At 35.9% G+C, this 144,179-nt stretch overlaps 9 protein-coding genes and 2 pseudogenes across 13 annotated transcripts in view; 5 read left to right on the top strand and 6 right to left on the bottom strand.

Annotated features, from left to right (window-relative positions):
• Positions 1–6,135, bottom strand: part of LOC115952200 (WRKY transcription factor 44) — a 9,220-nt gene extending 3,085 nt beyond the window's left edge. Inside the window, exons 1-7 of one of the 3 annotated variants that reach the window (XM_031069278.1) lie at positions 5,769–6,135; positions 5,587–5,672; positions 3,425–4,950; positions 2,554–3,019; positions 2,342–2,473; positions 816–1,552; positions 224–382 (exon numbers count right to left, since the gene is read on the bottom strand). In XM_031069278.1, the coding sequence (XP_030925138.1) occupies positions 224–382; positions 816–1,552; positions 2,342–2,473; positions 2,554–2,772 (1,247 nt within the window). In that variant the 5' untranslated portion in view covers positions 2,773–3,019; positions 3,425–4,950; positions 5,587–5,672; positions 5,769–6,135. The remainder of the gene's footprint in view (positions 1–223; positions 383–815; positions 1,553–2,341; positions 2,474–2,553; positions 3,020–3,424; positions 4,951–5,586; positions 5,673–5,768) is intronic. The other 2 variants (XM_031069279.1, XM_031069276.1) reach the window with 2 other exon arrangements.
• A 23,702-nt stretch (positions 6,136–29,837) lies between these two features.
• On the bottom strand, positions 29,838–44,030 carry LOC115952596 (two-component response regulator-like APRR3). Its single transcript, XM_031069770.1, has 9 exons — positions 43,775–44,030; positions 42,686–43,323; positions 41,605–41,766; positions 41,367–41,500; positions 40,868–41,029; positions 35,654–35,870; positions 35,127–35,544; positions 34,255–34,990; positions 29,838–30,230 (listed from the first exon to the last, which is right to left on the bottom strand). Exons 2-9 carry the CDS (start codon positions 43,029–43,031, stop codon positions 30,192–30,194), a joined length of 2,214 nt encoding a protein of 737 aa, XP_030925630.1. The 5' UTR covers positions 43,032–43,323; positions 43,775–44,030; the 3' UTR covers positions 29,838–30,191.
• Positions 44,031–56,955: 12,925 nt separating this feature from the next.
• On the bottom strand, positions 56,956–59,545 carry LOC115954086 (adenylate kinase 1, chloroplastic). The gene is made up of 4 exons (XM_031071949.1): positions 59,139–59,545; positions 58,570–58,710; positions 57,746–58,018; positions 56,956–57,506 (listed from the first exon to the last, which is right to left on the bottom strand). Exons 1-4 carry the CDS (start codon positions 59,472–59,474, stop codon positions 57,363–57,365), a joined length of 894 nt encoding a protein of 297 aa, XP_030927809.1. The 5' UTR covers positions 59,475–59,545; the 3' UTR covers positions 56,956–57,362.
• A 1,344-nt stretch (positions 59,546–60,889) lies between these two features.
• LOC115952111 lies at positions 60,890–63,236 on the bottom strand (annotated as a pseudogene).
• A 6,115-nt stretch (positions 63,237–69,351) lies between these two features.
• On the top strand, positions 69,352–73,784 carry LOC115954309 (thioredoxin-like protein AAED1, chloroplastic). The gene is made up of 10 exons (XM_031072231.1): positions 69,352–69,628; positions 69,773–69,914; positions 70,171–70,216; positions 70,812–70,871; positions 71,503–71,539; positions 72,048–72,127; positions 72,267–72,358; positions 72,967–73,027; positions 73,431–73,503; positions 73,617–73,784. Exons 1-9 carry the CDS (start codon positions 69,442–69,444, stop codon positions 73,488–73,490), a joined length of 765 nt encoding a protein of 254 aa, XP_030928091.1. The 5' UTR covers positions 69,352–69,441; the 3' UTR covers positions 73,491–73,503; positions 73,617–73,784.
• Positions 73,785–77,084: 3,300 nt separating this feature from the next.
• On the top strand, positions 77,085–94,510 carry LOC115954307 (beta-glucosidase 42-like). Of its 2 annotated transcripts, XM_031072229.1 has the most exons (14): positions 77,085–77,225; positions 77,341–77,462; positions 78,297–78,363; positions 78,492–78,550; positions 79,542–79,617; positions 81,880–81,954; positions 82,024–82,111; positions 88,879–89,104; positions 90,621–90,736; positions 91,908–92,122; positions 92,219–92,253; positions 92,362–92,464; positions 92,822–92,930; positions 94,068–94,510. In XM_031072229.1, the coding sequence occupies exons 2-14, from the start codon at positions 77,346–77,348 to the stop codon at positions 94,252–94,254; spliced, it is 1,473 nt and encodes a 490-aa protein (XP_030928089.1). In that variant the 5' UTR covers positions 77,085–77,225; positions 77,341–77,345; the 3' UTR covers positions 94,255–94,510. The 2 variants fall into 2 exon arrangements, with proteins under 2 accessions (XP_030928089.1, XP_030928088.1); XM_031072228.1 differs by lacking the exon at positions 77,085–77,225 and having other exon boundaries at positions 77,269–77,462.
• Positions 91,086–99,275, top strand: LOC115954308 (DNA topoisomerase 6 subunit A). Its single transcript, XM_031072230.1, has 2 exons — positions 91,086–91,101; positions 97,787–99,275. The coding sequence occupies exon 2, from the start codon at positions 97,796–97,798 to the stop codon at positions 99,068–99,070; it is 1,275 nt and encodes a 424-aa protein (XP_030928090.1). The 5' UTR covers positions 91,086–91,101; positions 97,787–97,795; the 3' UTR covers positions 99,071–99,275.
• Positions 99,243–108,691, bottom strand: LOC115954306 (pentatricopeptide repeat-containing protein At5g02830, chloroplastic). Its single transcript, XM_031072227.1, has 12 exons — positions 107,997–108,691; positions 106,863–106,950; positions 106,409–106,613; positions 104,329–104,436; positions 103,641–103,805; positions 102,887–103,465; positions 102,595–102,660; positions 102,280–102,360; positions 101,818–101,915; positions 100,291–100,501; positions 99,989–100,052; positions 99,243–99,758 (listed from the first exon to the last, which is right to left on the bottom strand). Exons 1-12 carry the CDS (start codon positions 108,547–108,549, stop codon positions 99,412–99,414), a joined length of 2,565 nt encoding a protein of 854 aa, XP_030928087.1. The 5' UTR covers positions 108,550–108,691; the 3' UTR covers positions 99,243–99,411.
• Positions 108,692–110,942: 2,251 nt separating this feature from the next.
• LOC115954304 (zinc finger CCCH domain-containing protein 11-like) lies at positions 110,943–118,018 on the top strand. 2 transcript variants are annotated; one of them, XM_031072226.1, is made up of 8 exons: positions 110,943–111,282; positions 112,212–112,296; positions 112,409–112,549; positions 112,689–112,777; positions 114,653–114,841; positions 115,027–115,157; positions 115,285–115,387; positions 117,607–118,018. In XM_031072226.1, exons 1-8 carry the CDS (start codon positions 111,112–111,114, stop codon positions 117,772–117,774), a joined length of 1,077 nt encoding a protein of 358 aa, XP_030928086.1. In that variant the 5' UTR covers positions 110,943–111,111; the 3' UTR covers positions 117,775–118,018. The 2 variants fall into 2 exon arrangements, with proteins under 2 accessions (XP_030928086.1, XP_030928085.1); XM_031072225.1 differs by having other exon boundaries at positions 110,949–111,282; positions 117,601–118,018.
• Positions 113,438–114,646, top strand: LOC115954305 (annotated as a pseudogene).
• A 13,315-nt stretch (positions 118,019–131,333) lies between the features above and the next one.
• Positions 131,334–133,558, bottom strand: LOC115953881. Its single transcript, XM_031071702.1, has 2 exons — positions 133,289–133,558; positions 131,334–131,786 (listed from the first exon to the last, which is right to left on the bottom strand). The coding sequence occupies exons 1-2, from the start codon at positions 133,473–133,475 to the stop codon at positions 131,518–131,520; spliced, it is 456 nt and encodes a 151-aa protein (XP_030927562.1). The 5' UTR covers positions 133,476–133,558; the 3' UTR covers positions 131,334–131,517.
• Positions 133,559–144,179: the final 10,621 nt, after the last annotated feature.

The following is a 144,179-nucleotide window of genomic DNA, read 5'->3' as shown; positions in this document are numbered from 1 at the left end:
CACAGAACCTATGTTTAATAGTGAACATCATGATATCTCAAAATTTTCATTTACAGAGGGTGGGAGGTGTGCCTAATGATGACAGTTACATGGACAAAATAGAGCATTGTTGAAAGGACCACAAATTTTTGTTCCTAGTTTCTGAATCTTAAAATGCCACATTAGACCTTGGATCTGAAAAGGAAAAGATTATATCATATCCAAAAAGTAATTGAATCTTAACCTGGGATATGGATTTCCCTTGACAACTTTCTGTCCATATTTCCTCCAGCGAAAGCCATCAGTCGTAATTTCAGTATCTGTGGAGTTTTGCACCACAATGCGGGGCTCTTGTACACCTTCCCCTGGTATGCCAGCTTCATTGGATTGATTCTCACTTTTCCTGAAGCAGAGAGCACAGTTCAGCAAAAACTGTTGCATTCAACTGGAAAGAGGAAAATGTTAATGATGTGCGCTGAAAATAAGAGAGCTCACTGATTGTGCAAGGACAGTAAGGGAAAATACATAGGAAGAAAGAAAAAAGGCAAGCATAAATTTGACATAAGATAAACTTATATTATTTCTTTGATAAGTAGTGAGCTTTTGATTATAACAAAAGGCTGAAATTATTGGAACTTATCCCTAAATTAAAATTCTTTAGCATATATTAGAAAACTATCAGTCCCAAAAGTTTAAGGTGTCACAAAGTGGGTCAACATATCAAGCTCTAACACCAATACTTGAGTCGTACACAGCCAGCTCAGATAGGGTCACTACTTTCATATACCTGTTATTGGATTCATTTTAGGCTGCTATTAATGTTCACCTAATCATACCTTCTTTTGCATCTGGGTTCATCATCCTCTGGCTCAATTGCTCTGCTCCCTTCTTCACATTCTCCACTAAGACCGCAGGAATTATCAGGAGTTCCACCACCAGCATTAATTGCTCCAGTTGAAACAGGATCACAAGGCACTATAGCTTTGCCCAGATAAGTCGAAGGCGCAGATAATCCTACTTCATTCTGATTTTCTACTCTACCTTCAGAACTTTCATTCCCTTCATTGTTGTGACTAGCCCACAATGGAGTGTTGGTATCTTGACCAGCCCCATCAGGTACAATTGCAAGTGCCTGTGTCCCTGATGAGTTGCGCTTAGGAGGCTGAGGCTTTGAATGGCTGTGCTCACCCTTGTAGACAATCTCTGCAATCTGACCATCCAATGATCTCTCAACCTTCTTCTTAACAGGACAATTTGGGTGTGTGCACTTATAATAACTTCTTGGGTACTCACTTCCTTTGACTTGCTTTTGACCATATTTCCTCCAATTATATCCATCATAAGAAGGTCGATCACCATTAGCCGTGGGTGGCAAAGCTTTTGCATCCTCCTCCAGGTTCTGTGATGCTATCTTTGAGGGCCCTACTGTCCGATTTGTTTCAACATATGATGGATTGTTCTGATGAAGATTTGTGCTAAGTCGGGGTCTGAAATTGTGTTTTTCTTGGTTTGGAAGTTGGACAGAGGCATCAACTAATGGTTGGGGTTGTTGAAGACTAGTGTTGAAGTTTCCCTGGTCCCAAAAAAAATAAAAAATAAAATCTTAAACTTTGAAATTATACAATTATCCAAGTTCAATTTTATGTATGCTGTATATGTATTGCACAGGTTAGGATCAAGGTTTTTAGACCCGGACCGTTCATTGAACCGTTAAAGAGAGAGGTTCAAGGTTTTTAAGGTCGAACCGAGGTCGAACCGGGGTCGAACCGTGATGACATCATAATTAATTAAATAATTAATTAAAGCCTAAATATAGATATTAAATTTATAAAACTAGCAAAATTGACAATATATCTATATATGTGAGGGAAATTTAATGATTTTCAAACATATATTTAATAATTAAATAAGAAAGTTAATAAAATAAAATAATAACCATGAAAACATTAAAATTTATGATTAATTTTTGAAGTAAAGTTGAATATCTTTGAAGGATTTTAATTATAATTTTTTTTATTCCTTGTAAGAGATGGATAATTTAATTAAGTAAAATAAAATTGTAAAAAAAAAAAAAATTGCTAAGGGGTTGGACCGCACGGTTCTCACCGGTTTGTACGGTCCAACCCCGGTTTTAGCGATTCACGGAATTAACAAAAAATCCGGTTCTTTATGCTTAAAAAACCGGTTTTCATCCCGGTTCCCGATTTTCACGGTCCGACCTCCCAGTCCGGTCCGGTTCTGAGAACTATGGTTAGGATGATAGAACAAAAAAGTAAATAACAACAAAACAACATGAACTGCCATTACGATGCCATATATACCAGAAATGAAAGAGGTATGCTCATAGATTTTAGCAACTGACCATATTTGCCAAAAGAGAGACAGTTCTCTTTGATGCAAGCTTTGCCAAAGGTTTGTATACCACAGTTGATTTGCTATCAAGTTTCAAAACCTTATCAGATGAATTACAAACAGCTGTTCCAGAGATCTCAGCCTGAAATTATCAGCCACATAAAGATCATTAGACAAGAAGAATCAAATGAAGAAGGATATTTAGAAGAACTAGAAGGTCACCTGGGAAGAAACCAACCCAGCTGGACCATGATTCACCATTGGCTTAAACCTCACTGTCTTTGGTCTAATAGCAGCAACTGCAGTTTCTGAACATACATTAGAGGGTGAGGCATTAATGGCACCTGCAAGAAGTTCTGAGAAAGATCTGAAAGTGGAACAAGTAGGCCTTGAAGCAACTGGTTTAGCTATGACTATTCTCTCTGACTCTTTGGTATCCATCTCCAATAATTAAATGCTGTTCTATTTACGTTTTCATGGAGCACGATATGCCTGTATGAACTAACTAAAAATCTTGAACTCCAATTATCATTTGCAATACTAGATATTCCTCTATTAGAGATAGCAAAAGCTATAGAGTTGTTGGGAAGCAATCTTCAAATACAAGGACAACTAAAATATGCTTGCGAAGTTACTTTTGTCAATGTTGGTTACAGCTGGGCAAAGCTCAAATTCTTCTTCCTCAAACCTGCATAATACTAGGATTATTAGATAAACTACTAGTGAATTAGTAATTCTTTTTTAATTAATGGCCAGATTGGTTAGAGGGGGAGTAGATGAGAGTAGAGTAGAGCTGATCGGAAATTGGCTGCAATTTCTGGACAGCTCTACTCTACTCTAATAGAAGAGTAAAATGATGAGAAGGAAGAACAGCAAAGGCATTTATCATCACATAAAAGAACACGATTATGTCACATGCAGCTGCACAAATAACTTGGTATCTATGATAAACATTGATTGCAACTCTAATAGAAGAGTAAAATTGTGAGAAGGAAGAACAGCAAAGGCATTTTTCATCATATAAAAGAACACAATTATGTCACATGCAGCTGCACAAATAACTCGGTATCTATGATAAACATTGATTGCAAACCTGACTTATAACCCCATGCTGATGCAACAGAGCCAAGACATATGAGAAACTGATTGTTATAATTCACCTCTACAATTATATTCATCACCACTCAGTCCAACCTTTCCATAATTGAAGTCAACAAAATTATAGGATAGGATCATAGGAAGATAGGAAGGCATTGAAGACATTTGAGAGGAAGTGTTGAACCACTCTAAGCAGCTAGCTAGCTCCAGAAGAGGCTTTATGCTAATAAAATCTTTTAAGATGAATGTTTTTAAATAAAATAAAATAAAAATAGATTGAAGAAGGTAATAGGATCAACTTTAAGCATGTCTTTAAAACAAGAAGCAAACTTTTTTTTTTTTTCTCAACGTTCACCAAATCATTGTGTGATGCAAGGGCCTTATCTTCTAGACCCCAATAAGTAAATGCCTATTCAATTTAAAGTGCTAAAGAGTACAAATAAAAAGAAAATTAGTAGACCCAGAATACAGGTATAAGAAACCATCATTGTTACTACGTTCCTAGTGAACCTATAAATTAAATAGAAACTAAAGAAAAGTTTGTGATAATCCTTAATAAATAACAACAAATCAACATCTCCAGAAGTCATTTCCAAAATGCACGCTGGAAATCACCCCTTGTTTAATTCGAATAGTATGCACTAGTAGAACACAGCATACCACCAAACATATGCCTCAAATTTCATAAACGTCAATTAATATAAACTGAGCTGAAGCTGCATTTGGCACTATGGAAACATAGATCTAGGAACTTGACCCAGAAAAAATCCTGCTCTCAGGTTTTCTTTACTATTACAAAAGGAAGTCAGTACTTTCCCAATACAAAGTAAGTCATGTTCTTTATAATTAAGCAAGCAAGGAATCCTTCCCAACAAGGTATTAATCTTTTCAGTCCTGAGGTCCTAATCAAATGCCAGAACTGGATCAAACTCTCTTTTATCAAAGTTGCTCGACAAGATGAGAAGCATCTTTTGGAATCTAGTTGCCTAAAAATTATTGCAAACCAGGTTATATGCTATCAAACAAACAATTATGTGACATTAAGACAATTCCATGCCATTCTCAAAAGAAGAAAAGAACAAACACAGAATGATTGAATTGAATCAGAAAGAAGCCAATTGAGTTTCCCCAAATACTCATTTGCACAACTGAGAAGTCACTCTCAAGCTTCAACTATCATCCAGCCTTAGAAGAATAATTGAATCTGTGTCTCCTTTTATAACTCAGAATAATTCTCCTGCAAACTTTGGAAGCACTATAACATCACACCATCTACTGATACTCTCTATCAAAATACTGAACACTATCGGATAGACATCCCTTGGTGGATTTTGTTATCCAGCATTTCATTTGTGAGCAAGCGTAATTGTGCTTATTTGCCTCTAACTCAGTGAATTTCTTGGTTTTCATTGCAACCACAAGTCTGCAATCCACTAAACACTTTTTCAATCATTAGAAAGCTCAGCTCCTCTCTTGTGGATGCTCTCATATATTCTTGTTCCATTTTCATGAACATGAACCCTGTCATCAATCCCACAATAGATTATCAACCCTATTAGCTTTTTCTAGTGGAACTCAGCCAGCACCAGAGGACTCTAAACCATTGCAACAATCCAGATTTTTCCCTCTTCAAAAATCACAAAACCAAGAATCTAGTTGTGACTCATTGCAGAGCCAAGAAATACCATAAAATATTTCCATTACAGGGATTTTCTTAAACACCAATATGAAAGTAGCCAACTTCCAACCTCGACTCTTTCATCTTTTTAAGATTTTTAAAAATAAAAATAAAAAACTAATTTTTATGCAAGAAAAACTTATAAGAATACTACAACAATAATAAGTATAATTGCACGAATAGAAAGCAAACCAGCATATTTCAAAACAATAGATAGAAAACGTTTTGACCCAACTCACTTAAGCCTTCTGCTAGCACAGCAACAATTAAACTTTTCCCAAAAATGCAGGATAATATGGGACTTCAAGAGTTTTACTAATAATGAAAAAAAAAAAAAAAAAAAAAAAAAAAAAAAAAGGACTCAGAAACCAGAGAAACCTATAATAACTAAAGCAGGTACACAAAAATCATAAATCCAAATCCAAAAATATTTGGTTAGAAAAAATTCAACATAAATAGAAAAGGAAGTGAGTACTAACCAGAATGGCAATAACTAAGAAACTAAGAAGTTGGTTGGGTTCTTGAAATCCCAAGAACTAACTCACTTTATAACATTGAACTCAACCTGTATTACAGAGTGAAGAAATTTGTAAGAAAATGAAAAAAAAAAAAAAAATTAGAAATTACAAAATAAAACGTGAAATATATACAAGAACTTGACCTCAAGATAGAGAAAGAGAGGCACGTTAACCAGTACATCATAAAGCTCACTATAATATTTTTTTTTTTTGGTAGGTAAAAAGTAAGGACCACTGGATATGTTGGAGTTGTCTTTTTTGTGCTAAAAAAAGAAAATCTTAAAAATAAAAAAAGAGGGTCTCAAACTCTCAATGGTATTTCAGTTCCTGAAGTTTTTGAACAGTACCCTTTAGAGAGAGAGATATGGACTTTTAATACTTGTGTGAAGAATGAAGACATTTACAAGTTTGACACAAAGAAAAGTTGCAGAAGAAAGATGAGGACTTGGAAAAAATCCAACTAAGATCCAACTCTGTTCAGTTTTGCCATATTTATTGTTTATGTAATATTATACTACTTATTATTGTTTTTTCAAAAACTTGTTGCATAGTAAATTCTTATTTGTCTCGAAGAATGTGATTGGTTGTTTGAGGCTAAAAGAGCTCCAAGCCTAATTGTACGGCCAACTAACCGTCTCTTCTTCCCAACCTTTTGACTCTTTGATCAACAAAATAGGGTTTTAGAACTTTTGTGTAAAAACCAAAAAGTAAAAACCCTGTCCCACTTTCCTTCATGGTGCGTGGATTCACTCTAGAGCTATGTGTGGGTGTGGGTCAAGACGTCAGGTAAATCTAGTAACACATAAAACTGTATCACTTTTACCATGTATAATTATCTTCCATGGTAGACTATCATAGTAGACTGTAATTGATAGCATGATACTTTTATATAAATTTACCGTTTTTTCTTTATCAGTCTACTATGTAGACAATTGTGACTAAAGTTGTGAAATTTCTGTGCATTTAAAGTTTAAACTAAACTAAATTGATATCTTGTCAGTTGGACAGGAAACCACAGCATACAGTGGAAAATCTCATCCAACGTATGAGAGCCAATGAGGTTCTAGTAATGGGGTCCTATGTTTGTTGAGAGAAATACTTTTTTACCCATTATTCTTGGATTAAAATATTGGAAGTTGGTAGAGCAAAAGGATCATTTTTTTTTCACTTCCCTTCAAGACATTCTTGTTGATAAATTCTTGTTAGCAACTATACTTCAAATAGATTCATAACCATTAAAAAAAAAAAACCATACTTCAAATGGATAAGAGTTTTGTCGGAAAATCTTGTTATAACCATGCTTCAATGGGTAAGTATTTGTCGGGAATTTTTGTTAGCAACCATACTTCAAAGGAAATCTGAAAGTTAGATGGTATTTAGAGAATAATTAAGTGAGATGTGTTCCTTAACTATGAATTTTGAGATAGAAATTATTAGTTTATGAAGATTCGTGTGAATGTGGTTATACGATTCACAGAATTCTTGAGAAAATTTTCATCAACATTTCAATTTTCATGAAATATAAGAATTTTTACCCTCATCTTTAGTGTAAAAAATATTAGTCATACATGTGACACTTTTTATTTTATCTATAGATGGATAGTGGAAAATACTACAAATAATATCATTACCGTTTGATTATCACTTTGAATCTCAATAATGTAAAACTTAAATTCAATTTTTTCACATTGTCTTTTTTAATACTAATTATATATTTTTAATTTTAGAACAAAAAAAAATGTATTTTTACCCAAATAAAAAGTATATTAAACTTCAATTAAAAAAATTATTCATAATGTTCAATTTATTTAGTTAATAAAAATATATATAGTAGTTTATGCTTAATCGGTACTGAACAACCTACTATGGTGCTAATAGTTGACAACGTAGATTAGGAAACACCTCAATGTTTTGGGCTCACTCTCTATGTTTAAGGCTATCCAATGTAGCTGAACTTGCACAGATTGCATACAAATACAAGTCTATTTGTTTTTTAAAACAAGTCTATTTGTTGGCACTTATTTCACATATTTTTAAAATTCATAACCAAAAAAAAAAAAAAAAAAAGATTTTGGTAAAACTGTTAAATTGATACTATTTCTATATAGTATCTGTTTGTATTGCGCGTTTTGCGCATCCGCATTCAACGTTTTTGGCTTCTTCTTTTTTTTCTCGGCTCAGCGCCTCTTGCAATGTTCATGGGACATAAACAATGCAAATAGGCAAATGAACAGTACCCGCATGTGAACAGTAATTTTTTTATTTTTTATTTTTTATTTTCAGTTTTCAATTTTAAGTTTTCAGCAAAATAAGCTGTATCTAAACAGATCCATGATGTGAAATTTGTCAAATTATCCCTCACTTTTTAAGACCAATTCACCAAATACTTATGAAAGATAGAAGCAAGATACAAATATGGTGGCATGCTCGTAATTGTGACAGTTTGTCAGTTACATTGACCAAAAATTTAGTCTAGATTCTACCCACAAAAAATAAAAATAAAAACTTAGTATAGCAGAGTTTATTATTTTGTTGCGTGTGATACTAATTCCATCCACATTTATTAATATTTAAAACATATGACTTTTTTTTTTAGTAAGATTTTGTATTAACAAATGTGAATGGAATTAGTATCACATGCAACTGGCTTAAACAACAATATATTCCTTATAAGTATCAAAATCAAAAGGGTATCCTAAAAATTTTAAGTTGACCTTAAATCTTTGAGCAAAATTAGAGTTTAGAATAATTTAGTTGAAAGAAACTCACAAGTATTTTAACATGACTTATAACAAAGCATAAGAGGAAATGAGGAATACTTCAACGTAAGAATTTTAATTGGTTTACTCAGTTATATTCTCTCTCTCCCCTTCTAGATGGTTAATAAGAAATTATGACTTCCTATTATTTTCTCACATCCTCGAAGAGTTTAGAACTCACCTTTAAAGCACTTATGATTTGATAAGCCTATCATTGACAAGGGCCACAAGTGACAACGCATGCATAGCCGCCTCATCAGTAAGCTTTTGAAAAAATGAAAGATTGAAGTCTCCTTTTGTTCCCACCATACTTTGGTCTGGTCATCCTATTCAGACTCTTTTTACAATCATGTGCCTTTATTTAGAAAGAAAAAGTGTCTTATGTGGCTTGCTGTTTCTTTTCTTTTTTTTCCTTTTTTTTTTTTATATATAATGTCCGTGAGAATAATCTATCTAATTTTTTATTAAAAATGTATTAAAGTATACTTATATTTAAAAAAAAAGTGAGAAAAAAAAATGAAAATTTTAAAACTTATACATAAAAAAATTAGCTAAAAACTGAGTTTATAAACTCAAGTCAAACGAACACGTAATAACTTACTAACAGCCCTATTCTTTTTTACCAACCCTAATGTTAAGTTAAACGGATCTTATTCCTGTTTCAAGGAAACATCTTGATCTTGATCATCCTCAAAAAAAAAAAAAAAAAAAAAAAAAAAAAAATCTTGATCAATAATTTTTGTTCAAATAGTATTTCTTTTCCATGAATAAAGAGAGTGAAATCCAAGCACCCCAAATGAGAATACAAAAGGTAGCAACGCTTCCTTTCGTTCGGCAAAAAACACTATTATAGAAAATGACTTGTTTTCACTTGTTTGATTGCAAACCTAAAAATAAGTTATAAAATATTTTTTGTTGTTTGGATTAATTGCATGGAATATCATTAATATTTATTGTGATTCCAAATAATTATATAAACAAAAAAATTTATTAAAGAAAACACCCCAAATGAGAATAAATTATCTCTTTTGTGGACCATTTAGGAACCTTAAATAGGGAAAACAAGCCCTAAATTTGTAATCTATGTGAAAAATTAGGTAGGATAATGATTTGCTTAAGAAACAAATTCATTTCAAAAAAAAGTTAATGGTCAATCACCGGTCAATGACGATCAAGAGTCGGCATATGGTGAGAGAAAGGATGCAATAGAGAGAGAAGTTACTTTTGGGAGAGTTTTTTGTGGTGCTTTGTTGAGTATAAGGCATTTCAAAAAAAAAAAAAAATTCCACTCTAAAGAGCAAAAAACTTTTTTATGCTATATTGGACTTATTTCCTTTGACTAAAAATAATGTTTTCAATTGACTCATGCATGCGTCATATGCCAAACACTAGAAAATGTATTAAAAGAAAAAAGAAAAAAGAAAAAAAATATTTCCACTAAAACAAACAAATGGTATATTTTGAATTTTTGAAAAGCACACAAATTAAAGAGGATTTGTTTATTGTGCAAGTATGAGAGTTCCTGGCGTTTATTCGAGTTTTTGGCTTGGAAAAGTGCAACGTATGTATGAGAAAAAAGAAAGCAATTAGAGTTTTTCTTTGTGAGGCACATACAAGGAAGGAAGATTTGGTTTTTCCTAGAGAATAAATTTTTGGATGTTATGATCACAAATATAAGTTTTACCGGTTTAGAAATGTGATATTTTTATTTTATAAACTTTTGTGAACTCAAGTTTTATACATAAACTTCATGATATATTTTAACAACTTTTATTATAGTGGGTATATTTGAAACTATATCTCCTTGGTTTTTCATTTTCGAAATAATTTTTGGAGTTTTTGTGTGTTTTTTTAATTATTTTCCTATTGGTTTGAAATATTTTTTGAATTGGTTAAAATCATCTGTTGAATTTCTTAATTCACATAAAGACTAATTTGTGGTCTAACATATCTAGTTAATTAAATTTATTATTATTTAAGAAAAGTCTTCTCAAGAAAGAGAAAGAAAAAATAAATAAATAAATAAAGATATATGTTTCTTATTATACATAAACTTAGGCCAAGGTCCAGAACCAGCTGCTAATTTTTTGTCACTAGCTTTCATATGGTTTTTCTTCTATAAAAATAAAAAATAAAATAAAAAGCTTTCATACGTTTTTTTTTTTTTTTTTAATAAACATAATTCTAAGCCCAGAATATTATATGTTTGTAACCTTCTTCTAAATATAATTTATGTCTGTTCGTATTTGGCAGGAGACATGATTGTCAAAATCCCAATCTGGATCCTACGATCTTATGATTTTACAATCTCACGTACCCAAAATTATCCGGATCTTTCAAGGATCTTAGCGATCATTCAGGATCATACGATTTTGACAATTCCAAACAATCCTGATTTCTTGTAATCTTTTTAAACTTGACAGAAGACTCAGTTGGACTCAAATGAAAAATAATATCCCAATAGACCAAGTTTTGCTATTCTAATGTAGAGAGATAGAGTGTTAGTTGAACCAAACGAAAAATAATATTCCAATAGAGTGTCACGTTATGAGATTTTTGGCCTCTTTAAATGATGCTTACAAATAGATGTAATGATGTATGGTAATTACATCAAATAAATGCAAATTTTTGTTTTTTTATGAATATATAATTTATGTAATTATTTAATATACCTTTTTTTTTCTCTCAAATAATGTAGGATTTTACGATTCACAATCCGATTTTACGATCCATGATCCCACCTACCTCTCACGATCTTATGTAGCATCCCAATTTTAACAACCTTGACAGAAGATGATATGAGTATGGGATTAGTTCAGTATATAATCTATCAATACAAATAATTGCTATAAGACATTTTTCAGTGTTCATTTTTTATACTCTTCAAAATTGAAAACATCCCTAACATGTATTTAATTTAACATTACTATTTAATTTAACATGTATTTAATTTAATTTAATTTTTTTTAGAAAATCAGTTTGAACTAAACAATAAAAGTAGTTTAGAAATATTTACCAAAAAGATTAGTTTTGGAAATAGTGAAAAGTGGACGCAAATAGTTACATGCAATTTGGGAGAAAGGAAAAAAATGGAAAAGAAGGGAATACAAAAATTATTTTAGAATATTCCTTCAATTCTCTTGATTGAGAATTTTAATCTGAGGAAATGGAATGAGTAAAAAAGAACACTAATTACTCATTTTTTCCCTCAAAATATTAAATTTTTATTCCCCACAAAATTGAGAGGAATTGAAGGAATGAAATTATATTAACTCAACTAGTAAAATTTACGATGGTTGAATAAGATATGTGAACACCATAAATTGAAATTCTATTTAAAAAAATTATGTTTAATGACAATTTCACTAAAATTTCCAAATACCCCTATAAATTTAACTATTTAATTTTTAAAAGGGGTATAATAGTAACGTTGTTATAAAATGATTTTGTTTCATTTATTCTAATATTATTTCCAAATAAGATTACTTACATTTCATTCACGTTCATTCATTTCCATTCCTTTTACTTTAAAATATCCAAATAAAATTATTTAATTTCATTTGATTTCATTAATTTCTTTTCATTATTTAAATACATTTCATTATATTCCATTTGTTTATGCTTTACTATTTCCATTTCTTTACTAACTACCAAGTGAAGTGTTATATTCTAGTTACATAGACCACACCTAATTTTACTTAAAATTAGCATACACAGTATCTATCAGGAGGATAATTGCTTGTAATTCCTCTTATTTTTCAACAATTCTCTCTCTCTCTCTCTACTTTTTTTTCCTTTTATATTATTTTATTTATGTAAGAAAATAAAAAGTTTCTAAGCACGCGTGCAATGCATATGAGAGGAGGCTAATCATAACTAATGAACTTAATTAACACAAATTGGTAGGTAACCTAAATGAGAAGGTAAAGGAGATTTATCAATTTTGTATTCTATGTTATTGAATATGGATCTCTCTCTCTCTCTCTCTCTCTCTCTCTCTCTCTCTCTCTCTCTATATATATATATATATGCATAAATAGTGGAGTAATGTCTTCCAAAATAGCATGGAGAAATTAACAAATTTGACTTATTCTTGAGTTATCAATGTCTTAATCTAACAAACCCTACATATATAAATGAGAAATGTTAAGGTGCAAAAAAGACAATTTAAAAAAAGAAAAAAAAAAAAGTCACCAAGCGATACTTATAAATTTGAAAAAATGAGATAAAACTCTGAAAAAAAAAACAAAAAAATTTCAAAAAAGATATTGCTAACGGGCAATTTGACAAAATGAGATAAAACTCTAAAAAAAAAAACAAAAAAAATTGTGGAAAAATTTTCAAAAAAGATATTGCTAACGGGCACTCTGCGGCGCCCATTTAGACAACCCTAAATATAAGGTCTCTATCTAAAAAAGTGTCCTAGTAATTTAGGACCCAACAGCATTTACAGGTACAGTTGTTAACGGTTCTTGAAGTACAAAAATGCAAATGATGAAAATAATGAATAAAAAAAAAAAAACGTCCACATAGGTTGGTCACATAGCAAAGTCTTGAGGATTAGTTGAGGTTCGACCGTGGAATGTTAGTTGGGACACGTGGGACAGTGTCATCTAACTTACCAAAATCCAAACCGCTATTCTAACTTTGTGACTGACTGGTAGTTGTGCTGTGCACTATGCACCCGCACGTGCCAACTCCAAGGGGAGCAATATCTCACAAACTTTTTTTTTTTTTTTTTTCTGCTTCTTCTTCTTTTTTAAATGCAAAAAATCTCACAAACTTTCCTCTAGATTAATCATCAATGTCTAAGAATAGTGACGTACGTATATCACAGTTCTTTTGTGAAGTTAATTTGAGGAGGAAAAAAAAATGGTGTTTAATTAAGTGTCTAAAACTATCATCATTAAAAAAAAAAAATGTCTAAACTATCATATATAGAGTTAGATTCTTTTTTTCTAACTCTATATTTGATAGTTTAGACACTTTTTTTTTTTTTTTAATGATGATAATTTTAGACTATATTTGCTTGTAAGATTCATCATTCTCTCTTTTCATTCTCAAATTAATTTAACACAAAAATATATAAAAATAATCACAACAAACAAGATTTTGACATGCATAGCACGTCACCATTTGTACCTATTTTATTTTCTTAATAATTCGCTCGTATATTGCAAATTAAAAATGGAGATTACATATATATTGGAAAGAAAAATAAATAACAAAAAAAAAAAAAATACATAAAGCTATAGTCTTTTCGGTTGATATACTTGTCTTTGCTTGGAACACGTGATAAACAAAGAACAATCTTGGTTTTATATCAATCTCTAGACACACAGTTCGCTCATAATTGTTTTTTGTTGTCATAACTCATAAGCATAATAGTATCACTGCCTGGATTAGTCCAGTAGTACTGTCCAAATTTGCTGTTTTTTTTTTTTTTTTTTACTATTATTATTTATTTTGCAATTTCTTATTAGTGAATTATATATCAATCTAGTTTTTAAATGTCCCACTAAAGCAAATTTTCATTGCACCCTTTTAACGAGTATCAAGATTTTAGAGAACCAAACCCCAACTAAAGTCCTAGGGAAGAAATAGGTATGAGTTAGATCAAAGATGTCACCCTCCTTACCTGACCAAAAATAAAAATTAACATCAAATAAAATAAGAAAGAAAGAAGAAAAAAGTTAAATCTTAGATGCCACCCAGCTATAAAATTGTCTTAATACTCGTCTCTCTTTTTTTCTTTTTCTTTTTTTAATAAATAAATATAATAAAACTTAAACTTATGATATATGTTCTATAATAATTATCATCCAATTTAATTGATTTTTGGTGTATGGAGAATTTAAACTAAGGTTCTTTATTTGACAATAAACTTTTTACCAACTGAGCAATTTCGCATCTAAATAAAAAATCTATCATGTTTTGGTTATATATGTCCACTCCCTCACATGGGATAAATCCAACAAAAATCTGTGGCCTACAAATAAAAAATTGGGTACATGAACAAGATTTTGGATAATTGTGCTTTTTTCACAAATGGGTCGGAATTAAAAGTGGGCCCATGAAAAATAGATTTTCTTATCCCTCAGTGCTTAGAAAAATTTTCGTTTTCTTTATTATGGTAAATGTTGGTGGTTGGATTTGGACGTACAATATTTTCAATTACTAGGTAAACAATGAAAGAAATAAGGTTTAGGTTTAGGTTTAGGTTGATTTTGTTAGAAATCACTGTAGGAAGTTTACAAGGTAAAAGGCCGATCATATGCCACCCACCTAGTTTCATTGCTCCAACCACAAGGATAGCCAATAGGATAGTATTTTGGTAAGTAGCACAAGGATACCACCTAAGTTTTAAATTTAAAGAGTTTTTTTTTTTAGCTAATAATTCAAAGAGTTATTGATAACTTAGATTGCTAGAAGTCACATTCAAATCCAAAATAGTATATATATATAAAAAGAAAGTCTCCTAGGAGACAGGGATAGAGAAATTGTGTGTATATTATCAATGAAATTGGGTCCACGAATTTATGTGGGAAGGAGGAGGTTTAGCAGCCTTCCAGGCTGGCCCTACCCCACCCTCAGGGCCCATGGATCAAGTAAATATGGACCGGTCTGATCCAGCTCGGTGCATTAACGACTATTAAGTATTTTATTACTATTTTAAAAAAAAAAAAAATTGATAGAATTTAGTCAATTGATTATTGTTTGCAAGCGTGCGTATAATTAGGTTCCATTATGATTTAGATTTCACCTCTTTATTTGTAAAAATATTATAAGAATTGTGAAATTAGAATATATCGGATGCATACCTATTAATACGAAATTTTTAAGAGAACTTTAATAAACTTGATTTTAATAATACTTATAAATAGGGGGCGAGTGGTTTATAGATGGGGCAATTTGGTTAGTGGAAGTTTGAATTCTCATCAAAGTTAACTTTCCTAAAATTTTAGAATTTTTTTTTTTGGGAATATAGATGATTCCAACGTTTGTTTTCTTAGTTGCATTCTTGTTAGATTGCTTTATATTTGATTAAATTATAAATAAGCTTTTTATTAAATCAAGCTTGGAGAAAATATCTTGTTTTGGGTGTATGTTTCCTCCCATCAATTATGAGTAGGAGGAAGTATACACCTAAAATAGGGTATACTTCCTGCTAAGTCTGAATTATTTATTGTCCGCCAATAATACTTAGTGAGCGTTTGGGCTGAAAGTTACGTTTCAGCCTTGCGTTTTCATGCCTTTTTTTTTTTTTTTTTCTCTGTACGTGAACAGTAAAATCACTGTGCAGAGGACAAAAAACACTATTTACGTACTGTTCACGCACTGTTCACGGGTCTCACGACACTATTCACATATTTAAAAATTATTTTACTACAGTGTTTTCAGTTTTCAGTTTTCAGTTTCAACAACAATAAACTCAATCCAAACGGACCCTTAGTATGCTCTAGTTTCGAGGAGATCCATTCAATATGATCATGAGAGATTGTTTTTAATATTGATCCACGTTTTGATGAAGAGAAATGTCAATGCCATAAATAATTTTGCAACTTTTGCCATAAATAATGTGCACTTTATAGACCCACTAATATTTTTCTATCATTTACAATTCGTCTCGTCGGAAATGGTGGCAAAAATTGTGAAACTTTTGATGCTATCATTTCTCTTTTACAAGTGATTGGTTTGTTGTAGGAGGTCATGACTCACGAAGCTGATCTACTCATCTACGGATCTACCTAGATAGTAGTTGAGGTCGAGAATTGAATATCAAAGAGTAAAGACAATCAATCGAGCAACTGTACTAGCTAGTATTAAATGTATTGCGTCCAATCCACTATTGGACACAGGACATGTACATTAATTATCCTGCCTGACCTAGACAGGCACCACTCAAGGAGTGGAACAAGGATACAAAATTCAAGCTTTAAATTAAATGGGTCCACTCTTGAGCCATGCATGACCCAATACCGAAACAAGTCCTAGCCCCTACGTAGTATGATATAGAGGTCATGTACGTAGGGGCCTTTATTTCCCTCAAATAAGGTTCTTTATTATTAATAGTTAAATCATCCACAGGTTTCTCGAGAAATAAAAATCAATCTCACATGCACGTAGAGCCGTAGAGGCAACTACAGTCCAATAGTCTTTAAACCATGAATATGGTGATCCCACTAGCAGCTTTACTAATGATCGAATGCATAATGTCATTTTAATGAAACTTGAATAGAAGAGCAAAAAGTTGCCGCCATCAACACAACACTCAACTGTACAAAAGTAACAAAATTCGTATTTTCCTACTCTAAACTCTAAAGACAAATATTTCTCCCAAAAAAAAAAAAAACTCTAAAGACCAAGCTTTGATTAGCTTCACAAGTTGGGACAACATCGATCTCACCATATAGCTTGATGCTTCAGATTGGGAGAAGTGTGTTATGTATCTCTATTTTATATAATTAGTCAAGGATTTAAAATAATTGTTAAGATAGTCATTGAATATAATTTTGGGAAAATTATATTTTATCACCCTAAACTATATCTTATGTAAGGACACAATTTGTAACGACCCGTAACAGTATTGGGTTCGTACGTAAAAAGACCCAAACAATATCATTTGTAGAGCGTGGGTTTGAAACGCTAGGTCTTGGTCACTAGACGATGGTTTTTCGTGGTATTCATATATAGTTAAATCGTGTTCGCCCTAGGAGTCTTTCTCCTGGAGGCGGGCTGGGAGGTTCTGGTTTTTGGTCATTTTTCCCAGCCCCCTTCTCTGGATTACTTGCTTTTCCTTTTATACTAGCATGTGTTCCTTCTCTTTCATCCACGTGTAGGGTCGACTTTTCCAAGACTGATACTTGTCCCATCAGCCCATATCCAGAATGGTTAGGGGTGGTTGTAAAAACTGGAGAGTATGGCTCTGTCAGGTGCAAAGTATTGAATGACAGTAAGGGCAGCTTTCCCTGGTTGTTATCTTTTCTAGCGTATCATTCTCTATTGACCTAGATATTTTAGATTTTTCCCAAGCTGCTCCTATACTGTTTTTGCCCTTCCCTCCAGTGAGACCTCGGACATGCCGATGACTGAATCATCCTCGGCTGTGTCCCAAAACTATTCCGTACTTATATTACCGAGCCTAGGCTATAACCTTCCTCGGCTCGGGCCTTTGGGTCCCAATGAATAAATGGGCCAAGGCCATAAATTATTGGGCCCCACAATAGCCCCTCAAAATCCTGCTGTCCGACCTCTTGGTTGGAGAGGAGGGTTTTGGTAATGCCAAGCCTTTATTACGGCTTGCTTAACTCTGTCCTTCATTAATGTTGGTGTCTCTTCATCTACCCAGGAAACATACCGAGTTACGAGACATTCCTCTGAATTCATCCACAATGCGTTCCTGCAGTTTGATTATCCAAAACGCGCCTTTAATGATTTCCCCTTACGAGACCATTTAAATTCGACGGTTATTGACGGTGTGGGGAAGTGGAATGGGTATTTTCTCGTTTACCGATTTTCTTGGAAATCTGGACAGATTAAATACCTTCCATTTGGCCCTTCATATAAGAAGAAAAGCGAGAGGTTATTTCTCTTGTACAGAGACCCTTTTAATCCCTCTGAAATCTAAAAATCCTTAGCTCCCCCAGAATTTCCCTTATCCGCTCGCTCACACCTTAAATCGTGATAAGTCCAAGATAGGAGTGGGAATGAAGAGATCATACCCTTCCCAGAAATGCTACGTTCTTGCGAAACTCAAAATGGCTTAGTCAGGGCAGGGATGGGAGAGACTCAAGATATCTCTCATCCTCTTTTCAGTCAAAATCCAAAGCAGGGGCTCGTCGCGTCAAACTTTTGGTGCGGCTGAGCTGGGATCACCCATTATCAGTACCAGCCGCTCTCTTATGAGCATAGCTAACATGGCACCAACGTGTTAGGAGTCAGGACTGACGCAGGGACAAAGTATCCCTGCTTCTTCCTTTCTTCCTTCACTGGTGCCTCCTTTTGACTCTCTTTCTTCTTCTTTCCACCACCAGATCCATCCTGGTACTTTTCCTTCTTCCTCTTCTTCTCCTCTCACACCAAGGAAGGTCCTCCTCTCAATATGGGTGCCACTGGGGCAGAGTTTGGAAAGACTTGGGAGCCGAGCTTGACAAGATTTCTGTTTGTCGTTTTTTTTATTTTTATTGTTCTTGTAACTCATTTTCTATATAGGCTTTGTTTAAGCCCTTCATTGTACGCTGTAACACCTCTTTACATTAATAAAGGTCGTCATTTCTTGATTTCGTACATTCTATCTATTCTTTCGAAATAGTTATGGCGTGAATAGACGTACTATCCTGTAATTCCTTTTATTTTTTTTATTTTTATATTATGAACGATGCTCGGGGCCGAAATCCCAGTTAATAAAAATATCTTGCTCTATGCTTATTGGAACTATCTGGCATAATAATGCCGACTTAAATAAATGGCACTTAGGGCAGGAACCCTTACTGAGACAATAATGTTTATAATGAACTTAATAAAATTGTTCGGCACAATAATGCCGACCTGAAAAAGCGATACTTAGGGCCAAAATCCCTTACCAAGATAAAAGATACTATTATGAACTTATGAGAGCCGTTCGGCATAATAATGCCAACTTGAACAAATGACACTTAGGGTCGAAACCCTTGCTAAGGAAAACATATTATTATGAACTTAATAGAGTTGTTTGGCACAATAATGCCGACCTGAGAAAACAATACTTACCCCAAAATAGTCGAGATGACAGTTGAATGCTCGGTGAGGTATAGGAAGTAATCATCCGAGGACATATAACCCAAAAATGAACAGCCCCTACAGGTTGCCGAGTAATAAGGCGTTTCACCATCTTCCTAATAACCTTCATAGCTTTAACCTCTCCTGGTACTTGATCCGAGGATTGAGCAACTTAGAATTCTTATTAAGCAGCTGACCTTTCCATAGGCTTGAGTCCGAGGACCATGCAATACCTTGGTTCTGTCCAAAACTCAGTTTTTTCTTCTAAGTAGTTGGTTTCCCCATAGGTTTGAGTCCGAGGACCATGCAATACCTTGGTTCTGTCCAAAACTCAGTTTTTTCTTCTAAGTAGTTGGTTTCCCCATAGGTTTGAGTCCGAGGACCATGCAATACCTTGGTTCTGTCCAAAACTTGATAGATATTGATAAGTAGTTGGTTTCCCCATAGGTTTGAGTCCGAGGACCATGCAATACCTTGGTTCTGTCCAAAACTTGATAGATATTGATAAGTAGTTGGTTTCTCCATAGGTTTGAGTCCGAGGACTATGCAATACCTTGGTTCTGTTCAAAACTCAGTTTTTTCTTCTAAGTAGTTGGTTTCCCCATAAATTTGAGTCCGATGACCATGCAATACCTTGGTTCTGTCCAAAACTTGATAGATATTGATAAGTAGTTGGTTTCTCCATAGGTTTGAGTCCGAGGACTATGCAATACCTTGGTTCTGTTCAAAACTCAGTTTTTTCTTCTAAGTAGTTGGTTTCCCCATAAATTTGAGTCCGATGACCATGCAATACCTTGGTTCTGTCCAAAACTCAGTTTTTTCTTCTAAGTAGTTAGTTTCCCCATAGGTTTGAATTCGAGGACCATGCAATACCTTGGTTCTGTCCAAAACTTGATAGATATTGGTAAGTAGTTGGTTTCCCCATAGGTTTGAGTTCGAGGACCATGCAATACCTTGATTCTGTCCAAAACTTGATAGATATTGATAAGTAGTTGGTTTCCCCGTAGGTTTGAGTCCGAGGACCATGCAATACCTTGGTTCTATCCAAAACTCAGTTTTTTCTTCTAAGTAGTTGGTTTCCCCATAGGTTTGAGTCCGAGGACCATGCAATACCTTGGTTATGTCCAAAACTCAGTTTTTTCTTCTAAGTAGTTGGTTTCCCCATAGGTTTGAGTCCGAGGACCATGCAATACCTTGGTTCTGTCCAAAACTTGATAGATATTGGTAAGTAGTAGGTTTCCCCATAGGTTTGAGTCCGAGGACCATGCAATACCTTGGTTCTGTCCAAAACTCAGTTTTTTCTTCTAAGTAGTTGGTTTCCTCATAGGTTTGAGTCCGAGGATCATGCAATACCTTGGTTTTGTCCAAAACTTGATAGATATTGGTAAGTAGTTGGGGGAATTAACCCCTCGGCTATGGCATGAGACCTTGGTTTTTAGGGGAATTAGCTCCTCGGCCAAGCCCCTAGAACCATCCATGCGGCTGACGCTACGAAGCGTAGCCACTAGTAAAGAAACATAACCACTAGTGGAACTTTACGCTAAAACACTACAACCGGCTGTTAGAAATGACAAGGGAACTGTCTCGTCCTACCGCCTATGCCAACACACAAGTCTTCCCCACAGACGGCGCCAATTGTAAGGACACGATTTGTAACGACCCGTAATAGTGTTGGGTTCTTACGTAAAAAGGCCCAAACAATATCATTTGTAGAGCGTGGGTTTGAAACGCTAGGTCTTGGTCACCAGACGATGGTTTTTCGTGGTATTCATATATAGTTAAATCGTGTTCGCCCTAGGAGTCTTTCTCCTAGAGGCGGGCTAGGAGGTTCTGGTTTTTGGCCATTTTTCCCAGCCCCCTTCTCTGGATTGCTTGCTTTTCCTTTTATACTAGCATGTGTTCCTTCTCTTTCGTCCACGTGTAGGGTCGACTTTTCCAAGACTAATACTTGTCCCATCAGCCCATATCCAGAGTGGTTGGGGGTGATTGTAAAAGCTGGAGAGTATGACTTTGTCAGGTGCAAAGTATTGAATGACAGTAAGGGCAGCTTTCCCTGGTCGTTATATTTTCTAGCGTATCCTTCTCTATTGACCTAGATATTTTAGATTTTTCCCAAGCTGCTCCTATACCGTTTTTGCCCTTCCCTCCAATGAGACCCCGGACATGCCGATGACTAAATCATCCTCGGCTGTGTCCCAAAACTATTCTATATTTGTATTACCGAGCCTAGGCTATAACCTTCCTCGGCTCGGGCCTTTGGGCCCCAATGAATAAATGGGCCAGGGCCATAAATTATTGAGCCCCATATCTTATATTATACATTTCACCTTAAAATTTTTAAATGCATATTTTGTATTCTAAACTATGATTATTGTTACATTTTGCATTCTGACGTTAAGTTTGCTATTAATTTGGACAAAAACTCAAAGTTTATGGTGCAAAGTGCAATACAAAGTATAGATAATTCCAACGTTTTATTTCTTAGTTGTATTCTTGTTAGATTACTTTACATTTGGTTAAATTAAAAAGTTTCCAAAGAATAATTAGAATTGTTGTCCTCAAAATTGGTCTTTCTAGTATACCAAAAATTTCTCCTTTAGATTGAATAATTGGATGTGCTCTAGGATGACATGCATTGAGTTTTAGATGGAGTAATAAGTCCAATTGCATTTAATGTGATTGAAAGTCAATAACAAATGTAAAATGTTTAGGCTTAGATTGAAATAAAAGCAAGTTTACAAACTATGTTTGAGTTTGAGCTCATCAAAAAGTCCAAAAATTTGAACTCAGCTTGGCTTGATTCATTAGTCAAGCCAATTTCGAGCTCAATATCAAACTCAAACTCAAGTTATTTATCAAGCTTTTGAGTATAAGACACAATACAAGTACATTATTATTAAAAGCTCATATTAAGCATATCTATCCAGTCTAATTGCGCTCCCAATAATTTCCAATTAATTTAAGACTTAGTAAGATATGCATTTATTTTTTAAGCCCATATCGAGCTCGTTACTAAGCTCATAAACCTACCTAAGTTTGACTTGTTTTTTATCGAGTCATATTGTTTGTGTTCATAAAGAAAAAAAAAAATTTCTTGAATTTGGCTCGTTTATTAAACTAGCTTAGAATTAAGGTTGCATTTGGCATGGTTTAAAAAGTCAGTTTATTTTACTATTTAACTTATTTTTACTACTATTTATGGATCTCATTACATTTTTTAGTACTATTCATGGGTTCTATTATACTCTTTCAACTAACTTTTACCTTTATTTACAGTACTTTCAGTAAAAAAATTTCAATTTTAACTAAATAAACTATTTCCAAACAGATAATATTTAAAACTGACTCTTTTATAAACAAATGAATATAAACAAATTTTTTATTAAACCTGAGCTGTTTATGAGCGGTCAACAATGCATGGAACAGTGCTTGGTAGGCTCTGGTTTCGAGATCCGTTCACGAAAGATTTTGGATAATTGTGTTTTTTCGCAAATGGGTTGGAATTAAATGATTCAAACTTTAATGTCTTAAAAAGTGGGTCCATGAAAAATACATTTTCTTATCTTTCGGTGCTTGGAAAAATTTTCATTTTCTTTATTTTTTTATTATGGCAAATGTCGATGGTTGGATTTGGACGTAGCATCTTTTCAATTACCAGGTAAACAATGAAAGAAATAAGGTTTAGGTTGGTTTTGTCAGAATTCATTGGAGGAAGTTTATGAGGTAAAAGGCCTATCATATGCCACCCACCTACTTTCATTGCCCCAATAGGTTAGCATTTTTGTAAGTAGCACAAGGATACCACCTAAGTTTTAAATTCAAAGAATTATTAATACTTAACTAAGATTTCTAGAAGTCACATTCAGAAACAAAATAGTACATATAAAAAGAAAGTCTCCTAGAAGAAAGGGATAGAGAAATTGTGTATTATCAATTAGAATGGAGAGAGAGAGAGAATATGATATTGGGTCCACGAATATATGTGGGTGAAGGAGATTTAACAGTCTTTAAGGCTGGCCCCACCCCACCCTCAGAGCCCATGGGTCAAGAAAAAATGGGCCAGTCCGATCCGGCTCGGCGCATCAACAACCCTTAAGTATATAATTTTTAATTTTGATAGAATTTAGTCAATTGATTATTGTTTGCAAGTGTGCGTATTATTAGGTTCCATTATGATTTAAATTTCACATCTTTCTCTTTATAAAAACATTATAAGAATTGTGAAATTAGAATAGATTGAATGCATACGTAATTACCATCAAAGTTAACTTCCCTAAAATTTTAGATTGTTATTTTTTTTGGAAATATAGATAATTCCAACGTTTGATTTCTTAGTTGCATTTTTTTAAAATTACTTTACATTTGATTAAATTATAAGGTTTTCAAAGAATAATTAAAATTGTTGTCCTTAAAATTAGTCTTTCTAGTATACCAGAAATTGTTCCCTTAGGTTGATTGATTGGATGTGCTCCAAGATGGTGTGTTTTGAGTTGTAGATGGAGGAATTAAGTTTAGTCACATTTAATGTGATTGAAAGTTGGTAGGAGTTGTAAACGAGTCAAGCTTTTTCGAGTATTGAATATCCAAGCTCAGCTCCATGACAAATATAAAATTTTTAGGCTTTAACTTAAACTTAAACCAAGTCTAACTATGTTTGTGTTTGAGCTCATCAAAAAGTCCAAAACTTGAGTTTGGCTTTACTTGGCTTGATTTATTAGTTAAGTCAAGTTTGAGCTCAATAAGCTCAAACCCAAGTTTAGTATTAAGCTTTTGAGTTTGAGATCCACTACAAGAACATTATTATTAAGAGCCCATATTAAGCATATCTATCAAGTCTAGTTGTGCTCCCAATTTCCAATTAATTTAAGGTTTAATAAGATATGAGTTTATTTTTCAAGCCTACATCGAGCTTAATACTAAACACAAACCAACTTAAGTTCGATACTGTTTATGAACAAATTTTTTTTCATAGGCTTGACCGGTTTATTAAACATGTTTAAAACTAAAGTCTAAGATTGATTATTTGATAAACAAATGAATATAAACAAGTTCTTTTTATTAAGCTAAGTCAATTGTTTATTGTCAGCCAACGGTACTTGATAGGTAAGAGATCCATTCAATCGATGGCGAGAGATTCTTTTTTATTGATCCAAGTTTTTAAGATAAAAAATATTAGTGAGTTATAAATAATAAAGAGTAAAGACGTGAATCTCATGGACCTACTACGAATTGTGGCAATTAAAAGTGCTTGGTTTGTTGTACTTGTACGGGGTCATGACTGATCTACTCATCTACCCAGATAGTGATTAAGGTCGAATATTGAAGACAATGAATCGGGCACTGTGCTATTATTAAATGTATTACGTCAAATCCATCATTGGACATACTATCCTGCGACCAAGATAGGCACTCAAGGACTAGAACAAGGGTACAAACTTGAAACTTTAAACGGGTCCACTCTTGAGCCCAATTAATGCATGGCCCAAAACCAAAACAAGTCATTGCTTACCATGACCTAAAATTTTTTAAATATTTTTAGGATATTAAAAAAATAATGCTCTCTTCTCTCACATTTATGATAAATTTCATCATGAATTTAATGATGAATCTCACTATAAATGTGAAAGGATAGAACATCATTTTCTGTGTTCCGAAAATATCTAAGAATTTCTCTCAGGTTCTAACCCCTCCATGCTAATTGATATAGATGTCATGCTGCCATTTTTCCCTTAAATAAAAATAGTCACAGATTTCTCAAGAAATAAAATTCACTCTCAAATGCAAGTTAGAGGCAACAACAGTCAATAGTTTTTAAACCATGAATATATGGTGATCCCACCCGCTGCTTCATTTTAATGATCAAAATTATCAAATGCATAATGTCATTTTAATCAGGGTGGCTCAAGGCCTAGGCCTAAGGGCCCACCAAAAAACAAAAATTTTCTTAGAAAAAAAGGCTCCACTTTCTATAATTAAAGGTCCAAATTTTTATAAAACTATATATATATATATATATATATATTTTTTTTCTAAAGGTTGTACATTTTTTTTTATTAGTGATGTTAAGGATACTACAAATTTCACTATTGGCTTATAAATTGTCGTGTTATTAATCACAAAAAATTGATATAAACATTTATTAGTTAAATTGATGAATTTCATCAATGAGAGACAATGTCACATTATATTTTGAACATTTTATAGTGCTTTTAATTAGCACATTTTTCTTTTTCATTTCCATTAAAACTCTCAAATTACGAGACCAATAGAGCCTTAACTCAATTGAAACCCTAAAATATTTCAAAAAGATGTTGCAAATGTGTTAAATCATCAATTATAGATTAATCTCCCCTGATAGTTTGATACTTTGATTTTTGTAAACTAATATCCTACAAAGTCACACACCAAATAATATCTATCTCTCTCTCTCTTAAAATCAAAATATAAAATTAAAAATTAGATTACAACTTTATTTAACTATATCGTCTTATATCCAAAATAAAGTATATTTTTCAATCGCAATATATTTTTATTTCTTTTTATTAATATTTATAATTCAACTATGATATTCAATTCTCTATATGAAATTAACATTAGTCTGGTTGGTATCATTTATGTATTTAATGTATCAAATTAACCTTAATTTGATTAGTATTAAATAATTTTGTTTTATTAATATTTACATATTAAAGGCTCCGCATAAATTTTTAGCCTTAGATCCCAAATTATGTTGGGCCGTCCCTAATTTTAATGAAACTTGAATAGAAGAGCAAAGAGTTGCTACAATCAATACAACACTCAACTGTACAAAACTTGTATTTACCTACTCTAAACTCTAAAGACCAGGCTTTGATTAGATCCACAAGTTGGAACAATATACATCTTACCATTTAGCTTGATGCTTTAGATTGGGAGAAGTGTGTTATGTATCCCTATTTTATATATTTAGACAAGGATAGAAAAAAAATTTGGGTTAGTCTTTTTACATTTTATCACCCTAAAACTGTACCCCATATTACTATTTACACTTTAAACTTTTCGAATGCATATTTTGTATTTTAAACTATGACTATTGTTACATTTTTAACCCTGACATTAAGTTTGCTATTAATTTGGACGGAAATTCAAAGTTTAGGGTGCAAAGTGTAATAAGAAGTATAGTTTAGGGTAGTAAGTGTAATCTCTCCATTGTTTTTAAGGAATTGAGAAGATGGACAATTAAGTATTTTCACATGGTGTCATACTTTTCCATCCAAGTTAACAACAAATTTGATGTCAGGTTGTAAATAAAAATAAGAGTTTAGAGTGCAAAACATGAATTCAAAAAGTTTAGGGTATAAAGTGTAATAAGAAATATAGTTTAGGAGGGGTTTATAAATGGGGTCATTTGGTTCATGGAAGTTTGGATTACCATCAAAGTTAACTTTCCTAAAATTTTAGACTGTTAATTTTTTTTGGGAGAATATAGATGATTCCATCGTTTGATTACTTTACATTTGGTTAAATTATAAGGTTTCCAAAGAATAATGAGAATTGTTGTCCTCAAAATCGGTCTTTTCAGTATACCAGAAATTTCTCCCTTAGGTTGATTGATTGGATATGTTCCAAGATGGCATGTTTTGAGCTTTAGATAGGGGAATAAGTCCAGTCACATTTAATGCGATTGAAAGTTGGTGAGAGCTGTAAATGAGCCAAACTTTTTTTGAGTATTAAATATTTAAGCTCGGCTCGATAATAGATATACAATGTTTAGCCTTAGCTTGAACTTAAACTAAGTTTACCAACTATTTTTGAGTTTGAGCTCATCAAAAAGTCTAAAAATTTGAGTTCGGCTTGGCTTGATTCATTAGTCAAGCCAATTTTGAGTTTAATATCAAGCTCAAACTCAAATTTAGTATCAAACTTTTGAGTACGAGATCCAATACAATTATATTATTATTAAAAGCTCATATCAAGCATATCTATCTAGTCTAATTACACTCCCAATTTTCAATTAATTTAAGACTTAGTAAGATATGCATTTATTTTTTAAGCCCATATTGAGTGTATAACTAAACTCATAAACCGACCTAAGTTTGACGTGTTTTTTATCGAGTCATATTGCTCACCTGTTCATGAACTTCTTTTTTTTTTTTTTTTGAAGTTTGACTCGTTTATTAAACAAGTTTAAAATTACTTAAGATTAACTATTTTATAAACAAACGAATATAAACAAACTTTTTATTAAGCTTGAGGTATTAATGGCCGACAATAATTGGTAGGCTCTGGTTTCAAGGAAATTCATTCAATATGATAGCAAGAGATTTGTTTTGATATTGAACCAAGTTTTTAGGAGCGTTTGGCTTGTTGTAGGAGTCATGAGGCTGATCCATTCATCTACCTAGATGGTGATTGAGGTCGAATACTGAAGACAATGGGCACTTTAGTATTAAATTATTAATGCATTATGTCCAATCCATCATCGGACATATTATTCTGACTGACCTAGATTGGCACTTAAGGACTGGATAGAGGGTACAAATTTGAAGCTTTAGATGGGTCCATTCTTGGACCGAATGCATGGCCCAAAACAAGCCATAGCCCCTCCGTATTAGTCGATAGAGATGTCATGTTGGAGGTGCCTCAATTTCCCTGAGTGTATAACTAAACTCATACACCTACGTAGGTTTGACATGTTTTTTATCGAGTCATATTGTTCACCTGTTCATGAACATTTTAAGTTTGACTCGTTTATTAAACAAGTTTAAAATTACTCAAGATTAACTATTTTATAAACAAACGAATATAAGCAAACTTTTTATTAAGCTTGAGTTATTAATGGCCGACAATACTTGGTAGGCTTTGGTTTCGAGAAAATTCATTCAATATGATAGCGAGAGATTTGTTTTGATACTGAGCCAAGTTTTTAGGAGCGTTTGGCTTGTTGTAGGAGTCATGAGGCTGATCCATTCATCTACCTAGATGGTGATTGAGGTCGAATATTGAAGACAATGGGCACTTTAGTATTAAATTATTAATGCATTATGTCCAATCCATCATCGGACATATTATTCTGACTGACCTAGATTGGCACTTAAGGACTGGATAGAGGGTACAAATTTGAAGCTTTAGATGGGTCCATTCTTGAACCGAATGCATGGCCCAAAACAAGCCATAGCCCCTCCGTATTAGTTGATAGAGATATCATGTTGTAGGTGCCTCGATTTCCCTCAAATAAGGTTCTTTATAGTACCAGTTAAAAAGTCCACAGATTTCTCAAGAAATAAGAATCACTCTCTCACATACACGTAGAGGCAACTACAGTCAATAGTTTTTAAACCATGAATATGGTGATCCCACCAGCTGCTTCATTAATGATCAAATGCATAATGTCATTTTAATAGAGTTATAAAGATGAGGTTTCTTTTGGATTTGAATGTTACTTTTATCTTGTAAAACTTTTATCATGTAAAACCTGCTGTATGTATATGGTTTGATATTGATTAATAAAGAAAAGTTAAAATTTTTTTATTAGTGAGTGACTTTTCACTTTAGAGGTTTGTACTCATTCGTAGTACATTTATCAATTAGGAGATTTTGGTTCCGTAACCAACAAACCAATTGGGTCCATAACAATGTGGTTTTCCCTTAGGAGGTAGTAAGCATGAATAAATTGGATAAGGTCCATAAGGATAAGGATAGAATAAATTGTTAGCTTAGAGTCTTTGAATAAATCTTAGAAAAATTACATTTTACCACCCTAAACTATACCAGTATTACACTTTACATCTTAAATTTTTCGAATGCATATTTTGCACTATAAATTATGACTCTTGTTACACTTTGCATCCTAAACTATGACTCTTATTACACTTCACTATTAATTTGGACAAAATTCAAAATTTAGGGCGTAAAGTATAACAAAAAGTATAGTTTAAGAGATAAAGTGTAATCTCTCATTTGTTTTTAAGAAATTATGAAGGTGGGCAATTAGGTTTTTTCCTATAGTGTCATACTTATCCATCCAAATTAATAGCAAATTTGATGTCAAAGGTGCAACGTGTAAAACTTATTATAGTTTATGATAGAAAGTGTAATCAAGAGTATAATATAAGGTGGTGAAGTGCAATTTCTCCACTAATTCTTATATACTTATAGTAGATAAAGACTAAGTTTCTATTTGAATATTGATATAAAGTCGTGTGTGTGTGTGTGTGTGTGTGTGTGTGTGTGTGTGTGTGTGTGTGTGTGTGTGTGTGTGTGGGGGGGGGGGGGGGGGGGGGAAATAGAGCTAGGTTTTTTCTTTTTTTAATTACAAAGCAGCCCCCTCCTTAAAACATTTGAAGATTGAAAATTCACTTTGTGAGGGACTCATTTAAGATTTAACAAACTAAGACATTATTTAACCCAAAAAGTCTAAACTAATGAAACTATACTACTTAATTAACCACACTACTCACACATGAATATTCCAACAAGTTAACTAGTGTTTCTTCTCTCTCATTTATAATATCATGCAACCAATGAAACAACAACCATGCCACTGCCAATAGCTCAAGAGCTGGTGTCATTCCATTCCTTGAACGCATATACTGGATCCTATGTTGACTAACCTTGTTGAGATATATCTGTATTTGATGTGGAACTTGACAAAGGAATTAACTTTCCATAAGAAATGAGGCAGGCTGAAGTCTCAATAATTCAGTCAACAAGGAAGAGCTTTTGAAAATGAAATGTAGAAGGGTAAAAAGTTTTCCAAATACCCAATTGAAACCATAATAGAACCACACAAAAGAAGACTCTTTTCCCTGCAGAAGGCAAGTAAGAGCACTCTTCTAGAAGTAGCAATTAATGTCCACAGCAATAAGCCAAAAAATAAAAAGTCAAGATTTACCTAAATGACCTCCCATCCTTGAGTGTAGACTGCTTGTCACAGTTGTAATTAATTGTTAATCAATAATGGGAAAAGCATTTTTTTTTCTAAACAGGAAAAGCATTAAATTAACCATCAGTTGTCTTGCTTGTGTTTTCATTCACCGTTTGCTGCACAAATTGTCTCTGAATGAGAGGTCACTGTTCAGCATGTCTCTTTCTACTTTGGTATTGAACCTGAAAAACCAACCACAGAATCAAGTTAAACCAATTCCTCTGCAAATATTCATATATGAAAGGAGCTGCAAGAGTAACTAAAAATAAGAAAGAAAAAAAAACTCTAAATGTATAATTCTATAGACAGGAATGACTGCCTTTCCCAGTTAAGGAAAGCCAGATGGCTGTACATGACACAGAAGACTGCCCCAGAAGAAATAATTCCGTCCATCTAAATTCTGTCCAACGTGTGTGTGTGATGTGTGCATACCAAAATCTGGAGCATATGGTATGTATTGAATGAGAACCTGCATAAAGCTATGATGATCTTGCTTGTTCAATTGATCCAAAAGAGATAAATTTTGGAGACACCAAACCTTTTCTGAGAGGGAAATGGTATTGGTTTGAAACACAGGCTCGAAAACAAGAGCAAACTCCTTTTACTGTTACAACTGATTAAGAAAAGAAAGAGGTGCAAAATCTATAATTGATCCAATTGTTGCACGAAAGGGCCACCCAAAGTACTCCCCAAACAAGATTGATTATGAAAATTATTATGGGTTTGAGAAAGATCTCACAAAAAAAAATACAAAACATGAAAATTAGAAAGAAAAATGGACACAAGCACATACAAGAGAAAACACCAAGGACTAACAAGATTTTGCCTTAAATCTACGTCCATAGGCAACTGTGGGGGAGGATTTGTTCCAAGCCCTCAAGCATTTTGTCCGCTCTGGGGTCGAAGGACTCGCACGGCTTTGTTCTTTGCAAGCGAAGAAAGATGCGTGGTACACTCTTGCCTTCAGCTGAGGCTTAACTTTAAGAGGAGAACTTGTGTTTGGGAAACAAAAGAAGAACAAAATAAAGGGGGAGGACGTAGGAATCACCACCTAGTATTTTTCTTGGAATCACTGCCAAGTGATGAAAGTAGAAAAATAGAACCTAGGAATCACAACCAAGCATTGGAAGAAAACTTCCAACCTACTTATAATACTGCATTTTGGGGCCTTTAAATATGGAAAATTATTAGGTACTCCCAGAGTACCATAAATGCGTATTTCCTCCTCTCACATGAATGGTGGGTCACACCATGAATTTAATTAGTAGGACCCATCATTCATGTGAAAGAAGGGAGTACGTATTTATGATACTCCGGAAGTACACAATAATTTCCCTTTAAATATAACTCCCAAATTACACCATTGAAGGAAAGGAAATCAATTTCTAACCTAATAAGAATAACTTGTAATCTATTACATTAAATGTGAAAATAAAAAGAGAATAAAATACTAAAAGTCTCAACATCAATCAGCATTAATTAAGATCAATCATGTCCAACGAAATCAATTAGCATTAATAGGTCCAATTTGGTGTCCGCACCAAGTCTCCCAAGGTTGGAGAAGCTTGACCCCATTGAGTGTAAATCATGGCAGCAATAGCAGGGTCACATTTTGTTTTGTTTTTGGTTGTGTCAAGTAAACTTTCTAAGTCAGTTTGGATCCAGTTTTGGGGTTTCTTTTTGTATATAAACATGATGCAATGCAAATTGGGGTTTTGAAATTAGTCGGGTTGACAAAACTCCCATTGAGGTTGGCCTAAGTGATTTCAATTTAACAATGAAGTTTCCATCAATTTCAAAATCAAAGGCCAGCACAGGTCGACTTTAGCAGTGAGGCAAGTTCTCTGGCAAACTTGTGGTAGAGGCATGGGAGGCGTGGTGTAAAGGCAATAGCATTTAGGGCTACAAGGCCTATCTCAATTCGCTATGCGTGATTTAGGTGGAACCTATAAAGAAGTCAAGGAGGAATTGAGAAGGAATTTTTGATGACTATGGGAATTGTGGTGGTCGGAGGTGATGCAACGACGCATTTTACAGCTAGGCTTTCAATGATTTGGTGTTTCAGGAGTAGTGGGCTCAATTGTGGTGGTTTGGGATGGGTTTCAGCCTTAGTCAGGGTTCAATTGAGGCTTTTATTGATGGTAGGATAAATTTAGGTTGGTAGAGGATTCAGCCTAGCTTTTTGGTTCCCAGCTAGAGGGAATCTAGACCAGGGGTTTGTGTCAAATAGGGTCTTGGTTTGGGATTTTGTGTAGTGACCCAAAAAAGGGGGTCTTGCATTCCATGGAATCCCGCATTGCCTAGGGAAGTACATAGGAATGTGTTTATAAGGAATGACCTCCCTTCAATGTGTAGAGGTCTTTTCCCCCACTACTGTGTGATTTGAGGGAGAACAAAACCGTGAGGGGCATAGGCCCCAAAGCGGACAATATCTACACAGTTAGGGCGGGGTCCTTACAATTTGGGTTGGGTTTTGGATGGATCTTTCCATTTTGTTGTTTGTAGCAATGAGATTAGGTTGTCTAAGATGGGGGTATTTTACCCTCTTTTTTTTATGAATTGTTGGGAATTTTGATTTTGAGCTGGCTTTAGGGCTGATTTGAGGTTTTGGAGGTGCCATGATAGGCTGTGCTAGTGAGGATGGGAATCATTCATTAAGAAGGGTAGTGGTTATGGTGGCTTTCTTAGATTAGATCAAGGTTTGCTCCAATGAAAAATTTGATACGGGACGACAAACTCTAAGAGGGGGACTTGTGTTTGGGAAACAAAAGAGGAACAAAATAAAAGGATAAGACCTAGGAATCACCGCCTAGGATTGATTTGGAATCATTACTTAGTGTTGCTTACAATCACCACCCAGCATGAGATAAAAATATGAGCCCAAGAATCACCACCAAGCATTGGCAGAAAACTTCCAACCTAAATTTCATTAACCCATTATCAATTGATTACAATATTGAATTTGGGGCCTTTAAATAAGACTCCCAGACTACATGACTGAAGGAAAGGAAAAAAATTTCTAACCTAACTAGAAATGGAAATAACTTGTCATCAATTACATTGAAAAAATAAAAGAGAATCAAATCCTAAAAAGTCTCAACATCCAGCATTAATTATGATAAAATATGTCCAACAAAATCAATCAACATTAATAGATCCAAATTGGTGTCTATAAAAATGTGAAATATATAAATTTATACAACTTTGCTTCCCCCCTCCCCCCAACCATCACCCTATCCCATATCCATCATTATGAAAGTTCAAAAGTTACAAACATAAATAAAACAAGTGTAGCATATTACAACACTCCAAATCAGACTTGTGAACATGCATGCTCATATCTATAGGCAGGGCACTCCCATAGGAACTCAATTATGGAATCCTTAGGATTCACCCCCAGGCGCCAACTCTTTTTATGTACGGGTTCTCTACTCTCAATATAATCAGCAATATGAAGCAAATCAAACAAAGAAAGAACTCCTTGTGGATTGGATGCAACAATCATAATTCAGTTTATAACAATAAAAAGAACTCCCAATATTTGAAGTTTTCTTTTTCTAGTTATGGAGTAGATGTGACAATTATAATCCATTATATATATATTTGAAGTTTTCTCTTTTTTTTTTTTTTTGATCCTGTGCATAAATAAGATGCTTCAAGTGTGGATGAACATCTTGTTTACCCCCTGTTTCTATTTCTTATTTTGCTTTCCTTATCTGGTATGTGTAGACATCCTGGGTGCCTAGATTTAGTAAAGCTAGGGTGTGAAAGTCAATAGGCCAGGAAATTATGCACTGAACTGATAAGTGGTACATGGTTTTCTTGGCACAGTCTAGTTGTACTAGTTGTGCACATCTCAGTCTTATGCTGAAACACATTAGTGCACTATTGATGGGTTCTCAATCTCACTTCTGTAGTCATATTTGTTTTCTGTGAACTGTCATCATCCACTTTTACCATTCAAAAGAAACCACAATAGTGCAAGACATGTGAAACTCCACAGAATGCACCCAATGAGTGCCCCATTCCCAATCAATATGCTTTAAAGAAAAGAAAAGAAAAATTGGAACATATCCTTTAAGGGGGGTTATCAAAAAAACATCCTTTAAGGGGGAGATCAAAAAAGAGAGAAGAACTCAGTACAAGCAAAGAGATAAGAAATGTCAACAACACCTAGCATCAGAAAAATGCAAGAACATCAATTACCTTTTTCCGGAAACATCTCTCTTTTCTCTTCCAATGAAACTTAGTCAAGGCAGCTTCTCTCTGTTCAAATTTGTTGTGGCCTACTGTGTTTCCACTCCCACTAGGACCTCCCCTGCCACTGTTCCCAGAAATTCCACCATCACTTTCTAAATCTGTCCCTTCAGCTTCAACTGCTAAGCTGCTTCCATTTTGTCCATTGCTTAAGGAACTTCCATCAACATCATAGTTGGCAGTGTTACCTTCAGGCCCACCCAACACAGTGGATGAGCCATGGTGTGGAGCAGCTGCAGCCATTTTCTTCAAGGACAAGTCATTGTGGTCAGTTGGCCACTGTTGTTGCATGTTGTGCACAAGATGGTGGTGGTGATTCTTATGGTGATAAAGGTGCTCATTTTGGAGCTCCTTGTGTGTGCCTTTTGATTGAGCCAGCACTGCTGTAGGAGCATATATCGGGCCCTCTTTCATGGAATGGAAATCAGATGGGTGCAAATGTTTGACCGAGCTTAATATAGATGACGTTTTTATTAGTGACTTGGCAAAAGCAGTATTAATCGCAGAGCCCATATCAATGTTATTGCTACCCACATTTGAGAACTGATTGGGAGGATTGCCACCTGAATGGAATTGAATATCATGCAACGATTCTTTCGTGGTAACATCTAAGCAAATTCCATGTGGAGAGCTGCTTCCAACGTTTCTAGGATGAGCCTTGTTAGTATTTGAGATGGCTCTGTACCTGCATAGACATAGGAAACACATCAACACATCAATTGCAGAAACTATTAAAAGATATCCTTCAGGATTTAGGGAAAATTAATTTATTCATATTCTATTATAACAATGGGAAATTTTCTCCTGTTTCCCTCATATACCTTGAGAAGGCTGAAAGGTCTGACTGCCTCAAAATATATTGGCCATCTTGAACTTCTGTCCCTGTGTCTTTAACTACTCGAGGTCTCTTTAAACTGAGCTCAAGAGATGGAAGTTCTTCTGTATCATTATTGGCTTTATTGTTGATGTCTGAGATCTTGGAATTCCTATTTGGAGCTTCAAACTCCATGCTGTCCATCTGAGACTGAGTAGTAATGGTAACATCACCTGTCAGAGTAGCATGTTCGTTCTTTAGCTTGATGGATGGACTCTCACAATTGAGGTTTAGCTGTTCCTTACTAATTTGCTCAGTCAATTTACTAGAGCTTATCTCAAGCAGATCACTCCTCAGGAACTCAAGTTGCATACCTAGATTTCTAGGCACACCCATTTCCAAGCTGTTACCAGTTGGAGCATTGTCTGAAATAAGAAAAGGAGATACAATTTGTTTCACCAAGGAAGAAAAGAGGAAGATATATTTACTAAACACCTCTCAACAAAGCCTTAGAGGATTAGAGATCTAGAATACCTTCAGGTATACCACATTCTTCCTTCTTTTTTTGGAGCTTCCTTGTTTTGGCCACAGGAACCAATTTGTTACCAGATGTTTCAGCATTTGAGCGGACGTCTTGGGCACAAGTAATATCAACTTGGGCACAAGTACTATCAGGACACTCCACCATTTGATTGTATGGAGAATCTGGTTGAGGACTGTCAACTTCTACAGCTCGTTTTGTCCAAGAGCTCTACAAAATAATAACAGAATGATACTATTCTTGTACATATCTAGGAGTCCAGGTCTTTGACAGATACAAAGATGTATATGGATGGATTTGTGATTAGCATGCCATAATATAAGAAAGATTTATCAAGTAATTGACACATAATATCATAATTTCTTCCTAGATGCATCTTTGCATAGCTTTAGTCTGTCACATAGATATGCTCGGTGTATAAATGTTTCTGTAGATGTAATTAAATGCATATGCATAATATTTAGATTTCAGTACCAAAACAATATGAATCTAGCAGTTAAAAATAGGACAGTCCTCTTGATGTCGACTGGATATGACTTCTTTAATAGGCACACAGTTGGTTCAGAGTTCAGTTTTGGCTTTGGCTCATAATTGGTGCTATGTTGAAGTTCATTTTATTTGTGATGAACACAATCCAGTGACAAAGATATCAGCAAGAGTATGAACTTATCCAAATGGCCATTAGAGATTGATTGTTTGGAAAACATCAAAACTAAGAATCATTGTAATAACTTCCATGTATAATAACTTCTGACTGGCGTTTAATGAACACAAGATCAGGAAAGGAGTTGCATCCTCAACGTTAACTTAAACATGCAAATTTATAAGTGGAACAGTAAGCTTGAAATAGCACAGTCACATCATATGTAATGTTGTTTATATTTTACATCCTCTATCCCGATTTATACATCTTAGTTTGAAATAGCATGATTATTAATAACAAAATAAAAATATAGTAATCTTCCTAAACTATTTTTAATTTTATGTCAGAGGTTGCATAAATTATAATAAATAATAATAGTCTTATCTCCTAATTGGTAAACATAATTACTAGAGGACTCAATTTTAGGATTTTTAAGTTTTTTTTTTTTTTTTAAGTTTTTGCTGATGATTTCTTCATCTATTAAAAAAAAAGGGTTTTTTAAGTACTGGTAATATGTGAAAAGTTTTACCAAAACTAGATTTGGCTCTCTGAAAGAACAAAAGAAGCAGATAACAAGGAGATTTACAAGGTAGGGATAAATTATTTATACGCCAGGACAAATTTATGCTTTGTTGGTTTGCTTGAATCACGGTTTTTTTTTTTTTGATAAGTAATAAAGATGTATAAACAAAAAGCAACCTCATGCAAAAAGGCATAAGGCAGATCAAAGATTACAGAAAGAGGATTTTTTAAAAAAAATCTTAATTACAAAGGAGAGAACTAAGGAACACAGGGAGAGAATCATTGGAAGTGAGTCCCCAAGCCCTAGATCAGCCAAAAAGGGAGTCACTAAAAGAAGCAAGCAGCTGGTCGTTGGAGCTTTCCATGTCCTCAAACGTCCGTCAATTTCACTCCCTCCAAATACACCACAGTAAGCACAGCAGAACTAAATTCCAAATGCTAGACAAGTGCTTTCCAAACCAATTCCGCCAACCAAAAAGAGTATCTGCAACCGATCTTGGCAAGACCCATGAAATCCCAAAAGATCTAAACACCAAACTCCACAACTAATAAGCCTTTCCACAACGAAGTAGCAGATGATCCACCATCTCCCATTACACCGACACATAATGTATCAGTCAACAAAATCAAACCCTCTACCCCGCAGATTTTTGCCTGTAAGAATCTTATCCCAAACTGCAGTCCAAACAAAGAAAGAAACACACTGAGGAGCCTTAACCCTCCAAATACCTTTCCAAGGAAAAATAATATGCCAAGGATCTCGTAACTTATTGTAAAATGAGCAGATATCAAAATTCCCATTCTTTGTCAACTTCCATCTCATACGGTCTCCATTCTTAGTTGGAGGTCAATTAAAACCCAAAGTACGAAGAAATTCATCCACAACACCCATCTCCCAATCATTTGGTATTTGAATGAAACGAATATCCCAACTTCTCCGTTCCTCTATCCCCAACCGTTCAAGAGAAGATGCCACAAAGGCTTCTTTATTGAAAGCAATTCCAAACACAACCAGAAATGTCAATTGGAGTGGTGAATCCCCACACCACCAATTTGTCCAAAACTTCACTCTATCCCCCACGCCTACCTCAAACTGAACATTTTTGGCAAAAAACTCCCAACCCATTCAGATACTTCTCCACAAACCACACCCATGTACACCTCCACCTAACTTAGAAGTCCATCCCCACCCCCCCCCCCCCCCCCCTCCGGCCCGAAAAAAAACTCTTCCCCAAACTTCAAAGCTACAAGCCTTCTCCAAAGCCTTGTCTCCTCAACCCCAAACCGCCATAACCCTTTCCCTAGTAAGGCTTTATTAAAAGTAGTTAATTTCCTTACTCCTAACCACCATTTTCCATAGGTGCACACACCTTATCCCACCCCACTAAATGTGTTTTGGAATCCCCCACAAGAAATCTCTTTGCAACTTCTCAATTTTATTGACTACATGCGTAGGGATGGTAAAAAGAGATAAAAAGTAAGTGAGAAAGCTAGATAATGTACTCTTAAGCAACGTCAATCTTCCAACTTTTGACAAATACAGCTTCTTCCACCCAGCCAACTTACGCTCAATTTTCTCCAAAATAGGATTCCAAATAGTAGGAGACTTGTGGGAAGCCCCCAATGGCATACCAAGATAGGTCATAGGCAAAGTCCCAATCCTAGAATCCAAAATCTCTGCCAAGACATGCACATCATGAACCTCCCCAATAGGAACCATCTCACTCTTCAAAACTTTAACCTTTAATCCCGTCACAGCCTAGAAACAAAGAAATGGCATCCGAACATGTAGAATTTGCTCCACATCTGCATTACAAAATAGAATCGTTTCATCCGCAAACAAAAGATGCGAGACACATTCTCCTCCACCCTGCCTACCATCAGCCCTAAAACCACAAAGTAAACCAGCACCTTCAACTCTTTGCATCATCCTATTGAAAATCTCCATCATAACCAAAAACAACATAGGAAATAGCAGGTCCCTTGTCTCAATTCCCTCAAGCTTCTAAAAAAATCAGCTAGAGACCCATTAACCAAAATAGAGAACTGTACTATAGATATGCAAGTATGGGTCCACCTACACCACTTCAACCTGACTCCCATCTTCTTCAACAAATCTAGAAAAGCCTCCCAATTCACATGATCATAGGCTTTCTCAATATCCAACTTACAAATAACCCCCGAAATCTTAGGGGCTGTTTGGATTTTCAGTTTTCATCACCCATAACTCTGTTTCCATCACTCATAACTCAAAATTGGTAGGTCCCACGGCTGAGTAGTGTATTTGGATGTGTTTCCAATTTTTGTTTCCATCACTCAATTCTCTAATTTTTGAGAAATGAGTTATGGAAACTGAAAACACATTTTAGGTGTTTTTAAGTTATCAAAACTCAGTTTCCATGGCATTTTCGTAAATAAACACACATGGCCGTGACCCACTAGTCTTGTCAAGTCACTTTCCTTCTCTCCCCCACTGGTCACTCTCCTTTTTTCTTTTCTTTATTTCATTTTTTTTTTTTTTGGTTCTTCATCACAGAATATTTTTGGTCTTCACTGCACTCCATGACCAGGTAAGGATGCCTCAGACCCATTAAAAATAAAATCAAGAACTCCTCTTTTCTTTCTTTTCTTTTTTTTTTTCTTTCTTCTCCAATTTTCTTTCTTTTTGTCTCTCTTCTTTCTCTATTCACTACACTCCATTCAGTTCTTTCTTTCTTTTCTTTTCTTTTTTTCTTTCATCACAAAATATTTTTGGTCTTCGCTGCACTCCATGACCGGGTAAGGATGTCTCATACCCATTTAAAAAAATGAAGAAACAAACTTTTCTAGCTTCAAGCTCCACCCTCTTTTTGAAACCCTCTTTTTTTTTTCTTTTTTTTTTTGCTCAATTTTCTCTTTTTTTCTTTGAGCTGAAAGTTCCTTCCTTTGTAATTGTTTGTGGATTTGGGGATTTGGTTGATTTAGGTTTGAGGGTTTGACAAATGGAATTTGGATTTGGATTTGGGGTTTCAAAATACAAACATGAATGGGTTTCAAAATACCCATTACTTGTTTAGATTTTATTTATATTTTTCTTTTAGTTGTCCTACTTCTGTATTTAGAACACCGTGGTGTTGTGTGTTAGGTGTTCTTTTTTTTCTTGTTTGGGATTTTTGAAACTTCGGTGGGAGGGTTTGGAAAATTTATCACGAAATCAACACAACTTTCTTTCATGGATGGGTTTACATGGTAGCAAAGGAAGGAAAGGAAGGAAGAAAATAATATCATAAAATCCAAAAATTTGAAGAACAAAGGTTTTGGGGGAAAGAGAAGAAGCATTGGGTGAGTTGAGTGATTCTTTATTTTACATTTTTATGGGTTCTGGTTTGTATTTTGGGAGAGTAACAGGGGTGAAGGGGAAATGAGAAGTGAAAAAAATGGTGGGGAATGAGGGTTCCGCGGGTAGGCTAATAGAAGGCACTAACCAAGTGCTCAAGTATGGGTCCCACAAAAAGTAGAAATATTTGAGTGATGAGAAGCTGAAAATAGTGTGCCAAACGGGTGGGGTTTAGGAAATTGGGGTATTTTAAGTGATGAGTGATGAGTAACGAAAATTGAGTGAGGAGTGATGAGTGATGGTTTTTAAAAACCAAACAGCCCCTTGATCTTCAACTTATTGCAAATCACAATTTTTCATACTAAACATGTATAAAAATTTAATAAATATAAGCATAGTTGTTAATAGCTAAAAAGACTCCCCAAAATCGAAGTCACTGGAAAGTGGGGTAGTACAATGATTTTGTAAGCTACCCAATCCTTTCATAAATTCATGAAAATATAAAACAGCAATAAGTGCAATTAAGGAAAAATTAACTCAAATTCCTGCTAATATTCTCCAGTCACGCCTAATGCATAAAGTCAAAGTAAAGAATTTTATTTTTAAGCCCATTTAAAGCTTGCAAGGAGTATTATCATCTTCTGGAGTTTCATTTGCAATAAATTTTATTAACAGGTTATGCACCCCACAAAATCTTGGAATTTAATTATAAAGAATCAGCAATACCTGAGTGCCACTCCCAATGTCACTTCCACCTCCAACATCTAAACCAATACTCTCACTATCATCCTCATCATTGCAGCAAGAGTTGTTTACACACTTTTCAACACTTCTTGATTTTCCAGAACTTTGAGTCTGTGAACCACTCTCACTCCCACTGCCACTAGACTGGGAAGAAGCAATGAATATGAGATCTCAGAGTGAATTAGTTTAGATATTATTCATTGATCAATATAATGAAAATTTAGATTGTAATCTGAGATTTTTTTCTAAGAAATTGAAACAAGACACTGAATATCATAGAAATATAATATCCCAACTGAAATTAGTGCTACATGACACCAACCATGAAAAGAAAAATGTTCTTGCCTACATGTGATTGGACATGGAGACAGATTAGTAAAGCAAAAGAATTTATTTTGTATGTCTACAAACAGGGTAGCACACCTAAATTGGTTCATGGAAGAAAGTCTGGTATCTGAAATGGAAAGTTATAACAACTCACACTTTGACATCTCCTCCAAACATGCTGCCAAAGGTTCTTAAGCTCATTCTTTCGTATAGGCTTGACTAGAAAGTCAACAGCACCCTTGGACAAGCACTTAAACACTAAACTCATTGAAGCATAGGATGACATCACTGCACATAAATCTCATCAGTAGCCACAGTTAAAGTATATATCGAATAGATGTCATAACAAATTCAACTATACTTTAATAAAATTAGCCACTAAATCTACTTACTAATCACAGGTAAGTTCGGGCGTGTTTTGTGGCTCATAATCTTGCATAAAAGACCAATGCCAGATAAGTAAGGCATGACTGCCTCAGTTAAGACAAGATCAATATGATTTCTTAAATCTTCTAGTATCTTCCATGCTTGTAATACATCTGCTGCCTCTATAACTGATAATACCCAAATGAAAATTGGGAAAAAAAGAAAAAGGACAAGTGATACATGTATTCAGAAGACCTCACAGAGAAGTTCCCAACGATGTCAAATATCTTGATGCAATGAATACATAGCATTATTATTTTGAATATTCAAAGAAATATTTTAGCCGCAAGTATTATTGCAGGCCAGGAATGTGGCTTGAAGCTGTCCATCTTACTTCTATCAGCCAAAGCCGAGTCCAGGTTGTCCACAACACAAAACATAAAAATTTGAGAGGTTGATAAGCATGATCATTTGAAACCGGCTGCTGGTTCATAACAAGGTATAATTGGCAGAAGGCAAGCAGAAAAGCATTTGATAGAGCTTCTTACAACCTCAACTAACATATTCAATCATTCTTAATTTTGGGAGGTTTATTATCTGTGAAAATTTGGAGGAGCATCTTTAATTGGATTTAGATCCCTGCCATTTACATGAAGAATTACTAAATGTTTTTAGGCCCAAATTGATGGCTTTGATACATTGGACATTAATTTACTTCGTTTTAAAAAGCTCAGTAATGAAACAACATATGCATAAAGGAGCCTATACATGTACTTGTCCTACGGATTGTAGGAAGCTTCTCTTCTTTTTAGTGAATAACTATATCACATCTGGAATATAACAAAAAGGGTGCTTATGAAAAAAACATAAAGCACTTTGTCAAACATCACCATTCACCACACAATATACTATTCCCCAAATCCCCCATACCCATTCTTCCGAGCCTACGCAGCAGATAAGAACTTACTTTGTATATAAATGGAATTCAAGATATATAACTGCGTAATTCAAAGACTTCTATCACAGTGTAGGCTAACACAGCAGCATCCACTGTCCAAGTGTAATTAAATATTTAAGCATTACTGTCTCCGAGACCATGTCCCTAACCTTCATAACCGCAATTGCGAAGCAGTGCAGCAACAACATGGCGAGTACAATCATCATTTTCCACAAGCAAAACCTTAAGTGATCTAACATGTAGAAACCTCTCCCAACAAACCATTGACCCTTGACTCTGTTGCTGAGGCATTTGCGGAGCAGCATGTACTTGGAAAACCCCCACTTGCCCATCCTTCACATCTTCGGATATTCCATCACTTTTCAACTTACCTTCCTTGAGTACACCTTGTGCCTCACCCATCACAACCCCATCCTTGACTGTATTCTTCCCATCTAGCAAAGAGGAATTTAGTTCCCGCGACTCTTTGTCCCCATCATCACCTTCAATGCTCATTGGGACTATTCCTTTCAGTCAGATTCTGAAAGACTGATGATGAAGAGAGCCCAAGTTCTGAACGGTTAAAAACTCTCTTCAATCCGTTAAAGAAATAGCACATAGTTTTGTCTTCAAGAACCCCAACCTCAGCAAATACAGATCCTTCAAAGTTCTACTTATACCAGTACAATTAAATCAGTAAAATACACGATGAATCAACGTGCATAATAACAAATTTATAACTTAATGAATGTTCTTAATCCACAAAAAAATGCCTTGAAACCCAAAAAGCTGCTTTCACCATGGACCCCTGCCAGATCAGAACATCATATAAGATAAACTATTGCAACCTTCTAATAAATTTTAACCAAAATACAAACTTTATGAACTCTGTACATAGTCTATGATTAAAGTGACTACACAAAAAGTTCAATCTTCAGCTTAGTACACAGACTATTTTGAACTCTAAAATTAACCAAAAGTCAAAGAACTACCCTGAGATTAAATATCCACAATACCCAAATTTAAAAAAAAAAACACACGCAAAACAGTTCCAAACCCTAAGTCGAACAAAAAAGATGTACATACTCATAAAACAAAAAGATCTACTATGCATGAATTACAAGAGTCATGAATAAAGCACAATTATCAAAGCAATAATTACAATACAGAACAATTTTCTTCAGCAAGTAGAGCAATAAAATTACAAAGAGCATGAAAATTTAACAAGCTGAACATCAAACTTTATAAAAATTAGTCACCTCTAGAGCTTCATCAATTGCCATTATCGAGTTCTTCGATCCAGCCAAAAAAAAAAAATTATTGCACAAAACACCCTTTTGCTTTGCTTAATGATTTTTTTTTTTTTTGAAAAAAAAAAATTTCAAATCATAATTTTGAAAAGAAAATATTAAAAGCTTTCTTCTGAAGAAGAAAAGAACTGGAGCTGTGTGAAAAAACACAGAGAGACCATTTTTTTGAAAAAATGAAGAAAGACTTTTTCTTCAACTGCAAAAGAAAAAAAAAATATCAGGATGAAATGGGTAGATAGAGTCCATGGTTGCTGACGTGGACAAAATGGAGATGCCAGAAGCGCCATATCGGATTTGAGATATTTTGATGTTGGGCCCCAACGTAGGTGACTTTGCTGAGCTGTACAGAATCAAAAGCAGTCGGCTGATAAGGATAGCATAGATAGCAGCCCTGCAGATCTGAGGGGGACACGTGGTCTTACAAGAAAAAAAAAAAAAAACTCGTCTGTCGGTGAAGGATTCAGTGAAATTTCAAAATATTTTCACGTTTTCACAATATTTTCATAACAAATTATAAATAGTTAATTGTTAATTTAAATTTATTACTGAAATTACTTTTCTATTATTATGAAAATATTGTGAATATAGCATTTTTCAATTATTTTACTATATTTTTACAAATTACTGTTGTGACCTACTTTTTAATGGCTATTACATGAGTCTATTACTAATGTTATATTTTTATTTACCAATAATTATTTGTATTTTGTATCTAATTTTGTAAAAAAAATTTGTATATTATCCATTTTTATTTTTATTTCTTTTCTTTTCTTTTGATTTGAGTGCTTCATCTGTTGGCTCTAGAAATTAGTCTTCTAATACAACAATATGAGGTAAAAACTCTATAGTAATAGTTACATCATAACCATTGATAGTAAATAAATAAGTAAATATTATGGGTTTCATAATGACAAATAATGGAGAAGACTTAGTGTAAGATGAAGGGAGAGAGAGAGATCCCAGCTAGCACAGCAAAATCATTATGGTGCCATGGCATGCTCATGAATATAATATATATATAGTGAGTAGAAAAAATCATTTGTGAATAGTATGAGTAATGAGTGAGAGTGTATAGTAGTACTGTTAGGGCAAGTAAGTGTTTATGAGTAGAGCTATGAAAAAGTATTTGTGAGTTAGGAGTTGGGAAACTTAGTTTATAGGCTTGAAACTAAGAACTCATAGACTTTTTCAGAGCTTGGAGAAAGCTTAAGCAGAGAGGTTAAGGAATAATCTCTCTGGTGTATGTCTTAGTGTATATTGTTGGTTGTTGAAGCATTAATGGATAGTTCCATTTATATTAGGGTTTTCAGGGGGTAATTAGCAAATAATCTTTATTAAATCTTCTTCGATCTCCATAAAATCCTTAGAAAATCGTTTTTTAGATTTTTAGCTAAGAGTAGTAAGCTCAACTTTAGAAGGTTCTTACTGTTTTGGGTAATAACAGCTGAGTTTTTGCCTTTAGCATTGAATGTTGATTAGCCTTGGTTGATGGGATTAGAGCATGTTTTAGGCTAATGATCTTGGTCATGCTGCAACTAAAATCAGAGTTCTCTAGGGCAGATTGGACCACCCCAAGCTAGGTGTCAACCTTGTAGCCCTTGCTAAGAACTCTGTTGGGATCCCCTTAGTGCCCTCCAAACCACATTTCCCTAAGTTTTCCTGTTTGGAGTTCATGTGTTTGGTTCATGAACCAAATAATACATATTTTTAGTATGAAAATGAGCTAATTTTATGTCGTTTCAGGAGCTTCACTGGTCTGGTCATGGCAGCTTTGAGTTCTTGACTGAATGAGCTGAAGGAGAAAGAAGTAACAGCTAGCTAAAGCTTTCCCAACTTTCTATCACATCGCCAGCTTTATGTCACTTGAGAAATTATGGGATTTCAACTTGTGGAGAAATGATTCATCCCCTGGTGGACATGTGTCTGTTTTCTAATCTGATTAGACAAGTTGGGACCTGATGGGAAGAGGCTCCAGCTGTTCAATTGTTGCTGAAATTTGGTTGGCCAGTTCACGTGTTTTCCAATTGCTGAGATTTGTGTGTGGGCTGGCTTGACCCAGCTGGGTTTTGTTGATAAGCTTGCTTGGGCTTGGTTAATCCTACAAGATGAGTAGTTTTGTCATGGGTTTTATAGTTAGTTAATTATGGAAACAATAGATATAGTTCCCATCAAATTTTGTGAAAGAGATATTCTTTTGAGAGATGAGTAATTTGTATTTCCCATAAGTTAGGGATTTAATAAATGTTTAAAATAATATTTGAATTTAGTAAATACATGTCAAAGTAGCATTTGGGCTTTATGAAATAGTTGCCAAAAGATTATTTGGGCTTTGCAAAATAAGTGTCAAATTAACATTTGGGTTTTGAGTATAAAGTAATTGTTTTTGCCAAAATGTTATTTTGAGCTTTGTAAGATAATTGCTAAAACGGTTTTGGGCTTTGTAAAATGGATGTCAAATTAGCATTTGGGTTTTTATAAAAATAATGTAAAGATAATTGCCAAATTAGTACTTGGGCTTTATGAAAGAGTTGCCAAAATAATATTTTGGCTTTTATAAAATAGTGTCAAATTAATATTTGGGTTTTGTAAAAATAATGCCTAATTAGTATTTGGACTTTGTAAAAATGATTTTGAGATTTTGTAAAGTATTGCCCTGTAGCAACGGGCTTTAAGGTGCCGTGTAGCAATGAGTTTTGTAAATAGCGCCGCATCGTAGCAGACTTTGAATTTGTCACATCGTAGTGGGACATTGAATTAGCCACATCGTAGAAGGACTTTTGAATTAGCCACATCATAATGGGACTTTGAATTAGCCACATCGTAATGGGACTTTGGAATTAGTCACATCATAGTTAGACTTTAGGGAGTTTGGGCTTTCTATGGGTTTTGCCCACAAGCCAAATGATGTTGGGCTTTGTGTGGGGATGATGTAATTTTGCGGCCCAATTTTGTCAGTGATATGATGAGCATTATTTGTGGAGAATTTAAATTGGATGATATGTGGGATATAATGGGTAATATTTGTGAGATGGCCCATGACAATTTATGGGCTTGTGTACGGAGTATTTGTGAAAGCCTAATAACATGGAGAATATTTTGGTAATATATATGGGAAATATTTATGTGGGTTTTAAATAATGTATTGGCTTATGTGGGTATTTTGTGAGTGGGCTAATAAAATTAAGGCCTGAAAATTTGTACCTCAACAGTATCCAGTAAAATCGGAAAGTATGTGTTTTCTCTAAAATTCTTTAGAATTAAAAATTAGTCAATTTTTAAAAAGATTAATATTTTTTTTAAGGGATTGATTCTGTTAGTTTGCTTATAATTTTGAAAAGAAAATATTAAAAGCTTTCTTCTTCTAGAGAGAGGAATTGGAGCCGTGTGAAAAAAAACAGAGAGGCCATTTTTTTTTTGAAAAAGAGAAGAAACACTTTTTCTTCAACTGCAAAAGAAGAAAAATATCAGGATGAGATAGGGTAGATAGATGAGTCCATGGCTGCTGACGTGGACAAAATGGAGATGCCAGAAGCGCCATATCGGATTTGAGATATTTTGATGTGGGTCCCCGGAGGTGACTTTGCTGAGCTGGACAAAATCAAAAGCAGTCGGCTCATAAAAGGATAGCATAGATAGCAGCCCTGCAGATCTGCTTGGGCCACGTGGTCTTAAAAGAAAAAAAGCTCATCTGTCGGGGAAGGATTCCGCCATATCCCATAATATTTTCACACAACAAATTATAGATGGTTAATTGTTAATTTAAATTTATTACTGAAATTATTTTTCTATTCCACCATTAACAACCCGTTAACAATTTACCATATATGATTTGTTGTAAAATGTTGTGGATATAGTATTTCTCAATTATTTTATAATATTTTTAGAAATTACTGTTGTGGCCTACTTCTTAATGGCTATCATATGAGTTTATTCCTAATATCACATTTTCATTTATCAATAATCATTCGTAGTTTGTAAATAATTTTGTAAAAAAATTTGTATATTATCCTTTTTTTTTTTCTTTTGATTTGAGAGCTCCATCCTTAGTTGGTTATGAAAATATGTTGTGCGCCAAACATAACTCCTCTCTTTATTTTTTAATGAGAAATGCTACTAAGTTCCACGGTTTAGCACAACAATTTTCTCTAAGTTTTTATTCATTCTTGTTTGGGTACATTTTATATATATATATATATATATTACTGTAGGGACACAATTTTTAACGACCCAGGGATGGGCTTGTATGTAAAGGGGCCCAAACAATACGATTTGTAGAGAGTGGGCTTGGAAAGGCTGGACCTTGGTCGTTGGGCAACGGTTTAGTCAGGATTTTCGCGGAAGCCCATACGTAGATGGGTTTGGCCTGTGTGGCTGAGCCTTACACGGATGGGGAGTGAAGATCTATCTCCTCGGAATTGGTCCGAGGAGCATCTCGTCCTCACCATCCTCCTTTTTATGAGTTCGTTCTCCCCTTTCTCTCTGGTTCCTGGGAAGCCCCCCTTGTCAATGCAACGAGCTTCCCTTTTATACTAGTATTTCATTCCCATTCTTTACCTACGAGTCCGTTTCTCCTTGTTCGGGGTGGTTACTCGTCTTGTCAATCCTCACATCAGAGTGATTGGGAAAAGCTGGACAGCATAATATCAGTATGGGTTTGTCAGGCGATGGGCTCCACATTAAGGCGTTGGCAGCCTTCTCCCTTGTGCTTATCTTGTACTGAATTTGTCATTTTCTTTAGGTCTCTCTGTAAGATGTTGGGCGCAAAGTCGTCTTCGGCCACATCCTTGGACCTTCAAGGAGCTTTCATTGCGCGTCCTTAGCAGTAAGGCTCCTCGGCCTGGGCTTGGGCTTCTAATACTAAGTGGCCTAGGACCTCAGATTTCAGGCCCCACAATAACCCCTCAAAATCCTGCTGCCCGGCCTTTTAGTTGGGGAGGAGGGTTTTGGTGACGTTAGGCCCACATTATGGCTCGCTCAAATCCAGTACCCCACTATTATTTGTATTTTTTTCATTTACATGGGAGGCGTGTCAAGATAAGGGCCACTCCTTTATTTTTCGTTCACGCAGGGTCCTCTGACATTTCGGTACTCGAGGCGCGCCTTCACGAGGATCTTCAGATCCTACGATTGAGGATGAAGTTGGAAATTGAGCCAAGTCTGCTTCGTTCGTAGCGTTCCTTGGAAACTTGCATGAATTAAATTCCACCGGTTTACTTCTGGGTATAAATAGGATAGGGGATCACTTCACTTGCACATGAACCCTCCTATTCCCTTCAGAACCATATTTCTTCCATATCCACAATCTCCATTTCTGGCGTTCCTTTTTGCCTTAAAATAAGGCGTTCGAAGTGTGGATGGGGATGAAAGGTCTTCGCGCGCTTCAGAGGCACCGAATTCTCAAGGTGATATGGTACGGGCAAGGATGACACAGATTCAAGCCAGTCCCCCGTTTTGACAGGAGGAAGATGGTATTCCTTCCTCTTTTAGTCAAAATCCGAAGCAGGTTCTGGTCATGCCAGATTTTTGGTATGCCAGAAGAAGGAATTTCTGCCATCAGCGCCGTCTGCCTTGTAGCAGGCAAATTTTTGCGGGGGCTCCTCAACTTCCAGCTCCCTACACCTTTTCTTCAGCGGCGCTAGCCCGAAGCCAGGTGCTCTCTGCACCTTTTCTTCAACACTGCAGGCCCCTCGTCGGGTTCTTTTGCTGTCTGGCTTATGGGCATGTAAAAGTATTGAGGAATGGTACCCTTACTCCACATCTTGGCACTGCAGCCAACCTCTCCTCTGTGCTTCTCCTTCGGCTCTGTCTTTACCCTCTTGTATTTTTTCTTTTTATTTACGTGGTTAGTTGTAATGTAAGCTTGTTTCAGCTTTTCATTGTATACTGTACTATTCCTTTGTCTTAATAAAAAATGAGTTTATTTCTTTCTAAATGCTTTTCTTTCCTGCAACATCTACTTTGTGCATGAATGTTAGATATAAGCTTGCCTTTGATGACACTCGGAGCAAACAAATGCCTTAATACAGATTCATACTAGTTTAAACCTACGAACACTATTAAGTATAACGATGGCAATCCTCAATAATTTAAACTCTTGGAACTAACCGGGATAATGGCCGAGCGCTGTGCGATGCGCGCTGGACAAATGTCCGAGAACGATAAACTTCTAAATAATTCATCCGAGAGGGTAGCCGAACAGTGAGGGACTTCAATCGTGTTTTTGGTAACATATTGCTCTATGTTGCATTAATCCCTTTGGTACCGAGGATCCGAGGGTAGACTGGGGAATCCGTTTAGCATAGGGATTAACCCAACTGTTAACGGGGAGTTCTTCTCGGATGGATTTTAATATTCATGTAACATAGTTTTTCTTTCAAGTACTTGGTTTCTCCATAGGCTTGAGTCCGAGGACCATACAAGGCCTTGGTTCTGTCCGAAACTTGTAAGATTTTTTTTTTGTACTTGGTTTCTCCATAGACTTGAGTCCGAGGACCATGCAAGGCCTTGATTCTGTCCAAAACTTGTAAGATTTCTTTTTTGTACTTGGTTTCCCCATAGGCTTGAGTCCGAGGACCATACAAGGCCTTGGTTTTGTCCAAAACTTGTTAGATTTCTTTTTTGTACTTGGTTTCCCCATAGGCTTGAGTCCGAGGACCATACAAGGCCTTGGTTCTGTCCAAAACTTGTAAGATTTCTTTTTTGTACTTGGTTTCCCCATAGGCTTGAGTCCGAGGACCATACAAGGCCTTGGTTCTGTCCAAAACTTGTAAGATTTCTTTTTTGCTTGTTTATTTTTCGAACGTAAGCCCCTAGACCAGGGCGGGGAGAGCCGGCTTGTGGCCAGAAGCCCCTGGAGCTGTCCGCGCCGTTGGCACTGCAAGGCGTAGCCCCTAGCAGAAATTTATGTCAAGGCAACAACTGCATGTCGCCGGAGATGGAGGAAACTCCGCGAACCTCTGCTTGCCAGAGAGTTGACTCCACCGCCACCTGCGCCAACGCGCAAGCCTTTCCCACAGATGGCGCCAATTGTAGGGACATAATTTTTAACGACCCAGGGATGGGCTCGTATGTAAAGGGACCCGAACAATATGATTTGTAGAGAGTGGGCTTGGAAAGGCTGGACCTTGGTTGTTGGGCAACGGTTTAGTCAGGATTTTCACGGAAGCCCATACGTAGATGGGTTTGGCCTGTGTGGCTGAGCCTTACACGGATGGGGAGTGAAGATCTATCTCCTCGGAATTGGTCCGAGGAGCATCTCGTCCTCACCATCCTCCTTTTTATGAGTTCGTTCTCCCCCTTCTCTCTGGTTCCTGGGAAGCCCCCCTTGTCAATGCAACGAGCTTCCCTTTTATACTAGTATTTCCTTCCCATTCTTTACCTACGTGTCCGTTTCTCCTTATTCGGGGTGGTTACTCGTCTTGTCAATCCTCACATCAGAGTGATTGGGAAAAGCTGGACAGCATAATATCAGTATGGGTTTGTCAGGCGATGGACTCCACATTAAGGCGTTGGCAGCCTTCTCCCTTGTGCTTATCTTGTACTGAATTTATCCTTTTCTTCAGGTCTCTCTGTAAGATGTTAGGCGCAAAGTCGTCCTCGGCCATATCCTTGGACCTTCGCGGAGCTTTCATTGCGCGTCCTTAGCAGTAAGGCTCCTCGGCCTGGGCTTGGGCTTCTAATACTAAGTGGACTGGGACCTCAGATTTCGGGCCCTACAATTACTTATCAGTAATAATTTGTCACCTTAACAATTGTAAAATTATTATTTTTCCTTTAAATTTTTGTTTCCATTATCTGTTTTATGCAAGTCAACTCAACCCTACATTATCCCTCTGGGTATCCAATAAAATTGGAAAGTATGTGTTTTATTTTGGAAAATTCTTTAGAATTAAAAAAAAATTCTCAATTTTTAAAAAGATTAATATTTTTTAAAAGGATTGATTCTGTTAGTTTGCTTACAATAACCATAGTCTATAGGACACCCCCAAAAAAAAAAAAATCATAATTCCTTTTATTGAAATTGTAATAGTATAAGTATTATCAATAGTAATAACTAGTTAGTGTGTATATATATATATATATATATATGAACCATCGCAACTAGACAACTTAGGAAAAAAAATTATGTTTCTGATATTGCTTATTAGCTAAAATTTGGCTTTGACCACGGGGATGTTTGGAACAAGTGATATTAGCCAATTGTTTTAGGTTTTTATGGGATACAAAGGCAGAACGGATTCAACATATTAAATGTGAGTTTAGATTAGTTTTTGTTTTTATGTGTTACCAAGAAGATGTTCGAAACAAGTGTTAATGGCCAACTGTGTTTTTAATGGAGTATGTTTGGCATTAGTTTTTAGTATTAACTTCTAGCTTCTATGTAAAAAAAAAAAACCTCACTTTTTTCCCTTTTTTTTTTTCACTTTTTAAAATTTTTTTAAGATACAAATATGCTTTAACATACTTTCAACGAAAAGACTATTCTCAATCGAGCACTAATAAATGTGAGTTTAGGTTAGTATTCGTTTTTATAGGTACAATATTAAGGCCTCGTTTGGTATATCCATTCAAATACATGCTTTCAGTTTTTAAATAATATTACCCGTATTTCCACACACTTTTTCACCCACATGTATTTTCACACATGTTTTCAATTTTTTTGTTTATGAACCAAACACCCCTTAAGTGTTTCTCAAAAAAAAAAAAAAAAAAAGAGTACAATATTAGGCATGTACAGTGTACACAGTTTGGTGTTGTTAACATTTGTCGAGGTATGCTCACCACGCTGATATTGTTGGTTTCCCAAAATTGGGAATCGATCCACATGAATGCATGGAAAGCCAAGTCACACCAGACCACACACAGCTGATCGACTCGGTGCCAATAATGTTGGTTACAAACTAGAACTCTAGCAAACCTTGACATGCCAATCAAAATAATATTTATTTATTTATTAATATTTTATGGGAAATGTAAGGATACAATTTGATTCCTAAACTCAAAAGGTAAAAAGATCTAGGCTCAAATAGCTCAATACAATGAATTTGTAGAGAATAGGTTCGAAAACTAGGTTCTAATGAATTAGGTAGCAATTATAATGGATCCAAATGACAATAATGTAAAGATAGTCTGGTTTTATCTAAAAAAAAATCGTCATCGGCACAATCCGAGGAGATTAGTTCTTGTATATATTTCTAGAATTTGGTTACAAGCACAATTCTTGTTGCTACAATGTTTTTTTCTCAATTTCTCGATCTCTTTTCCTTAAGGTCTTCTTTCTATTTTATAATATTTTCATCATTTCATCTCTACCGTCCACATGTAAATTAGATTGCTAGTGTTGATCTTTATCTCATCAGCACCTTCTTGAAATCTTCGGGAAGTAGTTGTAAGGCTGAAAATTACTGTTCAGGTATCATTTCCTCATTAATGTGATTAGAGAGTTAGCTACAGAACATTTAATGTGGTGGTAACAGCTTTCTCTTAGATATTTCATAGCTCCCATGCTTCCATGACGTGCATCCTTATCAATAGAAACTCTCAGAACGTTGTTTTGGATGACAGACTGCACTTTCTAACCTCTGCTTTATTTAGCCGAGAAAGCATCCCTCTTCGGATCACATTCTCGAACTATCATGGCCAAATCTCTTACTTTATTTATTAATGTCGACCTCCATAAAAACGTTTACCCGTCTTCGGACTACTAAGTGTCTACGGACCGGGCCCCCGACCTAATATATACTATTGGGCCATCAACCCTACAGGAAATATTATGCCCAAAGATATTGGTTTAAAATTTGTTTTTTTTTTTTTATAAAAAATTGATAAAAAAAATGTAATTTTTTTCTTTATTTATAAAAGTAGAAAAAAGTAATTATTTTTTGAGTAATAGTCACAAATTCTTACAAATGACTAAAGTGGCATGGACTGTGTCAGGCTGTCAGCTAAAAATAATGAGGTGGAGCCAACAAGGTTTTCAAGGACGGATGAACTTTAAGTTTTTTGTGTAATTAAAAATTATAATGAATTTTTAAACTTAAAATCTGACCATTTAGGGTTCGTTTAGGATCTGTTTATTTTGCTTAAACTAAATTTTTTTTACTAAAAGTACTATAAATAAAAGTAAAAGTTATATGAAATAGTACAATGAGACCTATGAATAGTAGCAAAAATAAGCTGAATAGTAAAATAAGTTGGCAAAAATAATCTTTACCAATCAAATACTTAAGGTCTGTTTGGATACTGCTTATTGCTGAAAACTGAAAACTGGAAATACTGTAGCAAAATAAATTTTAAATGTGTGAATAGTGTTGTGAGACTCAATTTTAAAGTTATATTTGCTGAATTTCGTACTTGTGGGTCTCATGAACAGTGCACAAGACCCACAGAAAAAAACGCAGACGCATAAAGCAACACAAACGCGTTGCTATCCAAACCCAACCTTAGTCTACCTCATTATTTTTAGTTGTACCATATCACTCATTATTTTTAGTTATACCATGTCCTTGAGACTTATATCTCAATGACATGTGGATCTCATGCATGTAGAACTCACATGTCAATGAGATATAGGTCTCATAAAATCATCTCATATAAGAATTTTCCTAAAGCTCTAGCATTACTTTTGCTTTTTTAACAACTTTTCATATTTCTCATAAATATGATAGGGGTGTCCAGTGACCCGGACTAACTGACCCGCCTGCCCAAACTCGCATGAACCGAAGGTCCACGGGCGACTCCGAATCCAGTCTGTGGTTGGTCACGGGTTGGCAAGTGAAATAACTGAATAATTTGGTTCGAATATGGGTTTGAAAAAATTTCACTTGAACAACTCAAACCGACCGAATTATTATACAAAAAAAAATATATATGATTTGATATTTTGATTGACATGCCAACAACCAGTAGGAGTAGCTTAGCAGTGCCAGCTAGCCCACGCGTAAACCAAAACAAAAGTTAACTTTTTCTCACACAAATTCCTAATACCCATATCAAACATTAACTCAAATTCAAATTCAAATCAACAGTTTTGATGAGAGTAAAAACTGAGCACTACACTCAGTGATATGAATAAACACTGAAGACTGATTTTAGTGGCAGTATGGGCCGTGTGGCACATATACAATAACCCAAAATTGAATCAACGATTATAAACTTATAATCCAAAAATATCAAGACCCACTCTAATGATGACAATTACACTCTACTGATCATAATATCTCTCCATATCTCTAATGGCTCTCTTGACTCTCTTGACTCTCTTCAGTTTTCACTTCGAACTCAGTCTCAGAGGTCAGATTGAATGCTCCGTGGTCATGGGCCACATGGCTTCACCTTCAGGCTTCCTCCCCTTTTCACGCTTCCTCACCTCTTCACTTCTTCAATCTCAGTTCTCTACTTGGCTCTCTCAAACTCTCACAGTCTCACTTCTCTATTTTGGTATTTTGGTTCACTCTTCAACAATCCTCAAACCGATTCTCCAAATCCAAAAACTATGTCAAAAGTTTCGGCCCAATTTGAGGCCTAGACCCAATAAATCGACAACTTCAACCCAGACATCCGATTACTCGAAACGTTGGATCCGACCCAAATATTCGATCGAGTATGGGTTCAAAATTCAACAACCTAATCCAACGGGTCAAGTTCGATTTGGGCCCTAAACCGACTTAGCCTGTGGACAAGCCTACTCTATGATATATGAATATCTTCTTTGCTGTTTGTTTTAATTAGCCATATAAAAGAAAATATATCTTTCTTAAAAAAAAGAAATATATATTATAAATTATAATATAAATACTAAAACCATGTTCATAGTTGTTCACTATGAACACAGGAACAACTATGTTCATAGTTTTATAAGGATTAATTATAATTATAATTATAATGTTATTTTTTATATTTTCTTATATAAGTAGTGAAATTATACTTGAGTCTTATATGATTTTCCTAGTTAATTTTTTAATCAAGATTTTACTTGATAAATTTTTGTTAATTAAGACTGCTCATTCAAAAAAGATCATTATATTTATTTACATATTTAAACCTTGCACCACTCTGTTTAGGTTCTACAAATGGTTCAGTTTTATTAACCATGGTAGATATATTGAATACATATTGGCTGTCTCACGAGGTGCTGGCTTTACCAACCAACCTCTACATCCTTTACGTCTTTCAGACTTCATCTCTGTAAAATTGTATTTGTATGGCCCTTTTTGAACTCGTATATCCAGTGCTTTATTTTCCTGTAAAAAAATTTTGTGATTTGCTTTCTGGCCTGTCAAAGGGTCTGCATGACACTTACATGAACAGAGGAAGGGATTTCTCTAACATAGAATTGAAGAGATCTAAGATTTTTGGATGCAAACACAACTTTATCAAGAGTCTTGGATGCATCATAGTTATTAGGAACATTGGTTTTGGAGTGTATAATGGGGATTTGCTTTAAAATTTGAAAACATACCAGCCATGCTCAAAAAAGTGAAGAATTTCCCAGAAAAAATTATAAAAATGTTTTCAGTCGCCATTTGATAACAGAGATAAGTAAAGAATTCCCTAAGACCATATAATTTAGAAAATCAGAATCATCTCTTCAATTAACTTAGATGAACAAGCCGCCAAAAATTGATGATGAAATAAGCTTTCATTTTATGCACTTAATTTCTGTGGTATATGTTCCAATTTTCAAATCGACTTTGACAAGGATTTAAATAGGTAAAATGTACAGTATCAAATCAACTTGAGAGAAGGTTTTAAATAGGTAAAAATGTGCAGCACAATCTATCTCGCACTGCTCAAACTCTTGCAGTCAAGAGCTGGTAATGTGCCCTGATTCAATGTATGCAGCTGTGTAACTTACTGCTTGGCAATACTAGAGCCAACCAGCTCGGCCAGCTGCAAAGGAACTCTAGTCAAGCAAGATTGGATATCATCTAGCCAGAAGCAACTGGACATATATTATACAAAATCAATCTTATCTAAAGATAAATACAAGGCACCGGTATATTGTAAACTAGTACCTTTCCAAACAAAATTTCAGACATTTCAACCCCCAATATGAAAATTCATGAAATCTAGTATCATTTTCAATTAATAAATAACAGAATATTACCTTTTTGGGGAACTTCAGAACATCAGATAAGCACTTCAAAGTGCATTTCGATTAAACTATTAATCGCAAGTTAAATAATACAGTATAAATGTTTCAGCCTCCAGCATTGAAGCTTATTGCTGCCACAAATACTTCCTAAATCAAAACCATCCCTCAATCAAACAATAATTTCACAGATTCTCTCTCTCTTTATGTAAATAATACAGCAGAAACCTCTTTGTGTCAAACAAAAAAAGAAATCAAAATGCCTAATCCAGGCATCAGTAAGAGGATCAAATTGCTACACAGAGCTCAAGTTTTTTTATTTCCAAAAAGGAGAAAAAAAAATGTTGTTCTCCGCTTCCCTTTTTTACCTACAAAATTGCTAGGCATGAACCTTAATACATGCAAAGAATGACATACTCACCTTCAAAGGTACAGTAAAACAGCTTATGCTGCAGCGGACTGCTTCTCCTCATAGTCATCAAGATTGAGAGCTTCCAGCAATTTTGGCCAGGAAGCTGGGATCCCTCCTGGCAGATCAAACTCCAATATTTTTCCTCGACTACGATAAAATTCCTCCACAGGCTGACTCTGCAAGAATGATAGGATGTCAGGGTGCCAAATAAATAGTATAAAAAGATATTTACAAAATTCAAAGGAAACCTTAGCAAACAATATAGAAACGTAATATACTTACAATGAAACCATTTTTACAACACACAAGCACCAATCACATGGAAAGGGAAAATTATTTTGGACGGAACTCTTTGCATTCACAGATGTCTTACAAATGCCTCCTCACTAAATAGCAGTAAAAGAATGGAACATACCTTTTCATTGTATATACGCAGCCGTTCTGTTACTACTGTTTCGGTATCATCTGACCGAGTAACGAGCTTTGACATACAGTGTGAAGGGGGAAGAAGTGGAGCCATGCTCATACCAGGATTCCCATTTTCACCCTTGACATTAATGGAGGCCACATTGAAATTCTTCCCACACTCGCTGCAAATTCTTCTTCCAAGACATTTCTCAAGCAATACATCTTCCCGAAGCTTCAGATTGACCACCAAGTCAATGTCAGTAACCCCTTCCAATATTTCCTGAGAACATGAACAAACAAGTCAAATTTGAGAACATATCACAAGGGTACAAGGCTACTTCAGAGATACTATAACACAATTCTTACAACTCTGTGAAGAGAGAGGGGGGATTCATGCAATAATGCTTGGTTAGCCAATTCAGGTTAAGGAATACTCAGAAAGATACATTATTTGGCCAAGGAACACATACACACAGAGAGAAATAGAAAGAGAGCATACTGTGTGGCTAATTTTGGGGAATTCTTACTAGAAGAAATATTATCTGATCAAATTGAAAAAAATAACCCTTATCAGTAAAACAAAATTTTGAAACATGACCTACTTACTCTTGGGCTTGGATATAAATTAAATGGGTTGTTGAAAAAAAGTAAAGAAACTCCAGATTTTGTAGTAGCCAGCAAAAGCATGTTCTCCATACTAACACAACCCCTTTCTATTTCTTCTCTTTGGATTGAAATACAAGAATATTGCAAGGGATACAGCCTTCTCAATTTATTAAGGAAGAAGAAATCAATGTAAGTAATAACAATGTTGCTTGATCAAATGCTCACCGCTTGTCTTATTGTTCGCGGGAAACCATCAAGAATAAATCCCGATTCACCTTTAGTTTCCCCAGCCTCCAGCCTCTTTGACAATAAGCTTATTATAATTTCATCCGAAACCAATTTACCTTGGTTAACAATCTCTGTTAGCTGCACCAGACAACAACAACAACAACAAAAAATTTGGTTAATTTTCTCAAACTACTCGGTAAAAACTATGCTTTTACATTAACCAATCGTCTCCCATTGAACCTTTACAGATTACAGTCTAAATTTGAGGATACAATACTTCAAATAATATATACAAAAATAAAGAGTGGTTCTTAACTATTTCTCACAAATCAAACACTCAAACACCAGAAATTAACAAAGAAACTACAGATTAAACTAGGTTGGCCACGTGTAATTCATTTTTTCGCCATTATATCTGACAAAACTCTCTGTCACCTCCTAAAATTGTCACATCGTTTATTACTATGTTATCCAAATATTAAATTTAGTTGATAATACTAAATAAGAAGCTATTTCTAACATTTAAAGTTGCGATCTATGAATGAGAGAGAGAGAAGAGAGAGGACCTGATGAGAGAGAGGGCCAGAGGAGGCGAGTTCTTCGCGGACGAGATCGCCGGTGGCGATGTGGGGGACGCCGAGGAGGGAAGAGAGGCGGCTGGCGTAGGTGCCTTTGCCGACGCCGGGGCAGCCGAGGAAAACCCACTGGACATTTCTGTCCTTTGGATCTTTGCGGCTTAGAGCAGTGGTGTTGTTGAAAGTGAAAGGAGAAGAAGGAGGATTGGTGGTCTCCGATGAAATGGCGGCTGAAGAAGAAGAAGAAGAAGAAGATATGAATCTTCTGAAGTGTGAGAGTGATGATGAGTAGGGCTTTGAGAGGCGGGTCAGGGTAGCCGCCGCCATTGGAGAATTGTGAAATAGCGTTAGAGATTGGAAGGGGTAAACTTTTTTTTATGGTTAATGTATGTTTTTTTTTTTTTTTTTTGAGAAACTGGTTAATGTATGTATGTTGCTGTGTTCTGATTTTAAATGTCTTAAATGTGCTGAACCCTAAAGTGGAGCTTCGTTATTTTTATTATTATTTTATTTTACCTCAGTTCCCACCTCAAAGAGAGGAATATGCTGCCGTATTGAATCTTTGATGCTGTCAATAATGGAAGAGGAATTTGACATGGAGTCGTGGCCTTGTGGGGTTCGTTAGTTACTTCGTTGTCACCCCATGTGAGATCTGCACTAAAAATATCTTTCAAGTACAACGCAATTTAGGACATATTTCTTTTTTACAACAGATTTTAAGTTATAAGTTCTTACTATAGACAATAAAAGTCATTTCAGTTGTAAATTTAACTTAAAATAGATAACAATTTATCATTTAAAATTTTGTTACAAAAGTATTATAAATATGTCATGGACAATTAAATTAGGAACAAAATAATGCTAAAATTGATTCTTCCATCATTGATTTCATCCTAACTTTGTTGCATATAACATGTCAAAAGTTTTATAACTCAATTAATTGACACATTTTAGTATTTTTAGCTAGACATTGAGATTTAAATTCCCCCTTCCTCTAAATTATCAAAAAAAATAAAAAAACAAAATTGTTGTTTGTAGCATGATTGATGTGTTAAGGAGGTAATGAGTAAAATTTTGATTAGGAGTGTCCGTTTTTCATGAAACCAGTGGGTCCTAGCTATCTTTTTAAGTTTATGGAGTTGGTATTCTGACTATAATCACGCATGATATATACACACAATTTGGATTGGCCCACTGAGCTTGTTTAACTTGTGATCACGATCCCTTTATTGTAATAGTCAAACTACACTATAAATTCATAAATATTTTTTTAGAAAAACTCTTCAAACTCTTTTTATATCTTTTTATTATATATGAATTTTTAAAATCTAACCGTTAGATTTTATATTCTTAACACGCATGTTAAATTTCGTTCAAATCAGATATTATTTACTATTCGATCAATAAAATTATATTTTATGCATAATTTTAGATTACAAAGACTTAAAATTTAAACATTTTATAAATGACATAGGAAGAGTTTAAAGGATTTATCTCTAAATTAGTTTGGAAAAAAACTTTTTTCAAATTTCTCGATTTAGGGCAAACTACTTTGAACCATGCATCAGAGAGCCTATACAAAGATCTCATCCACCCAGTGGCGGAGCTAGAATTTAGATCAGGGGGGGCAAGATTAAAAGACAAGATTGGAAGTAAAAAATTAATCAATATTAATAACAAAATAAATAAACAACTATATGATAATGTAATTGTCATACAGAATCTAACATAAAATGTAAACTTTAATTTATTTTTTCACACCTAGCTTATTTTACTCAATTGCCCTCGACGATTTTTCATATTTTGAAACCGCTGCATGATTTCTTCACATTCAATAGTTTTGAATATATCTTTCTCAATATATGTGACTAAGCAATCATTCATCCACTGATCTCCTATTCGATTGCGTAATCGATTTTTAATTATGTTCATTACTGAAAAAGCTCTTTCAACAGTAGCTGTTGCAACTGGTAAGATCAATGCCAAAGTCACTAATGAGTAAACCAATGGATATGAAACATTCTTTTTCATTTCTACCATCTTTTCAGCAAGCTGTCCAATTCCTTTAAGTGCTAAAAACTCTTCAGTGGACCGCATGTCATGGATGTATGTCTCAAGTTGGTTATCCAAGAAAGAAACTTGAACTGTTGAAAAATCACTTGGATAAAACTGAGCAAGCCGAATCAATTTCTCCTTGTTGAATGCTGAAAATAAGTTATTTGGGTTTAAACACGCAACACAAAGTAATAATTCAGAATTTTCAAAACGACTATTAAGTTCCTGAAGTTGCATATCTATAACAGTATAAAAAAGCTCCACTTGATAATGATGTGAATTTTTCATGTTTTGAGCTTTTCGTCATGGCCGAGGTTGATATAAATCATCCATATCAGGAACATCAATATTATTTTTTGCACAAAATGTAGAAACCTCCTCTAGCAAAGTGTTCCACCCATCATCTCTCATGGCTTGTAAACGTTGCTTTGAAATGTCAACCAACTTCATAGCATTCACAATATCTTGATCTTTTCGTTGTAATGCCTGTGACAACTCATTACTTATGCCAAGCACACCTTTCATCAAATGTAAATCAAACACGAATTCAAATGTCTGGAGTAAACCGATTAAGATATTTGCTTCTGCTCTCTGATCAGAATCTAAACCATCTTCTATAATAGTTTCAATCACATCAATTACAGAAGAAAACATGTGAATAAGATTTACAAGTGCACCATAATGAGAGCTCCAACGTGTATCTCCAGGTCTTTTTAGACTCATTTCTTGATTCAAGCCACGACCAGTTGAAATTTCATTATTTTTTAGTGCTTCTATAACTTCAGCATTACGTTTTTCGCGAAGAATATCACGACGTTTACATGATGCTCCAACAATATTGAATACCTTTGCAACCAAGTTAAAAAAGGTTGCAATTTGGATGTGATTTTTTGCTACTGCAACTAATGTTAGTTGAAGCTGATGTGCAAAGCAATGGACATAATAGGCAAAAGGATTATCTTTCAAAATAAGAGTTTTTAGTCCATTTAACTCACCTCGCATGTTGCTTGCCCCGTCATAGCCTTGTCCCCGCAATCTACTAATGCTTAAGCTATGTTTATTAAATACTTCCTCAATTGCACTCTTTAGTGTCACTGCTGATGTATTATTAACATGTGTAATGCCTAAAAAGCGCTCATTCACATGTCCCAATTTGTCCACATAGCGCAAAGCAATTGCCATTTGCTCTTTAGTAGACATATCACGTGATTAATCAACTATAATAGCAAATAATGAGTCTCCAATATCTTTAATAATAGCATTTATTGTCTCAACAGCTGCAGCATTAGCTATTTCTTTTTGGATATCAGGAGAGGTCATTTGATGATTTTCAGGAGCGTTTTCAAGAACTGCCTTATCAATCTCTTCATTGTGATTTGCAAGAAACCGTAATAATTCAAGAAAATTTCCTTGATTATTGGAGTCTTTAGATTCATCATGGCCACGAAATGCTAATCCTTGTCGTTGTAGAAAACAAATACAATCCACTGATGCATTCAAATGAGTTCGATATTCCCTTTTCTCAACATCTGATTGCTTGTTTATAACTGTTTGAATACTTTGTCTCTGGTTTAACAAAGCTTCACATTTTCTTTGAGCTATATTATGTGCACTGTTGTGATCCCCAATGTGATTCTGTAATTTCACCTTTTTTTTCCAATTTCTGAATCCTTCAGTAACAAATGAGTCTCCCCCTCCTTGATCACCAGTATCAGGTCGAAATAGATAACAATATAGACAATATGCAGCATCTTTGGTAATGCTATATTCCAACCAACCTTCAAATTCTTTGAACCACACTGGATTAAACCGACGCTTTGTTTTGCCAAATTGACTTTGTGGAAAATCATGGTTAACTGGTTGACAAGCTTTATTTTGTAGATAATGCCTTCTAATTTGATCTCTTTCATTAGGATGATAGTTAGAAATTTTTATTCTTAAACCAGGATCCACGGGAAGATTTGCAACATCCACTTCGATACGAGTTCGTTTAGGATTTGATCCGGACTCATTATTATGATCAGGATTCTCCATTATCTCAATTAACTACAAATATATATGTCATATCATTAAAATAAAGAAAAAAATTACAATTTATGATTAAGAATAATCAAATTAAGAGATCATTATAAATACAAATAGTTTAAATATATAATTTAAATTATAAATTAATGGTTAAAAATAGTCAAATCAATTCATCTAAATATAAACAGTTTAAACATATAATTTAATTCTTTAAAAAATTAAATAAACAAATAAATTAAAGCAAAAGTATTAAAAATATACATACCTATGAATATTTGAATGTGACTTAAAAACCCAACTTGAATGCTTTTAAAAACTGCACAAAAACTCTGAGATCCAAAGAAAGAGACTGGTTTGAAAAGAAATTTTTTTCTTTTTGATGGGAGGCCGTGCTCTGTTTGCACTTTGCATTATATATACTTTTTTTTTTTTTTAAGAGTTCTATGCTAGTTCTGATTCCTATTCCATGTAGAGGTAGCAAAGTTGTTATTTTATTATTATTTTTTTTTAATCAATACCAAGTGGGACCCACGGTTTTATTGAATAAGGTGAATTCATTTAATAATAGATCTCTTCAGGCGGCTTGGTAGAGCATAAAAAAATTTCTACTGGCAACTTGGTCTAGTCTATCAAGTTTACTAAGTGGGGTCCATTGATTTTATATATAGAATTGTACCACCATTAGGAGTAGAAGTCAACTGCTACCAGGAAAGTTGGAAAGGTAATGTGAATTTACTTAATTGAGATTTTTTTTTTTTTTTTTTTTTTTGTCTTTTGTGTAGGGGGGGCAAAGATGGTATTTTAGGTCATATTAGTTAAAAAAATTTGAAAGTTCAGGGGGGGCAGGTGCCCCCCCTCGCCCCCCCCTCCCTCCGCCCCTGCATCCACCTAAGGAGTGTTTGCAAGAGGAGATTTCCCTTCACACCCCGCATTAATCATCTATCGTAGTTTGCATTTAATACAACATGATAAGACCTCCCACTGCAATATAGGAAGGTTTGCACTCATTTTCTCTCAACACTAGGCCATTTTCTTTGAGCTCATTCTATGAATGCCTTCATTGCTTAGCTATTGGAGTGCTTTCGACCAACCGTACTAGTTGGTCCGTAACATTTTGAATATGTCATTTCTTCTTAAAAGCTCTTAACCAATGAGTCTTTGGATGTTGAGTGTCCATACTAGTTAAAATCCTTACTGCAATTCCACAATTTCACCCGCCTACTACAACTACATTAGGATGGGTAGGATTTTTCGAAAGTTCCTACAGCCTATCATTTAGCGATTTAGTGTTAATCGCATGACCTATTTAAAATCTATGTAACATGTTTAAATAATTTAATAATAATGTAATTAAAGTACATGTAAATAATTTTAAGATCTATCAAATAAAGGTCGAAGAAAATTCCTCTAGGATCATATTTTCTATTTCCTCTCTCCTAATTAATTTAATTCTTATGTTCTAGTGCCTTTAACTCTCTACCAATTCTGATTCTATCTCATGGTTTCATTTAAACCCCTCATGATTCACTTAATTCTCATGCCCTCGTATCTCTCTTTACATAAGCATCGTCACATTATACTTATCTTTTGATTGTGAATTAATACTGTAAGGACACGATTCGCGACGGACCGTAACAGTATCGGGTTCGCGCCACGTAAAAAGGCCCAAACAATATCATTTGTAGAGCGTGGGTTTAAAAGGCTAGGCCTTGATCGCCAGGCGGTGGGTTTTTCGTGGTATTCGTGCGTCTCTAGGTTATCTTCACCCATGGAATCTTTCTCCTGGAGGTGGGCTGGGAGGCTCTGGTTTTTGGTCATTTTTCCCAGCCCCCTCTCTAGGTTACTGATTTTTCCTTTTATGCTCCCCTGTGTTCCCTGTCCTTCGTCCACGTATAGGGTCAACATTTCCAAGGCTGATATTTATCCCATCAGCCCATACCCAAAGTCGTTGGGGGTGGTTGTAAAAGCCAAAGAATGCGGCTATGTTAGGTTAAGAGTATTGAATGGCAGTAAGGGCAGCTTTCCCTGGATATTTTAGATCTTTCTTCCAAGTTTCAGTCCTATACCGTTTTTACCCCTCTTTCTGGGGGGACTTTGGGTCTGTCGAGGACTGAACTGCCCTCGGCGGTATCCATAGGCTATCTTGTCGAGCTTGGGCCATAGCCCTCCTTGGCTTGGGCCTTTGGATTCTCCCCGGGTAGATGAGCCTGGCCCATAAATCATTTGGGCCCCACAAATACAATTGTTTGCTTATATTAGGCATACTTAATTTTTTTGAGACATGTTTTTTGTAGCTTGAATGATAGTAAGTTAGTATATTACTTATATTGTATTTCCTAAAATACCTATACCATCTATTAGTTTAATCTTTCTTAGGTCAAGCTTAGGTCTAGTATCTAGTAGTACTAGACCTATTGAGATGATGACATGTGTTCACTTTTGGACACGTGTCACCATCTGACCGGGTCCAGTGCACTGGATGCATTGAACTTAAACTAAGTCCATCCTTCTCCTACCCTACTTTTTTTTTTTTTCTCTTTCTCTCTCTCTAGTTTGGTTTTTTTTTTTTTTTTTTTTAAAGTAATTTTCAGTTTCTGCTCACAGAAAAAGATATATAAATAATAAATAAATAAACTAACATTACATACAATTTTTCATTTTAAAGTGGACAATCAAAATAAATTGTAAAAAAAAAAAAAAAAAAAAAAAAAGAAGAAGAAGAAGAAGAATAGGTCATCCGGCGTGCTGGTAGTACAAAAAGAAAATTAGAAAAACAAGAACATGTCATTTTTTTTTTCTTTTCTTTTTTTTTGATAAAAATACAGAAGAACATGTCATCTCTTTGTTATTATAGTAATGGTAAAACAAAAGGAGAATTAAAAAGAATTAAAAGGAATTAAAAATTGTAAGGACTCAATTCGTAACGATCCCAAACTGATATTGAGTCCGTACGTTAAAGGCCCAAACAATAAAATTTGTAGAGCGTGGGCTGAAAGGCTAGGCCTTGGTCACCAGACAGTGGTTCGTCATGGTTTTCATAGCAATTTGCACAAGGGTGAACCTGACTTGTCTAACAATACTTTTTCTCGATACGTCCTGAGTGGCTCCGGTCCTTAGACCTTGTCCGAGGAGTTTCATATTCTTATTATTCTCTTTTTTTAGGGCTCCATGGTCTGGGAGACGATTTGTCCCCGCCCTCTCCTGAATTGCTTCTCTCTCATTTTTATACTACCTTTACCCTTTCTCCAACGTCCACGTATAGGTTTAGCGTTCCAAGGTTGATACTTGTCCCATCAGCCCATACCCAAAGTGGTTGGAGGTGGTTGTAAAAGCTGAAAAGTATTGCTCTATCAGGTGCAGAGTATTTAATTGCAGTAATGACAGTCTTTCCTTTGTCCTTTGTCGTCAAATTGTCTAAGGGTCCTTTCTTCATCAATGTGGATGTGTTCGGCTTTTCCCTAAACTGTTCCTATACCGTTCTTGTCCTTTCTTTCAGGAGCGCTTTGGGATGTCGAGAACAGAATCATCCTCGACTATATCTCAAGGCTATTTGGACTTTCATTGTATGTCCTCGGCGGTGCCTCTCCTTGGCTCGAGTCTTGAACCTTAATGTAAAGTGGGCCGGGGTCACAAATTCTTTGACCCCACAAAAATAAAATTCACTTATCAAGAACCAGTGTCTCTAGATCAATCTCTTCTTCAGTAGTGTGGTAGTGCTGGTACGAGTAAAACAATAGGAGAATTTTAAAAAAATAAATTCGTTTAAGAGAGAAAGAGAGAGAGTATAGGGATTTATTTTAAAAGGTTTTTTTTTTTTTTTAATAAATTTTTTATCTATTTAATGGGTAAAGGAATAGCTATTACGGCTATTTTTGTTAAGGAATAGTTATTCTTCATTCTAAAGAAGCATGGGTTATCAATTTAAGATGTAATTCTGGAAGGTGACTCACTGATTTTTGTCCACGCCCTCTGTGGTCTTTCTTCGCCTCCCTCAACAATTGATTCACTGGTTGTGGGGATGCAATTCATATGCTCAGACTTTCACACGGTTTATGTTTCACATGTAAGGAGGCAAGGGAACAAACCTGCCCATATTTTAGCTAAGTATGCTTTAAGCATAAGAGAATATGTTGTATGGATTGAGGAGACTTCTTGTTGTATTGAACAAGCCCTCATCCACGATTTTGTACTGTTTCTGGTATTTGAATAATACTTGGAAGATTTCTTATAAAAAAAAAAGTCATTTATAAGGAATAATGAAGAATATTATTTATAATAAAAACACAACCAAATAACCGAATGGTTAATCCTTAGAAATAACTAATAGATTACAATATCTATTATAATGTACAAAACATGCCTTAATATAGTATGAGTGTATTTGATAACACTTCAACAACATTTAAAAAAAAAAAAAATGAGAGCAAGGTTGGCGAGCAAGGGTTGGTCAGGAGAAAGATCATTGAAAACATCGAAAAGGTTAAGGCTAGTTGGGCCTAGACATTCGTCCTTAGCCCACAACTCTTTGATCCGATTAGGCCCAAGGGTCCCTTTACTGTACACCCACACTGATTTTATGAAATGAACTTAGACTTCCAAAATAAATAATTAAATTATATGTTTATTTTATAATTTATATTAATTACTTAAAATTTAAAAATGAGTTTAAGATTGATCTCTCTCTTTAAATATGAACTAGTCCATTAATTAGCACTATTATTTGTAATTCACTTGAGCTTAGAAAATCTTCTCTAGTTGTAAATATATATATATATTTTTTGTTGATAAGTAGTTGTAAATATTTTAAAAAGGTTATGAGAAAACTAAATTTTGCATCCCACATTGTTGCCAAGCTTGCGGTTATGCTTAAAAGCTAGTTTTGTTTTAAAAGCATGAATCCTCCTAAAACCATCCTAGATGCTTGCAAGACTGATCGCATTATTGTAGATATCCTTTGTTTGATTTAATAAAGTTTGCAAGTAAAATCACACACAACGGCAAAGCTAGCCAGCTAGGGAACTAATTATTAGAGCTCGCTCCTACTCACAACTCACAAGTTGTGGGCTCGCAAGATAGTGCCTAGTTTAGGAAGCAATTGCCTCTCACCTGTCAAAATTCCTCTATTTTATACTTTAATACCTTTTTTTTTTTCATTGGAGAGAAAATAGAAAGAAGTATTTCCTATTTTATAATATAATATTTGTTAAGACTTAAATGTTATAAAAGAAAAATAAGATAGAAAAAAAGAAGAAGATAATTCTACAGTTTTTTTTTTCTTTTTAAATTCATTTGGATACTCTCGCAGGTTCAGACCCAGTGGGTAGAATGTCATTAGACACGTCAGGTGGTAAATGCCAACTTAGGTCGCCTCCCTTTACCCATTTTTTTTTCATATAGAAAAAAAAAAAAAAATTCCACTTGGATAGTAATAGTAATACACAATGACAATAACTGCATAACATGAATAATAACTCCATTTTAATCACTTTCGATGATAACGTTGTAACATATAATAACAATTTTACTTATATTTCATTTCAAAGTTATCATGATTTTTGAGTGGAGTTGTGATGTACATTTGTATTAGAACCTCTTTCCATCTCTCTTGCGTGTATTTTTGTTTCTCAAAAAAAAAAAAGTATGGGTTATATAAGGGAATTCATCTAATAGTCTAATCATAATAATATTTCTATGTAGAGTTTTATGTTTGTGAATATCACCTAGCCTCCTTGTCTCTTACAATATACTTACTAAAAAATGAAAGTGTATGGGCATAAAAAAAAAAAATGGGTCTGGTGAATAATGACCCTAACCTAGATCTATCAAAATAGGCTTGTGTCATTTGTTGTGGGTATGCCCACTGATGCAACCAATGTTATCAAGATTATGGACAAATACTCTTGTACAGACACAACTTTCACATTTGTTACTGTGGGATTGGATTACATTAAACCACTGCTGACATTTGTGGAAATTAATCAAATTACTACCTGACATGTGCACTGGTTGTAGGAAAGTACGTGTCTGATGTCTCTAGACTTTTTATACGAAGAATGAACTAGCACATGACTGCCACGTGTAATTCCAGTTCCCACAAATAACTATATAACAACCAACGGTCACAAACTCGCCCACTAGTTCAGCAACGCAACCACAAAAGTTTTTACATGATAGTTTCTTCTGCTTCTCTGAAACTGTGAGACCGATCCTAAAAATGGCGACTTCTCTGTCTACCACACTCTCCCCCAACAATCTTCTCCACCCCAACACCAACACCAACACCAATCTCACTTCAACACGTGTGCTATCGTATCAAACTCTCAGGCCGCACCCCAACAAAACTTTCAGTCTCTCAACGCGGCAGTGCCACCTCGTACCTTCCGCTGTGTCTGGTTCTCCTGGTAATTCTTCCACAACCTCTGCTTTTCGAGAAAATTAATGTGTATACAAGTCCTGTATATATATACTCTTATCTTTTTTTCTTTTTTTTTTTTTGTTCGTTGGAATTGGAAAAAAAACTTAATTAACGAAAATTCCAATTTCAGGGATTGAAACTTCGGAGGTGAGTGAAGGTAGCACAAGTTTACTTGATACGGTGAAAGTCTTCGATTTAAATGGAAATGGGATTCCAATTTCTCAACTCTGGAAAGATAGGAAAGCTGTTGTTGCTTTCGCTCGCCATTTCGGGTGATTTTCTTAGACATTTTTCATGCATATCAATCTATATAAAATATAGCTGATTAGCCCGATTCAAGCTTTTGGATTCATTTTTTTTTCATCCTCTACCATGAGGGCATTTATAATGCTCACCATAAACTACCAAAATTTTGCAATCCACACCCGAATTTGAGAAAAATTTGTTCATTAATTTAGAATTTGGACACTTAAGTTTTATGTAGCAATTTTTTTGTATTTTGCTTATAATGCTTGTCTTTATTTCCAGATGTGTCTTTTGCCGCAAACGGGCTGATTATCTTGCCTCCAAGAAGGTGAGGACTAAAAAAGCCATGTTTTTGCCCTTGTCTGTTTTGAGTGGTAAACGAAGACATTTGAATTAAATTAGTAGGGGCTCATTCATACTGTAATAAAATATATTTTGACTTCAAAATCTGCATTTTCCTTTTAATGTGGACTATAGTGGATTCCTGATTAACAAAAATAGAATTTATGAACACTGTTGATGAGCTGAAAATAAATGAAAAAGGTCTCTAGGTTGGAATTTCAACAGTATTGTTTATAGTAGATGAATTCAAAGATGATGGAGTACAAGTGTACAACCAGTTGGTCAGTTTCGATAGAAAGCATTGGATTCTTGTAGATGAGAATTTTATTTTTTATTAAATTAATGGTTAGTCTAAGGGAATGTTCTGGTAAGGTCAATGCTTTCTCCTTCACATAGAATTTTAATGCTTTCACCACCATGGGTAGTAACTAACTCTTGAGCATGTTTATCTTGGGTAGGTGAGTCTCATTTTTCTCCTTTTTTTTTTTCAAGTTCCAAATGATAGATTGGGAAATACTACCTTCTGCATACAACATGCCTAGTCCCTTTACATAGTTCTGACATGTTTGATATGTTGACAGGATATCATGGATGCATCTGGTGTGGCACTAGTTATAATTGGACCTGGCAGTGTTGATCAGGTATGTCCTGAAAATGCATATTGAGTTGTTAGTACTCGCTTACGTGTCTGCTTATTTAATGAATTAAGTATGTAATGATTGCGTACTCACACATTTGTTGGAATCCTGGGATTAAGATGGATTAGTGGGAATACTAGGAAAGATAAGATAAACAATGAAGTCATCTATTTAAATGTAAGAGTGATTCATATTGAGAAAAAAGATGAAAGAGAGAGACTCTTAAGATGGCTTGATCATATGCGGTATAGACTAATGCATGCATCTGTGAGAAAGAATAATTTAATTCAAGTTGAGAGAGTGCAAAGAGATAAAGGGAGGCCTAAACTAGCATGGGTAGGAGTGGTGAAAATGATATATCAATTATGGAAGCAACAAATAATTTATTTATTTATTTGCCACCCATGGAAAAAAAGTTATTTTAGATCAATTTGCATGCTATGGAAGTTTCATGATGCAAATGGCCCATCCAGTTTTTGTGTTAGCTGGGCAGAAGTACCAAAGAGCATTTTTTATGTATTATTCTTCATTTGTTTGTAGTTGGCTTTTCTACTGTAACTTAAATATGTGATGGTTCATTGAATTTATTTCTCCCTAAAATTTTGATATAACCATTAGCTGTAATTTGATGTAGGCAAGAGCATTTTCTGAGCAAACAAAATTCAAGGGAGGTATGTTTCTGAAGAACTCATATATCATGTGAATTATAACAGGGAAGTGGTTTAAATTTTATTATTAGTCTACTGTCAATGGGGTAAGTGAAATGAGGACAGAAAGCTTGATGAATTTTTACGCCACTTTTTTTAGTTTTTCTTTTTGGGTTGGGTGGGATGGGGGTGGACAGAGGATTGAAGTTGGCATCGGATATTTGCTTCAATGTAAATCCATATGGATGAGAATGAATAATCCATTTGCTATTGATGATGAGGGTGATAATGATTAATATATTGATGTTGAAGATAAGGACATCAAAGGGGTGACAGGGGCAGTCATGATGGTATCATATGCATCAGCATCACTGCAAATCAAAGTGAATTGTAAAAACTTTGGGTTTTAATTGAAGTAGTGGTGTAAAGTTGAAAGAGAAACCTGCTTAGCGACTCCAACTGTATAATCTTGTCTTGCAGCCAAATATACACATGTTGCAGCTTAGTAATGAAACTTTGTTATTATTTTCAGAAGTTTATGCAGATCCTAACCACTCATCATACGAGGCGCTGGAATTTGTTTCTGGGGTTTTAACTACATTTACTCCCAAAGTATGTAAGATAAATTGTGTTCTTTATCAACACAATAGTGCATATTACAATAGGTTTAAAGATGAAGTGTTCATGAAAATATGAGATTTTGTGATTGCAGCTATGACTTCTTAATTTAGTTGCTTCCATGATACTCTAGGCAGGTCTCAAGATAATTCAGTTGTACATGGAAGGTTATCGACAAGACTGGAAGCTTTCATTTGAAAGGGACACTGTGAGCAGAGGCGGCTGGTATGTGAACTATTTTGTTAGAAGTAATGCATATGGATCAGGATGATAAGATTCCCAAATTGTCTCTTTGTGAAAGTGAGTTAAATTTTGAGCTAACAAACATGTTCATCGTGGGGAATTATCATCATCTTCGATACACATGTTGATCTAAATCAACTAGAGGTGATGGAAAGAATTTAGGTGGCAATTAAAAATAAAAACAAACCCGACTCTCTTGATATCTTTACTTGACTTAATAATATCATATAATTCATTTTAGTTATTGTTGTGCAACTAAAATTGCTTGAATGAATGATAAGAACATTCTAAGGATCACCCAAAGCAATCTGGCAGGAGGCTGAATTTTTCTTTTGGTAGAATAAAAGTTGTACATTGAAATCTGAAGATTCTGAGGCCTGCATCCAATACAACTCAGATTGATTTGATGCACCTTATTATTATGACCCAAACTTAGTCCAATGTGAGTGTTATGCTGTGCTTTTCCAAGGTGAATCATGACAGCATAGAAATGCTGATCTTCTTATCATACCTTACTCAGTATGTTATTTTCAAGTTTCTCTATTTCTTTTTTATTCCTTTTAACAGACATAAAATTGGTTGTTTCTCAGGCAGCAAGGTGGGATTATAGTTGCAGGTCCTGGGAAAAGTAACATCTCATACATTCATAAGGTAATAAAGTCCTCCATCCTAACCTGCTCTCTTTCCTTTTTTCCTAATTTCAAGAACAATGTTGATCAGCAATATAGCCACAGTCATTATAAATTGAAGCTCCAATTGAGAAGAGTAATCATAGCATGGCACACATTTATTAATGATCAGTTGGTACATATCATGGGCATTGACCTGCGATTATTACTAAAACAAAATATTAGTTGTTGTTTGGAAATTGGACACTTGATGACAATGTAAGCAGTCTATTTGTTTTCTAATGCACAGACAAAGCTTCATTTTCTTGTGGCATGAAGATGGGAATTTCTAAAGATTCCACTTTCTAAGTTGTAAATTCTTATGCTATTGAGTTCCTGCTTCTGTTCAAGTTCGAACATCATATTAAACTTGTTTAATTGAGTAGGACAAAGAAGCTGGGGATGATCCTGATATTGAAGATCTTCTGAAAGCATGTTGCTCATGAAGGAGAAAATAAGGCATGTCTTCACTTTCTATCTAGTTTTACTTGATTCATTTTTTTCATTCTATTTGCATATATACCCCATACCACTGACCTTGTTCTGTTATGGGTGCTTCCTACCTTGTGCAGCGACTTCATGTTTATTGGAAGCCTATACAAGGAGCTCAGGCAAATTTCATTGTTATAAAAGATATTAGGTTACATATATTATCACCAACTTGTGCACTACAGTTACTAATAAAAGTGTATCATATGAAGAGTTGCAATAAAAGGGATTTCATGATGCCGTGTCATAAATTTGCCTCAACTTTAAAACAGGAAAAGTCTCAATGGAATACTAAACTATCACAAGAGGTAAATTTCACCAGCCAATTCTTAAAATTTGAGGACATTTTTTATGCAATCAGGATTTGAGAATTTGAGTCAGGAAGTCCTTAACCTCGGGACATCGATATGTAAATTTAGCTAAAGGTGCCGTGGTAAAATGACAACAAATACTCTTGGGTTTGGAAGAAAAATCTTAAGATTATAACTTGAAGCACTTGGTTGGAGATGTTTCCACTATCTCTGTGGCATGAAAAATTGGCACCCTATTGAAAATTTTGGAGAATGGATTGTTCACAATTCACAATTTTGGAAATTTCAAGTTCAACGTGGTTAGAAGTGAGAGAATTCAATGGGTGGAATATTCAAATGAGACATTATTTGTGAAAAGTGCTTAGGAAAGTACTAAATGACGAGATACTGTGATTAATTGGTTCTTTGGCATGGCAAAACATTCCTCATCAGGCTGTAACTCTTTCACTTGCCATCCTCGGTAGGTTTACTATTTAAAACAAACTTCAAAGGTATGGTATCGTCCAAGATATCTGAAATGGTTTCCGTGAATAAAATTTGAAGGCTTAGATCACTTGCTATTCATTCTTTAAAAAAAAAGGATAACTTGTTCCTTTTTTGTTTGGTCTCTGAGAGGATATGGTGTTTCTTATGTGATAAGTCATTAGTTCAACTCTCCATGGGGAGTTCTCTTTGAAGCATAATTTGTCGTGCTTGTTGCTGCTGTTTATGTGATTTTTTTTTTGTTCGGTCAGAAATTCAAGTATCTTCTGTAAGAGAAGAGAGTTAGATATGTCTGTATTACCTTAGAAAACAAGTTTTCAAACATTTTGAATTCTTGAGGACTATATAGACTGTAATAAGTGTCTCTTTGTCATTGTTCTAAGAAGTAGAGTTTTGAGCGTTTGACAAATGGGTTAAACTTGTGTCCATGTGTCAACTTGACATGTGTCCACGTCTTACTACACAGGATACAAGGCATGTCCTTGACAAATTATAGTGAATAGTGCTTTAAGGTTTCTCTAGTTTTCCTTTTGGAAGGAATGAAACTTGACATGTGTTCACATCTGAATGTGTCACGTGCCTTAATGCATTGGACACAAGTCGTGTTCTTGACAAATTATAGTGAATAGTGCTTTAAGTTCTATCTAATTTTCTTCCTTTTGGAGGGAATGAAAGATGATTTTTTAAAGAGTTGGAAGGAACTCTTTTAGTTGGCAATTTCGTTAAAGAGCTTTAAGAAACTCTTCAAAGCTAAAAACAATTTTAAGGCTAAAGTTGGATTTTGGAGCTCTTACAAAAAAACTCCTTAATTCAAAAAAATCTTTTATGCATCGGATGTATAAGATCCATGTCTCATGGTTCATAGTTTGGCATATGAGATACTTTCTCTCAATTCATATTTCATAATTACTCTAAAAGGTAAAAGTTTAGCAAATGAGAGCATCTCTAATAGTCTTTCGAAATTTTTGTACTTATTCTCTTCCAGGATCTCCACACATGTATGTCGTTTTTATTTTTCTACCTCCAACTCTAGCATTCTCTCTTGTTCTTTCTCTCACTCTCTTACCCACACACAAATCTCTCCCCTCCCTCAAACTCTCACACAAAGAGATCACCAGCGGAGAACAAAGTCAGAGATTGGTGTTCTCAAATTTTTTTTTTGATTTGATTAGTTTTATTTTGTATGAAAAAATAGTGTTATATCTTTGTTTTGATCCTTTTTGAGAGAGAAAGGAGTGGGTTAATTTGTAGTTGTTGGGATAAAAGTTGAGTATTTTAATGTGTTGTGTTAATTTTTTATTTCATTACATTCTTTTGCTAAGAGACTATTGGGACACTATTTTGTGGGTTTACTATCTAAATTTTGGGTTTAGAGAGTTTATTGAAGATGTTTTGAGAAAGACAAATCTTTAAGAGAGAAAAAAAAAAAAAAAAAAAACGAAAATGCACTTTTGGTCTTTATATTTTGGGTCAATTCCTATTTTGGTCTCAAAATTGATTTCGTTACTAATATAGTCCCTAAAAAAAGAAAATCATTTTTAAAATGGTCCCTGTCATCAACTCACTAATAAAAATCTCCAACATAGCAGATGGAGTGTTTTTCTTGCTGACATGACGTTGATGTAATCATTAAAAATAATTATTTGGCATTTTTAAATACCACATCAGCATTTTAATTAATAAAAAAATAAAAATAAAAAGCCCATAAAATAAAAAGCTAGGTCAGAAAATAAATAAAAAATTTAAAATAAACATTAATTTAATTAATTTTTTTTCTTACCCTTTTTTTTTTTTTTTTTTGTGGGTAAGAACATACATCCTCAGGCCCATAAAAGTTCAAAACCAGAAAAATTCACGACTGGGTTGACTTTGGAATCCTTTGATCTTAATTAATTATTTCTTAATCTAAATGAAGAACACACAAGAAAGAAGAGAAGACAAAGTCAAAATCACCCACATCACAATAACCAAAAACCCGAGCTCTAACATTCCAATCCTCAAAATTATACCTCATTTTCTCAGCTACCAAACAAAAACACATACAAAAAAAAAGTGTCATTTAAGCTAGATAACCACATCAACCTCACAAAAACTTAACCTTTTCCATTACCCACATCACAAATAACCAAGAACCCAAGCTCCAAATCCCCATCACCGAAAATTTTCCCCCTTTTTCTCAACCACCAAACAACACCACCAAATTTTTTTTTTTTTTTAATTTAAAAAAAGCTCAAAATCCAGGTCACTTGATCGTGATTGCAGAGCCAACTGGTACCTCTTCGAAGCCGAAGAAAGCCGAGCGCTCCACAAATCACCATCTGGGGTTTCACAACAACACACAATACCCACCACCAATCGATACATAACCCACGAATCCAACCGATCCACCATCCAAACTGATCCCGCCACCTTCACTCATCCATAAAAGCTCCATGGTCGAGCTTGAGAACCTGATTTAGACCAATCCCATTCCAGAGCACTCAATCGGTTGGGAGAGAAAGATCAAAGAGAGGGAGAGTGAGAATCAACAAATTCCTAGAGCTTAAAGTGATTGTTCATGGAAGGCTCTGGGTGGAAGGAAGAGAGAGAGTCTGTGTGAAGAGAGAGGAAGAAGAAGAACATGAAAAAAAAAATTGAAAAGTAAAGAGAAAAATAATTTAATTAGATTAATGTTTATTTTATTTTATTTAAAAATATCAAATAATTATTTTTAATAATATTTTAATAGTTACATCAATATCGCGTCAGGAAGCAGAGCACTCCGTCTGCCCTCTAAAGAGGTTTTTATTAGTGGGTCGGTGGTGGGATCATTTTAAAAATGATTTTCTTTTTTTTTTAGAGATTACATTAGTAACGAATCAATTTTTGTCCAATGAGAATTGATCCATAATGTAGTAGGTAAAAAGTGCATTTTTGCTAAAAAAAGATATAACTGGTACCTTTTCAAGGCCACAACTATCTCCTATACATTTCTTCATAACTCATTGACTCACTCTCTCTGTTTTAGTCACAGTAACAATGGCAAAGAAGGAGTTGTTGAAGGAATATGAAGGTGATGAGTCCAACAAGAAGGAAGTGTCTCGCAGTGACTTCCCTCCAAACTTCTTCTTTGGCGTGGCCACTTCTGCCTATCAGGTTCTCTTTCTACCATCACCTCTGCAGTCACATTTTCTCGTTTGTTTTTATTTATACTCTGACAAATTATGATCTGGGTATTTGGTCATTTTTACTGTCTTATTGTAGATTTTACAAAAATAAATCAGCTTTGTTATTTATTTTCTTACAAATTACGATTTGGGTTTTGTGTTACAATTTTCCAAGCCTTTTTGGTTGACCAGTTTTGATTTCTTGTTGGAAAAAAGAAGTGTAAATTGATCATAATTTTTTTTATCAAATTGATTTCTTTGGGTTCCTCGTATCATGTGATTTCTATGAATTTATTTTGTTGTTATGGGCTATTATATCTGAAAGGCATGCTTGCTACTTCCTCTCCTTTTAGTTTTTCTTATGCTCTCTTTTTGGCCTTTTCTGGCATAGTTTTTTGTTGCATACTATTGTGCAAAATCTAAGTGATTGGTGTCATTTAATTAAATTTTTGGAAGAACTCTATCTTTGATTTATGGCTCTACGTTTCAAAGGATCATCTTTCTCAAGTATGAGGAAGGGTATGGACACCTAGGTGAAAGATCATCATTTTTAGCAGAAATAGAAGTTACAGCCTCCCAAGTAGGGGACACAACACACAAGAGAGAGAGAGAGAGAGAGAGAGAGAGAGAGAGAGAATCGTTCTTGGAAACTAAAGTATGTGAAACTAAATGAATATCAACTCTAACTTGCAAAATGTTTCTTTTGGAAATGTTAATAAGAAAAGTAGCTTGTCTGGATTTTTTTTTTTTGGTTAATGTAGTTTCCATAAATAATGGAAAACTCACACTTTTTTAATTTAATCTCCTTCTTGTTTTTTTGTAGGTGGAAGGAGCCTACAAGGAGGGTGGTAGGGGTCCAAGTATTTGGGATGCTTTTTCACACACTGAGGGTAATTCTCTCTCTTTTTTTTAACAAGCTTATAACAAATTCTTCCATGACAAGTTTTGGGCTGATGTGGATGAATTTTATTTTCTGCATTTTTTTGAAACTTATTTGTCCATCCTTTTGTTTTGTTAGGAAAGATCATTGACAAAAGCAATGGTGATGTGGCAGTGGATCAATATCATAGATACAAGGTTAGTAACAATGTATTGAGTGACTCACAGTTATTTTATTCCTTTGTGGTTGATTGCCCTTGTAGTGCTTATATAGTAATTAGCCCCATTTTAGATACTTATAACATAATTATGCTAGTTTGAGATTTGTCTTTGTTATCAAGTGGATGCACCATGTGTCCTGTGGGCTATTTGACTTATTTGATCCCAATTCCAAATCTGAGAGAAACACCATACACTGTGAAGAAACATCTGTCACTAAGCCATAATTTTTTTTTTTGTGTGTGTGAATAAAAAGTATTTCATTAAATGGTTGTTGATTTATAGAGAGTTTAGATAAAAATCCATAATTTTTTCCTATTATCACTAATTTGTTATTTACTAATATGAATCATCATCATCATATATATATATATATATATCTTACTTATCAAAAAAAGAAAGGAATTTGAATCATCATCCTTCACAAATGACATTGCATGTTTCCCAGTTCTACATCTAAAACTTCTCAGTGCATTACACCTGTTCAAACATTTTTTATCTCTTATTATGCAGTTTGGCTTTATTGGCATGTTTCATCACCTTTTAATGCATTCCTGATTGTGAAATGGAAGTACTGAGCAGTTTGATCTCTAGCTAGATGCTTGTTTTTCTGTATTTTTTTTCAATACTAATGTTTAAGCTTTTCTATTTCCAAACATAGATGGAAGTAGCCAAATCGATGTGATACACACACATATGAACTGTGACCTTAAATAAGATAGAATGGAAGACAAGGATATATGTTAGCTAATCCCAACCAGTTGGAAAAGGATCCTTGGAATCAACCTAAATTTGGTTAGGATTAAGGCCTCATCAAGTTTACTTGAATTTGTGTATGTGTAGTTCTTGTATGTGGACATTGATCCTTTTCCCCTGGTATATTGGAAAACAAATTTGATTCATATCACTTTTATGTTCTGTTTTAAAGTTGCATTAGGTTTAGATTATTTGATTCAATACTGATATACAGGAAGATGTTGAACTTATAGCCAAGTTGGGATTCGAATATTATCGCTTTTCCATATCATGGTCTCGTATCTTCCCTGGTATGTCCTTCTATTACAATGTTTAATGCATTTTATCATTAATACTTTTTCATCACTGTTCAGGAAGAGTGTATTGGTTGTACATATGATTAGTGATTGGAACATACTAATTATTATTATTTCCTTCTGAATCCTCATCTAGTTGTTTACCTCCCTTCTTCCCATATCCCTGCCTTGGCACTTAGTCTCAAGAAGTATGAGTTTTAGTTGAACCAGAGTTGAACTAATTTGGATTACATTGGGAATTTATGTACATGATATATCCATTTGGGAATCCAGAATATAAGAAAGAATCAATCAGACGGCATGCAGGAGGCTTAGTTCATATATTATGAAATGAGTCTATAAGACTGGGGTCATCCATATGCATTTGACGCAACTTGAGTCGGTCTAATGTTGTGGTAGCATTTGAGACTGGCGGTTAATTGTTAAATTTTCTTCGTTTTTTTAAGTGAAAATAAAATGGAGAACACTTAATTACACAGGAAGTGTGCAATGGTTTATTCATTACAATCTTAAGTTCAAAAAATCAAGATAATCCAAAAAAGAGGACTAATGGACTCGTACTAGCACTCTCATCCAATCATACAATGATCTCAAAAACAAAGACTTTAGCACAGTCCAAGTAGTCTGCCCATTAAATCTCCACGTAAGATAGTACAACTATTTTGTCAATTTTCTCTATTTTTGGACTGGACGGAATCGACGGTCTTTTGAGGATGAGGGGAAAACTGTGGTTCAGTTATTAGAGTATTGCCAGTGGACCCTCTTCGATTGGTCTTGTTGTTGGGGCTATTTGGATTGTTCTACCCTTTTGGATTTTCTTTCATCTATTAGTATAGATTAGGGGCTGCTTCTGTCTTTTTGTTTCTTTTTTCCTTTGTTCACTACTGTGAACTTTTTGTGCTTTTCTTGCTATTCTTTTATTAATAATATTCTCTTCTTACTTATCAAAAAAAAAAAAAAAAAAAGATGACTAAAATTTAAAGCATTTAGAATTTGGGATATCTATAATTGAGATCTCTGAGCAAAGAATTCAGGTAGGACTTTTTTTTTATAGAAGTTCAGGCAGAAGTTGGCCTCTTTTAGTATATCTTTACATTAGCACAATGTGCAAGTCTATTTTTAAATATAAAAAAATTGTAATAAAAATTGTATTGATAAAACTTAAAATAGATGGAATAGGGGATGATTGAAGTATGCAGATTGTATACCCATCAAATCCCTGGTGGGGATGTCTTATTTCAGTTGCTATATAAGTTCTGATTTTATGAAATAGATATGGACTAGGTGCTTTCTTTTTCATTTTTATGTTTTTGTTTGTGTGTGTAAGATACATTTGGACCAGGTTGTCATAGATGAGGCATAGTTTTGTGATAATAGCACGAAAATTATTTAGGCTGACACAAAAGGGCCGATGCTATGCCTATATTCATATATATATATATATAGTAGAGTTCAGGGCCATGTCTTCTAATACATGAAGCTTTTCTTGAAATTTCTTTTTCCAAAAAGTATATATGCCTTCTTTTGGTCTTAGGCACAGTCATTACTAAATGGTTGAAATAAAGATGTTAGACCCTTAATGAAGACAAGTTGTATGACTATATATATTCATCCTTCAATTTATGCTTTTAGGAATAAGTGGTTTTGACACCTCCAATCCTTGGTTTTCATGTTGTACCATATTATTGACATGAAAAACCATGCTGATTAGTTTTCAGTGAAAATTACACTATCACCCTAACTATACCGCAAATTACACTTTGCAGTTTGCACCCTAAACTATAACCCATGTTACACTTTGCACCATGCTGTCAATTTTTCCGTTATCTTGGATGGCATCACATGAAAAGACCCAACTGCCCCTCTTCTCAATCCCTTAAAAACATATGAGAAATTACACTTTATAACTCTAAACTATACCTATAAAAAAAAAACTTTAAACTATACTCTCAATTACACTTTACAACCTAAACTTTGGTTTTCCATCCAAGATAATGGCAGAATTAATGGCAGGGTGCAGAGTGTAACACATGTTATAGTTTAGGGTGCTAACTGTGCATTCTGAAAGTTTAGGGTGCAAAGGGTAAGTTGGGGTATAATTTAGGGTGGTAAAGTGAAATTACTCCCTATTTTTCACCTCATATAGGTTGAGTTGTACGAAAATTGCTTTCATCATTGTTGCGTTTTATTTTCAGTGCTGCCTGAGCTTAGTTATAATGATTAATGGATTTTTCCATGGTTTGCTTATCATTGCAGATGGTTTAGGAACCAAAATCAATGATGAAGGGATTAATTACTACAACAATCTTATTAATGCTCTTCTTGAAAAAGGTATTAATTTATAGTTGATTTCCTTTTAGTTGCACCAACAATGCATAATTGACAGCATTGTTCCTGCAGGTATCCAGCCTTGCATAACTTTGTACCATTGGGATCTTCCTTTGCATCTTCATGAGACAATGGGAGGGTGGTTGAATAAGGAAATTGTGTAAGTATTGTCATAATAAAATTATTAGTTTTCAGAAATCTTGATATAAACAGTTTCTTTCATGTTGATTAATATTTTTATCATTTCAGTTGAATGCATCCAGTACTAAATATATTCAAAATCATAAAACATGCTGACCCGAATTTACACTTTGTTTGTTGATCATGGCTTTCTTATTTGTATATCTCTTCTTGATGGAAATCAAGATCAAATAATTGAGAACTTGAATTAGAATTGCATTAAAATTAATAATCAAAGCTGGAATTACAGAGAAAATAACTGGAGAAACAGAGTTTCTGTCCAGGTCTGAAACTAAGTTAAAAGTTACATCAAAAACTGATTCTACTCTTACATAACAAGTCTATTTATAATCTTTAACTACTAGGGAATAAGCTAGCCAATAGTTACATCTAGTCAGGCTATCACAACATAGGTCAAAGCTGAATTAATGAGGATATATGGCAGATCTAAGATGTCAAAATAAGGCTGCCTGCCCTAAGAGGTCAGAAATGGTGGCTGGTTGTTTTGGCTTAGGAGTAGAGAGTGGCTGGTTGACAGTCCTAAGAGTAGAGGGGGGGTTGGTTGGCTGGACTAAGGTAGAGGGTGACTACATCATACTCCCCTCCATAAAGGAAACTTGCCCTCAAGTTTCAGCTGGAAAATAAGGCTTCAAGTGCTTCACATTGAAGGCATTAGAAATGCTTAGATGAGGGGGTAGTTGGATTGTGTAGGCATTGTCATTGATTTTAGTCAACACTTTGCATGGACCTACTTTCCTTGCTCCCAACTTGGAATAGGAGCCTTGAGGACACCTTCCCTTAGTTAAAATCACCCATATGAGGTCCCCTTCCTTGAAAATTAATCTCCTTCGACGAATATCAGCAACAACATTGTAGTTAGTATTGGAATGTTCAATTCTCTCCTTGACTTGTGCATGGATTTTTGTTGCTCTTATATTCTCCTTCTTAGAAAGTGGCAAGGGTGCCAAATCTAAGACACTCAAAGGTTTATTCTCATAAACAACTTCAAAAGGAGATGTGTTAATAGCCCGATTAAGAGAACAGTTGTAAGCAAATTCTGCCAAAGGAAGGATACTTTTCCAATTCCTTGGATTTTCACCAATCAAGCATCTTAAGAGATTCCCAAGACTCCAGTTGACAACTTCAGTTTGACCATCCGTTTGAGGGTGAAAAGAAGTGCTAAAGCTCAATTCAGTTCCTATCTTGTGCCATAGAGTTTGCCAAAAAATGAGCAAGAAATTTAGCATCCTTGTCGAAAACAATAGAGAGGGGCACACCATGAAGCTTCTAGACTTCTTTGAAAAATAAAACAGCCACATTGAAAGCATCCGAAGTCTTCTTGCATGGGATGAAGTGCGCCATCTTGGAGAAACGATCCACTACGACCATGATTGAATCATTCTTTCATTGTGTAGGTGGAAGGCCAAGAACAAAATCCATACTAATACATTCCCATGGTTTATTAGGCACTGGAAGAGGTAAATACAGACCTGCATTAGTGGCTGTACCCTTTCCTTTTTGACAAACTTAGCACCTTTGAACATGCCGCTCAACATCTTTAGTCATTCCTAGCCAAAAGTAGTCTTGTTTAAGGGATTCTAGGGTCTTTGATTTGCCAAAATGCCCCAAATTATGTTGTCCAACAATCATCAACTCTCTTAGAGAACATTTAGACAAACATAATTTTAGCCCTTTGAAAAGAAATCCATCCTTCAACCAAAAGTCAGACTTGGCAGGTTGCTGTCCCTGCTGCAATTGTTGGTCTAGATTACCAAAATGTTTGTCATCTTGGTAACTCTTCTTGAAAACTTCAAAACCAGCACCTTAGTTTGCATTTCCACCAAGAAATTAGTCCTCCTGCTCAACCCATCAGCCACTTTGTTGAGAATTTCCGACTGATGTTTCAATGAGAAAGTGAATTGCTGCAAAAAGCTTACCCACTTAGCATGCCTTTTAGTCACATTCGATTGGCTATTGAGATATTTCAAAGCCTCATGATCGGTGTGTAGAATAAACTCTTTGTAGGCCAAATAGTAACTTCAATGCCTGATGGCTTGAACAATAGCATAGAATTCCTTGTCATTGGTAGAATACCTAAGTTTTGCTTTGTTTTGCTTCGTTCAACTTCTCACTAAAGAATGCTATGGGCAGTCCTTCTTGGCTAAGGACACACCAATTCCAGCTCCTGATGCATCTCAATTAAGCTCAAATATCTTATCAAAATTGGGCAAGGCAAGGATAGGAGCTTCGGTTAACTTCCTCTTTAAAAGTTGGAAGCTTTCTTGGGCTTCATCAATCCAAACAAAGGACTTTTGTTTGAGACAATTGGTGAAAGGTGCTGCAATGGTGCTAAAATTGCTAGGAAAAATGGGCTTTTGCCCTTGTTTAAAAAAAAATCTAGCACAATGTCCCTAATTTGAAACTATTTAGCAGAATGTCCCTATTTTTGAAACTCGATTTTAACAAAATTGAGTTCTGTATAAAACTTGATATCCTCAAAATCGAGTTATATGTAAAGTTTTAAGTGAAACTCGACATTGCTAATGTCAAGTTACACTTAAATTTTCAAAAAAAATTAAGTGGCAAAATATGCATAGAACTCGACTTTGTTAAAGTCGAGTTTCACCTGTAACCTGATTTTGTTAAAATTGAGTTTCAAAACAGGAACACGGTGCTTAATAGTTTCAAAACCGGGACATTGTGCTAGATTTTTTTAAAAATAAGTGCAAAAGCCCATTTTCTCCGAAATTGCTAATAAACCTTCTATAAAAGGTAGCAAGACTGTGGAAACTCCTCACCTCATGCACACAAGAAGGTGTTGGCCAATCAACAGTTGCCTTAACCTTGTTTTCATCCATGAACACTCCTTTTGAAGACACAACATACCCCAAGAACACCACTTGATCCATCCCAAAGCTACACCTTTTCATATTACCATAAAACTTTTCTCTCCTCAAAATGTCGAGCACAAGCTGCAAATGCGCCAATTGATCCTCCAAATAGCGGCTATACACCAAAATATCATCAAAACACGCCACAAAACAAATCCCCAACACTAGTTGCGACATTTGTGTCATCACCCTTATGAAAGTGATCGGAGCATTTGTCAAACCAATGGCATAACAAGCCATTCAAATAATCCATGATGCGTCTTGAAGGCCATCTTCCATTCATCTCCTAGGCGAATTCTAATTTAATGATACCCAGTTCGCAAATCAATCTTGGAAAACATCTTTGAACCCACCAAGCAATCTAGCATGTCATCCAATCTAGGAGTCGGAAAACGATACTTGATTGTGATCTTGTTGATAGCTCTACTATCTACACACATCCTCCAAGAGCCATCCTTCTTAGGAGTTAAGAGAGTGGGTACTGCACAAGGGCTAATACTAGCCTGAATGTAGCCTCTATCAAGAAGCTCTTGAACTTGTTTTTGCAACTCTTCCTTCCCCTTTGGAGCCATATGATATGTTGCTTTGTTTGGAAGGGGTGCTCTCAGTACCAAATCAATGGCATGTTGAATGTCTCGCATAGGAGGTAAGTCGGGAGGTAACTCATGGGGAAAAACATCACCATATTGTTGTAATAACTCGGTGATAGCACTAGGAACATCAATTCCAGCCACTGTGTTGACTGGAATTAATGCCAAAACGTAGCCACTATCTCGACTTTCTTGAATGAAGTTTTTAGAAGCTAGTAAAGAGGTTGTAGAGGATTTAGAAGTCACCTTTTCCTTCATTGGCAACAAAGTAAATTGTTGATTGTCTTTGCTTAAGGTATAGGTGTTCTTCTTCCCATCATGCATCATTTGGTGATCAAATTGCCAATGTCTTCCAAGAAGGATATGGCATGCATCCATTGGTACTACGTCACACCAAACTTCATCAAAATATTTCTTCTGGGTAGAAAATGGCACCAAGCAACACTTCGTTACTTTCACCTCATTACCCTTCTTGAACCAATAGAGTTTGTAGGGATATGGGTGATCTTGAGTGGCAAGTTTCAACTTATCAACCACCTCTTGAGAGACCACATTTTCACAATTTCCCCCATCAATGATCATACTACAAACTCTTCCTCCAATGTTGCAAGTTGTATAAAAAATATTGGTTCTCAACCAATCTTCTTTGGATTTGAATTTAGGAGCAAGAAGAGTCTTCCTCATCACAAGTGTCAAGCTCTCTTCTTCTTCAAAATCACCACCAACCTCATTTGAAGGTTGATCAAAAATGGGATCTCCATCTTCATGTTCAAGCTCTTTTACTTCCTCCAACATAATAGCCTTCTTCCTACAATCCGAAGATCTATGCACAGCTCTCTACACTTGAAACATTTGAAAGTTCCCACTTGTTGCTGTCTACCCCCGCCAACAGTGGCTGTTTGGGACTGTTTTGGGGCTGTAATATTTAGGACTTGCTGGTTGCTGAACAACCCCAGAGGTTTCTCCTCTCCCATTTGTACTTGAATTCCCAACCTTATATTGGTTAGAAATCCCCTAACCAGACCTGGAACCCCACTGTCCAGACCTTAAAGCTGGCCTAGTTTGTTGCTTCTCCACCAGTAAAGCCCGGTTGCAGGCTTCCGACACGTTCCACAATGATTGAAGGCTAAGGACATCTTGGATGGATGGCTTCAATCCACTCAAGTGCCTTGCAACCATTTGTTCTTCACTTTCATTCAAATCTATCCTTACTACAAGTTGGTGAAATGCCTCTATATACTCCTCTACACTTCCTTCTTGCTTAAGGTTGTGTAGGTCTTTGTAGAGTGAATGGGTGTAGTTGAAAGGAAGAAATTGCTCACAGAGCTTTTTCTTCATCTTCTCCCAACTCTTGATCTTGACTTTACCACTTCTTTGGTGAGAAATTTGCAATTGTTCCCACCAAGTGGAAGCTCTCCCTTTAAGGCGAATAGCAACTAGCTTCACTTTCTTTTCATCCATAACTTCATAATAATCAAACACCCTCTCAACGATGTTAAGCCAATCTACAAAGTCTTCCGGTTTGAGACTCCCATGAAATTCTGGAATTTCAACCTTGAAGTTATAGTCAAAGCCTTGGCTCATTTCTTTCCATGAAAGGCCTACCCCTTGGTGGAACTCCAAAAGGGTTCTCAAAATGAGAATGAGAGTCATCAGACTCATTGGTAGCCTCATGAGGAGGCTGCATATGCTGCACCAGCTCCGTATGTGACGCAACTTGTCTCCTTAATTCAGCAATCTCATCTCCTCTCTTTGTATTTTGATTCCGTCCACCATTCCTCCCCATAGGAAGGATAGCTTCATCTCCTTTCCCCAACATCCATATGATTCCCCCTTATTCCACCTCTCCTTCCTCTCCTTCTTTGGGCCATTAAAAGCTTCACAATCCTTGAAAAAAATTGTAAAGAGCAGCAACAACACAAGTGATCAAATCTGTGATATTTGCAGCAGCAACACAGATTTGATTGGCACAAGGAACCTAAATCTGAATTCTAGTATCTTGAATGGAGGGAGAAAAAAATAGAAACACAAGGAAATCTAGGACTCAAATGATCTAATTAGTAGGGAAAAAGAGGACCAGATCTGTGCTCTGATACCAAATGATGGAAATCAAGATCAAATAATTGAGAACTTGAATTAGAATTGCATTAAAATTAAGAATCAAAGCTGGAATTACAGAGAAAATAACTGGAGAAACAGAGTTTCTGTCCAGGTCTGAAACTAAGTTAAAAGTTACATCAAAAACTGATTCTACTCTTACATAACAAGTCTATTTATAATCTTTAACTACTAGTGAATAACCTAGATAACAGTTACATCTAGGCAGGCTATTAAGAAGTCAAAATAAGGGGCTGCCTGCCTGTCCTAAGAGTTCAGAAATGGTGGCTGGTTGTTTTGGCTTAGGAGTAGAGGGTGACTGGTTGACAGTCCGTCCTAAGAGTAGGGGGGGGGGGGGGGTTGGTTGGCTGGCCTAAGGTAGAGGGTGACTAGATCATTTCTGACTTGTCTTTGATACATGTCAAGCTCAGAGAAGCTGAAAATCTTTGAGGTTAAAATTTCTGGCTTGAGGGAAGATGTTACCATCTAGAAATAGAAACATTTCTGCTTCTTTATGCTTGTTTGGGAAAACATCTTACAGCTACAGAAACATGACGCTTTAAAGGGGATATGATAAATTTAGTAGGCATACTAAAAAACCTAGGATGTGTATGATGATTGTAGGAAATAAAGTAAAAATTTGTTATGCACAGGGAATATAAACTACAATTATCTTATCTTTGTGAAAAGAGATGCTTAACGTGCCACATGCAACCAATCAAGTATTGAATGGACACTTTTATTTTCATAGTCTAAATAATGGCAAATATGGTCTTCTTTGATTTATGCACAAGGAAGTAGTTATGCCTAATAACTATCAGTGAGCCACAGGACATGTGAGAAACCATTTTATTTGATTTCTTTTTCTATTTTCTTTTGTTCTGCTTCTCTTTTTTCCCCGGAAAATATAGTCGGATAAAAATTTCCTTAGTATTATTCTTTATAGTACATGGAGGGAGGGAGAATCATGTAAAAGATTTAATATTAGCAATGGCATTCATGAGTTTCAGGAAACTTAGTGCCAAATAATGTACATACACATGTGGATACATACATACATACATACATACATATATATATATATTACCCATACATTTATTGGATTGCTTTTTATTCCTTTTGTTTCATTTCTATTAACAATAAATCTGGTTTTCATGTTTGGCATTCAGAAAATATTTTGCAATCTATGCAGACACTTGCTTTGCAAGTTTTGGTGATAGAGTAAAAATCTGGATTACAATTAATGAGCCCCTTCAAACTGCTGTGAATGGATATGATATGGGGGGATTTGCTCCTGGAAGATGTCAAGGTTCTTCAATAGAACCATATTTGGCTGCGCACCACCAGATCTTGGCCCATGCAGCAGCTGTTTCAATATACAGAAGCAAGTATAAGGTATGCTGTTCAATTATGTATTAGTGATTGAGAACTTTGTCTTCTAAGTAAGGATGGTGTGGTTATGGAGCTTAGTCTGCTTGGCATTTCTCTTTATCAAGCTTTGTCTTCTCTTGAGCATTGTAATTTTTAGAGTTTGATTGTAATTCTCTCTGAATACACCCCTGGTGTATTTAGTTTTGTTTTTATTAATAAAAATTTTTGTTACTTGTCAAAAAAGAATCAAGGTTTGTCATTATGTTCTGTAAATCATAACAGTTAATATATTATGTCAAGAAAACTTAAGTAGTTTTTTTTTTGCACCATCCAGGATTACAGACATTATGGTTATTACTTCTAATGGTTTCCAACCTTTTTCCCTCATCTGCTCAGTTTTACTGCCTATTCAAAAGAATGTGAATAAATTCATAACAAATTAGAAGTGATTAAAGCTGCTTAAAGTATCACCTTGGAGATATTTGTGGTTAGTACATATTAAATGGAGGCTATGGTTTTCGGTATATTTGGAGTATGTTGGGTTATGCCAAAGTCTGCTGTTGAGCTTCTTGCTTGTTGGCAAGGTCAATTTGGTCACCATCATAATGGATATATATGGGTCGTTGATGTGGTGTATTGGGAAGCAAAGAAATAGTAGGTGCTTTGAAGATAGTGAGTGTTTTATGTTTGATCTCAAGTTATTTGTTTTTTAGAACCTTATTGGACTGGTTGTCAGTGTGGAGACCATTCCTTTTCTTCAACTTTGGATTTACTTGATTTATGTAATTTTTGTATTTGATTTGTACACCCCTGTATGTACTTGGGATTCTCATTTTTTATATCAATAAATCTTTATTACTAATCAAATATATATATATATATATATATATATTAAATGGAGGCATCTCCTCATCTCTCACCTATGCACCTATGGCTAATATCATAGACCAAGGTCATATGGTATTTACCATTGACCTGGAACCTCATATTATTAAAGGATGCATCTTAGCTGGGTAATTAATGTAATAGTCATTATATCTTTACTGAGTAAAAGTATTTTCTGTATCGTCCTTTACAAAGAGTCTCAGCAAAGACTGACTAAAATAGCATTGATGTGAGAGAATAAGCATCAGAGACCATATTTAAACGATGTCAGGATGGAACAAAAACTAGGTTTGCTAAATATACTTCTGTTGTCACTCTCTTTGTTTGGTTATATTGGCTATGTTTTAATACGTTCCCAGACCCAGTGCTTTTTTTTTTTTTTTTTTTTTTTTTTTTTTTAATTGTATAGTTGGGGGTAAGGGAATTAAAACCCTAGACATCTCCATTGTAAACACTGAGAGTTCCCAGACCACAGTGTTTACCATGTAGAAGACAAATGTTTTTGTCTTTCCAAAGTTCCCTCATATATTGAATTTCATAAGTTGCCTGTACAGTTCCGTTTTTCTGGTCATCAATAAAATTGCCATTTGTGCTCTTTAATCATTAGAAGAATAACATCCCTTTTTTGCTCTCGCAATCCTTGTATTTATTCCAGGACAAGCAAGGGGGACAAGTAGGCTTGGTGCTAGACTGTGAGTGGGCAGAGGCTAATTCAGAAAAAAATGAAGATAAAACCGCTGCAGCAAGACGTCTTGATTTTCAGCTTGGATGGTACTTCCCTTTTGATCAATTTTACAGTTAAAATCTTATCATTTAGTTTCTTGGTGATGTTGCATCTTAATTGAAAATACATAGGATGCTTATGTTTGCACCAATAAGAAACCACAATTTATGGGAAGTTCTTTTCATTAATTTGCATTAACTAAAACTTTTGGTTTAATTTTATGGTTTTAATTTTTATATGAAATGAAACATTATTTCCTTATCCAAATATACTAACTTGGATCTCCTAAGAAAACTTTGGGTCTTGTTCTTTTTAATTACCTAAATAGCAATATTTATGTAAAGTCTAAATCAATTTATGGGATTGTAGTATGAAACAATGACCACTTTCCATCTCTCTCTCTCTCTCTCTCACACACACACACACAAAAAAAGCTGGCATTTTTGCATCAGACTAATAATGTGCTTGATGAATAAAGCCTGCTTAAGTCAATAAACATATGAGATCCTCACAACTTTGTTGGATCACTTCAATAATTATTAGTTTCATGTATTGTATTGTAAATCACTGGACTTGCAATGTTAAACAGTTACTTTGGGGAGGGACTGGGACGAGATATATAAGAAAGGATTAGTTCACTAAAAATGACTCTTCAACCTCTTCAATGTCAATTTAAGTAAATTGGTTGAAATGACAAGATCAACCATGAGGAATACAAAATGTAGATATGCTAATTAATCTGTATGTTTGAGATTATTGCATGTCTGTCATACATCATACTACAACAAACGCCATTTATCTCAGTTTTATATATAAATAACACTTTTTGGAAACATATTTAATCATAAATTTTGTGGAATACTCCACAAAATGTACAATCTAATGTTCGTAGGTGTAGACATTGTAATTCTTTTATTAAAAAAAATAAATAATAAAATAAAATAAACACCAAACTCTGGTCTGGTTTAACCCTTTTAATATATAGGAAATTATACTGAAAATAATTATAGAATCTGAGTTTCACCAGTTGGATTCTTTTGGCATGAGATTAGCAAAATTTTAAAACAATGGTAAGTTATATTAGACTGGGTTTCACCAGTTGCTCTCTCTGCTTCAGTTACGCTTTGTATGTTTGTCTTGGAATATATTTCGATCATTCAAAGATCCATTCTTCTTGCCCTTCAGATTATTAACTAGCTACAATTAATGCTGGAACAGGTATCTGCATCCAATATACTTTGGAGACTATCCTGAAGTTATGCAAGAAAGGCTTGGAGATCGGCTTCCCAAATTTTCAGAGGAAGAAAAGGATTTGCTTAGGAACTCAATCGACTTTGTTGGTCTGAATCACTATACATCAAGGTTTATTGCTCATGTACCAGATAGCCCTGATGAAGGTGATTTTTATAAAGCCCAAGAGATGGAGAGAATTGGTAAACCTAGTATTTCATACTCATTATTTTTTATGAGATCTTAGTATTTCATAGAAAAAGTTATGTTGATGTCTAATGTTCTTGCTTTATCATCAGTTGAATGGGAAGGGGGTGAGAAAATTGGTGATAAGGTATGATTCCTCTCTCTCTTTCGTTCGCAGATACAGATCTTGCAGTGTTTGGGAACATGCATATATCTTTAGATTGTCTCTGGTCTGCTGAAAGATTTTATGTGGCAGGCAGCATCAGAATGGCTTTATGTTGTTCCTTGGGGCATTCGGAAGGTTCTCAATTACATAGCACAGAGATACAATAATCCTCCAATATACGTGACTGAGAATGGTATAACGTGGACATTTACCATCAGAAGAAAAACGGTTTATATTTTCAATAGATTTTCTTTGTAGAACTCTTATAGATGCACGCATAGTTGCTAATTGGATATTTCAAGGTGACCTTGCTTTTCCAATTTGGCCAATTGGCTGGTACAGAATAATAGAACCTTAAACACTCACTTTTATATATTAAGATATGATCAAGAAATATTTTGGGCTGATAAGATCTCTATTTATTGGTGGAAAATTACTTAATACATCCATGTTAGGTGTCCCTCAGATTATAGTGCTGAAGGATATTTTCAATTATGCTAAAGTGCTCTTCTTTCACTTTCTCTGAACCTTTTTTCCACAACACATACAGGTATGGATGATGAAGATAATGAAACTTCTCCACTTAATGAGATGCTCGATGACAAATTGAGAGTTGTTTACTACAAAAGATACCTTGCTGCTGTTGCTCAGGCAATCAAGTTGAGTTACTTCATTATATCATATTCTGTTTCAATTCCTGTCGAATAATAAACTGCTCATTCATATTCTTCACTTGCAAGTACTTGGTAAATTGTGCACTGAGCCAATTATTTGATGTCTGCTAATTATGCCAATGTTTGTCTGTGTGCATCACCATTCATCTTTATTTTATCAGAGCTAAGTAGTCAACTGATTAATCCTAAATTTTGAATCTGTGCTACCATTACATGCTCGAATAAATAAATAAATAGAAGGAGGGGGTGTGGGCTAGAAGTTTGGCCACTAATTGCCATTTGAATTTTGATATTGCAATGAAAATACTGACTATTTAGAAATTGAAATTAGGTAAGCAAAATGCCTGTTTGGTTGTATTTTCATTAAAGAGATAAAACATTTTGTATAGAATAAAAAGGAAACTCAGGAATATTATAGCTCTGTTTGGATTGCGTCCACGTCTAGAGCGTCTGGGTTTTCCTTTTTTTTTTTTTTTTTTAATACCAGAAGCGCATTTCTGGCTTCTTTTGTGGGTACCGTGCACTGTTTACGGGACCCACAAACTTATTTTTTCAACAAAACTTTCATTAAAAATGGGTTCCACGGTATTATTCACACATTTAAAAGTTATTTTGCTACAGTGTTTTCAGTTTTCAACAAAATAAGCGGTATCCAAACGCACACTATGTTTCAATGATTTTTTTTTTCCCCTTAAACTCAAAACAAAACAAAACAAAAGAAAATAAGGAACAAAATGAAATATCATTTTGATTTTCTGTGAAAAGTGGCTGTTTTCAAAACCATTTCCTGGAAAATGTGTTTGGTAGCACATTTTCGCACTGTTTTCTGTTTTCGTGAATTTTATTTTTAGAAACAGGAATCAAACAGCCCAAAAAACTCTTGTATGTATCTGAATACACGTACAGATTTGTGAGAACTTTTATCAACTACATTACACAAAATAGGTTCACTGGCTGGCTCTAGTTCATTTTTGTTTTACCAGAGATAAATACAAATTGGCCTTTATAAAGTTAGCTTTCATCTTACACTACTTGTCTAAACAGATACTCTCTTATGCTTTTTTGTATTGGTCAAACAAATGTGTTATAAAATCAATTTTGTTTATTGGATTTCTTGGACAGGGATGGAGTAGATGTCAGGGGATATTTTGCATGGTCATTACTAGACAACTTTGAGTGGGCTCAAGGTTATACCAAGCGTTTTGGTTTGGTTTATGTTGATTACAAGAACGGGCTCTCTCGGCACCCAAAGTCTTCTGCTTATTGGTTCTTGCGGTTCTTGAAAGGTGGTGAAGGGAAAAATGGCTAGAAGACTAATTGACTTGTGCCAGTCTTCAATTAATTTTTGAAGCATATATAAAAAGCCTGGTCTTACAGATTGTCCAAACCTATTTGTGCTTATTAAAAGTGTTTGTAATTGAGTTTTTAGCCATAAAGGACTTTAGGATTGTAAACTTGTGATCTTCATATCCTGTCCAGCAAAAAGGGAAAAAGTTTGTCTTATATCCTATATAAGTTATAAGCGAAAATGTACTTTTGGTCCTTATATTTTGGGTCAATTTCCATTTTAGTCCCACAATTGATTTTGTTACTAATGTAGTCCCTAAAAAAAGAAAATCATTCTTAAAATGGTCTCTGCTGTCAACCCACTAATGGAAATCTCCTACGTAGCAAACGGAGTGCCTTGCTTGCTGACATGGCGCTGACATAACCATTAAAATATTATTAAAAATAATTATTTGACATTTTTAAATACCACAACAACATTTTAATTAATAGTAAAATAAAAATAAAAAGCCCGTAAAATAAAAGGCTAGGTTCGAAAATAAATAAAAAATTTAAAATAAACGTTAATCTAATTAACTCTTTTTTTACTTTTCATTTAAAAAAAAATAAATAAATAAGAACATACATCCTCAAGCCTAGTGTGGGGCCCAATAATCCGTGGGCTAGGCCCATTCACTTGTTGGGGTCTAAAGGCCCAAGTCGAGGAGGGTGATGGCCCAAGTTCGGCAACACAAATACGACGTAGCCTTGAGACACAGTCGAGGAAGACTCAGTCCTCGGCATAACCGAGATCTCACAAGAGGAAAGGGTAAAAATGGTATAGAAATAACTTTGGAAAAAATCTAAAATATCTACGACATTTAGAAAAGGGTACGCTGGGAAATATAACGACCCGGGAAGGCTGCTCTTACTGCAATTCAATACTCTGCACCTGACAGAGCCATACTCTTCAGCTTTTACAACCACCCCCAACCACTCTGGGTATGGGCTGATGGGACAAGTATCAGTCTGGGAAAAGTCGATCCTATACGTGGACGAAGGATAAGGAACACAGGCTAGTATAAAAGTAAAAGTAAGCAAACCAGAGAGGTGGCTGGGAAAAATGGCCAAAAACCAAAGTCTCCCAGCCCGCCTCCAGGAGAAAGACTCCTAAGGCGAAGACGACTTAACCATGTATGCATATCACGTAAACCCACCGTTTGGCGACCAAGGCCTAGCCTTTCAAACCCCCGCTCTACAAATGATATTGTTTGGGCCTTTTTACGTGCGAACCCAACACTGTTATGGTCCGCCACGAACCGTGTCCTTACACCTAGAAAAGTTCAAAACAAAAAAATAAATTCACATCTGGGTGGACTTTGAAATCCTTTGATCTTAATTAATTATTTCTTAATTTAAATGAAGAACACACAAGTAAGAAGAGAAAACAAAATCAAAAGCACTCACATCACAATAACCAAAAACCCGAGCTCTAACATTCCAATCCTCAAAATTGTACCTCATTTTCTCAGCTACCAAACAAAAACACATACAAAAAAAAGTGCCATTTAAGCTAGATAACCACATCAACCTCACAAAAACTTAACCTTTTCCATTACCCACATCACAAATAACCAAGAACCCAAGCTCCAAATCCCCATCACCAAAAATTTTCCCCCATTTTCTCAGCCACTAAACAACCCCACCAATTTTTTTTTTTTTTAAAGCTCAAAATCCAGCTCACCTAATTGCGATTGTAGAGCTGATTGGTACCTCTTTGAAGCTGAAGAAAGTCGAGTGCTCCACGAATCACCATCTGGGGTTTCACAACAACCACCACAGATCTGGGGTTTCACAACAACGCATAATACCCACCACCAATCGATATATAACCCACGAATCCAACCCACCCACCATCCAAACTGATCCCACTGCCTTCACTCATCCATAAAAGCTCCATGGTCGAGCTTGAGAACCCTATTTAGACCAATCCCATTCTAGAGCACTCAATCGGTTGGGATAGGAAGATCAAAGAGAGGGAGAGGGAGAATCAACAAATTCCTAGAGCTTAAAGTGGTTGTTCATGGAGGGCTCTGGGTGGAAGGAAGAGAGAGAGTCTGTGTGAAGAGAGAGGAAGAAAAAGAACACGAAAAAAAAAAATTGAAAAGTAAAAAGAAAAATAATTTAATTAGATTAATGTTTATTTTAATTTTTTTTAATTTATGATTTGGCTTTTTTAAAATTAATTTTTTATTAATTAAAATGCTAAGGTGGTATTTAAAAATGCCAAATAATTATTGTAAGGACTAGATTTGAGTCCCTAGCCCAACAAATAGATGGACTGAGGCCCAAAAAGTTTAAAACAATGAATTTGTAGAGAATGAGTTGGAAAACTGGGCTCTAATAAATCAAACAAACACAAAAATATATTTAGATGACAAGAAGATGTAAATAGATAGGTTTATAATGAAGAAAATCGTCCTTGGCAAAGTCCGAGGAGATCTGTTTTTATATATTTCTTTTAGGTTTGATTACAAAGTCAGTTCTTGATACTACAGTAATTTTCTCTTTGTTTCTTGATATCCTCTTTCATTGCTTCCTCATTCTTTTATACTCTCTTCCCCTTTCCTCTTTTTGCTCCATGTGCATGCCAAATAGTTGGTGTTGATATTTGTCCCGTTAGCACTTCCTATAAGTTTTCACATAATAGCTGTAAGGTTGAAATCTATTGTTCAGGTATCACCTCTACATTAATGCGGCCAGAGAGTTAGTTGCAGTGCATTTAATGCGGAAGCAGCAGCTTTTTCTTTAGATATTTTAGGCTCTTCCCTGTCTGATGTCTTTGCAATGCTTATCCATATCAACAGAACTTCCTGGAACGCTACCTTGGTCGACATACTATCTCTTCGAACCTCAGCTTTGGTTAGTCGAGAAGGCATTTATCCTCGGACCATCTTATTGAGCCATTATGACCAAAACTACCTTCTTTATTTACAAATACAGTCTCTTCTGACAAAGATTCCTCATTCTCAGACAAACCCTCGTTCTCGGCTTGGGGCCACAGACCCAATATACTAATAGATAATGAACTCCTAGGCCCAATGCTCCTACAATTATTTTTAATAATATTTTAATGGCCATATCAGCGCTATGTCAGCAAGCAGGGCATTCCGTCTGCCACGTAGAAGGTTTTCGTTAGGGAGTTGATGGCAGGGACCATTTTAAAAACAATTTTCTTTTTTTTAGGGATTACATTAGTAACGAAATCCATTTTGGGACCAAAATGAGAATTGATCCAAAATGTAAAGACCAAAAGTACATATTCGCAAAAACAATTTTATTTTTTTTAGGGATTACATTAGTAATGAAATCAATTTTGGGACCAAAATGAGAATTGACCCAAAATGTAGAGACCAAACGTACATTTTCGCAAAAAAAAAAAAAAAAAAAAAAACTTATTTTTAAAGACAAAGACAAAACTAACCCTAAATACATGGAATAAGTCATTTCCCGCCTTACCACTCTTTACTCTTTTTACTCATATCCCCAGTCCACCCAACAGATTTCTCTCTCTCTCGGTGAAAATGGCGGATAAGGGCAAAAGGAAACGCCGCCGTGCCGAAGCGGATTCCGACGAAGAAACCCGACTCCCATTCAAGAACAAACTAAAACCCGACTCCGCCATCCTCGAAATCCTGAAAGACCTCACCGCAGCCACCGCCGCCGCATCCTCCTCCTCCTCCAAAACCCTAACCCTAGCCGACATCGACCTAGACGCCAAATGCCGCGAAGTCTCCGAGCTCAACCTCCTCTCCGTCCAATCCGAAATCGAATCCCAAATCCTCAAAATCGCCCGCTCCATCCTCGCCGGCAACGGCTTCGGCTTCGACGTCCCGTCCCGCTCCGCCACCAACCAGCTCTACGTCCCCGAGCTCGACCGCATCGTGCTAAAAGACAAAACCACCCTCCGCCCTTACGCCAACATCTCCACCGTCCGCAAAACCACCATCACCACCCGCATTATCCAGCTCGTCCACCAGCTCTGCGCCAAGAACATCCACGTCACCAAGCGTGACCTCTTCTACACCGACGTCAAGCTCTTCCAAGACCAATCGCAATCCGATACCGTCCTCGACGACGTCTCCTGTATTCTCGGCTGCACTCGATCGAGCCTCAACGTGATCGCCGCCGAGAAAGGCGTCGTCGTCGGGAGGCTGATTTTCAGTGACAATGGCGATATGATTGATTGCACGAAAATGGGAATGGGCGGGAAGGCGATACCGCCTAATATTGATCGAGTTGGGGATATGCAGAGTGATGCTCTGTTTATTCTCTTGGTTGAGAAGGATGCTGCTTATATGAGATTAGCTGAGGACCGGTTTTATAATCGATTTCCGTGTATAATTATCACGGCTAAGGGCCAGCCTGATGTGGCTACCAGGTTGTTTTTGAGGAAAATGAAGATGGAGTTGAAGCTTCCTGTTCTTGCTCTTGTGGATAGTGATCCATATGGGTTGAAGATTTTGTCGGTTTACGGGTGTGGTTCGAAGAATATGTCTTATGATAGTTCAAATTTGACTACGCCGGATATTAAGTGGCTGGGGGTTAGGCCGAGTGATTTGGATAAGTATAAGATACCGGAGCAGTGTAGGTTGCCGATGACAGAGCAGGATATTAAGACCGGGAAGGATTTGCTGGAGGAGGATTTCGTGAAGAAGAATCCCGGGTGGGTTGAGGAGTTGAGTTTGATGGTGAAGACAAAGCAGAAGGCGGAAATTCAGGCACTGAGTACGTTTGGGTTTCAGTACTTGTCTGAGGTTTACTTGCCGCTGAAGCTGCAGCAGCAGGATTGGCTGTGAGTTTCTTTTTGGCTTTTGGTTTGTAATGGTAATTCTATGTATCCCTTGTTTTCTTGTTTGTTTAGTTTAGTGGTGATGAAATTTCAATGTATCTTTTATAATGCTAGCAATTTAAGTGCTTTGAGATGCATTCGCGTCTAAATTGGGAAACTGGCCAATTTGAAAAGAGGCAAAAGGAAAAATGAGAAGAAGGCTGTTTCTATTTTATGATCTTGCAAATTACACTTAAATGTTGTACAACTTACAATTGGTGACTTATGGTATTACAATGCATTTACTAAGAATATAGTACGTATGATATCATGTACAGACTCTACAAGTGGTTTCACATACAAAAATAATCATCTTCTGATGGCGCCTAATCTTCTCTGCAACCAATATTGCAACGATTTCCTTGTGACCTTTAACCTTTGTACAACATCTGGTCTCCTAGTGGAAATTTCAAGCTCTGTTAATAAACTCTTCCTTTGTGTCAATTGTTCGAAGCTTAAATCTGACTCAAGAAGGGATTCTGAATTTTTCTTTTTATTAAGTGCATTCCTTGGTCCTGCTAAAAGAACCTCAAGCCCCAATTCATCCTGCAGAAGTTTGATTATTGCACTTTTCACCTCAAAATTGTGTGTTGCTGGATCTGTGACTGCTTTACTGACTCCTAAGGTGATCAATATGTCATCTTTTACTGAATGTCCTGCAAAAATAAATCAACCAAATGTCAACATCTAAGCTCGGTTCTGGATACTAACTCCTCCCTAGTCTCAATTTACTTATAGACTAAACCTGACTTATATTTTGTGTCGAATTTATATGACAATTGTTGGCTATGTCAAACACTATGTAAGGTAAGTTGAAAGGAGCATGCAGGAAAGTTTCATGTGATTCTATGTCATGAAATTATCTTTATTAGAGGTTCATTTATACCATGAGTATGGTAGTTCTCTTTGAACATTCGTAGAACTGCAAGAACAACAATGCGAGCTTCAACCTGTTGATACATATTACAAAGAAGTTGATGAGAAATAGCTTGAGAGGATAGAGTTGATACAATTCTGAAACAGTACAAACAGGCACAGTTATAACAACAGACTTTAATACAATCTAGGTAAGCAAGAATCTAGTCCTTCAAACCTGTACAACACAAACATATCTTTAATCCATGCTTGGTACCAATTTCAAAGGTAAATTTGCCAAACATATAATTCACTATATGATGTTAACCCTACCTTTGAAAGCCCCTTAAGGTCAATTGTGAGGCTTTCAGAATTACTCTTTTGCAAGTGCATTGCAATTTTTTCAAGAAGTAGACTTTGAGGTCTTCCTAAGTAGCTTTTGTTGCAGGAACTGAACTCTTCTTTGTTCTGATTGTTGTCTTGTATTACTCCTTCACACCATTCCTCTATGAGCTCCTCAAGATAATAATCATTGGGTTTGTACCTACATAAAGATGCTTGATTAACAGGAAGATTTTATTTAAATTATGTCTAATTATCAAAGACAAATGATAAGGATGTTGCTTGTTGTTCCTCTCAACATAAGGGCAAGGCCAATGACAGCTGAATATTCTCTACATGGCCATGCATACATATGCAATTTTAAAATAGTTAAGTTCATTAGTCTCTTTTAAAATAATAACAACAATAATAATAATTCATTTGTCACAACAAATGGGGGAGGAGGGCTTGAATTCTAATTTTCATTAGAAAGGAGAACAGACAATGTTACCGAATTACAAGACTCTTAGCGTATGTACATTACTCATGTGTTGTGCTATGTATGTAGCAATTTAACAAAATTCAACTTCAAATTTAATTTTACCTATCAAAAAAAAAAAAAAAGTGTTGTGCTATGTATATAGATAAAATAAGGTTTAGCAAAGGCTTTATCAATGGAAGGATACAACCTATTATCTTCTTCATACATTTAGTTGAGCAAATTCTTGCAGTAAAAATTTTCACTCCACCAATCTCTGCACTAACCTAGCAGTCATGAACACAAACCCTAGCTTAGAAGAGGATCTCAAGAGCAATCCAAAGTTTGTAACAGAAATAAGCATGCCTGCTCTGGGACTAAACCAGTCCAACAAAGACGTGTAACAAATCAATGCATTGCAATCAACACAGCTTGAGGTTCATATGAGATCAGTACACCATAGGGCGGTTACATCAGTTTACATTACATAAGTGAATGCACTCTTCAATCCTCACTAATTGGAAGTGACAAAATTGGCCCGATTTTATCTATATGAGTCTGAGGTGCTTTGCCTTGGAGAGAATATAAGTTCTCGTAGAAACTTGCACCTCAGCAGACAATCGGAATATGCAAGACAGTTTTGGGTACAATAATGATGATGAGACACAAATAGTTAAATTATATACATCCCTGATGAACAGCATAAAGTGGCATTCACGAATATAAGTAAACCAAAAAAAAAAAGGTTCTGCAGCCAGTGTGGAAAGTAGGAGACACCAAAAAACCAGGTATTGCACAAGATTTTATTTTATTTTTATTTATTTATTTTTTCGATAGTTATAATGGGAAAGAGAAATTTGAACCCTAGATGTCCCTATTAGAAACACTAAGAGGTGCTAGTTGAGCTACAATGCTCTTGGTGGTATTGCACAAGACTTGACAGTACTTAATAAATAAATATAATTATGATAAATAAAAGATTATAAACATATTCATATTTATTTGGAAAAAGGTAATATGAATGCAATAAATATTTCAATGATCACTTTATGCTGTCATACCCTGCTCTCCGCATATCTTGATAAACAGACAGGCATTGTTGTACTTCATCCAAGGACCCATATCTGCTGCGGGCCCTTAAAAGAGTATTATAAGTCACCTGAAAAGAAACAACTTTAAACAAGTTATCTATGGTGAACTGAGTCACAATTTTCAGAATGCCATTATTGATTTTTTTTTTTTTTTTTTTTTGGGGAAGCAAGAATGATGTTCAAGATGATTGTATGCAAAACTGTAGCCAAAATGCAATATGAAACTACCATAATTTCATGTAATATTTCATCACAATACAATTCGGAATCACATTCAGAAAATACAAAATTCTTTTGTCAGTTCAACATCATAGAACAGCCTCATCCAGATGGCAGCAACACACATCTTCACTCAATTTCTTTGTGACATTGCAATCATTAAATTCACACTTACACATAAATAATAGAAGCAGATTGACTATAATCACCTACCATATTTGGACGTATTTGATAGTTCTTCATTTCCTCAAATAAAGAAAATGCTAGCTTCAAATTTTCACTTTCCACGCAAACCTATAAACCAAAGGGCCCAACACATAAATATCTAGGTCCAAAAGATTTGAGATAATACCAAAAAAAAAGTGTTCATGAGGACAACCTTAAGTTAAACACACACCCAATGGGACTTGCATCCATAACCTCACCCTCTATCTCATTATTATGAGAGGAGGAAGTGCCATTTGAGCCCAAGCTCATTGGCACAACCATTTTACAACCACCAAACTAGCATAAGAAGAAAAATTTAACCTTGATGGCTGTTGTATATGCAATAACATCTGGTTGAATTCCAGCACCAAGCATATATCTGAAAATCTGCATTGGACGAAAGAGTAGTTGTCAGAGAACTTAGATTTGAATGAATACCAAGGGAGCACAAAGAAATTGGCTAATTTTCTTTCTTTATTGGCATTTTGGCTCCAGTTCTCACCAGCAGCAGGAATGATTCTACTGTAAATATTTAGCTAAGCACAATAACGAAAAAATTATTCAAAAAGGAAGAGCAAAAATTGACATAGATCAAGATTAGTTTATACATTACCCGTATGGCATCTTCTACATTGCCTGAGCCTCCACATACATCAATCAAAATTGACCAACTTATATGATTAGGGGAAAGACCTACGACTTTCATCTCATTCATCAAAGCTTTTGCACGGTAGTAATCAGTACCACAAGCCTTCATCAAAATATTATATGTTGCAGTTGTGGGTGTAAAGGGAAACTTCCTAGGATAATTTAAGTGGCGTGAAGTAGATATGCCAGTTGGCACACTAGTACTGCAATTTTTGACTCCGTGCTCTGCATTTAAATTAATATTGCATTCACCAATAGTCTCTAAGACTCTACCTCCCATCCAAGACTGGAAAAGACGGAAGGCCCTGTCAAACTGGCAAGTCTCAACACAAGCATCTAAAAGGATGTTGCAACACTGTGTATTGGGTTCACAGCCAGCCAACAGCATCTCATCAAACAATTGAATCGCCCGTTCTACAAGACCTGCATTGGCACAGGCTCTGATCAATGATGACCATGCAATAGTGTTAGGAGCCACACCAGCTGACAACATATCTTCCTTGATGTGTAGTGCCATTTGCCACAGTTTTGCATCCGCAAAGACCTGGAAATTGATGCATAAGCCATGAAGATGTCCAAAAGATAAGTTGTGAAAGAGTCACAAATAAAAGATCTCCACTCCACCAGAAAAAGGAAAAATAAATCTAGAAATACACAATAGCTATGAAATCATGAGAAGATGGAGACATTGAAATAAATATTCATATACAACAAGTTACCTTCACGATGGTGCTGTAAGTGAAAACATCCAACTTCAACACTCCTCTTGATTCCAAATGTTGTACTTCCATGTAAATGTCTTGGGCCAAATCAACTCTGCCAGCAAGACAGCATGCCTTCAAAAGGATATTATAAGATGCCATATCCTCCATGACGCCAAGATTCTGGAAATATAAGAGATAAAAAGTTTAAAAGTTTGTACTACTGATCTGAATAAACAAGAAAACTTATATGCACTCAACCAATAATTAAATATTAAAATTATAGATAATGTTAATTAACCTATAGAGTATACTTTACTGGCTAACTAATTCATGGATTTTTTCTTCACGTATCTACCACAAAGAGGAAAAGAAATAGCAATGCTATGAGCATGACACTTAATGTAATCAATAGATTTAATAAAAAGAGGATTGAAAGAAGGAAAGCAAAGTATGCAGCAGCACAGTAAGCATGCTAACAATTAGGAGTTATGTTATCATGTATCTTTGGTTAACCAACATGGCGAGAGAAATTTTTTGAAAGGGCTGAAGCTTTGTGAAGCTGATTTATCTTATTCACTTTGATAGTTTGAATATGATTGTACACGGAAAATCCCAAATTAATGAACTGCCAATGGACACTAAACAAAGGAGCAAACTTCATATATGTGTGGAGAATGAGAGAGAGAGAGAGAGAGAGCATTACTCGCATGTTCTTGTGTACATGCAATATGTAGCTCAAATCATGGGCATTCACGTTCATCAGGCTGTTGAAAACATAAATATTTGGGGTGATCTTCTGCTTGAGTAAGTCCTGCAACACAACCCATGCAAAACAAACAACCACTCAATGGCAGCATAAAATCTCTAATGTCCTGTAACCCTGCCAAAAAGAATTATGAGAATATACGTGTTATGAACCTTCAAGAGCAAAAGAAGAAGAAGAAGAAGAAGAAGAAGAAGAAGTAACTAGATATTAGTTAGGCTCTGCACTACCGATTGAATTAACTCTGGCAATGTGCTCAAGTCTAGATTTTATACTTCATAGTCTACATGTTCAACATGGATGTGATGCACATGCTGCTTCCCAATCAAAACAACCTTCCTTCAGATGGTCAATTTCCCATTTTTACTCAGTTAAAATAGTCAGAAGGGAGTTATAGTTTGAGTGTTCCACATTAATGGTATGATCTGTTCCAGTTGTCTGCCCGCCCCTTTGGTTGTTTTGGGGGAGGCAAGAATGGGAAATTGTTCATTTAAGTTTTATGCGATGCTTAAAGTGCTTGCAACATTAGGGACCTTGGGCCATTTTTTTTTTTTATAAGTAAGAATCTTATATATACGAATGGCTACTCTATGCATGAAGAACATAGAGCAAACCCAGAAAATACAAGAAGGAAAAAAACAAAGAAAAAACAAAAAAGAAAATCAATCCATAGATTAATTACAAAGAGAAAGAGAGCTAAGGAAAGAAGGGAGAGAATCACTAGTCGTGAGTCCCCAAGCCCGAAACCAATCAAAAAGAATCCCACTAAAAGAAGCAAGTATCTAATCACCAGAACTATCCAAATCCTCAAAAGTCCGCCGATTCCGTTCCTTCCAAATACACCAAAAGATGCACAATGGAACTAAATTCCATGTCTGAGACGAGTGCTTCCCCAACCAATTCCACCAGCCAAAAAGCAAATCTGGAATTGATCTAGGTACAACCCAAGACAGGCCAAAAGTTATAAAGACAAATCTCCATAATCGATAAGCCATCTCACAATGAAGAAGTAAGTGGTCTACCGTCTCTCCACAATGTCGACACATAATACACCAGTCCACAAAAACCAATCTCCTCAATCTCAGATTATCACCCGTTAGGATCTTATTTCAAGCTACACTCCAAACAAAAAAGGAAACTCGCCTAGGGGCCTTTATTTTCCATATAGCTTTCCAAGGAAAGACAATTGAAGGAGAATTCCTTAATTTGTTATAATATGACCAGATATCAAAATCCCCATTAAGCTTCAACTTCCATCTCATCCGATCTCCCACATCCATTGGAGGAGTATTAGCTCCCAATATACAAAGAAAATGCAGCCCTTCATCCATCTCCCAATCATTAAATTCTCGAATAAAACGAACATCCCAAATTCTTCTATCCTCCGCCCCTGCCTTGACAAAGAAGCTTCAACAGATACCTCCTTATCAATGGCAATACCATACAACCTTGGGAAAGCCAAATGAAAAGGTTGATCCCCACACCACCCATCCTGCCAAAACCTCACTCTATTCCCCAACCCAACAACAAATTGACAATTTTTGCTAAAATCCTCCCATCCCATGCGAATACCTCTCCACAAACCACACCCATGAACTCCCCTACCCAGTATTGAGGTCCAACCCCCCCATTCTTCCCCATATTTTGAAGCCATTAATTCTATAAAAATGTGGTCATGATAATGCTCACTAGTTTAACCCACATTTTGGAAAAAAAAAAAAATTATATTAAGAGTGTACTATTTGTTATGTTTTTATGGCCTAAAATAATAAAGATAGGTTACAGTTACACTACATATCTTGCCTATTTCAAGGGTTATTAGACATAATCTTTTTTGTAAAAAATTATTTTGCTAAAATCCTTCTGTGGTTAATTTTCATACTATGCCACAAGAGAGAAAAGAAAGAAAAATTGGCAATGTAAGAACTAATACTGAACAAAATTACATTTATATCATCTTTGAATAAAAAAAACTCAACCAAATAAAGCATTCACTCATATAAGTAGTCAGAGAAAGTACCTCATATATGTACCTAGATTTCATGAAGTCACCACAGAGACCACAAACATCTATAATTGTGCGGTAGACATACATATTAGGACCAGTCAAGTGTTGCTTGGATGCTTCATATGCTGTCAAAGCTGACACCAGGTCCCCCTTCTTTCCAAATTCATGTATAATGGTAGAGAATAATATATGCCCATATGGAAGAATACAAGCATACCTGCAAACATGATACTTATGGATAAGTACATGAGCAAATGAAATACATTGAATGTACCCAGCAGTGATTGACTCCATAGTAAAGAGAATTCTGCCATGTACCATGTACAAAGGAAAACTTGCAGGCTAGTATAGAGCAGAGTCCAAACATAACCCATCTGTGGCTAAGATGTCATAGTGATGCATACCAAATAAAAAAGAAAATCTGAACCTGACAAAGACCTACCCACAATAGAATTGTAAATCATACCTTATTGCCAGTTTTGGGTTACGTTTATCAACGCAAGCTCTAATAATGTCAGAAGACTTCAGTAGTTCTTTGATTGAGAAACGGAAACCTAAATCAAGTAATCATCTGTTATCCGAATCCCATTCATGACAAAGTTAATACATCCCAAATCTTCTAACCATGATAAACATATAAGAAACTTTCAATTTATTTAATATTTTCCCTTTCTAGCAAACCTCTTCACATGACAGTAAATTTAGTTCTACGAATCAAGAATGATCACACTACAGAACCTAATTTTAAAGAAATTTCAACTGTTTTTTCTCCAAAAGAACTTTGAACTTGCCTTAGACTAACATGAACCCGCCCAAAAGTATTACTATCTTAAACCCATACAACAAAGATACCTACAAGAAGTATATTATAAAGGGATAATTATAATTACCACCCTTGTGGTATGCCCTTAAAACACAGAGGACATCATGGTTTGGTTTGTGACACTTTACTCCGTTGTACTTATATCCATCAGTTTAGCTTGGTTAATTTTAACAGAATTTGATGATGTGGCAAGTACTGGTATCACTTAGTTATGCAGAAGTTTAGGAAAAAAAAAAAACCCTAAACTTTAGGAAAAAGACATTTCTATTTAGAAATTTTGTGTTTTAAGGGCATACCAAAATGTGTTAATCATGATTTTCCCAGTTATAAAAGCAATTAATGGTGCCGAAGACTTAGGGCCTATTTGGATTAAGAGGGGGATAGATGGGGAGTGGAGGGGAGTAGAGTAGAGTTAGCTGAAAATAGGCTAATTTTAGGCCAATTCTACTCTACTCTACTCTACTCCCCCTCCCTCCCCTCAATCCAAACGGACCATTACGTATAAGCCAATTCACCAAGAGCCTTGTAACTCAGTGGCATTGTTTGCTCTTCTTTATAGAGAACAGGGTTCAACTATCACCTTCCCATTGTTATAGCTATCAAATTATAAACAACAGCATAAAAAGTATAAGCCAATTCACCCCTACCATTAATAAAGCCTTAACAAAGTGCAACTAATAGTCTAATAGTAATGTACCACATATACAGTATCAAAAGTTCCCTCACACTAGAATCTACCTAATGAAGGAAATTAAACACAAGTATATACACAATTACCAGCAAGAATCTCCATGAACCCAACAACTTCCTCCACTTTCCCACATTGCACAATACGGTAAAACTCATTGCCTAGCAACTCCATCGTAGACCCATCAAACAGCTTCAACGGAGCAACCCCAAGCTGCTCAACTTTCCTCAAAACCTCAATCACACTCCGAACCTTCCCTTCCCGAAGACCCACCGAGATTCCTTTCGCCACAAGCTCCACGCTCAACGCCGAGACAAACTGTGAAGCGTCAGCCCCAGAAACAATCACAGTCTCTGCGATCATTGCGAAGTCTTGGAGCTTGCCTTGCTCGGCGAGCTTGGAGGCGAGGTTGGCGTAGTACGTGAGGTGGAGAGTGTGGCGAGAGGAGAGTAGAGGAGAAGGGGAGTTGAGAGTGGAGAGTGGTGGTGGTGGTGGTTGAGGTTGAGGTTGAGGTGGTTTGGAGGGAGAGAGCTTGGCGGTGGTGTTGGGTTTGAAAGGTTTAATGGGGTTGTGGTTGTGGTGGTGGTGATTGTGGGAAGGAGTGGCAATAGAGGAATAGCTAAGGATGACCAACTCTCTCATTGTTGGCCAAGTGTTGGGATTGTCTGTTTATGCATTTTTGTGAGTGAGGGGTTTATATGGGTTTTGGTTTTGGAAGTGGATTGGGTTTGAAAGGCAGGTGTTTCAGTTGGTGTCTGTGACTCTGTTGCTTGGGATAGGAATGGGATGAGGGATTTTTAATTTTGTCCAACTGATTTTTCATCTAGAATGTGAGGGTAATTCTCATGAAGAAAGAGGGAAAAAAAAAGTACAAAAAAGAAAAGAAAGATTGGGCTTGAGCCCATATATTTATCTTCCCCACCTCACTAGAGGAAAATTATTGTATGTGTCAAGCATATGAAATGCCCCTCTCATTAGTATGTATGATGAGGAGTAATTTGAATTATCTTGAATGGTTGGTTATTCATATAATGATCGTTGTACTAGCATTGATTGGTGAACTAGTTTTAGAATATTTGAGCAAATGAAACTTTTATGTAATGTTGTTGCATTTAGGGCCGAAACCAGACTATTTTCTCAATGCGTAAAACTTGATATATAATTTTTTTTTAATAGAAATTGCAAAAAGGAGGAGGGATTTTTTTTATTAATCATGTCAGCATTTAACATGTCAACGGTGCAATTTGTCTACCACGCAGGAAATTTCCATTACTAAGATGATAATAGAAACCAAAATGGTAATGATTTTGATTTTCAATGACTAAAATAGGTGCTTCAAAAAAGTAAGGACCAAAATGAGAATTGGCCCAAAATGTGGGGATCAAAAAGTATATTTTCATCTTTTTTTTTTCTTTTTAGAGTGTCATGTCTAAGTCCTTTATTTCCTTCCTACAACTTATCTTGATTACACACATCTCACAGTGCCTATACTATGACAATTATATGCATGCTTAAATAGTTAATGATAAATAAATTTTATTTGAAATATAAAAAATCATAAGCCCATAATCTAATATGCTGCTAATATACTCATTCCAAGCCCAATATATATTCCCTTTTGTAAGGACACGATTCCTGCGCGGCCCAGTGACATTTTTGGGTTCACGCGGGAGAGATCCCTCACAATACGATTTGTAGAGAGTGGGCTTGAAAAGCTTGGGCTTGGTCACGGGGCGATGGTCCGGTCTGGATTTCAGAAAGATCCCTGTGGAAAATGGACTGGGCCTAAACGTTTAAAGCCCCGCCATGCTGCCACTTCTGAGAATGGGCTCCTCGGACTTGATCCGAGGACCCTTGTGATCCTTTCCGGCTGTCCAACGGAGGACCTTCTCTGTTCTGTGCATGGATCGTTCCGGCGATCTTATTCATGAAGTCTTTCTTTTTTCTCCCCCTCCACTGGATTCACTTACTTCTCCTTTTATACTAGCGTGCATTCGATGTCCTTCGTCCACGTGTAGGGTCAGTCTTTACAAATACTGACATTGGTCCCATCAGTCTAATCCCGGAATTGTTGGGGATGACGTGATAAAGCTGCAGAGTACGGTTCTGTCAGGCATTGGGCCTTATCCAGAAGGGTATTTAGGGTAATCGCCCCAAGGTATTTTGGATTTCCTTACGAATTTATCCCTTTATTCTGGGCGGATTATGGGCCTGCCGAGGATTAGACTGTCCTCGGCTGCCTCCCAAAATTGGTCTGTGCTCTGCGTCATGGAGCTTGGGCCACAGTTCTCCTCGGATTGGGCCCTCGGACTCTCTAAGGGCAAATGGGCCTGGTCCACGAATTGTTGGGCCCCACACCTTTAATAATACATCATAGCTAGGCTAGATTTTTTATGGGCTTTTAATGGACTAGCCTAGCTTTTAAAAAAAAAATTTAAAATACCGACATGGAATTTATAAAATTCCAAATAAATTTATTATTATTATTATTTTATTAACCATGTTAGCATCTAAAATGTCAATGGTATACTTTGTTTGTTATGTAAACAATTTTTGTTAGATAAATGACAGTAGGAACTAAAACGAAAACGCTTTTTCGATTTCAAAGACTGCATTTAGTTAAAAAAAAATGTAGGGACCAAAATGATAATCGATTCAAAATATAAAGACCAAAAATGTATTTCCACCATTTTTTATCGTAAAGATTTTTTATTTTTTATTTTTTATTTTAATTCCATAGTTAAACCTTAAATATCTCCATTAAAAAATCAGGAGCAAGAAATGCCAACCAATTAACTATAAATATATGTTCTTTTATTGCAAAGATGAGATCATTAAAGAACTAATCAATTCATTCCCTAAATAAATAGGGAGAAAAAAATAGACCTAATAAATTCCTTTGTTTGTAGGCCTGAGATTGGACCTAAAATCCAGGCCTGAATTTATATCAGGCCCACGATCAAGCCTACGGCAATCTGCCACGTTGACAAGCACCAAGTGGCAAAGTGCAATACGGAAATTGAAGTTGTATATCGTAGCGTAGCTTCTTGAAACTGAAAACCCACTCCATCCCAAACTGGTTGTCACATATATTCTATATACACAAATTTGCCAAATACGGATTCGAATTCTCGGTTTCGTGAAGTTGAAAAACCGATAGTGATCAAAGAGAAGAAGAAGAAGAAAATTTGATGCCGATAAGAGATGCCGCCGAAGCAGCAATCGAAGGTGGATGTGGCGAAGAAGCAGAAGATAGTAGAGGACAAGACCTTCGGGCTCAAGAACAAGAATAAGAGCAAGAATGTCCAGAAGTACGTCCAGACTCTCAAGCAGTCCGTACAGCCCAAACCTGATCCTTCTAAAATCGCTGCCAAGGTCTTAGTTTTTTTTTCTTATTATTATTATTTTTTTTTCAAATAATTTAAATATACGCTGTGTTTGGTTTTTGTGAAAAATAAAGTGAATTTCAATAATAAGCTTTCTTACATGGAGATTTTGATTTATGCGTCTGTGTATATACAAAACGATAAAACCTACAATACATAAATTAATATAATTAAATGGAAATGTATCCAAGGGAAAAAAAAAGTGGAAGCTCAATCAAGAAATCTAAGTTAGATTCTAATTACATTAAAAAAAAAAAAATGGAAATGTATTGTCAATAGATTTACTATAGAATAGAGACTAAGCTGTTGAATTGTAGTTTTCCATTGTTTTAAGGAAAGTTTCAACTCCACTTAAGGTATGATACTTCTAAGGTGGGTAAGGCTCTTTATCATGAACTCTCTCGGATCTCACAAAAGTGGGAGTTTTGTGCACTAGATACGACTTTCAACAAATAAAAGAATAAGCTTTTAGCAAATAGCTAATCCAAAAGCATGTGTGTTTAAAAAGAAGTACATAAGCAATAAGTTAAAGGGAAAATTTAATGAATGTGGACATTGGTGTAGGAAATATTTTTAGAAACTTTTGATGGAAAATGGAAAAAAGAAGAAGAAGACTTTTTGGCCTGTTTTTTATATTTTCCATGAAAGTGGTATTAAAACTTTCCTAAAATGGTCTATTAGCAAATGTCTTAAGGTCATCTGTTAACATGACCATTCACTTAATTAACCAGGATGAGACTTTTACTTATAAAAAAAAATAATAAATAAAATCACTAGGATGAGGCTTTCATTTATTATTATTATATTAAATTGGTTATTATTGGCTTGTTTGTTATGTAATTTCTCAGTAGCGAAAAGTATAGATTATGAATTTATGTAAAGTGGAATTCTACTTACAAGACTTTGTATAATTAACAGAAGAAGAAGGAGGAAGAGAAGGCCAAAGATAAGGAGCTGAATGATTTGTTCAAGATTGCTGTCAGTCAGCCCAAAGTGCCAGTTGGTAATCATCTTATTTCTTTGGTTGTTTTTCCCATGTCATTAATCTAGGAAGTTTGTGCCATATGTGTTTTGTCGCTTGTATGCAATCTAGTACTAATTGGGTTTGTGGTCAGGTGTTGATCCCAAGTCCATATTGTGTGAATTTTATAAAGCGGGTCAGTGTGCTAAAGGTTTTAAATGCAAGTTCTCACATGATTTGAATATTCAGAGGAAGGGAGAGAAGATTGATCTTTACAGCGATAAGCGTGACCAAGGTATTGAGCAGGAATCCTTTTAACTTAAGTGGTCATTTGACTTTGTTACATTTTGTTTGATAAAGTTTGTTCGCGCAATTATGGGCTTTGATTTGTTTAATTTCATTGTGACTGTCATGTGATTTCTTTCTTTTTGAAGAAACAATGGATGATTGGGATCAAGAGACTTTAGAGAAGGTTGTTGAATCAAAGAAAACCGAATATAAGCAGAACAAGCCAACTGATATTGTGAGTTTTCTCTCTTATGTTATCTGCACTACATTTAAATTAATTTTTTCTGTCAAATCTGTTCGACTTATTTTATTTAATTTTATTTTATGAGTTACTTTTGGTCCCAAGGGGAGGGGGAAGGGAGATTCGAACTAGTGACGTCTGCTTGATGAGGTGTGGTCTCGCACCAATTGTGCCACCCCTTTGGGTTAAATTCGTTCGCATTTTTCCTGTCTGTTCTTGGTGAAATCCATGCTTTACCTCATGCCTTTCTATCTATAATTCTAGCAAAATTAGGAATTTCTGGAGACTATTGGTGATTGGGAAGGGTATGAGGACACCCTAGTCGTTCCAGCACAAGTGGTGCTGGGTACTGGGGTTCGAACCTTACCAGTCCCCCCTTCCTATTTACCTACACACATACACACACAGATATATATTGGTGATTGGGAAATAATATTTCCAGAAATGTTCTGGTTGCTTCTATAGCTCTTGTACGCACCGGTCCGAAACAAGTCTGGGAAAAGTAGTACCCTTTAGAAATAAAGAATTTATATTCTTTAATATGATTAAGTGTTTGACTTTTTGAACCACAGAAGTGATAAAACAACCTTGCCTATAAAATTACCTTTGACAAGTGCTAGGGTTTTCTATTAGCTCTTGCTCTCGCAGCTTCTCTCGCCTCACCCTGTAGCTCTTATAAAGTAGCAAGAACCAATCATGAGGCACTCAAACGTCTGGAATTCCCACCCAAGAAGTACAGCCCTGGCTCCCATGCCTGCTGTGTGTGTTGGAATCCCCATGTGTTGATCAGGAAGTATGGTCTCATGTGCTGCAGACAGTGCTTCCACAGCAACGCCAAGGAAATTGGCTTCATTAAGTACCACTAGATGGTTGGAATGGTCTTCAGTGCAAGAATAGAGTTTTTGGCCCAAGCATGATCAGATTAGTGGTTTCAAAGTTTAAAGGAACTTTTGATTTATTGCCTAAGTTTATCTAATGTTTAACTTGTGTTGATTGTGGGATTATGAATATTTTTGCATTACTTATTTGAATCTAATTCAGATATCAATAAAAAAGAAAAATACCTTTGAGAAATAAAGAGATTGATATTCTTCTCTCTCTTGACAGGAGAGTGGGGGGAGGGGATGTGTTGACTCACTCAAAGGCCATTCCCTTGATTCTCTACTTCATGATTAGTAATTAGTCATAACAGCAGAAAGAAGGTGGAAATGGAAATGGCAGAGTAATGTAATTTTCTTTGGAAAATGAATAAATAAATGTTGGAAACATTAAGCCATTTAAAATATAATAGGAAACCTAAAAGGCTACCTATTGAGAAATTTTCACATTTCAGCTCTGAAACATCATAGAACCATAGATAGAAAGTTAAGTGGAAAGATTTAGAAGCATTGCAATAAGCTATTATAAATTTAATTATAGAGGACCTGTCCCTGCCCTACAAGGGGGCATTGTTATTGGAAATTTGTTTCCTACCAATGTTGGGGTACACACAGTGGTGGGAGATTCAAGTAGAGGAAAATGAACGTGATTTGAGTATCGAGGAGAGACCTCATCATTTACAATTAACTGGAATAATGGCCATAATCTGAGTGGGATTGGTGATATACATTCTGCTGTTATGGCAATCTTAAGTAGTTAACAAAGATCTTTTTTTTTTTTTTTTTGATAGGTAATCAGAGAACTGTTATTAATGAGAAAAAATGAGAAGTACAAGTAGTTCATGATGATGAACAACAGCAAAACAAAAGATAAGGAAATCAGAAAGATAATCTAAGGGAAAACATAAACTTATACGTGACATTCCTTTCACATCACATTTGCTCTTTGGAACTCAAAATGATTCTTTTTGGTTTCTCTCTATCCCTGCAGGTCTGTAAATACTTTTTGGAAGCAGTGGAGAAGAAACAATATGGTTGGTTTTGGGTCTGCCCAAATGGTGGTAAAGACTGCCATTACAGGCATGCTCTTCCTCCTGGATATGTTCTAAAATCTCAGATGAAAGCTCTCTTAGAGGAAGAGACTGAAAAGATACCTATTGAGGAGGAGATTGAAAATCAGGTGATTATAAAATTTTCTTGAGCAAGCCATGTCATCCCCACCACTCTAGTAGTACTTCTAGTTTGAGTACATGATTCTGGCAATAGAAGTCTGAGTATGTTATGGATAATCTAGTTTTTATTGATTCTATCATGAAAATTATTTGCAATTACCTCATCTAACTAAAATTTTCTTTTTGGTTTTAGCGTGCAAAATTAACATCTTCAACTCCTATGACTCCGGAGTTGTTTATGCAATGGAAGAACAAAAAGATATCTGAAAGAGATGCAGGCTTGGCTGCACAGCAGGCAGATAGGGCTAAGAATGACCGTATGAGGTATAATCTCCTCCCCCACCCCCCCTCTCCCCCAAAGGGAAGGGGTTACCACTTGGCAAAAAGGCAGGTGATCAGTAAGTTTTATGTTATATGCTAAACATTTACTTTTGCCTTGCCTCCATTGCAGTGGCCGTGAGTTATTCCTTTCAGATTCTAGCTTGTTTGTTGATGATGCTGAGGCATCTGAGAAGTACCAAAGAGAACCAGAATCTGATGTTGCTGAACAAAAGGTGAAGCTTTCACTTATTACTCAGCCTTTATCTTTTTGCTGGATTTCCTGAAGCTTCACAAGCTGTTTGTGAAGAAAATGATATCTTTTGATATTATGCTTTTAAATTTCTACTCACTTTATAAAGCTCTGCTCATAAATGCAAACATGCAGTCATAGTTACACTGCTATAATGGTGAAGATGCAAAAGTTTGGTTACATTTTACAAAGCCGGAATTAGTATGATTTTTTTGCACATGTTGGTGATCTTGCTGTGGTATGGTGCTTTGAGCTATGAATTTTACATATTTGGTACCAATTTCATTGACGAAATATAGATTTTTTCTTATCTATCTCTATGCACAGTGCACACAGACCACATGCATAATTCGACCAAATCAGCAACACTTAATGGTATGCTAATTATTTGGTCCATTCATGTCTCATTCCATTAATTTAGAGAAACCATTGCTGGTGAGAACATGATTGAGTCCATATATGCCAAATTGTTTAGCAATGAACTGTTCTTGTTGCTGCCCAAGTGGCATTGATAGGATCACATTCCTTTCCATTTGCTTTGAAATGGAGAGGATCCATTTCATGTTGAAGATTTATTTTTATGAATCTAAAGGTATACATGATGCCAATTAATTAAATCTTATTGTACCAAAAAAGGAATGATAACTGAATTTAAAATGACATGATACCAAATTCATCTTTAAAGTCATGAAATACCAAATCTTCATCTTAAATGGATCCTCTCCATTTCAAAAGCAATTAGAGATAATTCTTTTTCACAACTCCAAATAAGTCATGGTTGTCTTGGACGGTGACGTACATGATGGAATACATGCTGATCAATGCCGTGTGCATGTTCAAATTTATAATCTTTCAGAATGAGTTTTATCCTTTGTGCTTGTTGGAATGAATGATTATAATCATATACTTTTGGAAAACATTAAGTAATTTATCAAGAAAAAAAAGTAAAAAAAGAAACCCATGAATGATAAAGTATGATGTGCTTTGATATAAATATTGGCAATTTGGCATATAGGTGCCAATGTAGCATGATTGCAGTGTAATGTCCTCATCACATCATGTTGGTAAAAGTGCACTTAAAGCCTGAAGTGCTTTTTATTACTTAAAGCAAAGCACATTTTAAAGTTTTCTTGTTTGCCTTTTTTTTTCAAAGGTAAATAAGTTGTTAAATTTTACCATTGGATAATATGTATGAGTCCTTGATTTATTATAAAAATACCAATCTTATGGTATGATAACTACACATAAGACCATCCTTCTGTAAAAATTCCAGAAGAAGAGGAATTAAAATCAAAGGGACCACACAGTCCAATTTCTTTGAAAGATGACAGCAATGACTGGTTGACTGGGAAAATAGAAGAACCCGATGAACGGTGTTGAAGCTGATCTTGTTGTTGATGATGATTACTTAACATAGGGTAATGTTGCTAGAGAAGAAAGATTTAATGTGAGACTTATCAAAAAGAAGAAAAATTTAATGTGAGATGAAGAGCAATTTCACTAGGGAGGGCATCAGATTTAAGTTCTATTTCACAACATATTCCTAATGAGGGAGTGGCTATTAATTAAGATGAAGTCAACGAGTAAGATGATGAGGGTTACAGTGCATTGCACTGCTTATTTTAGGTTATGTTAAGCGTAAAAGTCAGTACATACCATTCTAGTGCTTTTTGGTATTTGCATTTTGGGTATATTTTGATTCAACCATGTACTTTATTTTGATTATGGTATGCAAATATCATAGTTGTGTATATTTAGAACATATCACATTAAATTTTGTCACATTTTGGTTGTGGAAATATTGTAAATGATTTTTGAATACTTTCATTTTGTAATTAATTAAAGCTATATACTTTTGTATAATTTTTAATCCATATGCTAGAAATGAAGGTTGAACTATTGAAAAAACACCACAAAGAATTTAGAAAATTGTAATGTTAGCCACAAATTTTTCCCATAAATTTAAATCAAGCAGTGAAGAACATAGTATGCATTGAGGTCATGCAATACTAAATTTGCATCATTTGCTGAATCCAGGCAGCTGGATGACTTTTCTGTTTAAAACAAAAGGCCCCCAAAAAAAAAAAAAAAAAAAAACTAACTAGTTTTCTTTTTTCTTTTGTTCACATGCCTGCTGAAGCGTAAAATAAATATGCATGTTCATATCTTGTTTTGCTTATTTTTAATTGGATTCAGCTTCAGGTAAATGATAATTCTGCTGGAGATGGACCAAGTAGCTCAGCAAAAGCCTGTGGTGATGCTGAAGACAACAACGACGATGATGAATTGGACATGGATGAATTAAATGAGTTGGAAGCAAGCTTATCAAATACATCACTCCAAATTCGGGAGCCGGGCACTCATACTTAATCTTGAAGCCACATTTTTCCCCACCCCTGCTACATACTAGAGGTCCTCACTTGTGCCGACTGTATTATGGTGCTTCAAGGAGGTTATGAAGTCCTGAGGTGTTAATGATATGGTAATTTTCTCATTGAAAAAAGGGAACAAAAATGATATGGTAATTTGATAAAGTTACCAGTATCCTATTATTTAGTCAATAAGTATCAAGATCATGTATACTGTATTTTTTTGGTAAATTGGGTTTTCCTTTTGGGGCAATTTGCTTATATTTATATTTTATTCTATATTTGGGAGTTCATAAATGAATTTAATTAAATGAAAATGAATGAAGTATTCCTTTTCAAATTTCTTGGGGATTATTTGAAGGACACAGCTTGTGTCTAATGTATTAGTGCACTGGATACATTGAGATATAGACACGTGTCCAAAATTGGACACATGTTCACATCTTTATGCGTCCAGTGCAATTGACGATGCACTAGACACAATCCCAACCCTTATTTGAAAGCAAAATAGCAATTCGTCTCCTTTAAGATTAAGCATTATTTTTTTATTGGGACTACTTGGTGGTCTTCTTGTTGGTTTCTGCTTGTCATCCTCCATTGGTACATGGTTTTCTTTGAGACTCTGTGATGAGGAGGGAAATTAGTTCTTGGGAGACTGTGTTGCTTGCAGTTGCAGGCCAATTATGTGACAAGGAAAATGAATTTGGGAGTTCATAAATGAATTTAATGAAAAATTTCTTGGGAATTATTTGAAGGACACAACTTGTGTCTAATGTATTAATTCATTAGATATATTGGAATATAGACACATCCACATCTTTCCTCGTCCAGTGCAATTGACGATGCACTGGACACAATCCCAACCCTTATTTGAAAGCATAATAGCAATTCATCTCCTTTAAGATTTAGTGTTGGTCTGGATATGGATGAAAATGCTGGCATTTGTGCATTTAGGTAAATGCACAGTACTTTGAGCGTGAACAGTAATTTTTTGTTATTTTTTTTTATTGTTTTTAGTTTTCAGCAAAAAGGCATTCAAATGCATCCTAAACGCATCCTAAATAAACATTATTTTTTTATTGGGACTACTTGGTGGTCTTCTTGTTGGTTTCTGCTTGTCATCCTCCATTGGTACATCGTTTTCTTTGAGACTCCGTGATGATGAGGAAAATTAGTTCTTGGGAGACAGTGTTGCTTGCAGTTGCAGGACAATTATGTGACGACAAGGAAAGTTGAGAGACAAATAGCCTCAACTTTCTCTAATCCATCTCCATCATCATTATCTTAGTTAGAAATAGAGGTTAAGATTTGATGAAAGCAATTAATTGCAGTAAAACGTATCTTGAAAGAGAAATTTATGCGTGAAAGTAGGTTATTGTTGTTAATTAATCAAGCTGTCTTCACCGTCCTCTCTGACTTTACTGACGATGAATCATGAAAGTCCCACAATCTACAGTGCCCCGTGGACTCTCTCAAAGTCCAGTCTTGATACAGTGATCACCTAATCACTGTAGGAGAAGGTTCCAGGAAATTTTTCCTAAGTTGAAATCTTATATTGGATCGAGTTTGGTTTCAAATATATTTAGAGACTGAGACTCTAACTACCAATAAGAAGATGACAATCATTCTTATCTCAATCAGTCTGCATTACACTTGAGGGACACATATTATCTTCCATTTAGAGCTTGACAGAAGATTACATATACGGCAACTTATGATTCATCATGAATTTTCCAGGTGATTCAGCATCATATGCTATTGCTAGGTTTTGTATTCAAGTTGCTTTGCTCATGATAATGGGTATGGAGCTGTCTCTTCCCTTGTGGGCTTGAAAATCACTCCCAAAGTCCCACCCCTGAATAATGGTTACATTTCAGTGCTCTTTTTACAGCTTACTAACATAGAATCACTTCAGTTTCCAGTTATTACATAACAAGTAAACTATCGTTTTCTTTCCTCCCTTTTTCTGTGTGGAAAGAATATTATGATCACAATCACTATAAATGGAGACCGATTTTCTTGTTTTTTGTTTTCTTTGTTTCCTTATAATATTAATAACTGAGAGAGAGAGAGAGATTCTAGATTTTCTTTACTGAAAAATCAGACAATATAATTGAGTTTTACAAACCCAATGACAACTTAGATTAAGTTATGATTTTACTGCCATGTGAAAACAAATAAAAATTCATCTAGATCCTATATTGGCCTCTAGGCTTTAATCCCAAGTAAAAACATGAAAGGACTTTGAATCATATTGGTCCCTACTCACTACCAAAATAATTGCAAGGGGAAATCACCCTAACAAAGAGAGGAATTGCACGTGTGATGTGATATGGATATGGGACCAATGGGTCTAACCCAGAAATTGACGGGGCTTATTCGAGTGGGGACAAAGGCCTAAAAGACTTGAAGTGTGCATCCAAATGTCGGCTACAAGAATCAGAAACAGACCCAACATTTTAACGCATCTAAATCCAAATGAGCCGTGTGAAATGGATAAACTCTCTTGAGAGAGATCCAATCAGGCAACCACTAAGGGAACAAAGATAAATTTTCATTACTTTGTGTTTCTTCTCACCCTAACATTGTACTTCAGGACTTGGCCCACTTGGGAGTTGGGATTATAATAATCGTGCCGAAATTCCTAATTCCACTATGGAATTCACATTAAAATACCAAAATGGTTGATTCAATTTAAGGCAAAAACAATGATAGACTATATAAAATTACACAATTTTTGTCATAATTTATAATATGACAAGTTATGAGTGGCGGAGAAAAATTTATCAATTTATGTGAGTTTATACCCTTACTCTTCACAACTTACTGGCTCATTATGTGGGGATAAAAATGTATAATTTTTTATGGTCTTAGAACTTTGCATACGTGTGCATCAGGATGTCAGCCGTATGTAAGCAAAGCAGGCATTAAAGGACGACTCTGTACTGCATGCATAATTGATTTCGTAGTGGTACGGGGGATTTGTGTTTTGAGATTTCTTTTTTATTTTTTATTTTATGCGAAAGTATTTTGAGATTTCTTTGAAAAGATATCAGGATTCACATGATAACATTAAATTGTGGTGGTGGCGTCTGATACACGTAAGAGTAAGACAAACACAGCTATTGAGCTCACATGAGTAGGAATAGACCCCTCGTTTGAAGAGAATTATCTTATAAATAGGTTGTATGTAATGCAACCAATGTTTGACTGTTGGCGGAGATACAGTGTTAATTATTATTGCACACATTAACTTATACATTGTCAGGAACGGAGTTAAAACTTTAAGTTAAGGGGACAGTTTTATTGTTGGTTGTGTATAATGGTTTCAACTTCTAATTCTACTTTTTAGCTGTTGAGATTTTTTTTATTTTTTTTTTGTGGGTAAGAACAAAGATATTTTTGTTTAGAATTTTTTAAAAGACAGGGTTATTTATTTTGAATAAAATTAATTAATTTAGTTTTACTAGTAATTTTTGTTGTTGAGCTATTTTTTTTAAGCTTGTATATTTTGTTTTAGATTTTAAATCTATAAATTTTTTTTTATGGTCATTAAAATGAGGAAAATGCTAGAGCTATAAGTTTTTTTTAAAAATTACTAATGTAATAAGTGATTATTGGTAAATAAAAAAATGATGTGAGTAGTGTGCCCGTATGCGGACCAATAAGAATTTGCTACCACAACAGATTGTAAAAATGTTATAAAAAAGTTTGTGAGTATAGCATTACTCTTAAAAGAATCAATGATATTGCTAAAGGAAAACAAAATGTAATTTTATAAAACAAAATTGCTAAAATTAGTACACACACACATATATATATATATAATAATATTTTTTTTAAAAAAATTAGGGGGGCCATTACCCCCCCGGTCCAAGTATGGTTCGGTTGCTGTACATTGTCCTACACAGTATAAGCTAAATCACATTTTAAAAACATCATTTCAATTACAAATGTGAAATGATGAAATCGTGTTTTCAAAACACGATTTTACAATGTGTGTTCCATACGCACGTACAATTATAACTACCATCACTCGACATATAAATTCAATATATTTTGAGAGTCTTACCATTTGAATGAGCGGTGATGACAATTGACAAGATAAAACCCCAGTGACATTATTGAATATTTTAAATTATCTTTAAATTTTTCGTACATTTAGCTTACCTTCTCCTCCCATTTCCCCATAGTTTTGGGTATCCATTTTTCTTTTAAGTGTCTAAAAAAAGAAGAAAAAAAAAATTTCTTGGGGTGGGGGAGGTAAAATCATATTGAGATATGATATTAAGAAATTTATCGAAACAAAAGAAGCTCAGGAACCCATCTCTGAAGTGATCAATGACTTGTGCTTGAAACATGGTTCTCTCTTCTTCCAAAAACAAAGCTTGAATATCAGAATATATTAAAAAACGCATCTGGATAAGTTTCAACGCTTCTCATTAGCAATTGCTGTATTCCAAGGAAGAAGAAAAATTAACATAATTCAGTTGGTTCAATCAACGGCTGATCATTGAAGAACCAATAGACACAGCCGTCAAATAATTAATGTAAAATTTTCAAAGCATTACAATCTTAACTGACAGAAATAATACCATTACATATATGTTGTGAATGAACTATAATTCAAATAAAATATTTTCCTTTTTATAAAAATAATATGGAGGGTGAGATCATAAATTTGAAAATGCTGAATGCATGTATAACTTATTTATAAAAAGTAATAAAATTTTCATATGTTATTGAGACTTTTTTTTTTTTTTGGCTAAATAAAAAATGAGATCTTCGGTATGGATTCATTGAGTTCACGCCACATAACGATAAGGGCAATACCATGTGTACTATCGGAGCCTTGATGAAATTATCGTTATGGGCACAACACATTCGTCGAAGCACCACAACTCTAATCACTCAATTCCTGCCAAACATCATGTGAAGCGCTATGAGAACTCCTACCGCCACACACCCCGCGGAAGTGTTATTGGTGAGACATCATTATGTCTTAGTAAAGGACATCGTATTAGATAAGATAAGTCAATTCAAAATATGTTGGGGATGGACGGTTGATTTGATAATAAAGGCTTTCATGAATGCTTTGTGGTCCCAGATGTTCTTTAATTTTTGAGTGCCTTATACACTGATTTAGCAATTCTTTCGCCCAAAAAATGATGGTTGCAATTTGCCAAAGAGAAATGCTAAAGTACCTATAATAGTGCAGCATTTTCTATATTATTTACCTTATGTAGTAAAAGATTATGAACAAAGTTTAGCTAGAAAATTAATTATAGCCTCAAACTACAACTTTATTTAATAAAATAAACATTATTATATATTTTCAAAATCTAACCATTGAATTGTATGTTCTTTATGCTCTTTGATGATGCCGAAAAAATCACCAATAGGTCACACAGCGCTCGCACACTCAAAGTAGACTTGCACAACAAAATAATAGACCTCACATAGAGCACCGGTGTGGTGCCGGCCAAATACCCTCCGAAAGTTAAGTTAGAATTATTCTCACAACTCTAGAGTACTAGAGAGGGTAAATTATGCGTACCTTGATTTGTGAGGGTATTGAGGCTTTTATAGTAGTAGAAGGTTGACCTCTCTTCCTTGGTGTTGAAGTCTTTTCCTTATAGGACTCTACTTGAATATTTCCAATTGTGGTGAGCAAGGTCTTTCTTTGTAGAAAAGATCTTCCTTCAGCACGCGTATTTTCTAGAATCCTCTTTGCACTAGGATTTCTATTTTGGGATTCTAGGGTGACTCAGGTGTAAGCAGCAAGGACTCTATATCCAGGGCTTTTACTGTATCTACCAGCGATGGGCTTTAGTGAGCGTTGGACCAGCTCCTTGTTCGCCCGTGGAACTGGATCCGTCAGACCCATTACATCAGGCCCGTCAAGCCATATTTTATCCTCTTCACTCTTAATACACATGTCAAATTTTGTGTCAATCGGATATTATTTACTATATGATCTATAAATTTATATTTTATACATAATTTTAAAATACAAAAATTTGCAATTTAAATAATTTATTGATGACATAGCTATTGATATTTAATTTTCAAGAAATTTTGCAAGCATGGAGAATATAAGAAGAATATGTAATCTAATAGTGGATTTGTCAAAATTCACTTCCAATAAAAAGATATTGAGTAAAATTGTAGCCTTAGGTTAAAAAAAAATTTGTAGTTAAATTTTGTCAAATTTCATTAAACAAATAATTTTCAGTCATAAGAACCTATATATAATAGTCATCAAAGCACTTTCAGAACCAAGCAAGAACCAAACCATGTTATGGCAATGTCATCCTTGAAAGTTGAAACTAATATGTAACTTAACTTCTGCATTGAGTTGATATCGTTTAAGTCAAGTTAAACCCCAGTGAAATGGTGTCTCTGGCTAAAAGAGCTAATGAAGCTCATGATTTACTTGTATGGATGGAGGAACTTCCATCAGTTTTTAACCATGTACTGATGGATGATTTCAATACTGAATATAGCTATCTTACCTTCTCCAAAAAAAAAAAATATATATATATATATATATATGGTAATTATTACTATTATTTCAAAGATTTTACTAATAGTAATTTTTTTTTTGAGAGAAAGACGACAATTTATTCATTGACTTGAAAATCAGGAAGATAACAACTATAAAGATCAAGAGGAACAAATTCCATTCAAACCAACAAATGAAAAGAATAAGAAAGTCACGTTCTCTAGGTTATAACATGAGCCAAAGCATTACCTTACCTAAGTCTATGTGAGAGAGAGAGAGAGAGAGAGAGAGAAGCTCTGTAACGAGCTAGCAGAAGACAGAATGTTAATTAAGTGACCAAATGAGGAATGTAACAAATTACTATGCTAAAGAGCGTTAGTCGATTTCTCAAAAACAGAGTTTTGAAGGCCAATCTCACGAACAAGCTGGACCACTCTTCTAAATGCATCAGTTTCCAAAATTACCACAGAAGATGGCATGGGATTCCTCTCTGACAAAGGTGCCAACACATCCCCTTTAGTTTTGAACAACAACTTCAATGCCCGCTTCATTTAGATCACCAAACATAGCACCGTCAAAATTATTCTTCAAAAAACCATCATCAGGGGGTTTCCACACAGTTTTCCTCTCCCAGAATTTTCTTTACTAGTAGTGAAATTAGTTTTTAGCTTCTCTGATAAATTTTTTTGTCATTTTACTTGGGAAAGAAATTATCAATATCAAGGAAACATGATTAGATTCTATATTTTATCATGTTTTCTTTTCTTTTCTTTATTTATTTATTTACTTTTGTGTGATTTATTTTTCTTTTACATTACTTTAATACATGTAGAACTTGAAAAGATAGTTGGATTAAAACATTTTGTATATGTTTGAAATATCTAAGCCAATTATCCTAGTTCAAAACTTCAAAGTCTGTACTATGACTTATAGTGCAAAATAATCTACCTAACACAAATGGCGTGTCAAAAATAAATTGCGATGTTTGGATAGAAGTTTGAAAATACACATTTAGGAGGAGACCGTCGTACTTTATTAATAAGTAACTTTACTATCTTTCTTTCCTTTTCTTCCTTTGAATTACTACACTACTGTCATAACTTTTTTTTCAACAAATTTGATAATTGTTGAAGGTGGTGGACCATAAGTGATATACACAATTGATACTCATAGATTCACTACTTTTTCTCTATCACTCATGATTGATCACTTCAATAATGTGAAGTTTATAGTTTAAAAAAAAAAATAAAAAAAAATGTTAGTGTACTCCGTAGCGTTATTGATTACTGCACTAAAAATAGGTGCAACTTTTTATTTATTTATTTATTTATTTATTTTTTATACAAAATAGAAATTCTATTCTAACTTAATCTAAGTGTAAGTGTATATACATGTAAAACTTTATCTTAGAAATTTGAACCTCGGCCTTTGCCCACCACATCCTCAGAAACAACTCTTTTTCTTTAAAAGCCTTTTATTGGTTCAAAGTTTAAATCTATTTTAAATGCAAAGAATGGTCAAATTGTTTTGAAATTATTCCATGTATACACTATATTATACATTCATCTCACATAAAAGATGGACAATATATGTAGATTTTGTACATAAGGTTTATAAGGTTTATGTTTATGTGAGAGAAAACTAAGATATATTAGTATTAAGTGAACGGAATAATTTCTATTTTCTGAGTTTTTTATTTTTCCAATCAACTAAAACAGTAAGCTATCAAGTTTTTTTTTTTTTTTTTTCGTAAGGGATTGATGCCGCGATGCAGTAGCATTTGCAAAACTGTTTTACTCTCTACTCATAAAATATTCTAAAATTTTATGGACCACTATTACAGTAGATATAACTTGAAACGACGGGATTTACAACAAATTTTTCCAAGTTCATTGAATTTATCACCTGGGTGAGCTTGAAGGGACAACCACTAAGATTTATATTACTGAAAGTAGACAGCACTTGTAAACTGTCCTCCACATAAATTCATGATAATGACAGTAGTCCAATAAACTGAATGACAATCAACAAATTAAGAACTGATCAATCAAACTAACAAACTCTATAAATAAATAAAAATCTTTATAGGAAAACCGATGAGTCTGTACATATATTGGCAATTTTGAGGTAGCACTTTTTTGGTCCAATTACTTTCGTATTTTTATGTTTTTTGGAAGTGGAATGCCAACGTTTATGGCCACCCCTCCTTTTGTATATAACTTTTTTTTTTTTTTGGCTATTCTCTATCTATGTGATATAAAATTCTCCTTAATGAGGTGAGAATTTCGTCATTATAATTAACAAAGTCGCTTTATTAGATGACATGATCAACTTACCAACTTCTATTCATCAAAAAAGACTTACCAACCTTTATAACCCCCTGATAAAGGTTGATCATATCATCATAAAGAGCACAGTCATCATAAATTGACATCATATGTTGAAAGTTGAAACTTTATCCAACAACAAAAAAATGTTTATGCCTTTATGGTTTTTTTTTTTTAATTTTTTTATTTTAACTACTATATGTTATGTTATGTTATTATTATTATTTTTTTGGGGGCATATTATACGTTGAGGGGACCTTGTTCATGAGATTCCAATGTAAACTCTCCTGCATGATGAAATTAAACTGCACATGATTTATATATGCATCGAATTGTAACTTGAAGTTAGAAAAATACCACTTTATAAAAGAAAAATTACTCAAATGCAGATTGCAGATTTTCCCCCCCTTAAGCTTACTTCTTCCGTTGTAAGAACCAGTGAAAATTTGCTTCTTTTTTTTTTTTTTTTTTTTTTTTTTTTTTTTTTTTGCAAAATTACATATTGAATCCTCTAACTTTGCCTAAAATTTTATTCAGTCCTTTAACTTCACTTTCATTTAATTTAATCCTCTAACTTTCAATTTTGTTCAATTTGGTCATTTCATTAGACTCTGTTAAAATTGCGTTGTTAACTTTTAACTTTGTTCAATATAAAACCATGTCATTTTGATCATTCTTAATGGTTTAATTTTGACACAGGAGGACTGAATTGAATAAAGTTGAAAGAGTTAGAAGATTGAATTGAACAAAGTTGAAGGTTAGAGGATTGAATTGAACATAAATGAAGTTAGAGAGCTAAATTGAACTTTAAACAAAATTAGATGATGCAATTTGTAATTTAGCTTTTCTTTTTAACAGACTAGAAATTAATATATACTTTGCCCAACTTAGTTCCAGAATTTAATCACAGTATTGGGATTGTACTTAACTATACTACCGTTTTGTCAATTCAAAAAAAAAAAAAAAAAAAATTGTCAATTGACACGCCTAGCCAGCACCAAACAAAAGCACTGGCCTACATGTTGTAAGATTCCTATTCAACATTTAGCCATCATACACAGCATGAATCTAACTGGAAAACAGAGGAACTTAGGCATTTTTATCTTGGAAAAGCCTACATGTACGTAAATATGCAGAGACACTTTTGGTCTGCCAGCCCACCTGCTGTAATGTTATGGCAATTCCAAATTGTTCATTAGCTCATTTTAATGGTTAAAAAACTTGCGTAAAATGTCAACAATAAGCCTATAAAGTTATGTTATTTAAATTATAATTGCTAAAATTAGCAAGTTGTGAAAAAAATTATAGAAAAAAATAGTCTCTAATATTGATGGGACCGATGAACCCTTTTGCTCAGACAAACTAATCAGACATCTCTGTCCACATCTCCACGTCACTGACGAATGGAGGAAAGCCATTTAATGTAGTAGACGGTTATAAGACCAACTATATAAACCGTTGAAGGCCTATCAAAGCCTACATTACTGAGCATGAAAGCGTTACCAAGAGAGGCATTAAAGCCACAATAAAAGCCACAACGGCTAGAGGCTACGAAACCATATATAAACACTCCACAAAACCAATACAAGGTACACACAATCTAAAATACGTCATAACTCTGATCTCTGATACTCTCTTGAAAATTTCATACGCTGACTTTATCATCGGAGATTCTTTGGCAAGCACCACACCGATGACCACCTAAAGAAGGCTTTGTGCGACATTTTCAGGTATAGGGACGAGGTTGCTGGCTCATCTGGACGAGTCAACTTGATTGACGATTTCTGCTTCATCAAATATTATTCTTTCTAACCTAAATGCCTTAAGAAAGGTATGAAAAGACTAAAGAGAGATGTTTATGCAGAAGCAATATATAGAAAATAACAGTTCAACCCAGAATTTACGAGACTTGTAATGTTATTTCAGTAGCCTTGCAACAATTGCTTAAATATTAACAGAGAGAGAGAGAGAGAGAGAGAGAGGTACTAATATTAATTTAAGGCTATTCCCACAAAACAGACTCGTGTGCTACAGCCATATGGTGCAGCAAAGGCCATATGGTGCAGCAAAGGCATAGAATTCAGCAAAACCCAAAGCAATGTTGGGAGACGATGCTTGTTGGAGCTCATTTCAGCAAGATATCACAATGCTCTTTCTGAGCCATGTGCTTTGAGCCATCTGGCTGTGGAGATTGTGTTTCCTGTGCTACCTTCTTCTTTCTCTCCTGCCCTCTTCTTGCTTTTGACACAACTCTGACTACCATGTTGACAAACTTGGAAAATATCCCAACTTTAATCTGACCTCTTTTTGGAGGAAGCCTGGTCTGCTTTCTGTTTACAGGATTGGATGTTCCACTAGCTGCAGCCATTTTATCAAATAGCAAGAGCCACAAGAATCTGTACTTTCAAACAGAATAAAAGGATGAATTAGCTTTGGTGTGGTACAAAGTGAGTGTAGAGGGGAGAGTGACGAGCCAGATATATATATGGGAGCCCTGCTTGGTACTTGGGTCACTAGTGTTGAAGTGTTTACTGTAGAAAAAGATCAATTTTACTGTTACTGTTTGGTTGCTAAGAATATGGACGAAAAAGAATATGTTGCACGAGCAAGGTTTATTATTCATTCTTTTAATATTTCAATTTGAATGTAGTATTGTGACGCTTGCTTCCTCTAGTGATTCACAGCTATAAGATGGATTCAGGGCAATCCTGGTGGCCCCTCAGTTACTATTCTATAACACAATCTTTATTAGCATGCAATAAATTTACTTCTACTGTTGATCAGAGTAAATAATTTTGACATTTTCTAATGATATGCTCAGCCGCAGAATATCTCTTATGTTGATTATTTTAGATCATGTACACACTTGTTTCATACACTCACACAATTATATGTCTAGATAAAGATTACATTGCAATTTGGCATCTGGGCCTAATCCAAGATAACTAATTTGAACTAACTACATGTAATAACGAGACAAGGTAAAACTATTGTGATGGCTGGCTTTTAGCGACACAAAGCTAATGATAAGTCAAGGTCTCTGGTATAGAATAGAAAACCACAGCATATTAAGATATTGGAATTTATCTGCCGTGTCAAATATAGGTAGATCTCTTCGTTTTCCTGTAGATGCAATTTTTATTGTCCCCAAATGAAAGGGACAAGTACATGTGTTGGAAGTGGAAAAGCAGACAAACCTAACAGGTGTCTTCCTGTGGTGAAGGAGTAAAAAAGGTGGAAACTGAATAGGATAAAACCATATTTGGGGTCTAATTGTACTCATTATGAGGGGGGCACAAAACGCATGCAATAATCAAGGAACGCTTATTTTGCATAGGCTACATACTTATTGGCAAGCTAAATTGATGATTGCTGGGCTGGGCACCCCAGTCCCATCACTTCCTTCAGCTGAACCACAATACATAATCATCAAGAAACCAATTGCTTGTGTTGCCCACTTAACATGGGTTCTTCACTAGCTTAAGGCCAACTCTTACATCATCCTCATTTTAGCATCATGAGTTGCTGTGCCTGTGGAGCACAAAAGGTGTCTAACAGGTGTCTTCCTGTGGTGAAGGAGCACAAAAGGTGGAAACTGAATAGGATAAAGCCATATTTGGGGTCTAATTGTACCCATTATGGGAGGGGCACAAAACGCATGCCACAAAACGAGGAACGCTTAGTTTGCATAGGCTACATACCTATTGGCAAGCTAAATTGATGACTGCTGGGCTGGGCACCCCAGTCCAATCACTTCCTTCAGCTGAACCCCAAGACATAATCATCAAGAAGCCAATGCTTGTGTTGCCCACTTAACATGGGTTCTTCACTAGCTCAAGGCCAACTCTCACATTATCCTCATTTTAGCATCATGAGTTGCTGTGCCTGTGGACCTCTCTCTGTTGCCATGGCGGCTTGGCATGGTAGCAGGGTGCAGTGCTGCTACCTTTGATTTCACATCGCGCACCAGATTGTTCTGCAAAAACATTTATAGAGAGCAAAGATCACAAGCAGAATAAAAAACCAAACAAGATCCCGAGTGGAATATAAAACGAAAGGCAATGTGCATTTAAACTTTAGAGGCTGAGGAAAATAACTAAGGATTGTATTGAAAAATTAAAAGTCTCAATTCGCCAAAAGAGTAGATGCTTTGTTCTCTTCAAACTACTTTGCTACAGATGGCTTATTTGAGAAGTATTTTCATTGCAACCAAGATCAATCTTAAAAATTTGGACTATTATTTCTTCCTTGTCTCCCAGTTCGGTTTTCCTAATACTGGTTCACTGTCTGCAACTAAACAATATGCTGCATAAAGAACAGAGGAACTTTAGGTCCTTCCCATCAGAACTGGGTTCATAAGTTTCAGTCCACGTTTCTTTTCAGCATTGACTTGACTGCTCTAGACAAGAGGAAAAGAGAAGGGTGGGGGAGTAAAATACAATAACTCGCAATACCAGATAAACATCTTTACAAACAATGATCCAACTTGAGAAAGTGCATGACAATTCATTCAAGTCCAGAGCAACATCAAAAGGAGCCTAGTTCTCAAACCAAACGTAATATCCTGCTGAAACTACTTTCAAATTGGGCTACAAAACCCCCCACCCCAAAAAAGCCCATTTGTTGCATGTATCACTGTATATTGTTTGGCGAGCATGTGCATTGCATACCTTTTCACATCAGTATCAGAAATATCATTGATAGCCAAATACACAATGGCAATGCAGATGAAAGCTCACTGCCTTAGAAAATAAAGGACAATTGGATTACATAACATCAGTAAGAATAGTAAGTCATTGCATTTACAGAATATTTATTTCTCAATTCCTAGGCCCATTTCCTTCTATAAACATCCATCACAGATCTACAAGATAGACATGCTTTCTGAGAGGAAAACACAATACAAGTACAATCACTTGATTGGTGCAAGAATGGTGTAGACCAAAAGACATGTGACTATTACAATGGCCCCTGCTAGTGTAAACCTTGGACTAGTCCATAGCATGAGATTTGACCTCTCTGCTCTCTTGACGGGATCAACTTCCTCAGATAGTGGATAGTTTGAGCGCGTAGGGTTCCAGCTGACATACTTGTCAGGAGAAAACTGTGAGAAGAGATTCTTTTTCCCTTGCTTTTTAAAGTTAGACCAGGCCTTGTCCCAGTCTGTAGAGAATTTATCACCTGAGATATGTGCACAAAGAATATTGGTAAGAATTCTAATGTCTTGGCAGTGGTTGACAAGCAATATAATTAGTTAAGCCACATTCATGAAAATGGCATAAACATATATAAAGTATCAAATGCACAAATGCACACGCACAAATTAATGAAGTGAAACCCAAAATAGAGGGTAATTAATTATTTCTTAACATAACAATCACTCATTGTAAAAGCAAGTGGTCAGGCAGAGAGCTAGAAGATAGATATTTGGCTAGAGTTATATATGCCCTTACAAGGCTACAGTGCTCTATTCCAATTACAATAAAGATGAATGGGTAGTTTCCTATACCAATCTGAGGTCATATCAATAAACTTGTTAGGGAGATAACACCTTAGAGAGAGGGGTCCAATTATGGTATATTAATTCATCAAGTTCTTCACACATGAGTACCCAATAATCTCCCCCTCACATGTGAGTTATTGGCCTGCTGTGAGTTTCAGAAACTCTCGCCTTTTGGACCATGAGCCATGAACAAGTCTTACTAGCTCCTACTTGCCTATGGGCTTTATTTTCCTTCACCCCATGTCATTCATGGGCTCCCATTTTCCATCCATGGGAACCACGTGCACATTGTCCCCTCTCCAACTATAAAAGGGTCTTAATATAAGATGGAGCAACACCACATAACCCAAAAACTCAAAACTTATCGATTTGAGTCCAATTATGTTATATTGATTTCTCAAGTTCTTCACACGTGAATTCCCAAAAGGAACCAATATCATGCAATTGTGATTCCAAGGTCAAATATTTTTTAGTGATGTTTGCTTAGATTACAAGTGATTACACCTTAGTCAAAATGAGAAGTAGATCTTACTTAGAACCAATCCCAAGTTAATACCAATTTAGAACTTGGAAGAATGGAATGAAAAAAACACCAAGAAAATCAGCAATATTTCTAATACCTCAACAATTAGAAAGAACAATTTTTTAAGGCATACGAGTGAATATTATGTTGTAGTAATAGTTAAGATATCCTTCAAGATTGTGACACAGTATCCTTTCCAAGCCCATATTAATACATTGCCATCTCAACACGTATTGCATTGTTTTGCTAACGCATTCCCTTCTATTCTTCTTCTTCTTCTTCATTTATTTTTTTCCTGATAATTAGATAATCACAACAATGGAGGATTTGAACCCCTTGAAATCTCCATTGGCAACATTAAGAGGTGCCAATTGAGCTACAAATGCATTCTTCGAATTTCATTAAATAGGCATTTGAACTAACTATGTAATAACTTCTCTAACTGCGGCTCTAGCTTTCATTTTCTAGTTTGGGACTATCCACAAAACAATTAACTTTTAACGGTCATTAAAGCACTACTCTTACTTTGCAACCAAAACATCTCAATAATAAGTTTCATCGATCTCAGTCATTCTAGTACAGCAATCTACATATGAAATAGCAAAACCCAAGTTTTAAAAGTACTAAAAAAAATAAAAAATAAAAAAGGTGTCGTACCTTTATCATTGTTGTTGTTGTTGTTATTATCGTTGTTTTGAGGTTGTTGAAAATTCCTTTGGGAGCAGAACAAAGCGAGAGGAGAGTAGGTATTAGAGGAAGAATAAGAAGAACACGAAATGGGTTTTTGTTTTGGGGACCAGAAAGTATGGGATGTAATGCTTCCGAGTCGAGCTTGAATATCCATTAGAATCCCACTAAGATTCTGATACAAAAGAGCATGCTATGATGGTATTGAATCGAAAAGTGTCTGGAGTTTGGTTCTATTTAGATAGAACATATTTCTCTTATCTATGTGTGCAAATGCTGGCCTCACATTTGTTCACGTCGTTTAAGCGTGCCGCACGTGTGTATGGGTTTTTATATTTATTTATTTATTTAAAAAATCACATTTGTACGGATTTAATTGGGTCGGGTTTGTAATATTTTTCGAGTTTTAATTCAATCTAGACTATTGTAGAGTTGAGAAATCTCCTATCCAACTTCGCAAAAATTGGTTTAGGTTAGGTTGGGTTGTCGAATTGGGTCATTTTGTCATACTTAATAAAAATAAAAATGAGTTCAACCATTTAAGTTTGTTATTCACCAAATGATTATGATTTAAAATTTTTGGTTTAATAGTTCAATTTCATCAATTAAATATCGATATAGCAAAATAAATCAAATTAATGAATTTGAACTAAATCGCAAAATTCAGAAGAACTTAAACTAACAAATTTAAAATACATTTATATTTTTTAAACTACTAATATTGTGGAGTTGGTTTGGGTTACTTAGGTTGAAAGCCCAAGCTGTAAAGGTCACACTCTATCTTCATTCTAGGTGCCATTAGAAGCCCGCGTAAATTTTAGGTCCAAATGCCAAATGAACTTTTCTTTTTCTTTTTTTGAGAACCGCAAATGCCAAATGAACTTAATTAGACTTTGTAAGATTAAGAGTGTGTTTGGGAAGTAACGAAACCCACAACTTATTAGAGTTTTTAACTTATTTTTACTACTATTTATAGGTCTCATTTCACTCTTTAGTACTATTTATAGGGGTCTTTTTTGCGTATTGTGCGTTGGGCTGGGCTGCCTCCTACGGTAATGGGCCCGAATGTTTCTGAGTAAGGGAGTTGGGGCCGGTCCAATTGTAACTCAACTTGGGCCGGTTTGTGCACAAATTATGCCTCGTCTGTCAGGAGTAGGCTTACGGCAAGTAGAACTGTTTCAGATGAGTTACGGCAGACAGATATAATAATAGCAAAACAGAGTACTCTGACTATTTAAATAAAATGACCAAGTAATCCCTACTTATAAAACATGATTACAGTCGTGATAATTTCATTTACAGAGAAAATAAAGGAGAAAGAAAATAATATGAACTAATTAAGAATGGACATAAATCAAGTTTTAAGTTTGGTCCGTCGAAGCAAAACCAAAGAGGGGAGAACGCCTCCTCTCAATGCAAATAATCTCCCAGAAAAAGATCCTGTCGTGGGGATTAATGACTTTAAGGAAGTCGGACCTGAATGGTTATTGCCCAAAAGGAATCCTTGTTACGTTTTGGAAGAGAGCAGGATTTGAAAGGGGAGAGAGGGAAACCGACCTACTGGTGCATGCCCATTGTATTATCTCTCTTTTTTCCTCAATTTTTTTTCTCTTCTTTCCTTTGTTTTCTCTCTTATCTTTTTTCTTTTCTTTCTCTTGTTTTTCTTTTACTCCGTGAATACCCTCTATTTTTCGATCCTTTTTTCAGGGCTCGGCAAGGGTCCTTTTATAGTGCCTGCTGTGGCCAGTTTTTACCACTTTGCCCCTTAACCGCCTTTGTCTGGTCTGGGCGTACTTGCTGACCACCAAAGGTGTGTGACACTCACCCTTGCCAAACAAAGGCAGGTTTGTTTCATTCCTCAGTCCACCGTAGCACTCTTTCCTGCCACGGCATAAATGTTTTCTCTCTCTTTCCCTCAAGACATGCACCTAACGGTTCCCCCCTCAACCTTGCCTCTTTTGGGTGGTCTGTCATTCCAGCAGGACGTACCTCCCAAAAGGGCTTGGGCAAGAGCCGCAAAATAGGTCTTTTCCCCTCTCCCCACCACCAAACCATACCCCCTTTACCTCTTACCTTTGGCCCATGGTCCCACCACGTCCCATATTGGCTGGGTACAGACTGGTGGTGCATGGGCCTTGCGCGTGCTTTCCTTTCAGATATGTCCAAAAGTCTGCCTGCTGCTCATGCGTTTGCCGTAATCTGGAGACTCTCCGTCTGTGTTTTCTGACCTCTTATGTGGGTTTTTCTTTGGTTTTCCGCTCCATTCAAGAGCTGGACTTTGTCTGATGATGGACCTTACATTTCTTTGACCCACTCTCGGTTTTCTTTATTTCTTGCAACATTGTACTGTAATTCCTGCCGTAATAACTTAATCCTGCTGGGCCTCTTTTGGGCCAGCCGTTTATTCCTTCTCTTAGTGGCTTGTCATGGCCACTGTTTTGTTTTTACTTATGGGCTCCTATGTCCCTTTGAGTTTTCCTTTGGGCATCCACGGCCCGTTTACTTTCTTTGGGCTTCCTTGGCCCATTTGCTAATTCCACACTCTCATGAGCTTTTTACTAACTTCATTGGGCTTTCCTGACCCAATAACCTTATTCTCATTTTTGGGGTTTATGGGCCTGTCATAAACCCCTTACTCTCTTAGTTTGCATTGCCTTAGGCCTGCGGTGGCCCTTTCTCGCTTTTTTTTCTCATACATTGCCCATGGGATGCTATTTCTTTCTTTCTGGGCTTCTTTGAGTCCACTTGCTTCTTCAAGACCCATTTGTTTATTTGTTGGGCCTATGATCCATTATTCCTGCCGCTTAGGCCTAATGGTTTTTGCTATCTATTTTGTCAATTCCTTGTTGCCCTCATTATTGGGCTTTCTTTCTCTCTGCTTGGGCTCTCACAAATGGCCCTCAACATTTAGTCCCCTGAACATATGAAACGTTCTTGCGATTCATATGTGAATGAAAAGGCGTTTCTGCCCTTCTCTCATCTTTTTTCTTCTTCTCTTTTTCGCGGGTCTTTTTTAAGCTGTGGACCCCTTCTTATATAAATATATATATATATATATTATATTTTCCTTCCTGCCACGAACAGGGTGTCTCTTCGAATTTCCCAGTTTGGCAGTTATTTTTGAAACAGAGCTGCCGCTTCATTAATTTCATCCCATTCTGATGGCTGACCCATCACCTTCTTTCGTATTGTTATTAATGATCTGGGTATTTAAGGAGGAATCTTTCTGCACTTTAAACACAAACTCTTTCTTTTCCCAGAACATACACTCTCCATCTCTTACTCACCTTTTTTCTTTTCAAACACCCATACCCATCTTCTCCGACTGAGCCTCCTCACCATGTTGCTGGTGAAAAGCCAAGGCTCTTCCCGCCGCAAAGGGAAAGCGATCGCTTCTGATTCTCCCGTCGTTCCTAATGTAGGCGAGGAGATGGAACATTCCGATTCAGAGCGGTCTGCTGAGGAAAAGACGCAGCGCGACCCCAACAGTGAATGTGCTCCTTTAATCGACCCGTGGTATGGAGTCAATCCTCACTTTCCAAAAGTTCCTAGTGACTATGCGCCGCCGCCGTCGAGTCGTGTATGGATTGCCCTTGTCCGGCGAAACCCCGACGTCTCTTAGGCTCTTTTAGCATCTTCGATCCCCGATCTGGCCATTCGCCAAGGTACCTCGCTTCCCATACCCCTTCATTTCGAATTTGGGTCCGGCACAACCTTAGGTTGGAGGGAATGGGTTGACAATGAGCTTTCCGATACGGGCTTTATGGGTTTGTTGCAATGAGCCGGCGTCTTGAAGGCTATAGTTTCACCTCGCTGCCTGTCGAACTTCCGAGACCTTTATAACCTCCGTCATTTGGTCCGACGGTGGTGTACCACCACTCACACCTTCTTTTTCTCGTGCGGCAAACTTACTGTGACCCTTGAAGATGTGGCTAATCAGTTGCTCCTGCCCATTCTTGGCGATGCCGATCCTTCCACCCTAGAGTTTTCTCCGGAGGAAGAGGCCATTGAGGCTGAATTGAGGAAAAGGATGGCTGGAAATGCCAAGTTGTCATACTGGGTGAGTTATTCCTCTAAGTTTTCTGTTACTACACGCCGTGCGGCTTTTATTGCATTTTGGCTTTGCAAATTCCTTTTTGGGTCCCACCCCCACTACGCCATAAAGCCTTTGTACTTTCGTTTGGCTATTAAAATATCTGCTGGGGTGAGCTTGCCACTGGCCCCCATGTTCCTGGGACATTTGTATGTTCAATTAGACATTCTCCGTAGTGATGAAAGTCAGGCTAGGTCCTGCCACATTGTTACCTCTTCCGTTCACTGTACCATACTTCAGCAGTTGTTGTTTGAGCGTTGTGCTCAATACTTGACAAAGTGTAGATCTACTCGGTTTGCCAAAGAGAAGTACCAGACATGTCCGAGAGTGATTACTGACTTTTGTGGTAGGTTTGAATCCGATTTTTCGCTTGCTTTTCGTTGGTCTAATTTGAAGCCAATTGGCTATTCTGTGGTTGAATCTTTTGATGAGGGCGTCGGTTTCTCTTGGAGAGCCTACAGAAACTTAGGTGCAGATTACACTTGTGTGGATTCTGCCATGGGTTCGTTTGTTGACACCATTGGGACCACTACCCCATTGGTTAGTTTTGATGAAACAGAGATCACCTATCTTGCTGCTACTAATGCCGGATGGCTGCCTTATCTAGCCGATGAAGGCATTAGGTTTGTTCACTATCCTGCCAACCGGGTGAGAAGGCAATTTGGGTTGGATCAAGACATCCCCGATGACATTTCTTTCCTCATGGAATCTCCTACTTCAGTCCGTCCTTTCCTACGGCACACTGCCTTTGAGTTTTGGAGGCAGCGTTTCAATACCGTTACAGTCCCCGGTTCACTAAGGGAGGGTCTTTGTACTCCCCTCATGCACGGTTATTGGCACGCAATGATGACTACATTTGTGGATGAGCTAGCGGGTAGCTGTGGCTTCTCCTTTATTCCTCTTGATGGGTTAGGTATGATTGTCCCAGTTAACCCTCGCTTGCTGCTTCCTTCTAAGTCTGTTTTGGCGTATGCTAGAAAATAAAGCCGGTCAGCCATCTTAGAGTGGGACGCAGAGAAGAAAGGATGGTACTAGCACGCTAGTGATTATCCTCCCGATTGGGAGAAAAAAGTTAAAGTAACAAACATCTCTATACCGACCAAGAAAGCTCTTGCCAAACTTAAGTCTGCCGGCAAAACCAAGCCTGCCACCCCACTACCTCCTACAGGTGCTCCTTTGGCTAGCAGAACTCGTGGTAGCAAAAGGAAGACTACTCCTCACCCCGTATCTGCCGCTGAACGGAGGGTAAGTTATCTCTCCCTTTTTTTTTTTTACAAAACTTCTTAACTTTCTTACGGCTAACTTGCTAATTTCCTCTGCTTCTTTTCTTTTAGTCCAAGCATAAGGAAGACTTGTCAGTTACCCGCCCTATTTTGCTTGATGAGCCTAAATCTGAGGTAAGTCCCTTTTCTTCACTTTTTTTTTTTTTTTCTTTTCGCATGCGCTCCCTTTGCCACGTGTCTTTTGTTTTTTGCTTAATTAATTTTTTTTTTTTAGGAGGAGCCTAAACCTCTATCCATATATCGCCCTAATGCCGAGAAGATTTCTGCCTCCATAGGTGTACCCATGGAAGGGTTTTTTGATGGGGCCGATGTAGTATTCGCAACGCCCGCTCCCTCAACTGCTACACATAAGACTCCTGCCAAAACTCCTACCCCTTCCGCCGAGCCGGTACCTAGAGAGGGTACTCATGTCGAAGGGGTTGGTGAGATTACACCTTTGCCTGCCGAGAGAGCCACTCCTCCAGAGGGAGGCATTCCTCCTACTGCTGTTCAAACCAAGATCGCTCATTCCGTTCTGCCGCTTGTTATTTCGACTAGTGACCCTTTTGCAGCTATCTCCCAGGCTGCAAAAGGCGGTGCCTCCCTTGTTGTTACTCCTTTCTCCATTCCCGGCTCCGCTACCCGTGGTCCTGATACGGACTTATCCTCAGAGGGATCCGATGACATTCTTGAGGATCCCGATGATGCGCCAGTCCTGAAGAAGAGGATTTCCGATTCTGATGAAGAGGGGAGTGCTTCGCCCGAGCCTGACTTCATGGGTATGTATATCTTTCCTCCTTTTTTTTTTTTTTGTTGTATTTTCGTTTCATTTGTACACCTATCTCCTCGCTTGCAGAGACTTCTGAGGGGCCAGAAATTGCAGCAGGCGTGGGAATGACTGCTCCTGCCACACCCGTAGCGCCTATTCCTACCGCAACTTCAGCACCCGTTTCAGCCGTACCTACTACTTCTGCTTCTGCTGTGCCTACAGTGCTTGTTTTTGCTTCACCCGCAGCCCCCATTCTTGGTAGCTTTGGCAAATTTCCTTTTCCTTTTATTTCATCCTCTTTTTCTGTAAGTCTTCTCTTCCCGTGTCATGACTTCTCATTTTGCCTTGCGTTTCCTTTTTTATAGGTCCACTTCCTATTATCCCTTCTTAATTTGAGGCGGGTAGTAGTTCTGTTGTCGTCCCGGATGATGCTGTGACCTTCCTTGCCCACTTTGACCAGCCGGAGATTAACGACCTTGGTTCGGCAGACTTCTGGGCTTCCAGTCCTCCTTACGTAGACTTTTATGGCTTCCGAGTCCTTGAGGATTGCATTTCTCACTTGGTGATGATCTACAGCAGTCGTGGCAGCTTTATGCAAGAGTTTCGTCTTGGCCGTTCTGCTAGGGAGCATTTCTTGAAGATGTTAGGGTGCGTGCTGAACGATATTGAGCATAACTTCATCGACTCTGTTTCTACCGAGAGAATCCTACAGTGGAGGGCTGTGATTCAAGAACTTATCAATGTGGGTTTTGCCGTGGAGTTTGTTCTTGATCATCTTCGTGAGATTGCCCGAGCCCTTTTTATGAGGAGAGTTCAGCCAGCTGTTAATGCCATAGATGCCCGTATCGAGCTTTTGAAGAAAGAAGTGGCGGATTTGGAGGGTCGTCGAGAGCACCTTCTTTCCGGCGTTAGTAGGCCTAGTCATTTTGGAGATTAGAGTCTCATTTCCGAACTCCATTGATGATGGCGCGGTTCCCTTTACTTTTCTCTGCTTTTCTGTTTTTGTTATGTCACACAGAACACTTATATGTTTCCTACAGTAGTTATTTTGCATGTGTTTGCCACAGTTTGGGTTTGTAATGATGCTACACTTTGCTACTCTTTTTTTTTTACTATTGTTATGACATGATGTTAATACTTCGTACTTTTTCATTGCATACTCATGAAAGCACGTTACAACTTTTTCTTCTGTGACATAGTCACTTGGAGGAATAAAAAGAAAAAGTGAAGGAAACATAAAGAAAAAACAAAAGAAAGGGACAACCACATATCTTTCTTCTCTAAGCAAAATAACGTTTCAACCATTTTCCATTGATGGGATCTATCAAGTCCCTGCCATCCATTTGAGTTAGGCGATAATACCCATTTTGATGCGCTTCCCTTATCACAAGGGGTCCCTCCCACTTTGGTGCAAACTATGGTCCTGCCAGGCCTCGTCTGACATAGTCTACCACCTTTAACACTAGTTGTCCTTCCGTAAACACTATTTCCTTAGTCATCCTGCCGTAGGCTTCAGTATTCTTTTGCCTGTATTTTCGGCTGCGTTCCTGGGCTTTTTCCTTCTTTTCATCAAGCTCTTCTAGGTTCTCGAACCTTTCTGCCGCGAAGACTTTTGAAGAAAGAAGTGGTGGATTTGGAGGGTCATCGTGAGCACCTTCTTTTCGGCGTTAGTGGGCCTAGTCATTTTGGAAATTAGAGTCTCATTTCCGAACTCCATTGATGATGGCGCGGTTCCCTTTCCTTTTCTCTGCTTTTCTCCTTCTTTTTCTTTTTCTCGCATCTGCATGACCCTCAGGGACGGTGTCATTATTTCTGCCGGACTCACTACTTCAATTCCGTAGACTAAGGAAAATGGTAAAAAGCCTGTGGCTGACTTGGGTGATTTTCTGTAAGCCCAGAGAGCATTCGGCAGGTGCATCGCCCATCCTCCCGTATACTCTTGGCTCATTTTGCTGATGATCTTTATGAGAGTTTTGTTTGTTACCTCTGCCTGCCCATTCCCTTGAGGGTAATAAGGTGATGACCTGTGGTGCTTGACTTGATAGAACTCTAGCATTCTCCTCACATCACTGTTGACAAATGGCGTGCCGTTGTCACTGACGATCCTGTGGGGCACCCCAAACCTCACAATTATATTTTCTTTGATGAAGTTTTCCACTGCTCCCCCTGTGGCCTTACGGAATGGCACTGCTTCTGCCCACTTAGTAAAATATTCTGTTGCCACTAATATCCATATGTATCCACGTGATGATGGGTTGACTGGCCCTACCAAATCTAGCCCCCAAGTGTGGAAGGGCCATGGGGTGACCATGCTGTACAAGCCCTGTGGATGGGTATGAATCAAGTTGGCTTGTACTTGACAACTGTGACACTTTTTTTACAAATTCTGCCGCATCTTTCTTCATGGTTGGCCAGTAGTAGCCCATCTGCAGCAGGCATCTGTAAAGTTTTTTCTTCCCCTGATGTTCACCATATTCCCCTGAATGTACTTCTTTTATCATTTCTTTTGCCTTTTCACGGCCCAAGCACCTCAAAGGGTCTCCATCATATCCTTTTTTGAAAAGTACCATGTTATGCAAGAAGTAACGTGTTGCCAGCCTCTTAAGCTTGTATCTTTCACTGTGCCTTTATGGCAGGACGCCTTCTGTTAGGTACCGCATGAAAGGGCTTCTCCAATCCTCGCTGATGAACACAGCGTAACTTTCCTTCCTGTCTGCCACAAGCTGGCAGGTCCCACACTGGGTTTGGACTTGATTTGCATCTTTACCCATGCTTGGCCAATAGAAGTCTGCTCTCTGAAGTCTGCGGTAAAGACTGATTTCTCCGCAAGACCCCCAAGTCTTGTCGTGTATTTCTTTCAATTTTCTCTGGGCTTCTTGCTGCCCCACGCATCTGGATAAGACCCCACCTGGCATCCTGCGGTACAACTCTTCTTTTACCAAGGCATAGTTTTTCAACATCTTTAATTCTGCTGCATCGTCTCCCTTCACTAAGTTTTCCTTTATGGGGATTCGCCAATCCCTTTCGCCCTGTTCCTCCCGGAACTTTTCCTTCAACACCTCAATGATGGATTCTTCCCTCTTGCTGACTTCTATATTAGTGCTATTCCCTTTGAAGATTATTTGCGAACACAATGCAGCTAACACGTCCACAAACCGATTTTCGTTTCTCGAAGCATGCTCTATTTCAAAGGTTGAGAATTTTTCTTCCATTCTCTGGGCCATCGCTCTGTACGGGGCTATGCTAGGCTCCTTCAGGGAAAAACTTCCTTTGGCCTGGCAGACAACCAAGTTCGAATCTCCCAGTACTCTCAAATGTTTGACTCCCATTTCAAGCGCCGTGGCAAGCCCGGTTAGATAGGCCTCGTACTCCGCCGTGTTGTTTAAATAGGGGAATTCCAATTTAAATGACAGCGCCACTGCCTTGTCTTCTTCATGATACAGAACTACTCCCACCCTTCCGGAATGGGTAGTAGAAGACCTATCGAATTTCATTACCTACTGTTCTCTGACTTCTTCTGTCATGGCTACTTCTCCTGGAACTTCATCATCCAATGGGAATTCTTCCTTTCCTGGAAACTGTGCCAATAAATCTGCTATAACCTGACTTTTCACTGCCCGAGGTGTCCCCATTCTTAAGTCATAGTGCGATAACTGTAGCAACCACTAGGATATCCTGCCGGAGAGGATCGGCTGTTGTAGCAGAGCTTTAATGGCATGGGACTTAGTCATCAGCCATATTTCGTAGGCCAGGAAATAGTGACGCAACCTCTGCGAAGCGTATACAATGGCCAGGCACACTCTCTCTGCTCTTGGGTAACAAGTTTCTACATCTTTTAAGGCGTGGCTGATGTAGTATATTGGCTGCTCGACACCACCTCCATCTTCCTGAGCGATTAGTGCGCCGATGGCGTACGAGTTAGTGGCCAAATAGAGTAGCAGTGGTCTTTTATGAATAGGAGCCTGTACCGTGGGGAGGTTCATCATTATCTGCTGTAGCCTTTTGAAGGCCGTCTGTTGCGCTTCCCCCCACTCAAAACTTTGCCCCTTCTTAAGCAACTTTGTGAAGGCAGAGGTGATTGATGCCAACCCAAGGATGAATCTCCGGATATATGAGACTTTTCCTAAGAAGCTCTTCAATTCTTTTACTGTGGCCGGAGGTCTCATAGTTGCTATGGCCGTGGTTTTGGTCGGATCCACGTCTATGCCTCTGCTGTGAACCAGGAAACCCAAAAATTTCCCAAATGACACTCCGAATGCGCACTCTGCATCTTTCGAATACTCTTTTTAACACACGAAAGTGTTCTTCTCTCCTCCTTGACTTAACCACTATGTCATCCACATAGTCTTCTAGCTCCTGGTGTACCATGTCGTGAAATATGGCAGTTATTGCTCGTTGATAAGTTGCACCCGCATTTTTTAACCCGAAGGGCATCACAGTATAGTAGAAATTGCCCATGGGTGTTCTGAAAGCAGTTTTCTCTACATCCTTTGGCGCCATCTTGATCTGATTGTACCCGCTGAAATCATCCATGAATGAGAACATGGCGCTTCCTACCGCGGAATCTATTAGTAAATCCATGTTCGGCAATGGGAATTCGTCCTTTGGACAAGTTTTGTTGAGATTTCTAAAATCTACACAGCATCTTATCTGGCCGTTCTTCTTCTTTACTAGTACTATGTTGGATAGCCAGCGAGAATGCTGAATAGGCTTGATGAATCCTGCAGCCAGCAACTT

The sequence above is a fragment of the Quercus lobata genome, chromosome 7 (genome assembly GCF_001633185.2).
Source record: "Quercus lobata isolate SW786 chromosome 7, ValleyOak3.0 Primary Assembly, whole genome shotgun sequence".
Lineage (NCBI taxonomy): Eukaryota > Viridiplantae > Streptophyta > Magnoliopsida > Fagales > Fagaceae > Quercus > Quercus lobata.
The sequence above is the reverse complement of the archived record's forward strand: the minus strand, read 5'-3'. Positions and strand labels throughout refer to the sequence as shown.

Coding starts and splice junctions, on each gene's coding strand:
- LOC115954306 (XM_031072227.1), bottom strand. CDS start 108,549: ATGAGAGAGTTGGTCATCCTTAGCTATTCCTCTATTGCCACTCCTTCC. Junction 104,437..106,408: donor AATCTAGGTACATATATGAG/GTACTTTCTCTG, acceptor GTTGTGTTGCAG/GACTTACTCAAGCAGAAGAT. Junction 99,759..99,988: donor AGAGAACTACCATACTCATG/GTATAAATGAAC, acceptor TTATTTTTGCAG/GACATTCAGTAAAAGATGAC.
- LOC115954308 (XM_031072230.1), top strand. CDS start 97,796: ATGGCGGATAAGGGCAAAAGGAAACGCCGCCGTGCCGAAGCGGATTCC.
- LOC115952596 (XM_031069770.1), bottom strand. CDS start 43,031: ATGAGCATTGAAGGTGATGATGGGGACAAAGAGTCGCGGGAACTAAAT. Junction 41,501..41,604: donor CCCGAACTTACCTGTGATTA/GTAAGTAGATTT, acceptor ATTTATGTGCAG/TGATGTCATCCTATGCTTCA. Junction 34,991..35,126: donor GACCTTTCAGCCTTCTCAAG/GTATATGAGGGA, acceptor ATGTCTATGCAG/GTACAGAGCCATCTCAAATA.
- LOC115954086 (XM_031071949.1), bottom strand. CDS start 59,474: ATGGCGGCGGCTACCCTGACCCGCCTCTCAAAGCCCTACTCATCATCA. Junction 58,711..59,138: donor CTGGCCCTCTCTCTCATCAG/GTCCTCTCTCTT, acceptor TGTCTGGTGCAG/CTAACAGAGATTGTTAACCA. Junction 57,507..57,745: donor TGCGTATATACAATGAAAAG/GTATGTTCCATT, acceptor TCATTCTTGCAG/AGTCAGCCTGTGGAGGAATT.
- LOC115954307 (XM_031072229.1), top strand. CDS start 77,346: ATGGCAAAGAAGGAGTTGTTGAAGGAATATGAAGGTGATGAGTCCAAC. Junction 90,737..91,907: donor CTTGATTTTCAGCTTGGATG/GTACTTCCCTTT, acceptor ATGCTGGAACAG/GTATCTGCATCCAATATACT. Junction 92,123..92,218: donor CCAAGAGATGGAGAGAATTG/GTAAACCTAGTA, acceptor CTTTATCATCAG/TTGAATGGGAAGGGGGTGAG.
- LOC115954309 (XM_031072231.1), top strand. CDS start 69,442: ATGGCGACTTCTCTGTCTACCACACTCTCCCCCAACAATCTTCTCCAC. Junction 71,540..72,047: donor GCAAACAAAATTCAAGGGAG/GTATGTTTCTGA, acceptor TATTATTTTCAG/AAGTTTATGCAGATCCTAAC. Junction 73,028..73,430: donor ACATCTCATACATTCATAAG/GTAATAAAGTCC, acceptor TTAATTGAGTAG/GACAAAGAAGCTGGGGATGA.
- LOC115954304 (XM_031072225.1), top strand. CDS start 111,112: ATGCCGCCGAAGCAGCAATCGAAGGTGGATGTGGCGAAGAAGCAGAAG. Junction 112,550..112,688: donor CAGCGATAAGCGTGACCAAG/GTATTGAGCAGG, acceptor TTCTTTTTGAAG/AAACAATGGATGATTGGGAT. Junction 115,388..117,600: donor CTGATGTTGCTGAACAAAAG/GTGAAGCTTTCA, acceptor AATTGGATTCAG/CTTCAGGTAAATGATAATTC.
- LOC115953881 (XM_031071702.1), bottom strand. CDS start 133,475: ATGGATATTCAAGCTCGACTCGGAAGCATTACATCCCATACTTTCTGG. Junction 131,787..133,288: donor CAACAACAACAATGATAAAG/GTACGACACCTT, acceptor CACATATCTCAG/GTGATAAATTCTCTACAGAC.